The 144179-nt window shown below is 38.1% G+C and overlaps 1 protein-coding gene and 1 long non-coding RNA gene across 4 annotated transcripts; one reads left to right on the top strand and one right to left on the bottom strand.

Moving 5' to 3' along the window:
• Nucleotides 1–18027: 18027 nt before the first annotated feature.
• PARP1 (poly(ADP-ribose) polymerase 1) lies at nt 18028–64766 on the bottom strand. Of its 3 annotated transcripts, none has more exons than XM_074222823.1 (23): nt 64552–64766; nt 56820–56988; nt 54941–55059; nt 49994–50208; nt 47400–47496; nt 45474–45590; nt 42439–42615; nt 38584–38728; nt 37065–37205; nt 35067–35306; nt 34137–34205; nt 33503–33635; nt 31653–31848; nt 31059–31187; nt 28708–28791; nt 26256–26378; nt 25189–25317; nt 23581–23679; nt 22696–22848; nt 21926–22053; nt 21191–21252; nt 20001–20115; nt 18028–18640 (listed from the first exon to the last, which is right to left on the bottom strand). In XM_074222823.1, the coding sequence occupies exons 1-23, from the start codon at nt 64669–64671 to the stop codon at nt 18559–18561; spliced, it is 3042 nt and encodes a 1013-aa protein (XP_074078924.1). In that variant the 5' UTR covers nt 64672–64766; the 3' UTR covers nt 18028–18558. The 3 variants fall into 3 exon arrangements, with proteins under 3 accessions (XP_074078924.1, XP_074078927.1, XP_074078925.1); XM_074222826.1 differs by lacking the exon at nt 64552–64766 and adding an exon at nt 64150–64362; XM_074222824.1 differs by lacking the exon at nt 64552–64766 and adding an exon at nt 63856–64070.
• A 221-nt stretch (nt 64767–64987) lies between these two features.
• Nucleotides 64988–77280, top strand: LOC141511186 (uncharacterized). Its single transcript, XR_012475283.1, has 3 exons — nt 64988–65408; nt 68658–68721; nt 76476–77280. It is a non-coding gene; the product is annotated as an uncharacterized LOC141511186 (long non-coding RNA).
• Nucleotides 77281–144179: the final 66899 nt, after the last annotated feature.

Below are 144179 nucleotides of genomic sequence, written 5' to 3' on the forward strand. Positions count from 1 at the left end.
AGCCCATGATTCCCCAGAAGACCTCCTTTCCACCTGTGCTCATGATGGTAATGCCTCCACCTCTATGGACTCTTCCTTATTGGTGCATTCTTCCCTTTTCTACATTGGAGAAACCACCTATATTAACACTCCAGATCTCTTTCCTTGCCCTCACATATCTCTTCCATGAACCCTTGCCTTTTTTCATTTCCTCCCCCCTGTTAGCTCCTTTCTATGTGATTTCTTTTCTCACTAGAATGTAAGCTTCTTGAGGACAGAGCCTATTTGGTGGTATTTGTAGAGTCTGCCTGACACATATCAAGTGTTTAATACACAATCTTTCTAACTAGAACTAAAAATTATCCATATTGTATAATTTTATCAGCTTGATTTGAATTCCTTTATTTGATCAGGAAGTTCTGAGCTTCACTCCTTACACATTTACGTACTATAGTATTGTTTCTCTCCCCCACTTTGTCCTGCCTTTGGTCATAACTGAATCTCTGGGTATCTAATTTGTATTCAGCTCTTTGCCACAACAAAGAACTATTAGGAATATTTTGGTTTCTATTGACCCTTTGCTTCTATCTTTGATCACCTGGGGTCTAATATTCCTGGGGGGTTTTTTTAGTTTTTTTTTTTCTTGGGAGGCAATGGGGTTAAGTGGCTTGCCTAAGGCCACACAGCTAGGTAATTATTAAGTGTCTGAGGCTGGATTTGAACCTAGGTACTCCTGACTCCAGGGCCAGTGCTCTATCCATTGTGCCACCTAGCCTCCCCCCTTTGTTTTTGTTTTAAAGAGTCAGGAAGACCTTACCATCTCCCCTGGAGTGGCAACAAAAGTTATGAATCTCAAATTTGACATCCTTTATGGTACCATTTCTTTTATTATCCGAAACCATAAAGGATGTCAAATTTCAACAAATAGGCTAAATCTGTCAGTCAACTGACCTTTAGTATTTGCTATTTATTCCATTCATTTTTTTTTAGTTTTTGCAGGGCAGTGGGGTTAAGTGAGTTGCCCAAGGTCACACAGATAGGTAATTATTGTGTATCTGAAATCAGATTTGAACTCAGGACCCCCTGACTCCAGGGCAGGTGCTCTATCCACTGTGCCACCTAACTGCCCCTATTCTATTCATTTTTATATTTAACCAGTGATTGAAATGCATTTCTACTGCTTGCTAGTATGTCTCATCATGGCCCCCACAAAGTTGCAAGTTCTTGGAATGTAGGGATAGGGTCTCAAACTTAGGACTTTAATTGTTGATGTTTGTCCTTCATTTTTGAAGAGGACTGATGACTTCAGAAGACGATGACTTGACTCCTGTGTGAAGTGAAATCAAGTGAGGAAGAATTGCACAACTTTGTAAGCTTCAATCTCTCTTCCAGAGTTATCAGAGTCCAATGGCAAGACAAAAGTCAGGAGAACTGGCAATAGCCTGGGATGTAGTGGGTAACCTTGATGTCTTCACCATCTGACCAAGATCTAAGCATTCTCTACAGTGCCTGCTTCAGCCACCTTGATAGTCAATGGAACAAATTATACTCTTCCCATTCCACTGGGGAAGTCTTCACATGCTTGGGGTAGAGATCCTTCTAACTCACCTAGGGTCTGGGCCTGTCAGTTACCCTTTACTTTTGCCCTTAGCTTGTCTATTGAGATGGTTCACTGTGGTATGGCACAACTTCTTGAAGCCATGGTAAGAATTGAGTGCTAGAATCTTAATAAATTAAGCAAATTTGTCACTGACTTGGTGTTATAAGCCTGGGTCTGAGGGTTGTTACTTGAAATTACCCACTCATTAAACAGCAGACTTACTTGTGATGACTAAGAGGTTTAATGCTACAAGTACATCTAATAACCAGTCCCTTAGGGAGAAGTAATAGTCCTTAGCCTTTATCATATAGCCAGAGAGCTGCCTGTTTCTTTAGGAATCTGGGCAGCTAGGAATTGTGATTACCCTCTTAGTCTGTTCTTTCAAGCCCATGTGAAAGTTTCTTACTTATGGGGCCACCTGGTTAAAATTAGCCTGGCCATCTGCTGAGACCAGAGCTGGATTATTCTTAGCCCCCGCTTGGATTCTTATAGATGAGAGGCAGCACCAAGACTAATTAGATTTGTCATTTTAAGTATTTGAGGGGGAGGGGGATAGTATGCTCAAGAAGTGTGAGTGAACCCTACCTAAAGCCAGCTATCCCACCAAATGTCAACCAACTTTTATCTAGAGGGTAGCCAAACAAGTTTAGAAGACAGCATGAGCTAGGTAAGTCAAACCATCACCACCACTATGACCACCATCTTCCCTAGGACTTCATAAAGTCAGCCTAAGACTCTGAACCCAAGAATCTTAGGAGTGTGATATTAAAGTATGGCATTAAAGAGGTATTATCAGCTAATTTGCTGCTGTACCTTAAGGACTATAGGACTTTTCCATCCAACTTGCAACTGAAATTTTCATATGGGTTGTCTTTCCCCATTGATGATGTTCCCTTGAGGGCAGGGACTATCTTACCTTTTCATTTGTATTCCTGGAATTTAGCCTATAGTAAGTACTTAATAAATGCCTTATTCCTTCATTCAATAATGAATATTTGACTTGTTGATTCCAAACTTCCTGCTACTACTAGGTAAAACTCTTCCTTAAAGACTGATTTTTTTTTATAATTCAAGACTCCCTGGTTTCTTCTTTACCAAGAAGTCATAACATGATTTTAGTAAGATTCTTGGAAAAGTTGGTTAGTTTATTTATTTATTTAATTTATTAAGTGTCTTCTGAATATCAGTCACTGTGCTAGGTCTTAGGAATACAAATATAAAAAAAAGAGAGATAGTCCCTACCCAGAAGGAGCTTACAATTAGAGAAGACAAGACACAAGTGGATGCTGAAAATGTGGAGTGGGAGGAGGAATTGAGAAATGAAATATCTGAGTTCCATCTAAATAGAGGTTTTGGAGTTCATGACCCCACCTTCCAGTCAGAGAGGAAGAGAGCGGTGATGAAGTAGAGTATCAAAGTTGATTCTGTCTTTGAAGGATGATGAGATTTTTCTCATCCTATGATGAGGATAATGAATGTCTTGGGGCATTATGGAGAAGTCAGTCAGGGAAATAACTTGCCTAGGGTCACACAATTGGTATGTAAGAGGTGGCATTTGAACCTAAGTCTTCCTGGCTTCAAGGCCTATCTATTACATTTGAATGACTATGCATCCATAAAATTGGAATTTTATCTAGAGTACTCATCTCATAGAACTGTCCTAAAGTTTAAGTGGGATCCTATAAACTACAAATTTGCTTTTACTGATATGACACTGTCTCCTATCTGTGCCTTTGGACTGACTTAGAAGGCTCTTTTCTCTATTTATATGTGTGTTTATGTGTGTTTGTGGCTCTTTCCTATGTATCACTTCTGTGTGTGTGTGTGTGTGTGTGTGTGTGTGTGTGTGTGTGCACACTGGTCATCTGTGTTCATGTTTCTTTATAATAGAATAAGCCCTTTAAAGTAAGAACTGGTTAAAGGTTTGGTTTTGCATCCTAGCAAAATGCCTGGGCATAGTGGGCACTTGAATAAACATCTATTAAATAATAACTTATATTATTATATTTTAAAATGCATATCAATATCTGCTGTCATCATTACCTGAGAGGTGACTTGGTATAGTGAGTCCAGAAATGGTTGTAGTGTTAGGAAACCCAAGTTCAGGTCCCCCTTTTAACACATTATGTTTGAATGACATTGGAAATCTGGATTGTGGTGTTGATCTGTATTGGTGGAGAGACTTTTCTCACTGGAAATTCTATCAATGAAATCATAGGTCAGACTCCCAAAACCAAATACAATTACAAAAGCCCCCAAGACAAGAATTATTTGTTAAAGACTCTGTTCAGGTATTGTGCTAAGCCTAGGAATATAGGATAATACAAAACAATAAAACAAAATATGATTTATTAAGCCCTTAATATATACTAGAGACTCTGCTAAGCTGGAGTTACAGGATACCATGCAATATAAACCATCATGTAAAATATTATATTATATATATGCACAATACAAAACAATTCATTATAAGCAATAGGGAGGGATAATCAATGGGTTATCAATATGTTTTTCAGCAACACCAACATGTTAAAATACTTGTAAAAACCCCTCCCCAGCAGATGAGAATCTTCCACAGAGGTTTTGTGGTGAGGCACGGATAAGAGTACACAGCATAAGTATGGTTGAGTTTGAACCTGCACCATTAAATGTTCAACTAACCAGTTGATGATTATTTTTCAGTATGTGTGTATCTTTATATCTTTTTTTAAGAAGCATAAGTTTAGTGTATACCCCAAATGTTCACAAAGACTATTTGTGCCCTACCTGTGATAGAGCATCCCAAACTCAAATTGGGTCTGATCAGCTTCAGTTGGACACACTGTAATTTATAGTGATATCATTTTGGTCCTCTTTGAGATCAATGGATAAGAACCAACCAACCAATCAATCTATATCTTTTGATTTCTTTCAAAGATATTTCATTTTAATGAGGTCGATGATACAAAATACATTTATATGGGAAGCCAATAAAGCATTTATTGGCTTCTGTGTTTCAGATATTATATGAAGTAAGCAGTTAGGGGGTGCAGTTGATAGAAGGGGCCTGGAGTTAGGAAGATCTGAGTTCAAATCCCAGTCTTAGACTGTGTGACCCAGGGCAAGTCATTTAACCAGTTTGTATCAGTTTTCTCATCTGAAAAATAACTTGGAAAATGAAATGGCAAAAATCACTCCAGTATCTTTTGACCCAAAACAGGGACATGAATAGGGACATGACTAAACAATAATAAATCTGGCGTTTATGGTTCAGTCCTCTTCCTTGCCTCAGTCCTAGTCTCCAGGCCATTAAATTGTATGATCTGGTCCATATGATATACTTGATCATTCATTGCTCAAGCTCTGACTGGAGACTCCCACTCTTCACACCCTCCATCCATCCCATGGACACCATAGGATCAGAGATTCAGAACCAGAAGTGAAGTGAAAGATCATCCTGTCCAACCCCCTTATTCTCTCATTTTAGGCTAACTGCAGTGATCTGAGACCACACAAGCAGAAAGTGGCAAAACAAATACTTGAACCCAGGTCTTCTTACTCTGTGTGAGTTTGGTAACTACCACTTATTGCTAAACTCATAACTAAAAAAGAGGCAGGGAGAAATCTAAATTTTGCTATTTTTTAACTAAAAATTTTCAATTATAAATTTTTTCTCTTCCCTCATGGGAAAAAAATGAAAGAAAAACAAAACCCCTGTATTTTGGTCATCTTGAGGTTGGTTTTATCTCGCATTTTTAGGTTTTTTTTCTAAAAGAATTTATTGTATCTTCTTGGTCATTTCAATAATGTAACAACCTGAAGGGAAAAGACATAGAATTCCTCAATTTATTTTTATTGTTTTATTGTTATTTTTGTTTTTTTGTATTTCTCAGAGCATCCTCTCTTTATTCGCTCCCAGAGAACTAACCTTTGTGACACAGAATAAAAAAGGGAGGGGGAAAAAAGACTCAGCAAAATTAACATTTGGGAAAAGTCTGATATCTGCAGTCTCTCACCTCTGCAAAGAAAACAATGTCTTCTCACATCTCTTCTTTAGGGCCAAATTTAGTCATTATAATTTTTCAGTTGTATTCTAATTATTTTGTTGTTCTTTCCATTCACACTGTAGTCACTAGGTATATTGCTTTCCTGATTCCATTTACTTCGCTTTGAGTCATATCATAATCTTTTGCTTCTCTGTACAGCTGTGATATTCATGTTAATTAGTTTCATTCAATTAGTTGAGCAATTCCCCAATCAATGGGGGATTTCTAATTCTTTGTTACTACAAAAAATATTGTTATAATTATTTTGGAGTAGGAAGAAACTTCCAGAAGCTAAGAAATGGAAATATTAGACTTCTCATATTTTCCCTGAATAATGTTTCAGAGTTTTCTTCCAATTTTCCACACACATACTTTTTAGACTGAGAATTCCACTTGGGCATGTTTCTGTTGGCAGAAAGTTTTCCTTAGATTTCACAGTATTGTTTTTTTTTTGTACTTATATTTCATCTGGTCCTTTTAACCCTGTGAGAGAGGCCAGGCCAGTTCTTCAGCCCCCATTTTGCAGTATGGTTACTTGAAGACTTTGATTATGCCGAAGACTTTGACTTACCAAAGATCATATCATTGGGTGGCTAGGTGGCGTAGTGGATAAAGCACTGGCCTTGGAGTCAGGAGTACCTGGGTTCAAATCTGGTCTCAGACCCTTAATAATTACCTAGATGTGTGGCCTTGGGCAAGCCACTTCACCCCATTTGCCTTGCAAAAACCTAAAAAAAAAAAGATCATATTATTAATACATTCAGAGCTAGGATTCAAACTCATTTTCTAGTTCCAAACCCAGTGCTCTCCCTTCTGCATGTCTGCCATAATTTCAACCATGAGGGTATTTATTTTCTTTATATCTTCTCTGGCACCTGATCACAGGATGACATATTTTGTGTTAACTCATTTAAATTTATGCTCTCTCCACAGCCTAGAACTCTGAACTAAGTGCTCACCTGGATTCGAAATCTTCCAAATCGTATATACATGTCCTTCCTCAGCTCCCATGATTGAGTCCATTTCAATGAACTATTGGTAATCCTCATTCTCTAGCTCTGACTTAGTAGAGTCCCTTTTATTCCCCAGGTCATGCTTACAGTATCTCTTCTAACTGCCTTTATAGTGAAGATCTTAAACATAAGCTTCTTTCATCTCAAATAATCCTTTCCCCTACCAGGTTTTTTAAACTGCTCACATTTCCTGGCCTCTAACTCTCTTGATACAAGGCATGGCTTCCCCTACTGCCTGATCCAGTGACTCAAAACCTAGTTTCCAAGCCCACATGGACCTCATTATGCATCATATAACTTTCTGTTTAAAAGAAAACAGCATACATACCTGGGGAACAAGAACACTATATTGATACAAATATGGCCTACCCAAAAGAGCTTGGAATGCAACCAAGCATCAACTTCCCAGCAAAACTGAACATCCTCTTCCAGGGGAAAAGATGGACTTTCAATGAACCAGGGGAATTTCAAATGTTCCTGTTGAAATGACCAGAGCTGAACAGAAGGTTTGACATTCAAATACAGGGCTCAGGTGAAGCATGGAGAGTGGAGAAGGGGAAAATATGAGGGACTTAATGATGATGAACTGCATGTATTCCTGCATAGAAAAATTATACTGATAATACTTGTAAGAACCTTCACATTTAATAGGGCAGGTAGAAGGAGCTTTTATAGATGAAGCATAGGAGAGAGCTGAATTTGAAGATGTAATATATTGTAAAAGTGGAGTCAATGGCTAAAAGGGAAATGTATGGGGAGTAAGAGAAAGGAGAGGTGGAACAAGCTAAGCTATTTCATATAAAAGTTTTTGATTTTTTTTTGCCATGAGCTTTTGCAATGATATGGAAACGGGGGAAGGTGAGAGGGAATGAGGGAACCTTCACTCTCATCAGAAATGGTTCAGAGCGGAAATAGCATACATGCTCAATAGGGTATAGACATCTAGAGTAAAAAGGAGAGGAGGGGGACAGGGGGAGGGGGGATGTGGATGATAGAGGAGAGGGTAGATCATAGAAAAGTCAGATATAACACATTTTCTTTTTTACTTTTTGCAAGGTGCTGGGATTGGGTGGTCTGTCCAGGACACGGGGCCAGGTGGTTGCTAAGTCTCTGGGGTGGTATTGGGCCAGTGCTCTGTCCTCTGTGCCATTCAGCTACCCTACAGCACATTATATTAGAGGGACAGAGTGAAAGGAGAGAGAAAATATAATATATGGTAGTGGGGAGGAATGGATGGAGTGAATTACAATCAGCAATGGCAACTGTGGAAAAATATGTGATGGACTTATGATAAAGAATGTGATCCACCCAAGACAAAGCTGATGGTATCAGAACACAGAGTGAAACACATTTTTTTTCTCTTTCTTTTACTTTATTTATCATGAGGTTCTATATTTTTGTGGGAGAGGGGTATTATGTTTACTCTTAAACAAGAATATTTTAGTAATGTATAAATAAAGTTATATTAATCAAAAAGAACCCCAAATATGGCCTACCTCACTTGAATCAGTTCTTTGAAATGTTTCTTTTTTAAAGTATACGCTGAAAAAATAATTAACTGGTTCATCTGAATATTTTCTCTAATGAAACTCATTCATACTTTCTCATCCTGTGTACTTATTTATATCTTACCACAAAATCTCTATGGGAGGATTCTAATGGTGCTGGAGGAGAAGGGTTTCTACAAGTCTTTTGACATTATATAAGTATTGATGGAACATATAGATAGCTCATTGATTATTCCTCTGTTTGGTTATATGACTAGCCCACACCCTTTTCTGGCCATATAGCTACATGCTCTGCTGTATAATTGTTTTGTTGGAACATTGGCATAGAAACATCAACAGGTATTTTGTATCCACTTGGAAATCAGTACCATGTCAAGAAATTCTTCTTTTGACCCCTGGTGTATATGACGGTGGTAAATGGCTCTATGGATCTAAGGATCTGAGTTTTCTCTGGCTTCAAAGAATCTTATTTGAACTTGAGTCCTGCACCAGGGGGAAAAAACCCAACACTTTAAGGCAGCATTTTCTGTATCAAACCAAATGTCAATAACATATTCAGTGAATAATTTTACATACTTCTCTTTGCAAAAAAACTTGTGTTTCCTTCATATAGCTTCAAAGATAGTCATGCTGTTACTGTTGATTCTTATATGTTATAGATATTTTATTAAAATACTTCCTCTTTTTCTGGTTCTTCATCCACGTTGTGCCCACTAACCACATTTGGTGTCCCTGAGGGTTCTGTGGTGGGCTCTTTTCTCTTTCTCTGCTATCTCATTTGGTGATATCATTAGCTCACATGGGTTTATCATAGCTATGCAAATTATTTCTAAAAGTAGTTTCTCTCCTAACTGCCTCAGACATTTTAAATACAACACATCCAAAAGGGAATTCATTTTCTTTGTCTTTTGGTCCTGGTAGTCCAATGATTTCTTTATTAAATTAATTATTAATATTATAAAATTAAATACTATATTATTAATATTCTTTCCCAATCATCAGTCCCAGGTTCTAGTCAGTTTTGACATCAATTAACTATGTGGCCTTGATCAAGTCACTTTATGCTTTGAGACTCAAATTCCTTTTGTCAAATGGAAATCTCATGTCCTCCTTAAGTCACAGAGTTGTTACAAGAATGATTAAAAAGTTCAAGAGCACTATATGAAGGCATCTTTATTTTAGAGCTACCCACATTTATAAAGAGGATGTGCTCATTGTAATGTAAGGATGGATCATATTGGTCCAAATAAATACAAGTATATGATTTATACAAAGCCTGAATATGGGCCTTAAAAGTCACATAGGCATTTATTTAACACCTACCATGCTAGGCACTGGAGATAAAAAGGAAAAATTGAAATAGTTTTTCTTTAAAAGACAATGTGAAAAACTTATGATAAAAGTGAATTTATGTGCATTGAATGAATGTTTAAAACAAGATTTTAAAACAATAGTTCAAGATTCAATGAGGTACTTTTTGACAGTAGGAAACCAGAATGAAAGAGGACACAGAGGAGAGCAGAAAAAAAACTATCTAATCAATATGTATTTAAGTGCCTATACATATCAAGCACTGTCCTCAAAGAGCCCTCAGTACAACATGCAAATAACTATATCTATATTGGGGCTGTTAGGTGATGTTGTGGATAGAACACTGGCCTTGGAGGCAAGAGGACCTAAATTCAAATCCAATCTCAGACATTTGACTCTACTGTGTGACTTTGGGTAAGTCCTTTAGCCCTGATTGGCTCACATCCAGGTCCATCTCTAGTCGTCCTGATTCATATCTGACCACTGGACCCAGATAGCTCTGGAGGAGAAAATGAGGCTGGTGACTTAGCATAGTATTCCCTCACTCAAATCCAATTCATGTGCTTGTCATGGTATCACTTCATGATGTCATGGTCTTCCTTGAAAATGAAGGACAAATATCATCATCAACTAAGTATAATCTCAGATAGAGGATACTGGAAAGAAGCCTTGAATTTAGTACTGCCTGGGTAATCTTGGCCAAGTCAGTTCACTAATCTGGGGCCCCAGTGTCCTTAACCTGTAAAATAAGGGACTTGGCTTATTAATGGTCCCTAAAGGAGCTTCCTGTCATAAGTCTAAAATGCTGTTAGAATATTTGAGATAGAGGGGCAGCTAGATGGCCCAGTGGATAGAGCACTGGGCCTGGAGTCAGGAGGAACTGAATTTAAAGCTGACCTCAGATACTTAATAATTACTTAGCTGTGTGACCTTGGGCAAGTCACTCAATCCCATTGCCTTACAAAAACTATGACAAACAAACAAAAACATTTGAGATGAAGATACATTTTTTTTCCAATTACATGTTATGAAAGTTTTTCAACATTTATCCAGTTGCATATTTATAAGCTACACATTTTTCTACCACATTCCCTTCCCACCCTCTCCCCCTCAATGGGGAACAGCTTAGTAAAAGCTATACATATACATAAGATAAACTCTTGTAAACTATTCATAAAAGGGTCAAGGCTGATAATGATATAAACAATGAAGAATGATAACTTACTAGATAGACATGACAAATTGCATAGTCATTTGATCTCCTCTTTCTAATAAAAGTCCAAGTAAATACCAAATTATGATTAAAAACAGCCTAATCCCTTTTAAAAAAGGCCTTACTCAAATCTGGCCAGCTTCTATCCACTCTCTTGCCCTTCTTGGCAAATGTCTTGGGAAGGTCCTCTAAGCTTCATGTCTCCATTTTCTTTCTTCTTACTCAATCTAAACCTTTTGGAACCTGGCTTTCCACCTCATCATGCAACTGAGTGCTCTCTCCAGATCTCTTAGTTACTAAGGATCTCTTAATTGCCAAATCCAATCACATTTTCTCAATCCTCACACTTCATTTCTTTGTGATTTTCCAGTTTCATCTTTGGTCTTCATTGTCTATTCTTTCTCCTCCTTAGATATTGATGACACTGCACTCTCTTGGATCTTCTCCTACCTCTCTGACAACTGCTTTTTCATCTTTTTTGATGGTTCTTCATCCATTGTAATGTCTACCAACCATTAGTGTCCCTCTGGAGTCTGTCTGGGACCCTTTTCATTCTCATTTGGTAATATCATTAGCTCATGTGGATTTATCAACCCCTTGAAAATTATTTCTAGTTGTAGTCTCTGACTTTTAGACATCTCAAACTCACTGTTTAAAATGGATAAACTCAGATGTCAAAAAAGGAATTATGGGATTTTTTTGCTCCTGGCTTTCAGGTAGTCCAAAGAATCTTAAATTATCTCTCCCAACCAATCTGTTTTCTAGTCAAGGTGTGAAAATTCGTATTTTCCTATTTGTTTTCAGTCTTTTAGTTTTGTTTTAATGTTACTTGATGTCTCATCTCTCAGCTTCTATTTGGCCAATTCTAATTTTTTAGGGAATTTTTTTTCTATGAACAGGTTTTTTTAAATTTCTCAATTGTTTTCAATTTTTATTTTTCTTTAATTTTCATATTACAAAAATATTCTTGTTTAAGAGTAAACATAGGGGGCGGCTAGGTGGTGGCTAGGTGGTGGTTAGGTGGCATAGTGGATAAAGCACTGGCCTTGGAGTCAGGAGTGTACCTGGGTTCAAATCCGACCTCAGACACTTAATCATTACCTAGCTGTGTAGCCTTGGGCAAGCCACCTAACCCCACTGCCTTGCAAAAAAAATAAAAACAACCAAAACTAAGAGTAAACATAATACCCACTCCCCTACAAAATACAAAACCTCATGAGAAATAAAGTGAAAGAGGAAAAAAATGTGTTTCAGTCTGTTTTCTGATACCATCAGCTCTCTCCGGTGGAACCCATTCTTTATCATAAGTCCATCATAGAAGTTACTTCCATATTTTTTCCCCAGTTGCTGTTGCTGATTGTAATTCCCTCCATCCATTCCTCCCCACTACCATATATTATATTTTCTCTCTCCTTTCACTCTGTCCCTCTTCAAAAATGTGCTGTGGGGCAGCCGAGTGATGCAGCAGACGGAGTACCAGCCCTGGGGCCAGGAGGCCCCAAACCTCCATCCCACCCCAGAGACCAGCAACCACCTGGCCCACCATGGCCCCGGACAGGCCACCCAATCCCAGCACCTTGCAAAAAGTAAAAAAGAAAATGTGTCATATCTGACTATCCTCTCCTATGATCTACCCTCTCCTCCATCACCCAAACCCCCTCCCCCGCTTTCTTTTTTTTCTAGATGTCTAAACCCTATCGAATATGTATGCTGAGCCATTTCTGATGAAGATGAAGATTCCCTCATTCCCCCTTGCCTTCCCCCCCTTCCATACCATTGCAAAAGCTACATGAAATATCTTACTTAGCCTATTAGCCTATTCTACCTCTTTTCTCTTTCTCCCAGTACATTTCCCTTTCACTCACTGACTCCATTTTTACACTCCTGTGCCTCATCTATAAAAAAAACCCCCTATAAAAATAAAATAAAAAATAAAGCATTCTTCTCAACTTTTTTTAAGACAATGGAGTTAAGTGACTTGCCCAAGATCACACAGCTAAGTAATTATTAAGTGTCTTAAGGTCCTCCAGACTCCAGGGTCAGTGCTCTATCCACTGTGCCACCTAGCTGCCCCCTCAATAACTTTTTGAACTGTTTTAGCCACTTGACCTAAGCTGGTTTTTAACTTATTTTGTTCAGTATTTTTTCGGATCTCCTTGACTAAGCTTCTGACTTTGTTTTCATGTTTTTCCTGCATCTCTCTCATTTCTTTTCCCAATTTTTCTTCTACTTCCTGTATTTGATTTTCAAAATCTTTTCTGAGCTCTGTCATAGCCTGAACCCAATTTCTATATTTCTTGGAATCTTTAGATACAGAAGCTTGGATTTTCTAATCTTCTGATTGTGTGGTTTGGTCCTCCATGGAACCAAAGTAATTGTCTATGGTCAGGTTCCTTTATTTATTTTTTTTTTCTGTTTACTCATTTCCCCAGTCTGTGCCCTGGTTTTGGGGTGCTTCCTGAGCTTTTGAGTATTATTGGGACACACCCCCTCCTGCAAGAAGCTCAGCGTGTGAGGCTCTGACTGCTCTCCTGGTCTGTGAATGATCACAAGCTCACCTCTCTGCCACAGGGCTGTGAAGGGGGTCTCTGCTCTATGGGAACTGAAACCAGGTCTGAATGTGGTCAGAGCCCCAGAGTCCTGTTCCAGGGACGTGGGCCAGACCTCAGCAGTCTCCGTCCACTCCCTTACCTTTGGGAGGCTGAGCACTCAGGGCACAGCTGCCTTGGAGGCTCCTGCTGGGTGGCTCCACGGGCCTGTTTCCTAGGATCTGGGCTGCTGCGGCTGTGCTGGGTGCCGTGGCCTGCTGAAGGGGGCCTGGGCTTTGTGTTCACTCTGGTGGAGGTCTCCCTGCTGAGCTTCCAAGCTGTACTTGGTGCTCCCTGGGGTGCAGGGCAGGAAACTGCTTCTGCTGCCAGGAACCCAGGTGCCCTGGGGCTGTTCCCAGGAGGATTAAGTTACAAATTATTTTCTTGAGTAAGGATTTCTTGGTACCTCTTGCTCCAAATAACTGATTCTCTTTTGTAATTTTCTTCTATAACTCACTGGTTTTTAAAAAAAAATTACAGGACAGCTTTTAAAAAAATTATTTAAGACAATGGGGTAAAGTAACTTTCCCAAGATCACACAGCTAGGGAATTAGTGTCTGAGGCTGAATTTGAACTCAGGTGCTCCTGACTCCAGGGTCAGTTTTCTATCCACCACCATCTAGCTGCCCCTTTCTCTCATTGGCTTTATTTTTATTTTTTTGCAAGGCAAACAGGGTTCAGTGGCTTGCCCAAGGCCACACAGGTAGGTAATTATTAAATGTCTGAGATCGGATTTGAACCCAGGTACTCCTGACTCCACTGCGCCACCTAGCCGCCCCCATCTCATTGGCTTTTAAAAATAATTTAGCCCTTTAACTCATTTTAATCCTTCTAGGAACTGGATTTATGTTCAAATTATTTTGCTTTTGAGAGTTTATGTTTTAAAATAATTTTATTTTTCTAGGTCATTATAGTCCTGTATAGTGTTATTTTTATTTTTTGGTTTGCTTACTTTTCAAATCGACTTCAATTACGCTTAAAGTTATTGTAGTTAACTTATTCTGAACTGCAGGCACCCTTAGTCAAAGACTCCTAACCTGGTTATTCCACCAGTCTTCCATTCTGGGCTATAGATTGTAAGCTCTGCTTCTGCCAACAGAGCCACAATTCCTTTACATCTGAACCCGAGCCTGCTCAGTATTTAAGCTAGGGTCTTTGCTGAGACCCATGAAAAACCTTAGCTTAAAAATGCCAAAGTACCTCATTGTATGCAGGACCATCTCCAGGCAGTCTAAGCTATATATTTGGTCACATGGTTCCAAAGAAAATGAGTCTGGTGATTTGGCACAGACCTCCCTCACTTAAATTAACTTGCATGGTGTCATCTCTGTAATGTCATGGTCCCATTTGAGCATGAAGGACAAGCAACAAGGGTCCTTGCTAGCCATCACTGCTTTGGGACTATTCTCTGGCCTGAATTTGTGACCCATGAACTGCTAGGTGACAGTGTTACTTAGGGGACCCCCTTTTAGCCTGATGCCCAATCTTGGCCTCATTTCCTGGACACTTAAATGATCTGTGCAGCAATGTCCCTAGTATCTGCTCACTTCTGTCTCTGAACTTCCCAGGCCTGGAAAAATGAGTTACTATTTTCTTAGATTCCCTGATCAGAATTCAGTCTAGCAAATTTTCTAGATCTTTATTGAACAAGTTTTGGTGAGTTAGGCTATACTTTTTATTCTACTGTAACTCATCATTTTTCTCCCCAAACCATCTCTTCTCCTAAACTTTTTTTTTTTAGGTTTTTGTCAGGCAAATGGGGTTAAGTGGCTTGCCTAAGGCCACAAAGCTAGGTAATTATTAAGTGTCTGAGACTGGACCATTGCTTTATCCACTGTGCCACCTAGCCACCCCTCTCTCCTAAACTTCTTGCATAGTTTCTCCCATTATAAAAGCGAGCTTGTTGAGGGCTTATTTTGTGTCCCTAAATGCCTAAGATTTTTTTCTTTTTGGTGAGACAGACAGGGTTAAATGACATGCTTTGGGTCACAAAGCTACTAGGTGTGAAGGGTCTGAGACTGGATTTGAATTCAGGTCCTCCTGACTCTAGGGTGTGTTCCATTCACTGTGCCACCTATTTACCCCGGTTGCTTAAGCTTATTGAGACTAGAATCTAATTCATTGTCTACTCACTGTTATATAGGTACATGCCAAAAATCTGGATAGAATGTGGTCTTGAAAGCCCACCCCCCAAAATACTTCAACTTAAGCTATGCTAATACAATAGATGTAATTCAAGATGCTTTTGCTCAGTTACAACAAACTAGAAAGCTAGAAAGCAAACAGATCTTACTGAAGAAATTCAAAAAAAGATTCGGACTGATGCCGTTTCTTCAGTTGATCCTCTTCTGTGACTTTAGCAATATATGAGCTCAGTCATCCACACTTTAAAAACCAAAGTAGATGAAAATAGATTTTACCCAAAGCAACATGTAGTTAGGTGGACAATCCACTGAGCCAGTTCAGTAAGTATGTGGATCTTATGATACTTCAGATGCTACAAAGAGAAGAGACCAGTGGGACAATTGCAGGCTAAATGATATTTTGGAAACTTTCAATGACTCCAAATTGCTTGTTGATACAAAGTCCTTATACTTCCCCAGTTGCTGGTACATGTGAATGGTACAAATTATGTGTTGGTAAAATTTTGTAAAGAATTAAAATGAAAAAGTAAAAGAAAAGACTAATGGGGGATGTGGTACAGTAGGCTAGCAAAGTGGTACAAACTGAATTAGAAGAGTATCCTTTAGGGGTGGCTAGGTGGTTCAGTGAATAGAGCACGGGCCTTGGAGTCAGGAGTACCTGGGTTCAGATATGACCTCAGACACTTAATAATTACCTACCTGTGTGGCCTTGGGCAAGCCACTTAACCCCATTGCCTTGAAAAATCTAAAGAGTATCCTTAAGTAAAGGAGGTGGGCAGATCTAGAAACAAGGTAAAACATGGTTTTTTTTTTTTAGTTTTTGCAAGGCAATGGGGTTAAGTGACTTGCCCAAGGCCACACAGCTAGGTAATTAAGTGTCTAAGGCTGGATTTGAACTCAGGTCCTCTTGACTCCAGGACCCATGCTCCATCCACTGTGCTACCTAGCTACCCCAAGTGCTATGTTTGATATTAAAAGAGTAACTTTGTCAGCATGTTGTTTCAATCTTTTGTGGAAGGACAAGAATTAGATGGGTTAAGGTATATGAGAGAGGACTATGAACAGAATTGATAAAGGAAACAGTGACACTAATGAAATCCCAAGTCCTTACTAACCAAGATAATTTTCAATCAAGGAACATTTCTTGGTTGGTAACAGCTGATGCTAAGAAATAAACCTTTATTCTTCTCATCCTGAATCACCTTAAAAAAAATTAATTTGAGGGGGTAGAGCCAAGATGGTGACACGAAGGCAGCATTTCCTAGGAACTCCTTCCCCCCAAAACCCCAAAGGTCAACAAATTATGACTAGCCAAATTTAGAAGGGCCGAAACCACAGAAAGACTGAGTGATACATTTTCCCAGTCCAAGATAACTTCCATGGGAAAGATGTGTTTCACCAGGACCCAGAGTTGGAAAAGCAGTTGCAGCGCAGCCCTGGAACAGCTTGAAGGGGCTGTGAGAGAATTCTGCTACACCAGAATGAGTGTGCAGTGAGGGAGCACCGGCTGAAGCAGCCTGCACCCCCAGAGATGGTGAAGGGGTCAGGGAAGACTGCAGAGATTTCTCTGCTCTCCCTCGGTCTAAGACTCTGCTGTTTGCCTAACACTCAGATCCAGGTAGCAGTTTGGGCTTCCATACTAAGTAGCCAAGCAGGACCCCCTCCTTGCAGCTCCAGGGCAGAGGGAAGTGAGGTAGTCATCTACATATCAAAGCACAGGCTAAAGAGCATAAGACTTTGAAGGAATAAAGGTCCCAGTGGGGTGTCTCCCCCCTGCCTGCAAAAAAACAAAAAAGCCCAAAGCCTTGGAAGTGCTGTGGATTACTTTAGTCCCATGGAAGGTCAAAACACATACTCAGATGATGACAAAAATCAAAGCTTCTATATCCAAAACCTCCAAGAGAAGCAGAAAATGGGCTCAGACTATGGATGAGCTCAAAAAAGACTTTGAAAAGCAATTAAGGGAGGTAGAGGGAAAAAAATATATAATTTTGGAAAATCTATTTTCAATATGAATTCTGAGACCTTAATGGTCATCAAGTCTGCTTCATTTTACAGATGAAAAACTGAGGCACAGAGAGGTTGTGCCTCAGGGCAGGAATTGAACTTAGATTTTTCCATTATACCTTATACCATATATCCCTTATGCCCTATTCATTATGCCACAATGCTTCTCTGAAGTTATCATGACACCTGGATAGAAATTAAAATGGAGAGGCTCTCCACTAATCAGTGTTCTGCTTGTTTCTCATAACATAACATGCCCCTGTAGTACTCTTTGTAGTACTCACTTATTAAACATTACTCTTCAACAACTACATATGCTACATCATTAATAGCAATAGATGTCCAGATCTAGTATAGAACAGGCACAATTGACATAAAATGGCATGTCTGCTTTAATGGACAAAGATCTTTAGCCCTCAGATGCATTTTTAAATTCTAGACACAGACTATTAAGGCAAGAATTGTGAACACTGTTTTACATTCACACAGAATATATTTTCAGAACTAAATATTGAAGAATATGTAATTAAGACCCCTACCTCTAATAAATGAAGCTACTTAATAGCATTCTCACAAAAGCATTAAGAAAATTTAACTCAAAAGGGGGAAAATAAAAGAACACAAAAGAAAAAAGAAAAATTAGTATGAAATTAGCTTTTATTTTTACCTTAAAATAAATGTGCTTAACACGTTTTTTTCCAAAATCAAAACCGAGGAACATTTAGAAAGAGTCGGAAGCACTTTATTTTTCTTTGAAATCTAATAATGTAAACATCACATTGTAATTTCCCTCTCTCTAAAAATCCCCCCCCCATTGCTTATTTTGTGTAAAACCACTTTTCTTCCAACTTTACCACACTTGTCAGTTACAGAAGATCTGCTATGCCCCAGGGGTGCATGGAACTTGGGTGGATGGGGAATCAAATCCCCAGGGACAAATAAAATCCAGAGACTCAGGCTTGGGGAAAAAAAAAATCTTTTCAACATATGGCCATTTGTTTATATAAAATCCCTATGGAGAATATTTAGTAAAGTTAATATTGTCTACAACTCAGCTCTTTTGATATTTCTGAAAGGGTTGCTGATATTTAAGTCTACCAGGCAGCTCAAAATGCTAGAGCAGAACTAGAGAGGTCCAGTCACTTCTGAGCACTGGCTGGTGTTATCTGTTCACCAAAGGGAGGATTTAAAGTTGAACTTCAATTTCAGTAGATACTTCAGATTGACCTGAGCAATGTCATAGACAATGTATCTGGAGTAAGAGAGTTAAGGAAATTAAGGTTTTTCAATAGCTGATGGCAAATAATCCCATCACTCATTAACTATAACTCCCAGGAAGACTGTCTCATGTCCTCTGGATGGTGCATGGGGTTTTCCATAGCTGCTGATCTTTTCAAAGCTCAAGAGGAGCCCAAGAAAGAGCTCAAAGAGCAGGAAGGCAGGCAGGCCCAAGAGTCCCAGGAAGTCCCCCTTCAAGCCCTGCTCCAGAGAGAGGGTCAGTCAATTCCACCCATTACCCACAAGGAACAGTCAGAATCCCCAAAGGAGATGGAATATACCAAGCCAGTTCCACAGCTACCATTTCAAGACAGCCCGGGCAGGAAGCCTGAGAGGAGCAGCAAGCCCCGGGACCTCCAACTCAGCTTCTGGCTCAGACCCTGCAACCACAGCTACTCAAGACCTAGAAATAAAGTTCTTGCCAAATGGCTTAACACCATCAATTTATATGGTTTCTAACAGAAGCAGCATTAAAGATGCTTTAGTCTGCTTTATCTTTGTTCCCTAAGGACCAGGATCTTTCATTTGATTTGCAGTTGAATCCTCTTATTTGGATCATTTCCTTCATATGAATGTGAGATTCTTGTGAATAGAGGTTGATCCTCTTTTCAGTTTTAATAATCACTTTAATTATTGCATCTGATTCTTATATAAACCTGGGAGCAGGAATTATTATTTCCACTTTTTAGGGAAGAAAAATGAGGCAAAACAGAAGTCACACAGCAATTAAGTGTTTGAGGCTGGATTCAAATTCAGGTTTTCTTGACTCCAAGACCAGTGCTTTATCCACTGAACCACTTAACTGCTTGCGTATCATCAGTCTTTAAACCAATTACTTTACATATAAATGTTTAATAAATGACTTTTTTTTCCCTTTTATTCAATATACTGTCTCCTAGTTGCTTGGTGTGATTAACATCTTGAAAGCAAAACTCTTAACCACCTATCCCAACACAAATCTGATGGGCATCCAATGTGTGAGAGATAGTCAGGCTTGAAGCAAGTACACATTGAAATCTTTGGACTTAAAATTAAGAGTGAATGTGGTGGGAAGACATGTCTATGAACCAATTTAGAATAAAATTTAACAGAACCCAGAAAACCCATCTCAATGAGAGAAAGAATAATGATTTTCCCCCACAACTGAACACAACGTAATTGTAATAACTAGCTTGGCACTGGAGAAGAGATGAGCTGTAGACACCTGAACTACTAGACTCTGAAAACAGTACCTAAAGTGACAGAAAATCACATAACACATATTTGGGAGAATGCAGACAAGACCCAGCCATTTTGAAAAGGTGGGGTTGAACACAATGGCCAAGAAAGGATACTCATTATATAGTAGACAGGTGTCATTAACACCAGAAGGAATACCAGTTCCCAAGGGTATTTCCACACCGTCAAGAGTAACACTGGCTGTTGGATCAGGAGCAGTTTTGCCCAAGCCTGAAAAAGGAGAAATAAAAGCTTTAGACTGGTATAAATATGGAGATCCAGAAAAAAAATCTCCATTTTTCTCAAACACAAGCATATGATAGGGAAAACTTTCCCAAAAACATGAATTGTTTGTTATTAAGAGGTTGGTTTACTTGTTTCCCAAATAAACATTATTTTATCACCTGTTAATTCTATCACTTCTTTTCCCCCTTTCCCTAGAAATAAAGTTAGCACAGTTAAGTAAAAAGTCAGTAACTTTTATATCTGCTTTAGAAATATTCTGGATTGTTCTACTTTCTTCTGAATTCCTAAATAATGTCCTTCATTTTTAGATTCATTCTCACCAAACTGAGAAAAAGCTTGCACCACAAGCTCCTGGTCACTGACTCAGACCCTGCAGCCACAGCAGTTCAGGACACAGTCTTACTAAGTTAAATTTGACATTTTTCTACTAAATCAAAACTCAAATACAAAAAACCAGCTTCCACAAGTTGGCATGGAAAAGAGCTCACTTTCTCCAGCACCATGGAGGTAACCATACCTAACACTTCTATAATATTTAAAGATTTAGACATACTCTTCCTATCACCCTATGAGGCAAAGCAATTATTATCTTTAACTGGGGTCTGTGATTTCATTATAGTGGAGAAATCCTCACATGGAAACTCCCTCGCACTAATGTGAGATATGGTCCTGAAACTTTGGGCATATTCAGTGATTAAGTGACTTGCCCAGGGTCTTTCCCTTAACCAATATGGGCCAGATTTTTTGAACCCAGGACTTCCTGAATTTAAGGAGCCAGCCCCTCTCTCCCATACATCATGTAATTTTTACAGCTGAAACTGACTCGGAGATGGGGCAAGGATTTGAATTCAGGTCTTCTGGCCACAAATCTAGAATTCTTCCACTAGAACATGTAAAGGTGACTGACTGTTCTTCACCCAGGCACAGAGATTTCAATAACTCTGAGAGCTACTTGTCCTTGAGCAATGGAACACCCAGCAAGAAGATTTGGCCTCCCTGGTAAGAAAAAAGCCCTTGTGGGTGGCACCTCAGTGCAAGGCACCAGCCCATGAAATATTACCTTTGACACTGTGTTTGCCCTTGGGTAACTTGCTGATGTGGGATGCATGCTTCAGTTCATACCTATGCAAGAGAACATACAGAAAAAGTACCTATCAACCTCACTCTTCGGAATCATGGTGCACCAAAGATAAGGACTTCAGTGGTTCCCAAAGTCTTAGAGCAGCTTTCAGACTTTGAAGAGCTTAAAGCTGCTCAAGACTCTCGGGACAGCCTATCTCAAGAACCTTTAACCGAGTAAGAGAACAATGTGGTCAGTTTGTTCAAAATGGGGAAACTACTTTGGAACTCTAGACAGAAAACACTTTATTTCCTGCCCCCCTTGCCTATTTTAATAAATAAGCATTGATTAAGCATCCCAGGCACTGTGCTAGGAGCAGGGGAAGCAAAAACATGAAAAAAGACCCCTTACCCTCAAGAAGTTTCTACTCAACCTGGCCAGGAGCCAAGCCTCCCCAAATTTCTGCCATCTCTTCACCCCTAGTTTTCCAGCTCTCCTCCATGTTCTCTTTACCATCAGATCGAAAACGTTTTGAGGGCAGGGACTGTCTTTTGGCTTATATGGGACATCCCTACTTAAGTAATTTATGCAGCTATTTGTTATGAAAGATTCTGCAGTTTGGAATAAAGGATAGGAAATCTCCATGGTCTCTACCTAGGATAGCAATCTAAAAGGGCTTTTCTTCCAACTATAAGCCTATTAAGTCTCAATGGCCCCCAAATCAAAGTTACTTACATGTTTCCAAGGGCAACTTCTCCCAGGAGGATCAATCCTATTGGGTCTCCCTGAGATGTGTGGCAGTAATTGGCACTCTTGGAAACCATGTCAGCAAAATAGATTCCTTTACCAAACATGTAGCCAGTCTACAGGGTTGGAAACAAAACAAAGATCTGAGAGACTACTATGGGAATAATAAGGTACTATATGGAACACAAATGATGCAACAAAAGCAAATCATAGATAAGTTGAAAGCTTCTAAATACAGAATTGATTGCAGGCCAATGATATAACATTTTTTTATTTATTTGTATTATTCACCTCACAGGATAGTGAGGAAAATGCTTTGTAAATCATAAAAGTGTTAAATAAATTTAAAGGATTTTTGGATAGAAAAAGGATTGAATTAATTTTATATCATTCCAGAGGCAGCATTAGGAACCAGTGGAAGACTGATTTTGGTTCAATGTTAAGTAGGAAAAATTATTAAAACTTGTTATAAATTGAATAAGATGCCCTGTTAACAGATGATCTTTTCACTGGAAGTGTCCCAGCAAAGGCTAAATAAACACCTATTAGTTTCAAGGGTAGATGGGAGTGCAAAGAGGTAGGAAGAGGTATGCCTCATTCACATCTATTCCCTCCCACTCTGAGTCAACTACTTGAGTTTTCTTTCCAACAGATTCCTTTCGTCTCTCTCTCACTAGAGAGAAACACCTCAATTGTTCATTTGAAGCTGCCTATGGAGAAAAATGCAGCAGCATGCAACTTCCCATATCCCATCATACCACAGGGGCTTCAGGTGGGGCAATTCGAAGACCCTGAGACAGTATCCCAGCAAAGTTGGTGGCTCTGGATCCGTGCCATAGCAGCCGCCGGTTATGAAGTTGCTTGAAGGGTTTGTAGCGCTGGCTTTCTCCTTCACGCACAATCTTGAAGATCTAAAAGCAATAATCAATGAAAGACAGAAGAATAACATCTCCAGGCTGGTCACTTACTGCTTAAGGAATGAAATACCCTTTTAGGAGACGGATACTTCCAAGCAAAGAAAGTTCTCTTTGCTTGCCTTTTTCTCAAATTCAAAGCAAAACACAAATTTTGGAGAATCACGGAAAGATCTATTTCCTGGGCACGAAGCTGTTGAATTTCTCCTCTGGAAGTCTTTTTTAAAAGGCATGAGGTCTAAATTGTCTAAAATGGTTTTCAGTATTCTACTATTTGTACTGTTACTTTCTAAACTTTCAGTTTTCTTTGAATAGACTTGTTAATCCAGTTACTTATTGAATTGCCAGAGCTGGTTGTTCATCTGTGATGTTATTCATTAAATTAACATTGCAAAAATTTATCATTTTATTTCCAGAAATAACTCTCCCCACTCACTTCTTTATTCAGAGAACTATCCCCCATAATCAAGGATAGAAAAATAAAGAGAAAAAGTAGTGTTAAAGAAATATTGCTCTAGCTTTTTGACTTTCTTGGTTGTAAGAATAGGGTGCCTAAATTTTTAATTTGAGCAAAAGGAAAATTAAAGAAAGAAGAGTGCTTTCAAACAAATCTAATTTCCGTTCAGCTGAAAGATGGGTCAATTCTTAAAAACTGTTTTTAGATATAATATACTATTCTGTCCCACCCTAGGTCTGGGTAAGGGAGAAGGAAGCAGGATGGTCTCTTACATCAATAATCTCCAAGTCGTAGGCATTATGAGTCGTAGCATGTGTATTCTTCACATATTGTCTGATAATGTCAGCTTCTTCTGAATTCTGATCAACCACCTGGAAGAGAGTCAAAGAATAAAGGGAAGGAACCCACAATCAAAAGATGCTCAGAACAGTACTTCCTAGGCGATAGGCCAGTTTATAGGGTGGTGTGCCAGGGCACAGACACTGACTAGGGAGTTCAGCCTGCTAGGTTCTAGTCCCATCTGTGACAGGATGTAATACCATCACCCTATCATTCCTTTTAGAAGACTCCCGTGAAATGGGTAGGACTCTATTTCAATACAGGGACAAGAAGGATAATGCACAAGTGATGGTACTTGGGGCAAGTACCCCAAGTTTGGATTGGAAGAAAGGTCAGAAATGAGCTCAAAATGATCCCAAAGGAAGAACTGGAAGGGAACTTGGAACCCATCTAATCCAATTCCCTTATTTTCAGATGTAGATACTGAAGAACTTTAGTGATGTGCCCAATATCACCAAAGATCATAAGTATGAAAGATATGGATTGACTCCGGGGCCAATGGTCTTTCTAGCTTAGTAGCTGTCCCAGCTAGGGCTGAATCACACATCACTTTTAAGATCCACTATATCTGCCATTTTATTTTTCAAAGAAATAATCTTATCACCTGGCAGATTTGCTATAACTGCTATCTGAAGTGATGCAAGAATCACAAGATTTCTAAGGATAACATTTTTGACAGAGCTCTTGAAATCAGAAACAGGTATGTCTTTTAAAAGTTAATCCACAATCTGTGATGGAGAATACCATCTGTATCCAAAGAAAGAATTGTGGAGTTTGAACAAAGACCAAAGACTGCTACCTTTAATTTAAAAAAAAAAGTTATCTTATTATGTAATTTTGCTATCTCTTATACTTTTTCCACCTTTAAGAATATGATTTCTCTCTAATCACATTCAACTTAGATCAATGTATACCATGGAAAGAAAGTAAAAACTAACAGACCAAGTTCTGTGGGGGATGGGAAATGAGATTGGGGAAAAACTGTAAAACTCAAAATAAATAAATTTAAAATGGAAAAAAAGTTATAGAGTTCTGAGCTGAAATAGATTAAATCAGTTGCATGTCCACAAAAAAAATTCAGTCCAAAGAATAGAGGCTGGAGATTGTCTAAAGAGGGGGTGAGTCAACCCAGGTTAGAAGGAGGCAACTAACTCCTAATAATCAGTAATATCTCCCCTAAGTATCTACTTCAGTTACAGCCTGGGTGAATTAGGGAGACCAGATTGCAAAAAAAAGGACAAGACTTATTCTGGACCAAATAAAATAAAACGTTTCCTTGAATTTAAAATTTGCCTTAAAAATTCCTCTAAATCAGGATCCCTTCTCAAAATAATGTTTTTATTAAATAAAAAAATTAAAAGAAATGCTAAGCTCCATGAAATCTATTCTTGGATCTGGACTCCAGGTTACTCTAAAGGTTAAGCCCAAGGCTTGGGAGTTGAATTTGTAAAGAGAACCTATTTTTCAACTGCTGAGATAGTCTAGGCTATAATATAATCAAATGTTCAGTCCTTTTAGCAAAATAAAGGTTTAGCTGTTACCTTAATATCAGTTTTAAGCTTTTCATAGTTGACATCAATAGGATCCTTGCTGCCATCTTCAGATCCACCACGGAGTAAACTATAGGCTACCTCAATGTCCAGTAGGTTGTCCAGCATCTCAACTTTGGCCTGTTGAATCAAAAAATGGATCAGATGCTGAGTTTCCACCCAAATCTTGATCAGTAGAGAGGCTAACTTAAAGGGTCTAACCTTGACCTGTGGGGAAAACTCATTATGCCATGAGCAGAGAGATGGTATTTGATGGGGAAGAGCAAAAACTTAAAAAATGAAAAAAGGGGGTCTTTTTGTTATATGGGACTAATTCTGGTTTATCAAGTCTGTCAACAAGTATTAACTATGTGCCCACTCTGGTGCTAACTGCTGAGGATACAAAGAAGGCAAAGTCAGTTCTTACTCTCCATGGGCTTACAGTCTAAAGGGGAGAGAGACAGCAGGTACTGTATATACAGGTATATAAACAATTCATATAGAACATACAGAAGGGAAAGCCCTGGCACCTGAATCTGATGAAGGTAGAGTTAACAAGGAACCCCTGAATGGTGAAGGGACTGAATTACAAGGTTATTGAAACAAGTTCCTCGTAATTCCTAGCACACAGAGACTCTCAAGGCTTTGCTCAGAGGCTGGACACAGAAGCTTAATAAATGCTTGTGGATTGGCTAGCAGTCAACTTGGAGACAATGCTTTCCACATTATTACTGGACTAAGGAGATGGAGGAAACATTCCGACTTCTGGTTTCCAGGGGGTCTGATTTACTCTATACCTAAGATATTCTGCTGTTTGGAAAAACAGCCTTGGAAAGCAAGAGAGCAAGACAAGTTTAACTCTCCCTTCAGCCAATTCTTTCTTTTATGAGTGAGTGGAGTCTGATGTAGCAATAAGTATCTCCATCCTAAATCAGAAAACATTTATCTAAGGATTAAGATGTAACTGCACCAATACTTGAGAAGAGATGATGAGTGTAGGAGGTAGAGGAGGAGGGTCTCAAAGGTCTAGGCACAGGCAGTGTTCTCCAGCTTGTCTGCCTAGGAATTCTCTTCCTTACTTGTACACAATCAATGTTGTTGAGGAGTGGAGGCTTCTTCATTCCAAAGTCATGGGGGATCAGGGTGTAGAAGCGATTGGAAAGGTCCAGAATCTGAGAGTCATTGCCACCCTGGGATACCACCTGCAGAAGAAGACACATGGTTAAGAATGAGAAAGGGGAAGGGAGCTGATTTTTAAGCACCCTCCACCCCTCATTTCTCTACCTCCTTGTTTGGAAGGATATCCCAGACAGGTCTACATGGAGGGGATGATAATTATGGGAACTACCATGGAGAAACTATTTTCCACATTTTATGTTACTGTGTTATGTGTACTTTTCTTTTTAAATAGTACTCAAGAAATGAGTTTCCTATAATTTTAGTGAATATGGAGAACTGGACAATTTCTTATAAAAGTTGATTGATACCCAAATTCACTTCTTACATACTCAGAAGGTACATTTTAAATAATTTTTATTCAATCCCCGCTCATATTTTCTGCCAGGAAAACTGGTTATCTATAGCAAGTTATCTTATATTTCACTTGCAACTCAATGATGCTTGGTGGAATGTGTACTAAGGTGTTCAATGAGTCTTGTTAAATAAATAAAAGCTGGATTACAAGGGAGAGATCCCCTGGCAGTCAAAGGAAGGTCAAGGTTCAATGAACCTGCAAGGGAGTGGGCAGTGACTCTAGGCAAAGCCAAGTCTCCAGGACCTAGTCCTCCATTCCCAATTTCCTGCCCTGGCAAGGAAGCAGCTCTCTCTCCAGTCTGAACACTCCACTTGCTGGGAATCATTTCCCCGGGGGTGACCAAGTCTAACCTTCCTGCACTTTCCTAGGGCTGCATATACCAAAAGAAGCATGATCATTTTCCCTCTGCAGTTAAAAGCTGGATGTGGGCTTCACAGCAAGCCCCCGAGTAGAAGAGTTTGTAACTGAACAGTAAGCTGTATTTGCCACCTTTAGTTCAGCTCAATTTAGCAGCCACCTATTATAAAATACTAACAAGGCACTGCGGTGACAAAACACCCAAAAACCAAAAACAAACCGACAGTCCATCCCTGTCCTCAATGAGCTTCTACTCTTCTGGAACAAATAAAAATGCACACACATATCTAAACACAAGGTAATTTTTAAAGAAGAGAGCACTATGGACTCGGGAGATTTGAAATTGATCTTTGAAGGAAAGCAAGGATTCAGAGAGATAAGGAGTGGAGGATGGGGGGGTGGGGGGTGGGATGGGAGAGTCTGGAGACAGCTTGTGTGAATACAGAGGTGGGAGGGGGAATGTCAAAATCATAAAGAAGCTAGTTTGGCTGAATGCAGAGAGCATGAAAGCAGGGTAATATTTAGTTAAGTGGAAAAGTAGGTGAAAGTCAAGACTGAAGGGGCTTAAATGCTAACTAAGCTCAGAAGATTCTATTTATTTTAACAGCAAAGGGGAATGACAATGTTTATGGAGCAGGGAGACCTATGTTTTAAGGATATATTATTTAGGCTGTATTGAAGATGGATAGGGGAGGGGAGAGAGACTAGCATTATTAGGAGAGCAGGGGTGATGATGGCCTGAGTTGGGAAGGGTAGATGAGATGTGAGGAATGAATCAAGGAGACTATGGTTACAAACTAGAATGTGGTTTTGCCTTAACAGAAACAGGGAAGTCTGAAAGAGGGATATGTCTAAGAGGCAAGATCATCAGTTGGTCTTGACAAGAAAGGACATCTTTTCCTCAGAGGCTCCACAAAGGAGAAAAGAATGAGTGAATATGAGGAAATTATTTGGAAAATTTAAGAAGTAGAACAGGAGGAATACATAATGGATGGTAGCCATTTTCTCAGTAAAGGAGAAGGTAAAAACCTAAGCTAAGGGAGGCTAAAGTGGAGTGAGGAGAGAAAAGCTCTTGAACTATTTAGGAATCAATAGAGAACAAAAAAGGGTTTCTGAGTAGCTGTGAGAGCTCAGCTAAGAGTAGCTAACATAAATTTGTAATTGATCCAGTTGGCATGGTTACATGATGCCCTCCAATGGTATTCAATAGCACAGGACACTCAATAGAAAAGGTGGATGTTAAGTGATCCAAGGCTGAAGATGAGCAGGGTGTCAACAGTAGCAAGACATGGGAAAAAGGAATCCCAAGAGTGAAGACAAAGGCACAGTGGAACTGGCTAACTCTAAGGTCAAGACTATGATGGAAGGTCCTTTATGGTGGCTTTTAAAAGGACATTCTATGCAAAAAACTAATATATTTATGGTCTGGGAAAATGAAAATCTTCAGAAAGTTTTTGACTTAAATAAAAGTCTATATTCTTTACTTCTCCTGTCTTGCCCCAAATTGAAGCCTAAGGATTTGACTCAAAAGAAGCCTTACATGACTAATAAAACACTTCCTATGTTTTGGAGAAGTGGAGGTGAATGAAAAGGGTAGAGAGAGAGTATGGTGGTATGTGATGGGGTTGCTTCATGCTTACCTGCTGGACCTCGCTGAGGATTGAATATGCAGTCTGGATCTGCCTCTTGCTCAGCTTTCCCAATGGCATCTTTTGAAGGTCAATCTGTTAAAAAGATATATTGCTTTAGAAGAGGGTTTTCCTAAGATGCTATTGAATTATACTAATAACTCTTAAGTGACACATCTTGTTGAGTTGAATTTCCATTTGGAGTAAAAAGACAGATACTAAGACTCATATGTTTGATATGTTTAATACCAGAAACAAAGAATATGACCACAAATGAAATGTGTCAACTCATCAGAACTAGTCCTAAGTCTTTTATAAAAAGGGACATTGCTGTTCAACATTTGCTTTGGAATCTAAGTAAAAGTCTCCAGGTTGTCTACAAGAAGTTATCATGAACAGAAAAGGCCAGAGAATCATTTTCATCAAATCATAAATCTATAGCCAACCAAATTGTGGCTCCTCAATGCCTCTGGAAGAAACCTGGTATTAAGGTTTTATTTTTTTAAAATTAATCCCCCTCTGAACTTAACAAGCAATTATTTAACCATGCTCTTATCTCTACCTCCTCTCCAAAGGAAAGGAAAACAAAATCACTGTTTTTTCTTGCTCTATCAAGAAAAGCAAATTCCCATACTGGTCAGGTCTAAAAACGTATGCTTCATTCTGTAACTTGAATCTGTGATTCTCTTGTCAGAAGTTTAGGTACATTCACTTTCATCTTTATCAGCATAAAGGGGAGATCTCAAATCATGGTCAAGGATAAAAGGATTAGCTCCTATATGGTACAGTTTCAAATCCATTTTAGAGTTCAAGATTATAACTACAAAGTAAGAGGTATAATCAGAGAATTTAAAGAGTCTGAAGGGACCTTAGATGCAGATGTAATGTAGATATTATTACATTCTAATTTGATAGGTGAGGAAACTAATTTTACAAGTGAGGACCAGAGATGATGTAAAGTTACACAACCTTGTGACATCTCTTAAAGATGAAAGCCAAACAGGCCGAATTTGCCACTGGCAGTGTTATTCTTTCAATGAGAAGCCCAGGATGCTTGGGTATCCCTCATAAGCAGAACAGAGATGTTGTTTAGTTTCTACCTTGAAGCAAGGGCAGACTTCTTCCTATTTCTATTAAGAAGAAAAAGTGGGATCCAGGAAGAAAACAATTCCTTCAACAAAGGGATACTTTCAAGTCCATCTTGTAAATTCCAGTATCAAAATGATGATATACAAATCAGATCACAATGTGCCAGGAAGATATATATATCATTAAAGAAAGTGACCTAAATTGTAAATTTTTTTTTGAAGCGGAAGGGAATAAATGTGACTGGTTATTCTCAAAGTTCATCTAACCTGTAATTTAAAACAGTGATTTTCTTTAATAGCAAATACACTAAACACTTCCTCCATACAAACTGGAGCCACAGAAAAGTATAATTTTTTATAGGTGAAAGAAAGAAAATAGGGAAAGGAAAAAAGGGTGGGAGGGGACAAGGAAAGAAAGTAGGTGGAAGAGAGAGGAGAAAATAAAAAAGGAAGAAAGAGACTGAGCAAGTTAGGTGTGTGTCCAAGAAGTTTAAAACATTTATCATTTTTCTCTCTCATCACACTCAATTTGGATCAATGTACAGCATGGAAACAATGAACAATGTAGAGACTGACAAATTGCTTTCTGTGGGGGGTGGGGGAAAATTGTAAAACTCAAAATAAATAGAATCTTTAATTTAAAAAAACCCATTTATCATGAATATAGTTTCATTTTAAAATTGCCCTCTGTGATTTGCCTCTACGGACAAAGGACTCATAGTTAACAGTCCTTAAATGAAGGCAAGCTAAGAAATAACTAGCAATCACTAATACAGATTGAGCCTGGCCTGTGATCTCAGTCTTTTTTTTTTTTTAGGTTTTTTTTGCAAGGCAAATGGGGTTAAGTGGCTTGCCCAAGGCCACACAGCTAGGTAATTATTAAGTGTCTGAGACCAGATTTGAACCCAGGTACTCCTGACTCCAGGACTGGTGCTTTATCCACTGCACCACCTAGCCGTCCCTGTGTGATTTAAGTCTTGAGGTAACTTTCAGATGAGTTCACCAACTTCACTGAAACCTCTCCTTATAGTGTTAGAATTACCTCATATACCAGGAAAGGAAGTGACTATTAAGGAGAAGAGGCAGGCCTTGAATCCAAAAACCTCTCCTTATAGTGTTAGAATTACCTCATATACCAGGAAAGGAAGTGACTATTAAGGAGAAGAGGCAGGCCTTGAATCCAAGTAAAGGTCTGTCTTCTATCCACTACCCTCTGCAACCCCTCTTGCCATTCTACACTGTCAACAATGATCAAAGTTAACTTTATGCAACAACCTCAAATTCCACCATGGCCTTTTTCATGCTCTCCACATCAAAGATCATCTTGATGAGATTCTGAACTGGTTTGGGGAGTTTGGACTTGGTGCCAGCACTAACAGTCAGCTTCTTTACGGCCTCTTCATCCTGGAGGAGGGGTGGAGGAAGCAGGAAATAAAATCAATGATCCGGGCACTCTCTGAAGGGGGAGACCTAAAACATCAATTTAAGATTTTTCTATTCTCTTTTTGGAAAATAAGAGAGAACAAAGCATTTTTAAGGTCTTGTGGACCAACGACCAACATTTAATTTAAATTTGACTCACAGTTACTTCAGGGAATCTGGCGGATGGATTCCTTAGTTCTCTATCTGGCCTAGAACAGGGAAGTTGCTTTCTTCTAATTTGTAAAGTGAGTGGGGTCTGAAACCATGCTTCACTACTCACTTTGTTTAGGGATGTCAGGCTCTCCAATGATTTATTAAAGCAGATTGGATTATATTCTTATCTCAGCTTTCTCAAGTCTCTTCCTATAAAATTTTAAAGCAAAGACCTTGCTTCCCTAGCTCTAGGGAGGACACACTACTTCTGATGGAAGGATATTAGATCATTACCTGCCCATAGTCAATTTCTAGGGGGTAGAATTTCTTGGGATATTTAGTGAAGTTGCTGGAATGCCAGGAATTTCCCGTTTTCTCCTCGTATAACTTCAAAAAATGATCAATAGCATCTTCCCTGGATGACATCTGTTCTAGTTTATTGCTGCCGATCACAGTGCCCACTCGGCCCCAAGATCTAAATATCCAGTATCTAGAAGGAGGATGGGGGGGGGGGGGGGGAGAATAAAAGCATAAGTCAAAAGTCTGAATTTAGTTGCATATAGTTCTACTGGGGGCAGGAACAATAAAAAAACCCAAGGACAATTAAAAGTTTAGGAAAATTCGCAAGTCCTTTACTCCTTGTAAAATGCTCTCTCCAAGGTCAGCAATGTTTAGCATTGGCTGTCTGCCTTTAGCAAGTACAAGGAAGTTTATATTTCCATTTATGTGAGGTATCTAAGAACTCGTAAAAAATGTCACTCTCTCCACAAAGCCCATCCCAAGAAGCTTGTGTAGTCCCTGTTACACCTCTCTCTCTCTCTCTCCACCCCCCCCCCACCCCAACACCTCCCACCTCTTTTTGTCTCCACTATCTGCCAAACCCTTTATTCCCTCCTTCCAAACAATCAAGCAAAAGCTAAACCTCCAACCTGAGACAAATTTACTCCTGTCCCCTTCCAGTTAGCCTTGAAACTAGTCAACTCTGTTTTTTGGTCCATGGAGTTTCTTAATCTCTTAAGAATGGGTTATTTTGATTATAGAAATCATTCATGGAGGTGGTGTGGAAGATTAGTTTTGGAGTCGGAAAATCTGGACTCAAGTCTGAACTAGGCAACATATCAGGCTGGGCAAGTCCATCATTTTAACATTAACATTTTTCTGGTGCTGGAAATTCAAAGACTAATCTCCAGTGACCCAGAATATAAAGAAAATAAAGTGGGTATAACAAGTTGTGGCATATCAGCCACAGATCATAGAAGAAATCACCTAAATAATGCAAGATTAGGAAAGGAAGTGGGTCAGTCTATAGTGAGAGGTACCACAGTGGACAAAGAACTGGGCCCAGAGTCAGGAATTCCTGGACTCAAATCTGGCCTTGAATTCTTACTAGCTGTGGTACCTTAGATACATCATTTAACTACTGTTTCCTCAGTTTTTACATTTGTAAAATAGGGATAATAAAAGCAAGCCTCTTTTCAGGGTTAATGCACGGATGAAATGAAGTTAATACTTATAAAGCAAAGGCTTTGCCAGCCTTCAGTGTACATAAATGCTGGCTATTTTTATGAAATGGATAGCCCTATGTAATTAATATTAAAATATGTAGAAGGTTTTCAGAAATGCTGTGCAAATCTTCTCTGGAGGACTCTTGAACAACAGCTCCACAGGATAAGAAGGTATGGACAAGCTGAAGGAAGGATAGATGTTTAGCCAGAAAAACTGAGGGGTGGGAGATGAGAGGGAAAGGGCAAGGAAGAGATACAGAGAGGAGAGAAAGAGAAACGAGGGAGGGGGTGGGGAGAGGAAGGGGTATGAGGGAGAGATAGGAAGGAAATAATAGATGTCTGCAAGTTTTTGAAGGAATGAAGAAAAGGAATACTATTTGTTCTCCTTGGGCACAAGGGTAAAACTAGGAACACAGAACAGATCTTTTTGAGAAGAACATTTAGGCTTGATAGAAGAAAATGTTTCCCAGTGTAAGAATTGCCCCACTCTGAGTAGATTTCCTTTCCCTGGAGGCTAGATGACCACCTCCTGGGGGACACTGTAGGAGGACTGTGGATTCTGGTAACACTTCCAACTTTTTCTGTAAACCACTCACAGAACCCAACAACTCCAAAAACTGCTCAGTCTTGTCAACTTACCTGATTTCTCGATCATCCTCCAGTAGCTGCAGCTTGTAATATGAGTTGGTACCTTTAACAATGTCCACAAGGCCAAGGGTGGCACTGAAGATTTTTCCATTTTTTTCAAGTACATGAGCTGAGTCCTCGAGCCCTGATCAGAGAGACAAAGCACTAATTCTGGAAGCTGTTTTTGAAATAATGATAGATTTGGAACTGACTGGAAACTCTGAGGGCATTTATTATCTGGTCCAGCCTTCGCCCACATTTATAGATAAGGACACAAAATGGAAACCCAAAGAGCAACTACTAAAAATGGAAGAACTATAATCAGAACCCAGATCCTTTGGGCTTAAGAACTTTTTTCAACTATACTAAACTTCTCCTTTACCATTCAGGATGAAGGATATACTCCAAGAAAGGGAAAAGGGTGAATTCTGGGATGCTAACTAAATCCAATTACACCAATTTACAATTCACTCTATCCTATGGGCTTAATCCTAAGGGATGGAAGGAGGAAAGCAAAGCCAATGTTAGATAACTACATATTCACAAGAGTACCTATATCTCAGACAATCTTATTCGTTCTTCCCTTCTTCAAATACTCGCATCAAAACTCTTTAAGAATCCTTCCAGGCCCTCTAAGTTTGCTCACCAGAATCAGGATCCACAGCTGCTCCACCTTTAAGTGTTAATTTCATTTTCTTTTCTGATTTGTTGGTCCCTGAAAAGGAGACAGAAAGGTATTGAGTAAGGGGCTCCTTTAGGAAAAGATTAGTGCCTGAACCTTCCTTGACCTTATTAAAAATTAGCTGCAATCTCAGTGACAAGAAAATAAATTCCTGAGAAGGATGTGGATAAGCTGAAGAGGAGGGCAGTTAAGTGTCCAGAGGGGGCAGTTAAGTTGGAGAAGAAGACTGGATCCTGTTGTTCAGATTGGTAGAAGGCAGTGGACAGGAAAAGGCTGGAGGAAAGATGGATTGGGGGGGGGGGGGGGGGGAGGAGAGACAACAAACTTCAGGCTTGCCCTATTTGCCCCGAAAGGACAGAATCAGGAGCAATGGCCAGAGAACGTATATGACATAGAGGCAGATTCAGACCTGATGTCCCCCCTTTTTGACAATGAGAGCTATCCCAAAGTGGTGGTGAATTCTTATTCCTTGGAGTTAAAGAGGCTGGTCAACCACCTGTTGGGTATATTGGAGTGGGAATACCTTTCTGATATGGGGGAATGTATAGCTGCTAAGGAACTTCCAACTCAAAATTATGTGATGGGCTGGGTGACACTAAGCCAAGACTAAGAAAATCCTACAATTAAGTGCATAAATGGAGAAGCTAATAGATCAGGACAGTCACCATGTCACTAGACAGTAGAAGAGTCGAGCAGAAGACAGCTAGGTAGCACGGTGGACAGAACACCAGCCCTGGAGTCAGGAGAACCTAAGTTCAAATCTGGTCTCAGAAATTTAATAATTGCCTAGCTGTGTGACCTTGGGCAAGTCACTCTTAACCCCATTGCTTTAAAAAAAGTCTAGTGAAGCCAGTGCTGGGGTAGGACCCTGAGGAAATCTTTCTCTGAACTCACCTTCCTCCTCCTTGACTTGACCCTTGCTCTTCTTGGAAGAGACACCTGACTTCCCTCCTGGCTTTACTTCAACAGGCTCTTGTTTCACTTCAGCACCCCAAGAGGACAAGGTGTGCAGGGAGAGCAGTTCCTGGAGGCTCTTGCCAGAAGTAGAGATATCTTGGAGGAAATCCTCTGATACAACGCGCACATTGGCTTCTTTAACTTCTTCCATCTTCTTATTCATCTTCTCAACCTCCTCTGTTCAAATGGAGGAGGAGCTAGTTCAGATCAAAATTCAAAACCATATCTGACAAAGGTACATTACTCCAAGGAAAGGGCACGGATATTGGAATCTGAGGACCAGGTTTCAAATCCTGCCACTGACGTTTGCTACCTGTGTGGCCTTAGACAAGTCCTAATCTCCCTAGGGCTCAGTTAGGAAATTGTACAATGATGGGGGTGGTTCTTGGATCTTTTTTTTCCCCTCAATCCCTTTCTCCTGCCTATGCTCCTTTCCTTTCTTTCAATACTATTGTAACTATAGTAACACTTAAAACTATCTTTCTACTTTAACAACTTCACTTTGCATCATAAAGTATTCACTGGAACACCCAACTCTGGGCAAGATATCATATGAGGCACTGTAAATGGAGAAAAAAAAATAAAACAGTCCCTCCTCCTAAGAGATGAGACACATACACTAAAAAATGAATAATAATGTAAGACCTTGGACAATCACTTGACATCTCAAGGCCTCAGTTTCATCATCTATAAAATGAGAATTTAATAGGACAGCCTGAGTTCACTTCCAGTTTTACATTTGATTCTATAATATGTCCTAAGCATTTAACAAATTTAAACAAAAATTCAACACATACTATTAAATTAGGGTCCATGAACTTATTTTAAAAAATAGTTTAACTATATTTTAATATAATTGATTTCCTTTGTAATCTTAAGGATTGTATTTGATGTACTTAAAAAGCAGTTTTATTTACATTAAAAAAAATCAAAAAGACCCTCAAAACAGGACTGAAAGGCTTCATGAGAACACCAAAGAGAGACCCCTACTACAGAGGTCCCCAGAGAGTGAGAACTGGGACAGACGGAAAAGCTGGCTCTCCTTCATTAATCCCCTGGAATATTAGGAATGACAGGTTAGTGAATAAATTATGCTACTTTATCCTCTTCCAGCTCTTATCTGTTCTCTGCCATCTCAAAACAAAAGAGGCAAAACAATCCCCTGAAGGAGAGGTTTGGAGATTTAGATTTGCAATTTTTCACCTATCCATTTTCTGAGTCTATATCCACATCTGAAAAGATCAAAATCCTGTGCTCTTGCTTACACCTGAAGTACATCCCTTCTTTCTCCCCTCCCATCACACTGTGACTTGACCCTTTATCTATTCATACAAAATTGGCATTTTAAAGTCATACTGTATTCTTTAAGTTCAAACTTGAGATAATGCAATTCTTTGGACAAGGTAGTAAGTAAAGTACACATAGCCTGACTTCCCATATGGCCTGCATCTGGGGAAAAGAAACAAACAACTCTTTATTAAATATTTAAGGTCAAGAAATAGCAAATTCACTCACAAGGATCCACCGCCAGGCCAGCTGTCAATAACAGCACACCCAGGGAATGACACGTATGAACACCAGCCATAAGTTTTCCTTTCTGCATCCTAACCTGTGGGTCTCCATTCACCTGGGCTCACTCATTACAGTTCTATTCTTTAGGTGAAACATTAAGAGGAACCATTTCAAGGGGATAAAGTGAGGAGGTAGCAGATTCTTCTAGTCAGGAAACTTCAATTCTGTGGGGTATTTGCTTCATGTATCCTAGTCTTCACTTGTTCTCTAAAAGCAGGGCTATGGATCACTTTTTTCTGCAGATTCCAGCCCTGAGTGGTCTAGAAAGGTATTCAATAACACACAATGCTGTGGTAAAAGCTGTCCCTTCTCAAGTCCAGGGTTCCATGGGCTCTAAAAACAAGTTCATTCACACAAACTCACTTTTGGTACTGATGCAGAAAGAAGCTTTGTTGGCTGTCCCTGTCAGTTTTCCCCCAAGTTCTTCTATTGTGGCTTTCACTTCATCCTTGTTTTTAGAGAGCTTTCCCAGAGTCAGAATCTTCATGCTGGACAATGGCTTGTCTATAATGGAAAGAAATAAGACTATTAAGCAGAGATGACAACCATGATGGGGGGATGGGAGAGAAATCAGACACCTTGGAAAGAGGGGAGAATCTCACAACAAACTTGGGTGGTTAGAGCCCCAGGACACCTTTAAAAAAAAAGAACCAACCCAGCTTTGTGCAGTCCATTAACAGAACCCTTCATCAGCTAAGAATCTGGGAAATAAAGATGCTATACTGCCCAAGAAGGAAAAGTTCAAGAGCTGAGACACAGTAAGAAAACAGAGCCTGCCTGTTTAAGGAATCTGAGCTCTGAGAAGTAAGCAGAAACATGGGAAAGGGCCAGAGAGGAGCCACGGGGCTTTCAGGTTCTGCTACCTGATGTAGGCAGGGGTGGTGGTGAGAAGGGATAGAAATTACACAGGACAGAGGTATAGCAGGAGGATGAAGGGAGATGTGGTACAGACTGGCAGAGTTGTGTCTTGTTAAAGAGAGATTAGGAACTTCTAGATTGGCAACACTGGTCTCCAGGGCGAGGAAGATGGTAAAAATAAGAGCAGTTGGCACTTGTAGAGTGAATACAATTTGAAAAGAACTTTAAAAAATAATCTTACTATGGAGACAGAACCAGACCACACAGATCTGGTAACTGGTTACTGGTAAACTCCAGTAACACTGTGCTCTAATCAACCAAAGACAAACCCTGAGCAGCCAGAAGACAAAGTGGCTATTAATCTAAGAAGAACTGCCTCCAAATGACCCACCCACATGTGTTTGTGTGTCTCTGAGACCTAGATTTGTCTTCTAATCATTGCCAATGAATAACTAACTTGGCCTTGACAGCTTTTCCTTCTCCCAAAAGATTTCCTGGGGACCAGAAGACTGTCCTTGAGGAAAAGACCAAGGTAAGACAGTCAGAGGCACCTTGGGAATCAAAACTATGAAAGTCAAAGGCCTCAGGAGGCACCACAGGTTCTATAGAATCTAACAACTATTCAACAGATTGATTATACACCTCATATGTACTAGTCCATGTGCAGGATGCCGAGAGAAGAACAATCAAAGTTCCTGCCCTCATGAAACTATCTGAATGACAATAGAAGACACTTGCATGGCTTCTGATACTTCTTGGAAAGGGGGTGGGTAGGCAGAGAAGCAGCAGCAGAAAGGCCTCTATAACAGAGAGGTCCTAGAAGAACAAAGTTTCTATTAACCAAGTCAAAGGTGATTAAGACCCCCTTTACTTTGGTCAATATAAATCTTTTAGACAGCTTCCCCCCCTCAACCCACTTTAGTTTAGGAAAAAGCAATAAAGGAATTTGTAGATTGTCAAACCCAGGTTGGGTTAAACAGGAGTCACAAGAAGACCCTACCCTCCCAGATACCTAGCCACTTACCTGATGGAGCTGAGCAGTTCACAGTGGGAGGGGTGGCCACTGATGAGGGGAGTGGTTTTGAAGGTGGGGCATTAGCTTCTGGGGGGAACACTCGATCCTGTTTTTTGCACTTAAATTTTTTGAGGTATGAGATTTCTCGAAATTCCTATGGGACAAAAGTTTAAGATCAGAAACCAGCACAGCACCCTGAAAACCTTAGCACACAGAGAAAACAGCTTTTGTTGATGTTTGAAAGTCTTTTTTCTGTGGACTTTCACTTTGGAGAGCAACAAAGAACAGCAAAATTTGATGAGCAAACTTATTTCACAAAATTATTACTGTAGTCTTTAAATTTAAAAAAGTAGTCTTTGTTTAGAAAAAAACCGTAATCAATTTTACAGAACAGTGATGGGGGCAGAATCGTGCAAAGGGTTATAGTGTCAGAGAAGCTGAATTCAAATCTTGCCTGACACCTTCTGGTGACCTTTGGTACCCTAGGTAGATACCACCTAGTTCTGGCTCTGGTCACGTGACATGTTTGGAGGTCTCCATCTAAGTGACTTTTCTTGGGTTTATATCTTAAAATGTGGTGCCCAGAAATCAATACAATGTGGTCTGACCAACTCAGAGTACAGGAGGAACTGTCACCTCCCTAAGCACTTATTTTTTGTTGTTGTTTGGCATTTCAGTTGCATCAAGACTCTTTGTGATGCCATTTGGGGTTTTCTTGGCATAGACACTGGAGCAGTTTAACATTTCCTCCTCTAATTCCTTTGACATGTGAGGAAACTAAGGCAAACAGAGTATAGTGACTTATCTAGGGTCACACAAGCAGGTGTTTGAGACAGGATTTGAACTCAGGAAGACAAATCTTCTGGACTCCAAGTCCAGCACTGGATCCACTGCACTGCCTAGCTCAAGAACTTACTAATATATTATGTATTGAATGGTACATAACATATTATATATCCTAAAGCTCCAAAATTTTATCTTTGTATGTGTCCTCTCATCAAAAGACATAAACTCTCTGCACCTTTAACTAGTCTTTGCAAGCCACAGTGGTCAACTGTTCAGCACTCTTCTGGTGAGGCATCTTCCCAGTGTTGCTACTCCAGTGAGACATGTGGTAGGTTCTATTAGGGAGCTCAAGATCATCCCTTCCAGTGAGTCATTGCACTTTACTACAGGGAAGGATTTTAAAGAATCTTATTTTTTATCGTTGTTACTGCTGCTCCAGATCCATGGATTTCCAGTGATGAAACACTATTAATGTAGAATGACAACTAACCTAAAATTTATATAAAGAGATCATCATAGGAAAGTCACTTTAACTAAACCAGAACAGGGATAATAACGTCTTCAGGACCTCTCTCAAGAAGCTGTACGGATTAAATGAAAAAGCATTGTCTGAATTTACTACATTAACACAAGTTTTCTTGGTGTGAATTGTTAAGTCACCTCTCCATTCCTGCACTTGTACTATCATTTTTAAACTCAAATTTAAGACTTTACATAGACCCCTAAGTTTCATAATTTTCTTTTTGAATTTTGATTTCATCATCCTGGACATTAACTCAATAAACATGTATTACAGAGTTGATGATATTCCAGACAGTGTGCTGAGCATTAGCTACTCCTTTCATTCATATGTCAATTGAAAGAGACAGTAGCCTTGTCTGCCATATTTCAAATTGTTAGTTTCTATGACAAATACTGGAGGAGTTATTAGAAAACAGGCACATTAATGCAGTGCTGGCAGAGCTGTAAATTGGTCCAGTCATTCCGCAAAACAGCTTGGAACCATGCCCCCAAAAGTCACTAAAATGAGTGGAACAGAAAGAGGAAAAGGATGCATATATGCCTAAATATTTAGAGCAGCTCTTTTTTGTAAAGGAAATACAACAGAAACAAAAGGGATGTCCATCAACTGAGAATAGCTGAATAAATTATGGTATGGAAATATAATAGAACACTACTGTGCCATAAGAAATAACTTTGTATGAAATGGCGCTGAGTGAACAAAACCTGAAGAATAAATTTTTATGCTATCATGTGAATGAATACAAACCAGAACTCTGATCAACAGTAACCAACCATGATTCTAGATGTAGAAGCATCTTTAAAACCTTCTTTTTTAGTAATATTATTATTATTACTGTAATTTAGTAATGTTATTAAGAAATAATATTTTTTCTAAAGCCCTTTCCAGTCTCTAAGGAAATGAATGCCCCAGGAAAAGGCTGGTGATTGGTAGTCAAGATTTGAAATTTTTTTCTTAGGGAAATTGTTAAAATAATATCCAACCTTCAACACAGAAGAGATTCTCTCTAATTGCTCTCTCACAGTCCAAGAGAAATGGGAGGGTGATTACTTAACAATTCTGCAATGACAATCAACTTAACCTGCATTTTTACATATTTTGATATTTTCCTGGTTCCTATAATTGTTACATAAAATTGTGCTGTGACAGAGTAATACTGGCTGTGGTGGGGGGAGTGGGCATGGAGGAAGAGTAGAGGAACTATGGCAATTGGGGTATATCTCTTTTTTTCCTGGTAGATATGAAACCATCAGGGCAGCTAGGTGCAGTGGGTAGAACATTGACCCTGGATTCAGAAGGACCTGAGTTCAAATTGAACTTCAGACACTTAATAGCTGTGTGAATTTAGGCAAGACACTTAACCCCATTGCCTTAAATAAATAAAAAATAAAAAAAAGATACGAAACAGGCAATGCAGAATATTAATTTTTTGTTATAGAGGAGTGATGACGAACACTACTAAACACAGATGAAGAACTCAAGATGCAGAATGAGATAGATATAGGGCCACAAGGCAATCTGTTTCGCTTGACTATTCATATTTTTAAGTAGGGTTTTGTTTTTTCTCTCCCTATTTTACTCCCCAATAAGGGTAGAAGATATGAGGAAAGAAAATAAATGCTTGCCAACTAAAAAACAAAAGGAAAAGAAAAAAATGGGTGGTTTCTAAACATTCAGGAGTTAAGTAAATTTTCTACTAGTTCTACTAAATTTAAAATTTTTTTTCTTTACTTTTTAATCACCGCAGTTTAGCCTACATTATAAGTAAGACTACACAATTTAAATGGGAGCAGCTAGACGGCACAGTGAATAGAGCACTGGGCTTGAAGACATGAAGATCAGAGTTCAAATCTGACCTCAGACCCTTACTAGCTGGATGACCCTGGACAAGTCACTCAATCCATGCCTGCATAAAAACTGGAGAAGGAAATGACAAACTACTCCAGAATCTTTGCCAAGAAAATCCTAGAGACAATTGGCTCACAGAATCATGAAGAGTTGAATGTGGCTGAATGACAACAAAAGGCACTTAAATATTCTTAAAGAAAGGTTTTGGAGGCAAACACAAAATGTTTCATACAGAGTCAAGGAGAATTTTAGGATTCTACAAAAATGAGTCTGGGATTCATTTAGCTGGAAAGCTTGTGGAAAATAGCTTTACCAGTTTTAAAAGATTGAAAAATTGTTACCTAAGCTTGGCTCCTGAATACAAAAAGACCAATTCTTCCCTTCTTTGAAGAGATAGGAGACTACTGAAGTTTAAAATGACATTAAGACATTGGGGAGCACACTCTGTAGTATCAGATGTGGTGGATATGAGGTTAGTTTTGCTGAATTGATTTTTTTCTCTATGACTTATTCTAGGAAAAGCCAGGGGAGGGATATACTGGAAATAAAGGTGATGTAAAAAATGACCCATTTTGTTTTTAAGAAGAGAGTCATGATTGCTCACACAGAAGACACTTTGAATCTGTGTGGTGGCCTCAATACCAACACCTGACAGTCCTCTCCAATAGACCAAATCCAACCTTCAAATGCTAAGTTTGCCCACTTACTTTGGGGATGACCCACTCCTTCCGGGTGGGAGTCTGGGTCTTGGCAACACACTTGGTCCAGGCAGTGATGTCTCCAGTGCAATAGTATGCATCACTCTTGAAGACAAACTGTCCCTTGCACTCCTCACAGGGAAGCAGAGCTCCAAAAGCCATTCCGTCAGCTACTCTGTCCAATATCTTCAGGAAAAAAAAAATGGAACCCAAACACATCAGAGAACTATGAAGGAGTTGAGAATTTAGGAAAAAAAAACCACTTGTCTAGTCTTGAGTTGGAAAAATCTGACAATAAGTATTTATTATGTACCTTTTAATAATAAGCATTAAGGATCTAAGACAAAAAAGGAAACAGTCTCTGCCTCAAGGAACTTCTATTTTATGGGGAGACACCACATAAACACAAACATACCAAATTAACACAATGTATACTTTTTACAAGGGCACCAAAGGCTGAGGGAACCAGAAGAGGCTTCATAGAGAAAGCGAAGCTTCAACTGAGTTTTAAAGTAACCATGGGATCCTAAGTGATACAGTTGAATGGGGAATGTATTCCAAACAGGAGCAGGTCAGGGAAAAAGAAAACAAGTGGGAAGAGTTTGCATGGACTAGTGTAGGAGGGAGAATAACATCGAATAAAGTAGGAAAGAAAGATTGGGACCGTATTCTGAAAGGCTTTAAAGTATGTCTGTCCAACCTTTTAGTTCTTCTGGGTCGCATCACCCAACAAAACCTTGTCAAGGATTGCAGAGAGAATTTAATATTTACTAATGACTATAATGTAACCCACATTGTCAATGAATATAATAATGCTTCATGCACAGGTCACGGGCTGGACACACTTGTTTTAAAGGCTGAACCCGAGTCCAGTCTCTCTTTGATTCTAGAGGCAACAGAGAGTCATTGGAATTTGTTGAGCAGAGGGAGTCACCTGCTCTTCCAGAAAAATCCCACTGATGGGGAAAGCCAATTAGGAGGCTCCCGCCCAACAGGTGATTAAGGACTTGAATAGAGTGATCATTGTGAGTAAAGTGCAGGGAAAGAGGAAAGAACAAACAGCCACAGATGTGGTCCTTCTATCCAAATATTGATATATATTATGGATTCTTATGTATACACATGCATCACCACATATTCATCTAGCATTGATATTTTCTGATTCTTCCATTAGTCAAGTTTTGGGGTACTTAGGTACAGTCCCTTAAATTGCTTTAGTAAGTAACAGAGAGGTCTGTTAGTGGGATCTTGCCAAAGTATCAAATCACTGAATACATTGCTGGTACTACCTTATTCCCACAGCAAATGAAAACATAGGGTCAGGTTCTATTTTGTGAAAGGGCAATGCTATATATATGCAATTCTGTCCTTAACTCCTACACAAGTGCATGAAGAACCCCGAGTAACATTTCTGAAGGTCAAAGTGGTTTGTTAAGATAAAAAATGGTACTACCTCACACCTCTCAGACAGACCAATATGATGAGAAAGGACAACAATCAACATTCGAAGTGATGTGGGAAATCTGAGACTCTAACACATTGTTGGTGGAGATGTGAACTCATCCAACCTTTCTGGAGAGAAATTTGGAATTATGCCCAAAGGGCAACAAAAATGTGACTACCCTTTGATTCAGTAATACCACTACTGGGTCTATACCCTGAAGAGATGATGAAAAAGGGCAAAAACATCACTTGTACAAAAGTAGTCATAGCAGCCCTGTTTGTGGTGGCAAAGAAATGGAAATTAAATGAATGTCCTTCAATTGGAGAATGGCTTGGCAAACTGTGGTATATGTATGTCATGGAACACTATTGTTCTATTAGAAACCAGGAGGGACAGGATCTCAGGGAAGCCCGGAGGGATTTGCATGAACTGATGCTGAGTGAGATGAGCAGAACCAGAAAAACACTGTACAACCTAACAGCAACATGGGAGTGATGATCAACCTTGATGGACTTGCCCATTCCATCAGTGCAACAATCAGGGACAATTCTGGGCTGTATCCAGAGAAAGAACTGTGGAGTTTAAACAAAGACCAAAGACTATTAGCCTTAATTTAGGGAAAAAAACCCCCACCATTCTCTTATTATGTAATTTTGCTATCTCTTATACTTTATTTTTCTGCATTAAGGATATGATTTCTCTCTCAACACATTCTCATCACATTCAACTTGGATCGATGTATACCATGGAAACAAACAGACTAACAGACTGCCTTCTGTGGGGAGTGGGGGGGGGGGGGGAGGAAAGGAAGCAAGATTAGGGGGGAAATTGTAAAACTCAAAATAAAAAAAAAAAAAGACAAGAACTAGACCCCGCTATATTTCTCTGAGATACCCTGAGTAAGAATAGCAGCTTCATTCTCAGTCCAACTTGGGAACTTTTAAGATATTCTATGGTATAGATCAGGGGTGTCACACCTAGTCAGCCAGCAAAACTCCCAAACTAGTTGAAAATGCAATTGGGAAACGTAACAAAATAAAGATACAATTAAATATAGATGATGTTCATTTATATTTTCTAAATCAATACACAAGTGATTCCTTTCTATTTCAGTCTGACATCACTAGTGCAGATAGCTGAGTCATAGTGCTTAAAAAAAAAATCAATGAAAAGAATCCAATACAAAGTTGGGTGATAACACGTAGATTTCAACAAAGGTAGACTCTAAACTCCTTACTCCAGGGAGTTTAATTTTATGTTCCAATCCCTAGTGGAATGTCTGGACTCAACAAATGCTTGTGTTGAAAAGTGAATAAAGGTATCAATTAGAAAGGAGCCTAAGGGCAGGGTACCAGCTTTACTGGGGAGGCTAAGGAGCTCTGAGCTGAAGCAGAACTGAGGTTTGATGGGGATCAGCAAGCACCCAGAGCCCACAGAAAGGGTAGGAGTAGAGAACCAATGCAGCCAAAGCTTTCATGATAATCAGTATTAGGCCTGAATTGGTGAAGAATGGCTGCACTTTGAGCTGGGGTAAGAGGAGACCTAATCTCAAAATCATGTAAAAATCACCCCCCACCCCATCCCCCTGCTGCCTACTTACTGCAGAGTCACCAGAAGGCACTTCCTGCTTGTTGGCTATTAGCAGCTCTTTTAGGTCATTGGTAGAACAGACTTTCTTCAGTTCATCTTTGATGCTCCAGATGAGCTCCGTTTGTATCTGTAGAAGAGAAGGCAGCTCAAAGACCTGGCTCTTGCTATCCCTGAGGGTCTAGTCCTGGATTCTATTCAGTGATCTCCCTTTTGGAGGTAGCCAAATTCTAGCCTTGGGGGCCAACTCCTGCTGAGGCTTCAACTGATTGATAACTGAGGGGTGAAGGGGAGTAAGGGAAAGACCAAGAACCCATGATTTTGTTAGCTGTGAATAAAAGTACTTTTTCTGAAAGCTGTTAGTCTTGTGAAGGGGACACACCCTTGGGTTTGCACTAGGTTTAAGAGGTATTAAGACTACAAAAGAGTTCTAATTCATCTTTCTTAGACAATTGTCCTCCCTTCCCCTAAAAAGACTCTAATTCAATCATCCTCCAAATAATCTCAGGAAGAAGATCCCACCCTTCTTATCAGTGATTATTTTGATGACCTCTCTTTCAAAATTCCATCTTTTGTGAAGCATGACCACCAGAATTATAGAAGGCATATTGTAAACCAGAGGTATTTTAGGGCTGAGAAAATTGAGGCAAAGAAATTAAGTGATTTGCCTAGGATCCCAGCTAGAAACTGTCTGAATCTGAATTTTTTAAAAAAAGTATAATTCTTTTTTAAAACATTTTTTATTTATTTAAGGCAATGGGCTAAGTGACTTGGCCAAGGTCACACAGCTAGACAATTATTAAGTGTCTTGAGGTAGGATTTGAAATCAGGTACTCCTGATTTCAGAGCCAGTGCTCTATGAACTACACCACCTAGCTGGCCCTGAATCTGAATTTGAACACAGGTCCAGTGCTCTACCACTGTGTCACCCAGGTGCTTCCTTATGTTAAAAAAAGTTAACATGTAGCCAGAGGGTATGGTTTAAGGATTACTGGAGACAACTTGTAAATAACCAGGAGTACAAGACCTATGGAGTTCATAGATGATCTCAGAGCATTTATCTGGGTGGAACAGGAAAGGCCTTCTGCATAATTCATAAGCAATTTCTCCCTCCAATACCCAGAAGAATCTCCAAAGTCATTAAGTTAAGAAAAAGCAAACTAGGGCACCTAGGTGGCACAGTAGATAGAGCACCGGCCCTGGAGTCAGGAGTACCTGAATTCAAATCTGGCCTCAGACACTTAATAATTATCCTAGCTGTGTTGCCTTGGGTAAGCCACTTAACCCCATTACCTTGCAAAAAAAAAAGAAAGAAAAAGCAAACTAATATAAAAAACTCAGCATAAAAGTCAGTCTGCACTGCTGGCCAACTGAAGGGTTCAACTTAGACAAAATTAAAAAAAAATTTTTTTAGAGGATGTGTACATTAAGTTTTTCATTATTATGGAACTGGCTAAAGTCAGAGAAAACATGACTTCAATTAGGACTTGAACACCAAAACCAGGAGATTAAATAAGTATTCATTTTCCTCTAGCAAAAGACCAGCAACCAAAATGACATTCTGGAATTTAGCATTGCTGTGTCCACATCACACATTTAATTCTTCTGATTTTCTTAAAATACTGTGGCAGACAGAGAATTTAAAAAATGGAACATGGTGGCCGGTTGAGGTCCAATAACAATGATTAGCTTTCTTTTGCAGTTCCCAATTTCTCTTCCTCCTCAAATGTCTCACCATGAAAGGCCCTTACGTGGTGAAGTTTATTTCCCCTGTGGGCAGGGGTGTTTGGTCCACTAACAGATCTAGACTAAGTCAAATGGACTTTTCTTCTCCCTGGAAGGTTTTCCCAAAAAAGAAAAGGAGGGTCAGATGGAAAACTGCCACTCACACTGCTTAGGGACAATAAAGGAGGGAGGCATGCACTAAAAATGTGCTAACCTTGAAGAGTTTCTCCTGTTTTGTTTCTTTGTCCTTGTCCTTCTTGGCTTTCTTCTTGGCTACGTCATCTCCATCTACCTCGTCTCCTTTCCTCTTCCTGAAAGAGACATGGGCACATAAGCAGAGAATTTTTGACAGCATTCCCTTTCCTTTTTGAAAGGGAAACAGATCCTTGGGAGACAAAATGCCAGCTCACATGACTGTAGTGGCCCACAACTCATTCCAGATAACATCTGGACCACCTCCTTCTGTTGGGATTGGGTGGGGGTAGAGTGAAGTGAAGTGGAGATGGTTAAGAATATATTAGACTTGGAGTTGGAAAAATCTGGGTTTAAGTCTCAGTCCAGACAATAGATGTGAGAAGATCACTTAAATCTCAGTTTCCTAATATAAAAGGGGAAACAATAACACTTGCAGCACTTCTCTAAAAATGCTGTTGTCAAATCATGACTAACAGTGCTGTTTAATCCCATCACCGTTCCTTGCCAAACCAAGTTTTAAATTAAAATAGAGACGCATTTTCTTTTAGTATTTTTAGCTGTCCAGAGAAGAAAGTCAGAATTTGCAATAGAGTAAATAACTCATAGTGCTGCATCAGTGATGTCATGATTGGCAAGTAAAATTGAGCTCAAAAAATTGTTGACCAAGAAAGAGGAGAGTGCCAGGCAATTACAGCTGGCAAGGCTGGGCCAAGCATTATCATGATGTCACTCACCCCACAGATGACAATGATCCAAAGACTGAGGGGAAAGGAGAGCAAGGAGGAAAAGAACCTGGTTAAGTTTGGTGAAAACACCATGTGGTTCTTGGCACAGAGGGAGTTAGGATTGACCCCCAGACCATCTACAGAGAAAAGGAAGGGCCAAGAGTCAGGGTCCTTTCACCCTATCCACATGACCACAGGGCCAAAGAGTCAGAAGCTGCAAATGCCACCCCAGAAGGAGCAAAGGATAGGTGCTACAGTGCTGTAAGTGTTCAAATCCTAGCTGTCATTTACTGCTATGTGACCAGAAGCCAATTATTCCTCATCTCTTAGGTTCAGGTTCCTCATCCACAAAATGGGTGGAAGTAAAGGATTATTAAGTTTCTTTCCAGATTTAGATCTATGACACTGTGCAAAACACACATGGAAGGTGAGGGATGGGAATAACACCAATCTGGCTTTCAACATTCTGAAGTGACACCAGCAGTATAATCTCTGAACACAACAGGAATCACAGAGGCCAAAAACATATATCAATTCTATATTTATGCTATTTTACAAAAGATGTTTAAAAAAACCCCTCTTTTCTAAGAAGTGATGATGCCCGGAGATAAAGATTTATGTGTCTGATTTTATGATACACAAATTTCATCAGTGTACAGTATACACTACATACAACTTAGGAAGTCAGTTTTGTCCTTTAAATTCAGTAGTAAATAGAAGCTTCCTTTTTTGATGACATTCATGGAAATGGGAGGAGGGAGAATGATAGTTGGCCAATAGTGAAACTGAGGCCAGAATCCAGGTATTATCTCCTAGATGGGGGTGTACTCTGTTGAATCAAGCAGGTAGAAACAAGGACAGAGATAATTTACAATACTCTATAATAATATTGTACTGGCACAATATTAAAGCACAGTTGGGTATCTTCCTTGTTCTGACAAGGAAACTGTTGACACTCTTATCAGTTTAGACTGAAAAATCAGCAAGTATGTTTACCACCCTGCCTTGTTTCAGTTCTCTGCACCTATGTCTTCTCTCCCTATTATGGATTAAGTTACTTGACAGCTGAGTCTATGATTGGCTATCTCTATCTGTATAAGAAGTGGCTGGCTGGCACAACTTGTCCATAAGAAGTGTTCAAAATAAAAATAAAAAATTAGTGAATGAAATGGCTCTGGTTTTGCAAAAATGTCACCTTCTTCTGAATCTCCTTATTTTTGTAAAGGGTACATACTATCATCCTTCCAGTTACCCAAGTTAACAGTCTCAGAGTCACCTTCAGATACTCACTCTTCCTCATCTTACCACATCTTGACACTACTCTTTCAAAGACAAGTCTCATGTGAACCCTTTTCTCCCTGCTTACATGATCTCCAGCCCAAATCCATGCCTTCATCACTTCTTGCTGGCTCCTGCCACAATGTCCTGACTGGTCCTCCTTCTCACCAATGCCACCCAAGTGATTTGTCACTATCATGCTTAATAAAACCCTGTGATTTCAACAACCTCTGGATCAAGCACCAACTCATTTGCATAGTATTTAATGTCCTTCCTAATCTAAGCCTGTCTCTTGAACCTCTTCAGGCCTAACACAGGGCCTGGCACATAAGAATCAATGAATTAAATGTTTATCAGTCAATTGGTTGATTGCTGAAAGTTCCTTAAGTAAAGAATACCTATTAAACAAGATGTGGAAAAAGGGAGAAGAAACACTTTCCAATATGCTTTGCACAGCTTCATTTTCCCTGGCTCTGCTTCTGACTTTCGGACTTCTGAGCCAGGTCTCAGCTACTATCACTGGTCTCTACAAACTCAGGCAACCTCCCCAACTACAAAAGCCCAGGCTGATGCAGTGTCCAGGGTTCCCCAAAGCCCTTCCCTCACCCACCCTTCGGTCTTGACTGCAGGGAGCTGTTTCTTGAGGGTCTCCTTGTCTTCTGGTTGCAGGATACCAAATCCTTTGAACTGGCTAGCACTGTACTGAGGCAGGAATCCCAGCTCTTCCCGGCATTTGACAAAGCAAGCTGGGTGGTACCAGCGGTCAATCATACCCAGTTGTGGCTTCTCTGGATCAATCATTTTCTTGGACAACCGAACTTGACCCTGTGAATGAAGACCAGAAGTGGGAGACAGACATAACTTGGAAAAACAACCTTACAGGGGACCCAAATGATGCCCCCCCCTCCCGAGACTGCCAGGAGACAGTAAGGAAAAACAACTTCTAAATTCAATGAATCTCATTTCTTCCCTAATAACTCTCAGGGTAAATGGACTCAAGATTCAGGTTCAGGGCTGGAAAAGGACCTTGACTATCATTTAAACCAGAAAGGCCAAACTTGACTGTAGTTACAATACTCTCCAGGCTGCCCAAACTTAATTAGAAAATATTTAACAAAATAAGTAAAAATCTCACAGATAGCACACACCATGAAAAACTATAGCACTGTACTTTTAAAACTGTTTGACTCCTTGCCTTAGGAGAAATTTGTCATCTTATAAAGAAGGTTGTGATTTGTTAATAACAGTGGATTGGAAATCTTAGAGAAAGTCATATACAGCATGCTTTATTTGCAAGAAAAAAGCACATATAAAGTATTAATTAGGCTATTTTTTAAGCATGAAAATAAGTGTGTGTGTGTGTGTATGTGTGTGTGTGTGCATATACACACACACACACACACGTACATATAGAGAGAAAGAGAACCCTGTTGGCAAGGATGTTTCTATTTGAGTTTGATACCACTGCTCTAAATCAGATTAAGAAAAATGAGGTGGGGCGGCTAGGTGGTGCAGTGGATAGAGCACAGGCCCTGGAGTCAAGGGGTACCTGAGTTCAAATCCGACCTCAGACACTTAATTACCTAGCTGTGTGGGCCCTAGGCAAGACACTTAACCCCATTTGCCTTGCAAAAACTAAAAACTAAAAAAAGAAAAATGAGGTCTTATTACTCAAGTATATGGAAGAGCCAGTCCCATCTCCAAATTCAGAGTTCTTTCTACTTCATTGAGTTGTATCCCTCACAGTATTATTCAACAGAATACAAATGGTCTTGCAATATTTATGGTTATGGAATTTATTCCATGGACTTAGTACTTAGTTTAAGAAAAAGATATTAATGAGAAACAAGTTTCCAAAATATTGGCATCAAGCTCATCTAAGTCCAGAAAACACCTTAAGGTCATCTAAGCAGCACACACCTAGAAGTTACTTGAAGGTTTCTGTTCTAAGAGGTCACCTATGAGTCCTCTGGCTTTATGGACACACTAAAAATGAATCAGGGTTTGTAAAAGGTGATCATGACATAGGGTGAAATGTAAAGATAACCCCCCCCAGGGTACTTTCATAATTTTCTGGACTAGTTTCATGATTTTAACTGTATTAAGGAACCTTTGGAGAATAAAATCTGCCCAGTGAAGCAGACAGGCACCTGTTCTGATATATTTAAATGTAGAGAGTTCTTAGGTCAACCAGTAAGTGTCTCTCAGAGGTAGCACTTGAACCCAGGTGATCCAATGTGGAGGTCAACTTCTCTGTTTCCCTAGGGTTTAATGCTAATAGCTAACATTTATCTAGATCTCAAAGATGATGAAGTGCTTAACCAATTTGAGTATCACAACTACCCAGCTGGGTGTGACAGGTATTATTGTCATCTTAGAGGTGACAAGGCTGAAGGTCTGAAAGGTCAACATGTACCTGGTCTTAAGTACCAGGACTGACACACACAGAGTTCACTGCAGTGAGCCCTGGGAACACAGACTATCTTAATATTCTTGGAGGGCACTTAATTTCAGAAAAATAATGAATACAATATTTATATACATTTTAGAATTAATCAAAGTGCTTTAGATGTTCTGTAAAGAGATTTGTGATTTTCATATTAATCAATATATGTGCAAAGATTATACCAATAATTTCTCAGAATTACCACTTTCCCAGCAGATTCTGACTTCAAAGTGAAGAGATTCAGTGCAAATTAAAGTTATCAATCATCCTGACAATCCCAATACTCTCTGGCACCTTAAGTGAAGGGAATGGAAGACTGTAAAACTTGTTCTCATCACAGAACTCTGGTTCTATACCCCAAAAAGTTAACAATCCCCCAGATTTGAAACAATCAAATCTGGACTTGAGATACACTAGTGGGCATACTGTGAGAAACTGCTCAAGCCTTGGAAACAACTATGTTGTAAAATCTATCTTCCCCCACTCATGAACACCCACCCCTGTCTTTCTCGCACCATAAAGAACTTCCCTTTTCAGAACTACAGATATGCAAACTACATTCCTCCAAGATGCTCCAAGATGTAAGAGCACTCCCCAAGCACCACCTACCATAGAGGGGTATATAACAGGAATCACTGCCCCTTTGAGCTCTCTTGCTTCTTCCAACCTCCTATCCAGAAGGATGGGGCTTATTATGACTCGTTCTTAATCCATGTGGAGCACCATGGGCCCCACCATGTGGCCTGGTTAAATCAAGCCCACAGCTGCCTGCCCTCTCCTCTCTCTTTTGACTTCCAGGCAGCTGGCCTGGCAAGATTAATTAGCAATCCACGTAGCTATTCTTTAATCTCTTTTAATTTTTTCTATTACTTTCTTTTGTGTTGTAACTTCATTTAATAAATATTTTCTTTTTTACACCTATTTTCCCAGTTCAAATTAGTGATTCATCACAAGGGGAATACCAAACACATAGCAACAGATTAATGATGAGGTTGGTGAAGAATGCTACCCCGCTCCTGCCAGAGATGGACTCAAGATGCAGAATGAGACATACAAGTCTGGAAATGAATAAAGGGGAAATTTGTTTGCCTGACTATGGTGTTGTTTGTCTTTTTTAAATGGGATGGAGTAGAAGGAACTTTTGTAATGGGGAGGAGGAAGATAAAACCATCTCAAGAAGTTTCAATCATCTCCTTCTGCCTGAAGAGAAAAGCCCAACATTTCCATAAACCAAAGAAAGGTTCTGCCTGCCTTGGCTTTCTCAATCTATAAGAGACAATTATTTATTGGGAGCCAAGAAGATGGAGTGGTAGACATTTGGAACTGAGAACAGAAAAGTTTAATACCCAATTCTAATCTTGATCATGTGCTTTAATATGCAAAATGTCTTCAGTTCTGAGAAGTCTCTAAAAGGGAGTTGGGAATTGTTTTCTGCCAAGGGTCATTTGGATATTTATAACATCATTTGCGAGGTACATTTGGTCAAACGTTTAATTAATTCATTCCAGCTAGATTTATTGAATTTAAACTACCACCTGCAGTTGCCTTGGCAGTGCCACACCAATACGTACCAGAGGCTCCCCATCGCTGCCCTAGGTTAACTAAACTTCACATTTCTATAGCATCCTACATTTACAATGAATGCACTTCCCTCATAAAAGACCTAGTAGGTTTAAATAATACAAACCACATTTTAAAAATAAGGAGATGGGGTGGCTAGGTGGCACAGTGGATGGAGCGCAGGCCCTGGAGTCAGGAGTACCTGAGTTCATATCTGGCCTCAGACATTTAATAATTACCTAGCTGTGTGGCCTTGGGCAAGCCACTTAACCCCCATTGTCTTGCAACCCCCCCCCCCACAACCTAAAAATAAGGAAACTCGGGCTTGCAAATTTAACAGTGATAGTTCACATATATATTGAGCACTTTGAAGATTTACAGAGCACTTTTTCTACAATTAATTTGATCCTCTGGTTAACTAAGTTTTCTACTATTATATGGCCAGGGAATAGGAAAACTATAACCCGAAGTTAATCAATTCTAAGTTCAGGTCTCTTTTAGATTCACTTAGACAAAATCTCAGGATGGAAAACAATATCATCATCATCGATATTTATGTGGTACTGTAAATGTTTTCAAAGCACATTATAAATATTACCTCATTTGATCTTCACAACCACCCTCAGAGGGAAATACTCTTATTATTCCCACTTAACAAGGAAATCGAAGCAGATAAAAGTGAAGTGGTGGGATTTGAATTCAGGTCCTTTGACTCTACCCCTGAGCCTCCCACTGCCCTTGTATTCCACTCCCCCATTCATAATCAAGACATTACATGTTTCACTCAGTGAGCTCCTTCTTGATGGTTTCAAGGAAAAAAAAAACCCTTAATCATTTCTTATTCTTCATGAATAAGCTAAATAAAACAGCCAAGGAAGCTGAGGGTCAAAGACATAAGTGACTTGCCACAAAGCACATTAGTACTAAGCAACAAAAATTAAGATTTGAACTCAGGTTGCTGGGATCAGAGGATCCTGGCCTGAAATGCCATGGATCCCTCTTTTGACAGACAGATTCTCCTCCCACCCACCCAACTATCCCCTAAATTCTCCTGCATCCTTACTGACCGTCCATAGGATGACGTTCAGCTGAAGACATTCTAGCTGCCCCATCATGAGGGAGGCCTGCTCCTCCCTCTGCTCAGCATCCAGCTGGATCTTCTAAAGCCCAATGTACCATCATTGGATCAGTTTGGGATGCAGGGCATCCTGAAACCAAGTCTGGAATCTACCCATCCAATTTCAATCACTGAGCACTCTCCCTCCACAGGCCTAGATGTCCAAGTCCTGGGAAGGGCATTAAACTTGTGAGTCAGTCAGAATATCTGACACTGACTAGCTGTCAATATTTTGGAGCCTCAGCGTCCTTACCTTAAAATGGGGACAAGAACAGCTGCCCTTATAGAGAGCTTAGAGTTTGACAAAGGCCTCTACATAAATCTTGTCTCTTTTGTCCCTCCCAACAACTGCACAAGGGAGGTTCTGTTGGGCTAATGGGGTCCATTCTGGCCAAATTACACCTCCCTCGCCACCTGGCTGCCACCACTCTTACCTTTTCTATTTTCTGCTGACAGCCCTTGCAAGCACTCCTATTGGATTTGGCATACTCGACTGCAAAGTTGATGAGGGTTTTTTCTCCCTTGCCACCTCCATCTTGACTCCCACCTTTGCCTAGGCAAAAAACACAGAACAATGCCCATCTTAACAGCTTCACAGAGAGAATGCTGGACTTCAACTTAGGAAGCCCTGAGTTCCAATTCTGCCTTAGAGACTTATAGTTGTGTTTAAGGTTCAAGAAGCTTCTAGAATAAGCGGACTTAGAAAAGTGGGTAGGGCTGTGAATCAGATGCATGGACAACTTCAAGAAGTCCTTCTTGACCAAAAAGTTGTGGGACCCTGCATTCTAGTGCTATTACTCCCGGACTGGATCCAGGAGAAAAAGGATACTTATGTACAAAAATATTTATGGTAGTTCTTTTTATTGTGACAAGAAACTAGAACTTGGAGGGAGGAAAAAAAAATACCTAGTAATGGAGAAGAGAGTAAAGTGTCCAAAAACATGGGAATAGCTAAACAAATTATAGGGTAACTTGACTTTGGAGTCAGAAAGATAGAGGAGGGGGCAGCTAGGTGGCGCAGTGGATAAAGCACCTTCCCTGGAGTCCCTGGGTTCAAATCCGATCTCAGACACTTAATAATTACCTAGCTGTGTGGCCTTGGGCAAGCCACTTAACCCCATCTGCCTTGCAAAAACCTAAAAGAGGAGTTTGAATCCTGCCATGGATACTTACTAGTTGTGAGACCCCTAAGCAAATCCTCTAACCCTTCTATGCCTCAGTTTCCTCACCTATAAAATGGGCATAATAATAGCCCCATCTCCCAGGATTGTTGTGAAAATAAAATGAGGTAGTTATTAATAAACTGTTATTAATTTTTACTATGGGAATGTAAAGGTGTGTTGCAAGAAATGATGAAAGAGAAACCTACAAAGATATGTATGAACTGATAAAAGTGAAATGAGCAGAAACAGAACTTATACTATAACACTGCAAAATGAACACTTTTGGAAGACATAATAACTCTGATCAAGGTACTAATCAACCAACTCCAGAGGACCAACAATGAAGAATCCTAACAGAGGGCTAATGGACTAACATGAATAACGAGACATATTCTTTTGGACACTGCCAATGCAAAAGTCCTATCTGACAGCAAAGGAGGAAAAAGAAGAAAATCTGTAAAAGTCACACCCAAGAAGGCAGAAAGTGATTTGAAACTAATTCATTGAGATGTCAAGTGTCCAATGCCTATCATTAAGCTCTGGGGATGCTGCTGGTCAAAACATAGTACACACATACCATTACAAACATTTACCTTAAGGCGAGGACCTTAAGTCATCAAGAAAAGGCCAAATTAAATACAATATCTTCAGTTGAAAAAAGGCAAGAAAACGGATAAATCATTTTAGAAAAGACTTCCTTGAGAAGCAATTAAAATGTAAAAAATTTTGGCACTTACAAAGATATAAGCTTCAATGGGAGGTAGGGGAGGAATTCACTCATGAGGGACAGTCCATTCCTCTTCTATGAAGGTGTTTCTGTTAACACCACTACTACCACTCTGGAGAGTAGTGACAAAGTAGAGTCCCAAGTGGTACCTCCAAGTCTCCTCAAATGACCCTTGTATCTAATTATCTATATACAGGATGCACCCCAGCAAGTTGTGCAAATTCCTTGAGGCAGACAGACATCATTTTACTTTTGCAGCACGTTATACCTATTAAGTGCCCACCCAGAGTCTCCTAAATTTTGATCCTCATGTTTTCCTGGTTCTAGCTACTCCACTTTCTCTTCAACAAAGAATCTAAGGCCAGAGTGGAAGCACCCAAGGAACCCTAGAGTGACAATAACAGCATTATCATTTCCACAGACCTCCTGTCAGTCCTCCGGCCTCAATGGTCTTCTTAATTTTCTGTTGGTCATCCCATCGCAGCTCCAAGAATCCATCTACTTCAAGCTCAGCCTGAGAAATGACGAGCCCACGTTTCCAGAAGCAGGCGTAGTGATGCCAGTTTGGGACCTTCCCGTCAAACATGGGTGACTAAGAAGAAAGCAGAATTACAAGAAGACAGATGCATGATTAACACAAGAATATGGATTTCATATAATGTCGAGATCAAGAGTTCTTAATGCCGTTTTGTGTCATGGACTCCATTGGCAGTATAAAAAAACTTAAGGATCCCTTAGAATGGTTTTAAAATGTGTAAAGTAAAATATAATCAGTTCTTCTAGGATACTTGTTTTTAAAGTGCAGCTATGTTCCAAATATATTCAGATGATAGATTAGAGAGTATTTTAAGTATAATACAGATTTTGCACTTGCCTGTGTGAAATTTCATAGGTGAAAACACAGAAAACTGTTCCACTTCCCAGTAAGTCAAAAGATACAACCTCGACATCTACTTCCACAAACTTCAGGTTTTTCCTCAGTCTCCTGCATGGTACCCCATGCAGGAGTTTCAGTAGCCTTCACTTTGTCTGTCTATACTCTAGAGAAACAGGAGTGTATGCCTAGCTACAAACCAAGACTGGAGACATTACTATTCTAGTATTTACGGATCTCTTAACTATTTGACTTGTGTAAAACTGTGATACCATTTTTTATTAGATTATCTTTTTTTTAAGGTATCACTGATATTTTTGAGTATTTACCCCCCCCATGAACTCCATGGTTTTTATTATGATTTTTAAGAATGCATCCATCATATTATAGCTCAACTGAGTACATATAAGATTATAAGGAAAATCAAATATATAGAGATAAATATAATCTCTCCTCACCATACAAGTTCACTAACTCTGAAATCTATTCAAAGATACCTTGCAATCTGGATTTCAGTTCTGCACTGAGTAGGGAGCATCTAAACACCTTAAGAAACTAAACAACATATTAAATATTCTGTACTTGCATTATTAAAATGGGAAAAAATTTTATATTCATTTTTTTCTCATAGAAGTAAGAAAGTTCCTTGAACCCCTAGTAAGAATTTTACTTCCTGAAGCTAATTTGAGAGCTGACCACTTCTCTCAGATTATTCAATCTGAACAACAATTCCTTTTTAATGCTGGTAACTAGAGAAGAGAAAAAGGTACTCATTTTAGAGACTTGTCATACTAACTCATATTAACATTGATCCTCGTAGCTATATGTGGAGACACTGATCAAAGATGTAAGGTTGGAAGCGAACTAAGAAGTTGTTTCAACCAACTCCACTATTTTAAAGGTAAGGAACCTAAGGTTACCCAGACACACTTAGGATTTGAATCCCAGATCTCTGGACCAGCACACTTTTCCATTACACTACGCTGATCTGATCCAGTGTATGCCATTCATATGTAACAGAACTCATTTGTAGTAGACTGGAAAATAAGCATTGGTTCACCCAGGGATTAAAAATGATAGCAAGCTCAGCCAGGTACCTACAAATGCTTTTGTAGTTAAGAATTCATAATGGAAGTTAAAGATGGCAAGCAAGGCAGGAAAACATGCTGGTCAGAAACAGCCATGTTAATTTTCTCAATATTTAGTAAATTTCTATCAAAGCTCAGGAAAAGAATGGGACACTAAAAAATGAGAGTTGTACACAAAGAGCAAGGAGTATTTAAAAATTAAGAGGAGGGGTGGCTAGGTGGCGCAGCAGATAGAGCACCAGCCTTGGAGTCAGGAGTACCTGAGTTCAAATCTGGCCTCAGATACTTAATAATTACCTAGCTGTATGGCCTTGGGCAAGCCACTTAACCCCATTGCCTTGTGAAAACCATAAATAAACAAACAAACAAATAAGTAAGTAAATTTAAGAGCAGGAATAAAACTAGCTCTAATTGATCATCATATTCAAATTCTAAATATAGTCTACAAAAAGAGCTTAGTCTCTGCCTATCCCTCATTCTACCCCTTTCAAATGTCTTCCTCTTTCACTCATATGGCCCCCACAGCATGGGTTTATATAACATTGAAAAACATGCTAGTACTGAATATAAACATGACCGAAGCAGCATTTAGTATTTGTAGAAGTACCCAGACTGAAGAGATTTTGGAAGATATTTAAAAATACACAAAACAGTTTATATAGTCTTAAGTTCATATCTAAAAATCTGGGGTTTGGACTAATTCTCTCACTAAGATGTGTGTAAAGAGAAAATCCATTCCTCTCTTCCAAACCCAAGTTTCTTCATCTCTAAAATGGAAATGTGGATGAACTAAATATTAAGAGCTGGAAGGGCCCTTAGAGGTCATGTAGGGTTAGAAGAGAAGTGGCATTTGAGATGAAAAATCTGTGATCTCAGAAGGTTAAGTGGTTTGCCTAAAGTCATGGTGGCAAACTAAGAAAGTCTGTGATTTTTCCAGAACTCAGTCAATGTCTCTAGTTTTCTCAATTTGAAAATGTTCAAACAAATTTTTTAAAATTTCATTTCCCATTAATTAAAACAAACTATTTTGTCTTGGAAAGACAAAAATGCTTCTAGTTTGATGTATTTACCATTACAAATTTAAAAGAGAAAAAGGAACCTTGAAGAAAAAGCAAGGAATCCCAAATTCACTTAAGATTTATAGGACAATGAACTTTTAAAGTTCTTCCACTGGCATCTCAACAGATATTTCAAGCTGAGGTATTTACAAGGGAATAGGGGGGAGAAAAGGAAAAAAGGAATGTATTGCTCTCAGTACAGGGTATTCCAAAAGTCTTTAGTGTAGTTCCTAAACTAGACTTTTGCACAAATGGATTTCTGAGCACATACATAGACAAGATGCAATTTCTAAAAATGGACTGATGCATTTACATGCAAATTTGTCACCTGATTTTGAGAAGACAATGGTCACAAAGATGCCTGCCCAATCTAAACTTCTGAGCTTAAGAACTCAAACATGAGCTTATTTTTCTGCTCTACTGCAATCACACAACCCTGTTTCTTTCAAAAGAAAGTCCCTAAAGAAGCTCCCACTATGAGTTTCTCGCACAAGTTCCTTCCTTGATCCCCAAACACCATTCTGAAAACTAATCTCATGCAAAACACTATGTATATGGTTCAGTGGCAAAGCAACCAAATGGAAACTTGGGGATGGTGAGTCTTAATTTAGGTCCTGGGGATGTCATCATGCAAATCATTTAAACTCTAACTGCCTCAGTTACCTCATGCACAATGGTAGATCACAATGCTGGTCCTGAACTCACTAAATATTTATTGACTGACTAAGTGGAACAGATCACTTAGTGGAAAGCCTGCCTTGTCACAATTACAGGAAGATTCAATAGACTGCAGCCATCTGGGGAACCAGAACCACTCAGCTTTTGTTTTCTAAATGGAGTACAGACCAGCAGAAGCAACTTCCTTGGTGAAATGAAAATTGCCCTCAATTAAAGCAAAGATTTAAGCAGGAAAATCAGACTTTAAATACAGTATATAAAGGGAAAACAAAAAAGAATGAAATTCAAAGAAGGCAATAAATGGATTCATTTTATCTTTTCCCACCCCAGACCTTGGATGAGAGAGATCTTAAATTGGTGATCCCTTCCCTACAGCCTTTAGGTAAAGATTGCAACCTCAGAATCAGGTGGCAGAAGGCCAGTTTCAGAACAAAGCTCCATACAAATGTAAAACAAGCCATCAGAGGCCGAGAGCTGAATGTGAAATGTTCTTTTCTTTAGACTTTAGACTCACAGACAGACCCAAATACCCAGGTCCAAAAAACTGAATTTTAAGTCTCCACAAAAGCATAGAGTAACACCCCCCCCCCCAAGTGTCTTTCCTACTCAGAGCAGACATTCCAATTAAAAAATACTTATCCCAAAGGCTTTCTGTGACCATTTTTAGAATGATTTCTTTTGCCAGTATTTCTTAAGCATTCATAATTTTCTAAATTTTGCACATGGAAAAGGGGGCAGCTTGACATTACAGTGGATAGAATATAGGGCCTGGAGTCAGGAAGACTCATCTTTCAGAGTTCAACTCTAATTACAAATACTCAGACCCAGGGCAAGTCACTTAATCCTATGTGTGGTCCACATTTTAAAATTAAGCTGGAGAAGGAAAGAGACCCCAAATAGGGCAACAAAATCAGCAATCCATATAGGCAATTCTAAATCTTAGGAAGAGTCACTGGTACAAAAGATTACAGACATTTAATAAATATGAGGTCCCTTACATAAGATAAATAACTTTGATTACTTGAAACTAAAGAGCTTTTGCACCAACTTTAATGAATTTAGGATAAGGGATGTCTTCAAATGGGAAGAAATCTTATTATCAAATTCTTGTGATTAGAATTTGGTATCCCAAGGTATATAGACTATTAATAAATATATTGACAGTCATTCTCTAATACATAAGAGGTCAAAGGATATGAACAAACAATTCTCAAAAGAAGAATTGCAAAATAATCCCAATCCAGATAAAAGAATATTTTATATAATAAAAGAAATACAAAGTAAAATAACCTCACATCCAAGAATTTGAAAAGATGACAAAAACAACATTAGTCAATGTCGGAGAGGTAGTGGATAGACAGGCACACTAACATTGTTGGTGGGGCAGTGAAACAGTAGGGTCATTTTGAAAAGCAATCTGGAATCATCCAAGTGGGTAAAATTAAAATGCTTTGTACTACTTAAATCAGAGACTCTGATACTGAGATTATACCACAAGGAAGCAATAAGAAAAAAAAAGTCCCCATATATACACCAAAATATTTGTAGTAGCGCTTTATGTGATAGCAAAGAATTGGAAACAGTGAATACCCATCAACTGGAGGAATATGGTAAACGAATATAATAAACTGTGGTACATGAATGTAATGGAATATAACCCTGCAGTTAAATGATAAATATGACTAACAAAAGAAGCACAGAAAAATACATGTGAATTGTTGCAGAGTGAAGAAAGTAGAGCCAAGAAAACAATATAAACCATAACTATGACTAGTAATAACTACACTCTAAAAACAATCAAAAGTGAAAATAACAAAGTGATAGTGATTAAAAGCATGTCTTGAAGAGATATGGAGGTGGAGATCTACAGCTGTTACACATCGCAAAAATTTTCTGACTGGCACCCGGGGAAGGATCGTCATTATCAGATCTAGGGTCAGAGGAATGCCTATGATCTTGGGCAAAGTTTTTAAGTTTTCTTATTTTAATTTCCTCAGCTGTAAAATGAGAGGGCTGGATAAGATGACCATTAAGATAGTCCTACAATGCATCAGATGGTACATGTAACTGAGTGAGCTTTACAGCATCCTGTAGTGGTTGGAGTACAAAGGAACTGAGAAGGCCAGGAAGTCAAATTCCTGACTCAAGAAATTTATTGGTTGTATGAATGTGAGCAAGTCACAACTTCTGTTGATCTCAGCTTTGTTATTTGTAAAATTAAAATGTTGAATTCCATAACCTCTATCAGCTCTTTGATTTTCCTATCTTTATACCTTCTAAAACTCTTCATCCCATTAACATTAATTTTCTGCCTGTTTCCTGGTTATTTTTTGTCCAGTATTCTTCAGAAAGATTTCCCACTTGTACATATTTCTTTTTTTAATATTAGTAGTACTAGGATTTCCTAGGATCATGGAAACTTAGCTCTAGAAAGGTCCTTAGAAACCATCTATTTAAAATTCACCATCTTTTTTTCCCAAGAGAACAAAACTGAGATCTAGAATTGGCTAAGGCCACAAAGGTAGTGACAGAATATAACCTGGAACAAGAATCTATTTGGCACTAATATTTCCTCTGAGGTTCTCTCCAGGTTTCATCAATGATTTCAAGGATTCTAGAAGTAGAATACGAAGGGACCCCAGAGACCTACCAGTTCAAGCCTTTCTTTTTTTCACACTTAAGTAGCTTGCTTTTGAGCCACACAGAGATGAGTTTGAATCCTGGTCTCCTAAATGAAACCAGAACTTTGCCTACAATACCATTAAAAGATTCCACCAAACAGTTTAATTAAGAGGCAAAGCTAAGACACATGAACCAATTAGCATACAGTGTTGTCTATTTTAGGTTCTAAGTGATGATGCATCATTTTCTAGAGTAAATGAATCAGGATTGGTGTTAGAAGATGGCTCCAAGGAAAAAGTAGAAAGGTTGGATTCAAATGGCTGGGCAAGAGATCAGAGAGAGAGAGAGAGAGAGAGAGAGAGAAAGCTCATGAGCACTAGGGTTAGGAGATGTACATTAATAGTTTGTTTAATTAGCATTCCAATCTCTCTCAGCACACTTTTGCAGTTGTGCTTCTTAGTCATCTTTTCAGTCTCGTCCTTGGAGACCCCCATTTTGGATTTTCTTGGCAAAGATACTTTAGTGATTTGCCATTTCCTTCTCCACTTGTTTCAGAGATAAGATAATAAAGGCAAACTGTGTTGAACAAGTGACTTGCCAGTGATACAGAGCTAGGGTTTTTTTTTTGCTGTTATTAAATATTTTATTTACTTTGAGTTTTACAAATTTTCCCTTGATCTTACTTCCCTCCCCAACTCCTCCCACAGAAAGCAATTTGTCATTTACTTTGCTTCCCCGTTGTACATTGGTCCAAACTGAGTGTGATGAGAGAGAAATCCTATCCTTAAAGAAGAGACAAGAAGTCTAAGAGATAACAAGATCAGACAATAAGATATCTGTTTTTTTCCCCCTAAATTAAAGGGAATCATCCTTGGACTTTGTTCAAACTCCACGGTTCTTTATCTGGATACGGATGATATTCTGCATCGCAGAAAGCCTCCAACTGTCCCTGATTATTGCACTGATGGAGGAGCAAGTCCATCAAGGTGGATCATGACCCCCATGTTGCTGCTAGGGTGCACAGTGTTTTTCTGGTTCTGCTCACCTCACTCAGCATCAGTTCATACAAATCCCTCCGGGCTTCCCTGAATTGCCCTCCCTCCTGGTTTCTGACACAACACTAGTGTTCCATGACATACATGTACCACGGCTCGCTAGGCCGTTCCCCAACTGAAGGACATTCACTTGATCTCCAGTTCTTCGCCACCACAAACAGGGCTGCCGCGAACATGTCAGAGCCTCAGCAACACGAACGTTCCCGGCAGCAGACCCCTCTGTCCGCTTCAACACTGCCCAGAGTTGGACGGGCAAAGCGAGCGTCCGGGGGCCCTGCGCGCGGGGAGATGCGGGCTGCAAGTAGGAGGCGCTGGCCCGGCCGCTTGCGAGCGCAGCAGCCACCGAGGCTCTCCTCCGGTCCGCCTCCTCCTTTTTACCTATTTTCACCGTTTCCCTAACGTGCGCGGGGCCTCATCCCTCAGCCCGCTGGCCACCCCAGGGCCCCGCTGCTTCCTTCTGGTCTCCGGGGCGCGGGGACCCGAGGGGCGCTTCACAAACCGCAGGATCCAGGCCACGCGGGGGCGGCCCCGGCGTAACGGCCCCGGCGGGCGGGGAGGCGGGTCCGGCCTGGCCTCGGGCCTGGCCCTGGAGTCGCTGCGGTTTGTCTTTTACAGGGTCTCGTTCAAGTTTAGGCGCCCCCCGCGGGCAGGGGGGCCCCAGCCTCGTTCCCGGCCCACCCAAGGGCACAAAGCCGCCCCTCCCCCCGGCCGCGGGGCAGCGCGCGAAACCCGGGGTGGGGGTGGGGGTGGGGCGGGGCGGCCGGCGGGGCCCGGCCCTACCTGCACCATGATGGCCAGGCGCAGCGAGTCCTTGGCGATGTTCTCGCCGCACTTCTTGCAGGAGGCGCGCCCGCTCTTGGCGTACTCGGCCCGGTAGGGCTTGTCCGCCGCCTCCGCCATCCCGCCGCCTCCGGTCTGCTCTCGGGCCGCGGGCAGCGCCGAGCCGCTAGTGCCCCCACGCCGCGTGCCGCCGCGCCTCCGCTCCCGCGCGCCCCGCGTCGCTCCCGCCCACCGAGGGGGCCCAGGCCGCGGCTCCGGGGACGAGCGCCGAGAGCGCCGCGCCGCGCCCGCCGCTGCGCTGCGCTCCGCGCCTCGGGGATAGACTGCTCACGTCTGCGCCGGCGCGGGAGGCGGCCCCTGCGGGGAGGGGGAGGCGGCCCCTGGGCGGGAGAGCCCCGGCCGGCCCGGCCCGGCCCGGGGCCAGGTGGAGAGCGGGCCGGGGAGCCGGGGTGCCCCACTCTTCTGCACCCGCCTTGGGGGCTGCTGGGCAGAGAAGGTGAAGTGGCTCTGCCCGATCACTGTCTCCCCATCGCCAGCCGCAGCCTGGTTCCTACGGCCTCTCAGACAGGACCAGAGTAAGGCGACAGGGGCATGGGCTGGGGATGCCCTCCTGCAGTCCGTGGGCGCATCTCCTGGGCCCTGCCCGGTTCATAAGCGTGCGCCATCCTGCCACGCCACGCCGGGCAGTCACAGGCATGTACAGCAACGAGGTCACCCCACGGCTCTGGAGACCTTGGGTTTGGTAGTCAGCCTCTTCCCTCCCTCTTTTTCTTTTGGAGCCTCTCGAAGGCTGAACCCTGGCAATCTGTGTGTGACCCTCATTATCTGTGTACCTCCCTGGAAAGTACACCACCAAGGTAAATGAGCTTATTCGCAGAATTCACAGCTTTTCCATTTGCTGTGACTGAGGGTGTAACAGAATGGGTTACCTGCTGCACAAACTTTTAATTTGGTCAGCTCGAATCTGTCCCACAATGGTATGCTCTCTCTCTCTTAAGTCTTTGAATGAGAAATTTTTTTTTTTGCAAGGCAAATGGAATTAAGTGGCCCGAGGCCACGCAGCTACTTAATTATTAAGTATCTGAGACCTGAGTTTGAACTCAGGTACTCCCGACTCCAGGGCTGGTGCTTTATCCACTGTGCCACCTAGCCACCCCTGAATGAGAATTTAATGATGAATATACTTATAATTCATGCTTGTATGAAGGAAAAACATCAGCAAAGATAAAGGAAAAGAAAGATAAGAGATAAAGAATAGAAAAGAATTACCCAACCTAGGAGGCTCCTACAAACCTGGAAATCTGATCCCTTCAGGGTCTCAATTGGGAAAGTCTCTTTAGCAGAGCATCCTCTCCAAAGGGATGGATTTCCAAAGCCCACTTTCCCAAGTAAAATCTTTATAGTGCTCACACAAAAGTTGCACAGGTCCAAGGGTTTACACCAGGGAGTTTCAATCAAAACACCCTCACATCCTGAGTACAATCACTTTCTCCAGATGTCTTGAGGTAAACATCCAGGGATGGGCCAAGGCCCAAAGGTGTGGACCCCAAAACATGTTTACTAGGAATGTTCTCCAGCACTCCCTGCCCCAGAACGTGCTAGTCACTTTGAACCATGATGGCTGATAGGGAAAATCTCAACTTAACCCTTCATGCTTCAGATGGTGTGGTGCTGGGTTGATGGAACACCAAGTGTTTTCCTTAGTGTTAATTGTTAGACCAAAATAAGCACAAGCAACAGAGAATCAATTCATAGATTGATGCATCTCAGCTTCAGAGGCTACATGGGAATGCAGTCTTCTTCAAACAGAAAAATATGCACCATTATTCCCTCCACTTTGGTCTTGACTTGTAACCTTTTCAAATTGAAGAATTTACCATCAATGCAGTAGCTGACCTTGATACCGTCTTCAGTGAAGGCATTTGATAATATGGCTGAAAACATCTTGCTAAAAAAACAAACATGGGAGCAAGGATACAGCCTTATTTCACTCCTTTGGTGACTGGGAAAGTTTGAGAGCACACCCACTATCTAGAACCCGGGCAAGCATGCTGACATGAACCTGACATACAGTACTGATGAACTTCTCCTGGCAACCAAATTTTGAGATAATTTTCCATAAACCTTTGTGACTAATAATATCAAAGGTCTTGGTCAGATCCACAGAATTGTACAGACTTCTGTTCTTCTGATATTTCTCCTGGAATTGTAGGGCAGCAAACACCACATTGACCATTCCTTGGGTTTTTTTTGAAGCTATGCTGCTTCTCAGGTAGATGACCTTCCAGGTGGAGGATTAGGCTATTAGGTTGCTGGCAAGAATCTTGCCAGCAGGGACTAAGAGAGAGCTCTGTGAATCCCTTTACCTTTATAGAGATGGACAAAGGAAGCATTCTTGAACTCCTAGGGATGACCTCTACTTGCCATATAACCGAGAAAATTTCAGTCAGCTTTTGTTTGAGCAATGGATCTCCCACTTCGTAAATCTCAGGGGAATAGAATTAGCACCAGGTGGTTGCCACATGAAAGGAACCCAATGAAATTCAAAACCTCTTCTTCAGTTGGAACTTGATTGACTTAAATATGAGGTAAATGGTACTGGTAGCAGTGGAGCAAAAAAGGAGTGGACAGCCTTCAGATATTTGTTATTGTTCAGCATTGCATGTGCTCATCTGCATCAGAACACTTGCAAATATTAAGGCTGTTTTGCTGAAAGTGATGGGGAAATAAAGAAGCTGCTAAATGAAAAATGAGAACTCCATAGGGTTAACCAGTAGGATAGTTCATCCTTTTCTAAGAAGGCAGCATTTAATTCTATCAAAAACAAAGTACAAGTGATGCTTAGAAACAGAATTCTTGGCTCAGTAAGAAGGCAGATGAAATTCAATTTTATGGTGATATGATGCTCTACTGATGGAGCCAGATTGATTAGTGATAAGAACATGATCCTGAAGAGATGGACTGAACACTTTCATACTGTTTTTTTAAGGTTTTTTTTTTTTTTTGTAAGGCAAATGAGGTTAAGAGGCTTGCCCAAGGCCACACGGCTAGGTAATTATCAAGTGTCTGAGGCAGGATTTGAACCCAGGTACTCCTGACTCCAGGGCTGGTGCTTTATCCACTGCGCCACCTAGCCGCCCCTTTCATACTGTTTTCAGCAGATTATCAATTAGTTCTGAAACCACTGACCCTTTAAATCCTATTCACCCAAGAGGGAAGACATCACCCTGTGATATCATTGGTCCTTTTCGAAAGGACATTCAGTTATTTAGATCAATCAGTAAACTTTTGTTGTTATATGTTGAGGTCTTATCCTTTCTGGACTGAAAGTTTCAAGAGGGCAAAACCCAAGTATTTATGTTTACTTTGTATGTTCCTGTCCCTGGCCGTGGGAATTGGTCTTATCTTGGTTACATAGACACATCATTCGAACTTCATAGCAACCTGCTCTCTACTAGAAGCCTTTCCAGATATCCTTTAATTAATTTAATCCCCAAATTGATTTAGCCCCATGTGGTTATCTCCAATTTCTCTGTATATATCTTGTTTGTATATAGCATATGCATTATTGTCTCCCCCATTAGACTGCTTTTTGCCATTGTTTTGTATCACACAGTAGGAATGTAATCATGGGGGAGAAGGAAGGAGAAAAAAAGGAAAAAATGTTTACATGGTCATTTTATATTTAAAAGGACTAGATTTACAGTTTCATGTGCAATCATCTTTTAAAAAATTCTATTTTATGGAAATTCTTGTTTCATTTCATAAATTAAAAATAAATGAAATTTTAAAAGAATAAAATAAATGAATTTTGACAAATAGTGAAATTATCTGAAAGTTGTGACTTGCCCACCCAGAATCACATATCTCGTGTCAAGGTGAGATTTGAATATAGGTTTTATTGATTCCAAATCTGTTATTTGATTCACTACATCGGGCTGTTAAAACCTTGATTGATTTTCGTAGAATCAGGATGCATTATCCCCCTGTTAATTTTTCTGTTGACAGTTTTTAACCAATTCTTTTCAATTCCTTTTGTGTAGTATGTAAGAATACTGAATGTGGAAGAAATAGAAAAATTGCATTCATTTTGTTTATTTTGGTAGTTCTGTATCTCTGAGATTAAAGATGAAGTGGAAGTATCAAGAAATTGACAATCTTTTTGGGAAGGTAAGATTTTTATAATGTGGGGGAAAATGTGGAAAGTGTCAAAAGAGAGAAACAAACTGCTCTGAGAAATTTGAAACAAGAGAGATCTTGTCCAGCTGGGATGAATTAGAAAAGCTTCATGGAAAAAGGTTCACCTAAGATGAGTCTTGAAGCAAGAGTCAGATGAGAATGGGGATGGGCATCAACCATGGCATCAGGAGGACTCAGACACTTACTATGTGATTCTGGACAAGTAACTTAACCTTGACGGACCCCAAATAAAAGAAAAGAAAAAAAAAGAGTGTGGGAGGGAGGCATATTGGTAACATGAATAAAGGTACAGAGATGCAAGAGGATAGGAGACAGTCAATAGTACCATATGACTAAACTGTAGAATATGCAAAGAAAGTAAAGTGAGATCATCTTTAAAATGTAGGTTACAGCTGTAGTGTAAGAGGGTGGGGGTGGAGCTTAACAAATTAAGATTATTTTCACTTTATTTTTCAGGCAGTGGGGAGCCACTAAGGATTTTTGATCTGATCATTAGCAAGATTTCATTTGCAATCATATAAAGTATGGATTAGAGGGGGGGAAGCAAGAAGCTATCTATTATTAACTCCAAGTAAGGGGAGGGTAAGGACCTAAACAAGGGAAGTTAGGATGCAGTGGAAAGGAGAGGGATGGCTTTCAAATGCATTGTGAATCAACAGTTTGCATAAGGGGAGAGCCCTTACTGACCCAGAGAATAGGGTTTTGCATTCCATCTCTGATACTTATTACTGGGAACTTTCCTGAACTCTGTTTCCCTCATCTGCTAAAAGGGGGAATTGAACTAGAAGATCCTGAGATTCTTTCTAGCTCTAAACCTGGGATCAAACCCCATTGTTTTATAGATGAGAAAATTGAGGATTTGCCTAGCTCCAGCATAATTGTGAAAGATAAAGGGGAGACAAGAGGCAAAGATGACAGATTCTTAGTTTCAGTGACTGAGTCCAAGGAGAGAAAGTTGATGGATTCAGTCTTGGACATCCTGAGTTTCTGATATGTCCAGGTGAAAATATGCTATAGACAGCTGTCCATATATGACATCTTAATAAATATTGTGATGAATGAAAGATGAAATGATTGAGAAAACAAAGGTTTAAGCTACTCAGCACAATTAATTTATTAAGTAGTGCATGCCAATTGCCTAATAAATTGAGTTCAGGCCCCTTTTGCAACTCAGGGATGGACCCTGAATACAAGGAGAATTTTTTTACATTAAAATTTTTATACATTAAAAACAATTAGTCAAATAAGACCAATTAATTAAAAGGAAACAATTAACTGGATATATTAGGTAATCTGATTTTTTTTTTTTTTAGTTTTTACAAGGCAATGGGATTAAATGATTTTCACACAGCTAGGTAATAATTATTAAATGTCTGAGGTTGGATCTGAACTCAGGTCCTCTTGACTCCAGGGCCAGTGCTCTAGCAACTGAGCCACCTTAGCTGCCTGGGTAATCAAATTTCTAATTGGAGGAAATATTCCGGATTTCCAAGTTGGGAAGAGAAAAGAACAGGTACCATTCCCTGAAATCAGAAAACGTGTTAGTATTTGATCAAAGGAATGTGGTTACAAGAACTGATTAATCAGTAGGAGACTAGTTTCAGTTTAGACACTTAGGCTGCTTGTGATGTAGAACTGTGAGAAAACTACTTGTATCAATCTTCAAATCTGATTGGATTTCTGGTCAGCATATCTGAGGTCCATGGTTAAGTGTCTCTAAGTAGCAGATAGAAGTATTCCAAATTCTCAAGCCATGCAAGGCTAGATTCAAACAATGCAATAAACTTTTTTTTCTCACAATTCCCAGAACAGAATAAAATTTTCTCACAAGACAGAAATTGAACTAGAATCATAATTGAACAGAAAGAGAACTAAGTTAGTTCCTGAATTGAATCACAAGATGGAGCCAGTGTGATTTCCTCAAATGCCACCACCATTTGCTCCAATCCCCTTAATTTCTTCAATATCAACATATGTAAATAGCTTTAAATGGAAAAAGAAGTGAAAAAGAGGAAACACTTTCAGAAGAGAGGAATTCAAGAAAGGATTCAGCAAAAACTCCTGGTCTCTGAAGTCAATATGCAAATGTTGTAATTGTTCAATTGTTTCAGTCATAAATGACTGTTTCTGAGCCCATTTTAGGTTATCTTGCCAAAGACGCTGGAGTGGTTTGCCATTTCTTTCTCCAGCTCGTTTTTACAGCAGAGGAAACAGGGGCAAAAAGGGTTGTGACTTGCCCAGGGTCACACAGCTATGAAGTGTCTGAGGCCAAATTTAAATTCAGGAGGATGAATGTTCCAGGCTCCACCTTGGGCATTTTATTCACTGTGCCACAAATGTTGTCCATACAAATATAGCAACACAGAATCAGAAAGGACTTAAAAGGTCATCTAGTCTAACCATTCCTGTGTTCTCAGTTTAGTACAAGCAGAGTAGCTAATATATTCTAATTGATTGCTGTCCATGCTTGAAACAAAATGTTGTGGTCAAGGTACAGTGTGGCTGACTAGCTGATCAGAGCAGTATGAGCTGGGAAAGCTGTACCATGCATCAGGAACAAATAATCCATGTAAACATTTGGAGTGGAGATATCTCTAAATTCGCACATCATAGGTTTCTAAAATGGCAAAATGATAAGGGTGATGTCTTTTGACTTGTGCATAAATTGGATTTAAGTTAGGCAGTTGTGGAAAGTCATCAACTTCACTCTCTCCCAGAGTCTTCAGAGTCCAATGGCAAGATGATTGGCAATGGTCCAGGAAGCAATGGATCTTGGCATCATCTATGTCTAACCAAGCTCTAAGTGCTTCCCAGTACCTGCTTCAGCTACCTTCATGGCCATTGGAACAAGTTGTTCTCATCTGCCCATTCCTTTGGGGAAAGTTTTCATGTGCTTGATGAATTTGAGGTCCCTCAGTTATCCTCAACCTGGCTTATCCCCTCTCCTGAAATGGCCACTTCTTAGAGTCACAGACCAGACAAGATGGGTGGCAGGTGGATACCAAAAGAGGAAAGCAGTTCTGAAAAGGGCTAATTTTCCCAGAACACCTAAATACCCCATATTCAACTACTCTTCTGATAAGTTATATATATATATATATATATATATATATATACACACACATAAAAGATAAAGAGCCATTCCTCAGTTTATAAATGGCTAAAAGATAGGAATAGTTACCCAAAGAATAACTGAAAACTATTAATAATAATAATAGAAAAGATTATTTTAAATACTGTCAGGTGTAACAGACATTGAAAAGGCTCTGAAGTTTCACCCCAAATCCAACAGACTGGGAAAAAAGGCAAAACATTTTAGAAGAAAGCAAAATACAGTGGAAAGAGCCTTGGTCCCAAATGTGTTTTTCAAAATTTTTATCAATAATTTGGAGTAAGGTATGGATAGTTTGCTTATCAATTTTTAATATTTTATTCATGGATTTGTTTTTACATAGATCTTTCCAGAGAGTCATCTCCTTCCCTCCCAGTGAGACTTCCATAGTAGAAAAATAGGTAGATCATACTATTTGATATTGTATCTTATTCAACAGTATATACATATATGTATTCTATTCCCAGAGTCTTTCTTACCCAAACCTCCCTAACAAAATGAGGGCATCTTTCCCCATCTCTTCTCCAGGGTCAAAATTGCTTATTATAATTATTCAATGTCAGAGAGATGGAATTTACTGTAATTATTTACATTTCTGAAGCAGATTTATCAAGATTCCTTTTAACTCTAAATATATGATGTATGAACCTCTATCTTAATTGTCCTTTATTCTGCCTCAGTTCGTGCATCTTCTAATGTTTTTCTGAATTCCCCAAATTTGGCATACAATATAGTATGATATAATATAGTATAATATGATGTAGAATAATATAATAATATTCCATTACCTGTACCACAGTTTAGCCATTCCCCATATGATAGGCACCCACTTTATTTCCAGTTTTTTGCTACCACAAAAAGTGTTTGTATTTTGGTATATATGGAACCTTTTATTCTGTCTTTGACCAACTTGGAATATATACCCAGTAGTTAGATCTCAAGGCCAAAGGGTTTGAGCTCTTTAGTGACTTTTCTCTCATAATTTTAAATAATTTTTCAAAAATGGTTATATCATTTTACAGCCCATCAGCAGTACATTTGGGTGTCTCTCTTTCCCCAACTCCTCCAACACTATTTCTAGCTCCCAGATTTCTGGATATGAGATGAAATCTAAGTATTGTTTTATTTTATATTTCTGTTCATTATTATTGAGTTGGAGACATTTTTATATGATTATATTGGTTAATAATTCCTCTTTTGAAAATTTTTTGTTGATAGACTTGGACCACTTATCTAACTAGAAAATTTATTCAAGTTGCAGATGAGGCAAAAGTAGGAGAGTTAGCCAACATATAGATTGACAAAATAGGGTAGGATGGTCATAATTGCCTGTTCATCTTGTGGGTCAACAGTCTTGTTTATCTTGAAATGGTTTGTGTTTCTCATATATATTGTAATGTGACTGCTTTTCTGGAATGAGCTGAGATGGTGAATGAATGTATTAAAACAAGAATTTTGCAAAATGGTTGACCAATAGGCTCTCTTGATGAACTCTTTCTCAAGGGGAAAGTTACTTTGGGTTGGGTCATGCATGCATGTAGGCCTATATATGTTAGTATTTCATCAACCTCTCTCATTTATGATGAACGTATTTTCTGGCCTACCATTTTTAAATATTCTGTTTTCTTTATAAATTGGAGGGGAATAGTTTTCATTTAATCATATGTCTTGATTTTGGTCCTGTGCTCATCTGAAAAGTAGGGTGGCATAACAGAAGATACCAGATTTAAAAAGTGATACTGTAGATGTGATATGGTAATGGTAGAATCCAGTGGTGTTATCTCCTTCTTTATTTTGCTTATCAGTTTTTTTAAGTTTTATTGACGGTTCTTGTTTTTACATATGTCTTTGGCAGTTACACTTCTTCTAATGTCACCCTATACAATAAAGTTCATCAGTTTTCTTGCCCAGACTTTATAGTTAAAAAATCCATTCCAAATTCCTTCTTGGGGTGTCATTTCTCTCTGTGGGATTCACCAGAAGTGTCTACCTACAAGTTGGCAGGTTTGAAACACCTCAGCAGGCCCTATACCACCTCTTCCATACACAGCCCAGAAAGACTGGCAAATCCACTGCTCTCAACAGACTCTCACTATCTGCCAAGAAGCATCTCTTCTTTCTGGCCTAGAGCCTGATTTCTTTAAACTGACCAACCTGTGGATGCTAAAAGTAGACCTTATTGATATAGTCCTTATTAAAGGTTTACTCCCATATGCCATGCTCTGAAATAAAATAAATTAGAAAAAATAGAAAATGAAAAGCCAAGTCCAAAATTAATCTAGCCCAAGAGGGGCTTGGTGAATGGGTTGTTGAGATAGGGCTTTCCATATTAAGGAGACAAGGTATTTACCAAATCATCAATTTTATCTTCCAGGGAGATAAGAATCTAAAATACAGCTAAACTGAGATAAGCTGTAGCCTAATTTATTGAAAAATAATCAGAGTAATAACAAAACTAGATACTTATGGAATCTAGAAAACACTAACATTTGTTAACACTCAAGGGGAAGTGCTATGGCTGACTCTTTGGAGTTAATAGAACAGAGTGTGCCAGATTCAGAGTCAGAGAGTATAAATGATACCTTTGCTATGTTTTACCTATATGAGCTTTCAGTAAGTCATGTAACTCTTTGAGACTCAGTTCCCTAGCTGTAATATGAGTGGGTAGGATGGATTAGGTGACCACTGAGGACCATTTACACTTTAAGTCTTTGATTCTGTCTCCCCATGGAAGAGATGACAGCATCCAACTATTTTAATATGACATAGATAGACTTTATGTGATGTATCTATCCTATTCCATTGATCAATTTGTTAGTTATTTGGGGGGGGGGGGGAAGAAGTAGAGATAAGTGATTTATCTAGAGTGTCTTAGGGCAAATTTGAACCTAAATCCTCCTGACTCTAGGGTTAATGTTCTTTCCACTGTGCCACCCAGCTGCCCCCTATATTTTTTTAACTAGTACAATATTGATCTGAGAATTTCTGCTTTGTTTGAAATCTGCTAATCCCATTTTCTGCCTACTTTTTTTTTTCATTTTCCTTAAGTCTATGTCAAATGGGGGTTAGTTACAGGAATTTGGACTCTAGAGAAGAAGAGGGAGAAAGGAGAGATAGAGGGGAAATGGTAGCTGTCTTCAGATATTTGAAGGATTTCACATGAACTATCACTATTTGTCTCCAAAGGGTAGAACTAGGAGCCATTGGTAGAAGTTGCTATTTTTGGGAAGGAACACAACTATGATACTATGGAAGGAGCATTGGATTTGGGCTCAAAACCCTAGGAGTTCACTATTTTCTGTGTAACCTTAAAAGTTGTTTGTCTTAATAATTGTTATTAACAATTACTGTTTTGGGCGGCTAGGTGGCGTAGTGGATAAAGCACTGGCCTTGGGGTCAGGAGTACCTGGGTTCAAATCCGATCTCAGACACTTAATAATTACCTAGCTGTGTGGCCTTGGGCAAGCCACTTAACCCCATTTGCCTTACAAAAAAAAAACACCTAAAAAAAATTACTGTTTTATATGTGTTATATAAATATATTAGGGATATTATATCATTGTATAATAATAACTTAGAACTTTTCTCATGGTTTTGTACATTTTACTTTGCAACAGTTAATCCAAATCTACTGAGGCTTTTCTGAATCTTTCCTTTCATTATTATGTGTTCCATCATATTTCTCTGCTATAACTTATTTAATTTTTCCTTCAGGAAAACATTTTCTGATAATCAGAGCTGTCTCAAAGCAGAATAGAATATGGTGGACCTCCTTCCTTCAAGTTGAGGCAGAGGACCACTTGTTGGATATGTTACAGTGAGGGTTCCTTTGGTGTTTGGATGTACTCTTCCAATTCTTAAATTCTGATTCTGTGACTAGATGATTACTGAAATTTCTTCTGGCTCTCAACCTATGATCCATAGAGCAGTTCCTTCTGAACAAATTATCCATACAGTAAATAAACACAATGTTATTTTAAAATTCAAGGCCAACTTAAAGACACCCACAACTGTCTCAGAAAATTATGTTCCTTTCTAAGCCCACACATTTGCATTGGATACTGATTTATCTGTCAAGATAAAAGGTTTTGTTGCAATGAAATGGAACCATTTGGAAATAAAGACTGTTAGATCATAATGTGACATTCAGGGATAGTATTGCTTTGAGAAACCAAGTGGAATCAAAATGAGCCTCGTTTCTTGTTCCCTACTTTTAGTTTTTATATTTTCTACCTTGTCAAGTTATTGAAGCATTGAATTGTTATTTCTGGTCAGGACCTGGGAGATCATTCATCCATTCCCCTTGTTGTTGCCGTAACTGAGTGTATCCTTTTTAATGTCTTTGTTCCTTTTTAAATACATATAAAGAGGAGAGGGAAGAAAATGAAGTCACAGATAGTTCACCATGTCCAGAGGGAAATAGACTCACACAACCTCAGCTCTATTATTGCCCTGCTGAGAATCTCTTTGTTTATGAAACTGTCACTTTGGCAATAGTTATATAATGCTAATCAGCATGGAAATTGCATAACCACGCTCACACAGAAGCATTTTTCAATTGTTTTGATTTATTTCTTCAATAGCTTTCCCTCTTTTTTTACTCCTTTACTAGAATTCTATTGTTCTCCACTGGATAGAGTCAAAGGAGAGTGGCCAGAATGGTGAAAAGCCTTGAGTTCATGTCATTTGAATGTTGGTTTAAGGAACTGGATATATTGGAGAAAACAAACTGGAGGTGAGTGTGAGTGACAGTATGGGGAAGGAGTAAAGAAATGACAACTGTTTCAAGTATTTGAAGGGTTGTCATTTTGTTTGACTCCAGGGAGCACAAATTGAGCCATGGGTAGATGTTGAAAAGAGGTTAATTTAGATTTGGGGAGGAATATAATCATATAGCAATTTGGAAAAAGTACTTGATTTGGAGCCAGCAGACCTAATTCTACTATGTACTACTCTCTATGTGACTTTGGTAAAATCCCTTCTTTCAGCGCCTCAGTTTCCTTATTTATAAAATGAGAATTAGACTAGAACTTTGAGCTCTAACATGAATGCTACCTTGTGTGAATTGGTTTAAATACTGATTTGTCTTAGACTGACCAGATTTTTTTTGGTTGACATATTATAATGCAGGTTTGTATAAAGTTTACAAAGTACTCCTTATTGTCTCTGCTGATTTTTGCAACAGCCTTGTGAGACTGGTTGTATAAGTCTTATCAATCGAATTTTAGAGATAAGGAGATTGAAACTTGGAGAGGTTATTTGATTTGGTATCAAAGGCAGATATATAGGAGTTCCAGCTGAAGACTGATTCACCATTCTGTTTACTCTCCTCTGGACTCTTTCTGTCAATTGGACTGGAACTGATCAAACAGACTCACCTTTGGATCCCAAAAGATTTCATTATGGGCTTAAAAAATATGCACAGAAATATAAATACATATATTACAGGTGACACATCTTGATGCTCATGTGGCATTGTAAAGCTATTGATTAATGCATCAAAAATGAGCTATGTAGTAATACAGGAATACCATTCATGTCATTACAAAACCTATAACATGACATTGCAAAATTCACATGTTGAAAAGATCCCATATATGTGACATTATAAGGTCAATGTTCTTGCATACAAGCCTACTGGGTTACTTTCAACAACAGAAGCCCAAGTAGCAGTTAATGAACCAAGAAACTGGTCATTGATGCCAACTCTTAATATTTGAGTTAAAGAATAATAATATTTATAGATTTAGCACAGGCTGCTCCCTTTTTTGTGCTTCTGTCCCCATCACTATGGAAGCAAAAGGGTATTTCAAAGAACTCTTGTCCATTTAATAGGCCCTCAGAATTAATCATTTGGTGTTTGACATTCTGGAGGTGAGCTTTCTGTGTCAACAAAACAGGCATAAAATATATCCCTGATCAATATTTAAAGCCTTTTCAACTTGGTAGAACTTGCTGGGAGCTTGTAGTCTATTTACATAGCTAGGAGAAACTAGGAACATCACCTGGCCATAAAGAGACACAAGATTAGGACTTTATTGGAGGACTACAAAAATGAATATACATAATATAATTAGAAAATAAATCAATCTGGAGAGTAATTTGGAACTATGCCCAAAAGGCAATAAAACTGTATACCCTTTGATCCAACAACACCACTACTAGGTTTGTATACCCAAGTGATCATAAAAAAAGGGAAAATCCCACATGTACAAAAATATTTATGGCAGGTCTTTCTGTAGTGACAAAGAATTGAAAATTGAAGGAATGCCCATCATTTGGGATTGTTAAACAAATTATGGTCCATGAATGTAATGGAGTATTATTATTCTGCAAGAAACTATTATCGACCAGAAAAACTTGCATGAACATATGCTGAGTGAAGTGAGCAGAACATTGTACACATTAACTCAACATTGTGAGATAGATCAACAATGATGGATGCAGCTCCTCTCAACAGTTCAGTAATCAAAGACAACCCTTAGAAACCTGTTAAGGAAAACAATATCCATATCCAGAAAAACAAAATAAAATTATGGAATTTGAATTCAGAGGAAAGCATACTATGTTCAATTTTTAAATTTTCTTTTATGTTTTTTTCTTTCTTGTGTTTTTTTTCCTCCTTAGTTCTAATTCCTTTTTCATAATATGGCTAACATGGAAATAGGTTAAAAATGATTGTACATGTACATCTTTGACCAGAATGTTCACTACCATGAGGAGGGGAGGGGATAGAAAAGAGAAGGTGATAGAAAAATGTGAAACTCATAAACTTGCAAATGGATGAATGTTGAAAACTACCTTTGTATGTAATTGGGAAAAAAATTGAATTAAAAAGGAAAAGAAAGGAAATCAGTGTAAATAGTATGGAACTAGAGTAGCAAGATCTAAAACACTTTACCAAGCATTCCATAAAACCAAGATTACAAAATTGTGGGGTAAGGACTCTGGACAATTCAACAAACACTATGAGGATAACTCGAAATTAGTTTGGAATAAATCGGGTTTGGATCAATACTTTATGCCAAAAGTTCTGAAAGTGTGATCTGGGTACCCTTACAGATTTCTGAGACCAAATTCAGGAGGTCTACAAAATCATAATTATTTTCATAATAATATGGATATTTCAGTTTTTCATTTGGTAAATACAAATTAATATGATTCACATGAATAGAAGCTTTTGGGGAAGTCCTGAATAATTTTTAAGAATATGGAGGGGAGGGGCAGCTAGGTGGCCCAGTGGATAAAGCACTGGCCCTGGAGTCAGGAGTACCTAGGTTCAAATCCAGTCTCAGACACTTAATAATTACATAGCTGTGTGGCCTTGGGCAAGCCACTTAACCCCATTTGACTTGCAAAAAAAAAAAAAGAGAATATAGAGGGGACCTGAGTTTGAGAAAAATTTGAGAATCTCACCCTATTATTATATATCACATATCAAATCTATGTTAAATACCATTTGTAATAATAAGTTCCAAATGGGTCCATGACCTAAATATAAAAGAAAACCATAATAAAATAGAGAACAATGAAGAAAATGAATTGTCCTACTATACCTGAGGGAAGAATTATTAGTTGAATCTTTATTAGTGATCACAGAGGATAAAACACAATTTGAATTATATAAGATGCAAAATTTTTGCATGAACAAAATCAATGCAACTAGAAAAATCTTTGTAACAAATGATAACTATCTGATATGCAGTAAATATAAATATAGTGGAACAATTGTCTAACAATAAGGTCCAGGTCCTTAGATCAAGCTCCAATTTGACCTACTAGGTGAATTACATGGTATATGTACACATAGTTCCTTCCTAGTTTCAATCTAACACATGGAAATTTGGATGCCCATGGAAAATTAAGGGTTAGTATTATGTCATGATAAAAAGCTTTCTAGTTGACTTCTGATATGGGAAGACAGATGACTCAGGGGAAATTGAGCTACAATTGTGTCTGCAGAAAAAAAAATAGATCTTTCTCTTCCCTTTAGATGCTAGTGAAAATGAAAATCTACTTCAAATCACTAATAATAAGAGAAATGCAAATTTAACAACTCTGAGACTTTTTGTCACAACATCAGATTGAAATGTTGATGAGCTGTGAGAAGATTTATATACTAATACACCATTGATGGAATTATGAATTAAATCAGTCTTTCTGAAAAAGCATTTGGAATTTTATTTAAAAAATCATCAAACCTAACATATCCATGGATTCTGTGATGCCACTACTAGGAAGTACCTAGGGACTTAAAGGCAAAGAAAAAGCCTTCATACATATAAATATATTCACATTGGCACTTTTTTGTAATAGCAAAGAAATGGGAGGAAAGTACATAGTTGTTCATAGACTGGAGAATGGCTGAGCAAATTGGGTTTGAGTTTAATGGTCTATTATTGTATCATAAGAAATAATTAAAAATTAAGAAGAAAAATTTGGGGAAATTTGTATGAATTGGTATAAGGTATGTAGAACCAACAAAATAATTTACACGATGACCATAATGGAAGTGAAAGATTTCAGAATTTTGATCAATGTAAAGACTTCCCTTGATTTCAGTGAACTATTGGCAAAGCCTGTCCATCTCTCTACAGAGATGATGGACTTTATAATTAAAGGATGAAGCATACATTGTCAGACCTGACCAATGTATTGCTTTGTTTTACCTAGCAATGTTTCTGTTATATACTAGGTAGTGGTAGTGGAGAATCACTTGGAAGTGACAGTGTTATAAAAAAGGAAAGGAGTATCAATAAAATGTTTTTTAAAAAGTTCTTTGAATTTCAGTTTTCCTCCCTTGTAAAATGGAGATAATAAGAACTGTTTAGCTTTTCTTACAGGGTTGTCAATTGGGTTGTCATTCTCAAAGAGGCTTCTATGAAGAATAAGCAGCCCTACTGGGGAGGGATTGATTGTTTAAAGAGTAGAGATGAGGTAATCAGGGATACTAGAGAAATGACATAATTAGGGATATGTAGATGGAAGAGGGTGAATCTCAAGGAGCAAAGATGTGTAATTAAGACACAGAGAAGCCCTCTTTGGGATCTCTGCTTAAAGACTTAATCCTTTCAGGCTAGGGCAGAGATTTATTTTGTGATAGAGGCTTGTTTTGTGCTTGGGAGCAAGGATTAACTTAATCCTGGCTAGGGGCAAGGTACTTCTCTGAAGTTTATTGACTTCATAGTTTAGAAATCATACCATAATGGCATGATAAGAGAATTTTTCCTGTATTGGTTTTATAACTTCTATTTCATTATTATTATTATTATTATTATTATTATTATTATTATTATTATTATTAATTATGTTGGTTTCCTTGTTTCCTTCTCTCTTGTTGTTTGTCCAAAAGGACCAATGACATCACAGTGATTTCTTGACTTATTCGTGAATTGGATTTAAGTGTGGCAGAGTTGTGTAAAGTTTAGTCATTCCTTCCTTTATACTTTGCCAAGCCCCAGCTCAGGATTATTCCTGCCATCTGGCTCCTCTGCTCCTATGCATGTGCCACTGAACAGTGCCAGATGAAGTTAAGAAATTTTTCTGACTTCTAGTAACATCACCCACTTATTCCAAGAACCTCTAAAGGGCCTTCTGATTAGAAACAATAAGAAGAAATGTCTCTTGTGGAAGGGACCTTAGTCCAATTCCAGAATCATGACCTCTTCCCTGACAACCCCTCCCCAAGAATCTTCAAATGAACCAATCATTCAACATTTAATAATATATGTAAGAAACTGTCCTGAGCATTGGAGATATTTAAAAAAATAAGGCTGTTTCCATTTTCTTTCCTGAAGGAGTTTATGATATAGGAAATAATTAAGGGAGGGAAGGCTTCCTATGGAAGGTTTGGACTTAAAGTAAGCCAGGGATCTCAGTAGTTGCAGGGGAGAAGGGGAAACCTTTATTTGAAGAGCATGAGGGCAGCCATTTTAGTTTGGGATTACTCCTGCAATTAGGAAAATTTGTTTATCTGGCCTAAATCCGCCTTGCCTCAAAGTATACAAATGGATTTTAATTCTTCCTTCTGGGACAAAATAGAAACAATCCATGGGCTCCACACAGCCCAGACACTTGCAAATACTGTAACTATTTAACCCTCGTCTAGCTTCAACTTTAGGGCTTCTTTTCTTGGGATATGTTATTATACAGTCATGTCTTCTTCATGATGGTGGATCCTTCTGTCCATTGGGTTTTCTTGGCAAAGATACGGAGTGGTTTGCTATTTTCTTCTCTGGTAGATTAAGGTAAAAACAGTTTAAGTGATTTGCCCAAGCTCACACAGGTAGAACAAATTTGGGGTCAAATGTGAACTCAGGTCTTCCTGAGTCCAGACCCAGTAGTCCTACACCTAAGCCACCTAACTACCTCCTTCAAATATGGGAGTATATAAAGTACTGGATTTGGGAGTCTAGAAGTCTATTCAAATCCTGATATAGTTGCTTATAGCTTGTGTGACCTGGAGCAAGCTCCTTAACTTTTTTTATGGCCTCAGTCTCCATTTCTGTAAAAGGATAACTGTAGCTTACTTCATAGGGTTGCTGTGAAGATCATACGAGATACCATACAGTTATCCCCTCCACATCATGGAGGTGGGGGGGTCAGAGGAGGGGTTAGGGGTGAGGTACCCTGTGGTCCAGAAAATCCAAGTAAATTTTTTTTGGTTCTCCCTTCTGACTGAATTATGGCATTAAAAGGTAAAATATGTTGATATTATAATAATATACACATATTTTATGCATTTCTGAGTTTCTAAACTTTTTCTGTATCATCTGCTGGCCTTCTTCTGCAAAACTTCCCCCAAATTCCCATTTCTTTTGCCAATCCATCATATATTGAAATTAAGATGGAGAAAATTGAAATGTGGAAGGGATAACTATATATGAAAAATTCCTTGGAAGCCTCAAAGGGCTATAGAAAGATCAGTTATTATTCTTGCTATCCTCCAGAAGTTCTTCACTTTATCAGGGTCATTCTTGAAGTGTGGTGTTCAAAACTGAACACAATCCTCTAGTTGAATTCTGAATGGGGTAGAATAAAGCAAGGATTCCCCTTAGTCCCAGTAACCAACTCTTTCAGCATAGTCAATGATAATATCAACTCCTTTGGCAGCCATATTACATACATACTCCTTCAAAAAAATTATGTTTAATTTTAATTTATGGAATAAAAGTAGAATTTCCATAACAAAGTATAATAAAAAAGATGATTACATACAAAATTGCAAATCTATTATGTACAATTTTTAAAATATATAATAAAGTTATCATGTAAATTTCTTCTTTTCTCCTTTTTTCCCTCCCTCCCATCTGCTTAAGACTTATTGTTGTGAGGATAAAATGAGATATTTGGAAAGTACTTTTCAAACCCTAAAAAGTTCTGCATATATTAACTATACATATTAGCAGATGTTTTTCAGCTGAACTATTGGCTAGAAATATCTTCTATCTCCATCTTTTACTTTTTTTTTAGGTTTTTTTTTCAAGGCAAATGGGGTTAAGTGGCTTGTCCAAGGCCACACAGCTAAGAAATTATTAAGTGTCTGAGGCTGGATTTGAACCTGTCTCCAGGGCTGGTGCTCTATCCATTGCACCACCAAGCTGCCCCCAGGCGGCTATCTTTTAATTTTTAAGTTGATTCAATTCACATGACAGACTTTATCTTTGACAGAAAGAATCTTAATGATAAAAAATTGTGAATACCAAATGTAATATTATCCACCAATTCCTTTAAATGACCCTAGAATTTCAGCAATATCTTTGGATTCCTACTTTTAGGCCATTTACTCTTCATTAGGTTGGGGAAGTTTACCTGGTAAACAAAGCCAGCTTGAGCTTCTAATGTCCTAGCCCCCTTCCCTTGGGATTCATGCATGAAGGGCAAAACAGCCAGAATGAAGTTTTTCTTGTTTGTATTTCCCAGGCTGGCTGGCACTGAATGACCAGACCCTGTTACCTAATGTGACTCCTTTCCCATTTTCTCCAAAAATTATAAAAACCTTTTCCTGTGAGTCTGACGGTGGAACATTCTTTTGGGTAGTAGTCTTGATTAAAGACACTTTATTCCTCCACTCAAAGTTTGATTTATTTCAGAATTTGATACCTTTATAAACTAGTATATTTCATTTTATCATATTGGGTCCAAGGTTTATAAAATTTTTTTTCATACTTGCTAATTTTGCAGTTATCCAATGTGTTAATTGTGTCATTAGCACTTAGAAATATTGGCTGCCCTAGGTTCCAGGTATTTTATCAGTCAGAATTATGAGACCGAGGTTGAAAATCTGGGTGATTGGAAAAATGGTGATGTTCTCAACAGTCTTATTGGCTTCTGTCCTAAAGCCCACCTTCTGAAGATACCTCTCTATGGTAGGGATCCCTGACAGGCTTTGGGGAGGGGTGTGTGTGTGTTTCTGCTCAATTTAATGAAGAGTAAATGTTTTCAAAGTAGGGTTAGACACTATGCTAAGCTCTATGTGTGAGGGGAAGGAGTTTTGCCTGAAAAGCCTCTGGGTTGGGATTAGTTTATAACTGCTATGAGAAACTACGTTGGGATCCCCCTCAGCAAGTTGGGGGGAATCAGCCTGCTTATGCCCATTGCTTCCCTACAGTTGCAAACTGATCAGAGCTGTTGTCTGTCCCAGAAATAAAACTAAGACCTAAGTGAGAGAAGGATACTTTTTTTTCAGTTTTTTGCAAGGCACTGGGGTTAAGTGGCTTGCCCAAGGCCACACAGCTAAGTGTCTGAGGCTGGATTTGAACTCAGGTACTCCTAACTCCAGGGCTGGTGCTCTAACCACTGAGCAACCTAGCTGTCCCATGAAGGATACTTTCTTAAGGTCCAGGGGGACTCTGCACTCAATAAAGAATCTAGAACAAGCTTTATACTGTTAGTTCAACTCTTCTTTCTCCAGCAGAGTCAGGATTGGTCCAGACTCTTCATTAGACTCTCCCACTCTATACCCTCCTTGATATGTTCCCCTGCCCTGGTCATACATCACATGTTATGTTAATGATCCTCACAAGGGGTATGTCAGTTAAACAGTAATGAAGTTAATTAAGCATGCACAGAATTAAGAACAATGTGACTGGGGCATGACCTCTTGATCTTGAAGTAGGATATGTCTGTCTGCTTAGTGTAACATTCTTCAATCAAGTTCCCTTTTTTGGTGGTATTTGCAGACTTGTTTAACTGCAGTATGGCAGTATCTGTGAAGCAGAATTGCTCAATACTGTGATTTCTCCCACTTCCCTGAGGAGATACTGTAGAACATCCAGACTCAGTTGAGGTTCTAGATTGCAATTAAATACTACTTATGGAACATTTAACAAAATGAGATTTACTTGGGGAAAGGGAAGGATTTTATCATTTTAGCATAATTCCTTTGCATTTGAAGGGTCAGTCATTCACAGTTGAGCCCAGGTGGAGCTCCACCTAGCTTGGGTTACCAGAAACCAAGATTTAGTCCCCAAATCAATTAAATCTGAAGGACAGTTTTAATATCTGTTAAGAAGCAATTGGCTAAACCCACTTGAGGAACAGTATTGCTCCCACTAGAGTGGTCAATACTCAGAATAACTATGGAATGCCCGTTGTGGAAAGGATTTGAGGGGTGGTATTTAGCTAGCCTGACTGAAGGGAATGAAAACCACATTTGGTGGGGGGAGGGCAGGAATTCCTGCAATTTACCTTCCAACCCTTAGACTTGTTAATTATACACACCCCTTGGAATAGAGCCACAGCTGCCTTGGAATCAAGGCATTTTCTTGCCAGGGGAACATAGCCCCCCAGTTTGGAAATTACTATGCCACGGAAAATAGCTTAGCATTGATATAATTCTTGCTACATATCAGATACTATTCTGATCACATTACAAATATCTCGTTTGATCCTTAAAACAACCCTGGCGGTCACATTACAAATATCTCATTTGATCCTTAAAACAACCCTGGCAGGTAGGTGTTTTAATTCTGCCTATTTTACAGATGAGAAAACTGAGACTAACAGAGGTTAAGTGACTTGTCCCTACTAGTGTCTGAGAACAACATTTGAACTCAGATCTTCCTGACTCCAAACCCAGAGCTCTATCTATTGTACAACCTGGGAGCAAAAGAGTAAGTGTCAGACTGACAACTTTAGAGTTATGAACTCTACTAATTATGGTTCTTATTTCTATTGAATCTTAATTTATGGAAATTGAGGTTAAGTTTGCTTTTTATTGTTAGCATCTCTGGTTAACTAAATTACTCTTTCCACCATATTACTTGCTTCTCTCTTCCCTTCAGGCCCAAATGCCAAAGGATCTTTTTGGAATTAGACACCTGTTACTACAAAAGGAAGCTACATTTAAAAAATGTTATTTAGAACTACAGTTTAAGTTTTAGAACCATGGTTTTAGGGACTATTGCAAGTTGTTTTATTGTCCACTAGATGGTGGTCAAAACACAGAGATTGCAATATCCATAAACAGACTTCTTCAGGTCTTTTTTGGATTATAGAATAGAACTAAAAGCCATTTTAGAAATTACCTCTTCCAATTCCCCCCATATTTTATAGATGAGGAAACTGTGAGAAAACTGAGACTCAGGGAGATGTAAGGAGTTGCTCCAAGCTGGAAAAGCAAAGCTCTGGCTTTGGAATCTGCGGACCTTGGATCTGATGCTTAACTGTCTTTGTGACCAAGGGCAAGCCACTTAACCATCATGGACCTCAGTTTTCTCATCTACAAAATAATTGTATTGTATTGTATTAATAAATAATATTTGTATTAAGTAATAATTAATATATTTATAAGTAATTATAATTTAATGGCCTCTGAGGAATCCTTTAGCTCAAGATTTTTTATCTTAGCACATTATAGATAAAGCAGATAAAAAAAGAGGGAAGACCCTGGAGTCTTGGAAAATAAGGAAACTGGAAATCATTCCGGATTTAGGAATCTGGAATTAGGAGAAAAGAGGGAAATTTAGGCTTTATGTAAGGAAAAATCTTAGAAGATTAGTCCAAAAATGGACATGGGCTACTTCAGAGGGTAGTGGATTCACTGCAAGTAGATCCAGAAGACCATTTGTCAGGTTTATTTTAGGGAAGATTCAGATTAAGGTAACCATTGGATCAGATAGCCTCTGGAGTTCCTTCCAAATCAGAATTTATTTGTTTCTATACTTTGGGAGCTGGTACAACTAGTTCCTAAAGAATTGACTTCCTCTGGCAGCTAAAGAAATATGGTAAAGATTTAGTCCTTATTATGATCTTTAGAAGTCATTCAGTCCTCTTACTTTATAATTATGTAACTGAATCCCAAAGAAGTTGAGGACTTGCCCATGGTCACTCAGAAAGTAAGTCGCAGAATTGAAATTTGAACTCTAAATCCAATGTTCTACATACCAACACCTTCTGCCTTTCCATATGTGGAGGGCCATAGTCCATCCAGAATAAATCAATTCCACCTTATGAACTCATGTTAAAGAAGAGAGCTGAAGCCACAATTACTCATCTTGTGGTTAATTATAAGCTACCAACTTTAAAAAAATATTTAATTATTTCCAATTACATTTAAGAGTAATGTTTTTAAATTACATTTAAAATAATTTTTAACATTCATTTTTTAAAAATTTTAATTCCCAATTCTCTCTCTCTCTCTCCACCCCCTCCTCCCCTCATTGAGAAAGTAAGCAATTTTATGGTAGGTTATACCTAATACAATCATGCAAAAAAAAAATTTCCACATTAACCAAGTTGCAAAAGAAAACAAACCAAAAAAAAACCCACAAGAAAAATAAATAAAATGTTAGAAATTATGTTTTGATATGCATTCAGATTCCATCAGTTCTTTCACTGGAGGTGGATAATATTTTTCATCATAAGTCCTTTGGAATTGTCTTGGGTTTTTGTATTGCTGAGAATGCTAAATCATCCACAGCTGATCACTGTACAATATTGCTTGTTACTATGTACAATCTTCCCCTGCTTCTGCTGTTCACTTCTCTTTGTATCAGTTCATGTAAGTCTTTTCAGGTTTTTCTGAAAGCATCCTGTTCATTATTTTTTAGAGTACAATAGTTTTCCATCTCAATCATATGTGACTTGATGAGTCATTCTTCAATTGATACATATTCCCTCAATTTCCAATTCTTTATCATCACAAAAAGTGCTGTCACCATCTTTTTTTTTTTTTTTTTTTTTTTTGGCAAGGCAATGGGGTTAAGTGACTTGCCCAGCTAGGTGATTATTAAGTGTCCTAGATTTGAACTCAAATTTGAACTCAGATCCTCCTGACTCCAGGGCTGGTGCTCTATCCATACAACACCTAACTGCCCCTATAAGTTACCATCTTAACTGGACTTTGACCACAGTGGGCTATAAGGATTTAATATTTTTCTCCAAAAAAGAAAAAAAACCCAAATCCACAGTCATTGCCTTTATATTCTAATGTGAAGGTACTTTAGTTACACAAAACTAAATAAATAAGATCATAAACTAGATTATCTTTTTTTTTCTTTCCTACTGGGCAAACTTCTCCCCATATAATTCACAAGCACATGCACAGATATTGGTGCTCAATTTGGTGAATTAACCAACAAGGTGAGGTTGATAGTCATGATCCTGATTCCAGATTCAACTGGAATGATAGGGTATTCATTATCAAATGAGGTATTATTTGTAAACCCTAAGCATAGTTCCTGTTCTTTAGTAGGTGCTTTATAAACATTCATTTCTTCCTTCTTTCCCCACTGAGCATCTCATGCTTAGTCTGGTGTTATATACATCAGTCTTGCTTAAGTAGAAGTGCTGAGAGAAAAACTCTTTTTGGTTCTCAAAATAACAATAATAATAATAATAAACTCATATTTAATAGAGCTTTAAGGTTTCCAAAATGTTTTACATATAATAGCTTCTGAACAATTTTCTATCATAACTACAGTCCCAGGGCAGATGCTATGTAATAGGTGAACCACTGGTATAGGTGGACAACACAGTTCTAAAGGAAAGGTCACTCAAACTTTCTCTTTTAGTCAGAGGCAACTGGGTAGCTTGGTGGAAAGAGGGCTGGAAGTCTTGACTTCAGATTCAAATCCACATATTTCCTAGCTATATGACCCTGATAATTCTCTTCTATAAAAATGGGAATAATAGTCATACCACCTACTTCCTAGGGTTTTTTGAGGATCAAATGAGATGATTATTTAGTTGCAAAACTCTTAGCCCATCATCTGATACATATTAGGCACCACATTCTTACTGGTAGTGGTGGTGGTGTTATTTGTCCTTCAGTGTCAAAGAGGACCATGACATCAGGACTAACCTAAAAAATGTTTGATCCTCCTTCTTGAAGACTGTGAAAACTTTATTTGCATTACTCTTTGCCCTGTCAACTGTGAGCCAAACCAGATGTAAATCCAGAGATGATCTCCCATTGACTCACTGTAATTTTAGACAAGTCTCCTAATTTCTTTGGATTTGATTTTCCCCAAGAATCAGTACCCTTACCACTTTGAGAAGATGCATATGATATTGTTGTGCTATGTAAATGAACATACTCTCCCTCTTATGATTACCATAATTATTATTCTGTCTGCCGCTTCCTGGCTGAATTAAGAACTTCTTGATTAATATGCAGACTGGCTGCAAGTTGGTCTTTAGGGAAAAAACAGAAAAAACTCTGAATTTGGGGGGGAAGGGGGCTTCCAAGGTCTCTTTCCTGCTCCTCTTCCAAATCAATAGGGATAAAGTGGAATTTTCAAAGCTAGAATTTGATTACCCAGGACAAAAATGAGGACTTAACAGTCTTGTTTTTTTTCTTTTTTTTTTCCCTGAGAGTGGGAAAATAGATCCCATCATCCCTACCATTATCTTTTAATTGAAGAGACAAAACTCACTGTGCCTTCAATTATGACCAATCCTCAAATGACTCAAGCTCATTCTGATATATCATATAGACATATATAATATATATAAAATTATACATATAGGTATATATATATACACACATTATATCTCTAGCTAGCTAGCTATGAATTTAGAAATAGAAAGACCATTTAGTCCAACTTTTTCATTTTATAGATGAGCAAAGTAAACCTAGGTTAAGTGACTTGCCCCAGGTCTCACAGTAAGTAAATGATAAATCTGAGATTTGAACTCAAGTTCTCTGACTCAAAATTCAAATAGATTCATATCAGCAATTTCATTTAAATAGGGATTTCTTGATATGGAAAATTCCTTTACCAATGCAGATCATAATTTGAGTATTCCAAGATCACACTTTCTAGAGCTAATGGTTGAATCCAAGTTTTGCTTTGAGCATCAGGAAAAGCCAACCTTCTTAAGGGTCAATCAATCAAACAATATTTATTAAGCACCTACTATTTACTAAGTACTGTGCTAAGTCCTAGGGATTCAAAAAAGAGGCAAAAGACCATTCCTGCAAACCAGGTTAAGTGTCCAGAGTCACACAGCTAGTAAGTGTCTGAGTTGGATTTGAACTCAGGAAGATGAGTTTTCCTGACTCCAGACCTAGGCACTCTATCCTCTCTTGGCACCAACCTATAAGGGTAAAAACAAAGGTAAGGTAGCTGCATTTCCATGCTGATTATTGTTTCCAAGTAATAGCGAAGTAAATCTCCTTTTGATAATCTCCATTTGTTCTACCAGTTCTATGGGGTAATTAGGTGGTGTAGTGGATAGAGTACAATGCCTAGAGACAGGAAGACTTGTATTTCAATCTGCTTTCAGACAATTGACAGTCTTGGGACCCTGAGAAGTCACTAAATCTCTATTTGCCTCCATTTCCTCATGGGTATATTAGTAAAACCTATCTACAAGGGTAGTTGTTATTAGGAACAAATGGAATAATGATTATAAAGCAATTAATTCCAGTGTACATAAAAGGTATTATGTACATGTTATTATTATTATTTTGTTCCAGTCCCAAACCCAAATCACCAGACCAGCCTAAGTCAAACCTGTCCAATAGCAAGGAGGGACATCAAGATACATGGATACATACATCAAGATACATTGTTACATGGAGATTTGGAAGTTTTAGCAATAATAAAGATCAATTGTGTCATGTGATGAAAAACTAATATGAATATATGCTATATGAAGAGAAAATAATCTTAGTAATAACTGAGCTTCTGTAGAGCTTTAAAGTTTTTTCCCTCTTGTACTGATGCCTTTTATTTTTATGTCATATTAATTTATGAATATGGCCTTCTCCATCTCCCAACCAATAAGTCTTTCCTTGTAATGTAGATTAAAAGAGAAAAAGAAGGAAAAAAGCCCAGTTTAGCTCAATTTAGTAGAATGCCACACAACTATAATCCCCTGCCCCAGCAATGAAGTGAGGTGTATTTTCTCAGCTCTTCTCTGGGTCCAAGTTTAGTTGCTATAATTAATAATAATAGCAGCTATTTATGAACTTACTATGTGTCAGCTACTATGTGAATCATTTCATAAATATTGTCTCATTTGATTCTCTTAGCAACCCTGGTAGGTAGGTAGGTGCTTTTATTCCCATTTTTCAGTTAAAGAAATTGAGGCAAAAACAGACTTGCCCAAGGTTACACAGTGAATAGGTATCTGAGATTTGAACTTGCCTTCCTGGCATTTTATACACATTAAGCTGGGTTTATTGTTCTTCCATTTTCATTGATATAGTCATTATGGATTTTGTTTCCCTGGTTCTGCTTATTTCAATCTGCTTTAGTTAGTGTTTTAACATTTGCAAAAGTGCTTTCCCTACATTGTCTCATTCTTCTTTTTTTTTTTTTTTTTTAGATTTTTGCAAGGCAAATGGGGTTAAGTGGCTTGCCCAAGGCCACACAGCTAGGTAATTATTAAGTGTCTGAGACCAGATTTGAACCCAGGTATTCTTTCCAAGACTGGTGCTTTATCCACTAAACCACCTAGCCGCCCCCATTGTCTCATTCTTTATCTCATACTATATTGCTAAATTTGGGCTGAACTGGGTCCTTCTTTTATTTTTTTCTTTTAGTCTTTGTTACAAGGAAAGATTTGTTGGATAGGAGATAGAAAGAGAGAGAGATTTGTAAATGAATATGGATTTTAAAAATAAAAGAGATAAAAGAAAAACTTTAAAGTCCTACATAAGCATCTGTTATTGCTGTTCTTGTCAAGTGGTATACATTCACATTAACTCTTCCATCACAATGCACAATTCACTTGTAAATCATAGCATCCCCTTCTTGATAACTGGATCCTCTTTGAGAACAAAGGACAAACAACAACAACAACAACCTGGTCAGTGGCATTTGGACTGTTGTGTTCAGTTCTTGGGGCTGAATTTTGGAACCATAACAAAGTGGAACATATTCAGATCATTGACATCCAGGATGCCAAGAGGACTGAAAACTCTGTGATTGGTTTAGCCTAGAGAAGGGAAGACTCAAGGATGACACTATCAAACTACATTTGTGCCTTTGGAGGTCTATCATGTACAAGAGGTATTATTGCCATACAGGGAGGTACTAAGAGTGTACATAAAATTAAACAGAAGCAGATTTCACTTCTGAGTCCTAATGAGAAAAATGGGCTGCTTCAGTAGTCATTCCTGAGGTTCTTCAAGCGGAAAAAGAATTGGGGTATTGGAGGGAAGATTTGCATTAGACTAGATGGCTTCTGAGGTCCCTCCCTGAGATTTTGTAATTATATGCCCCTTGACTAAATTTTTCCAATTTTAATAGAAGTAGGTTTTTCTCTTCTTTTTATTCTCATACTGTGCTTTTTAAAAAAAGTTTCATAACATCTATAGACTTTTGCTATCTTTTTTCTCTTTACTTTTTACTCTGTTGTTTCATCTTCACCATTCATCTTGCAGCTATGCTAAGATTTTGATCTCACATCTCTATTCCTGATCTGTTCACAGGAACTGTAGGAGCTGTGTCTTTCTTGTTCTGGGAACCAGTTAAAGGGTAGGGTAGGTAGAATAGATCTGGTTTAGTGTGTTTTGAATAGATGTGAGTTTGGTTAGGTAAACTGGCCAGACTATTAGACAGTTTTCTTAATATATACATTTAAAAAAATTTATTTATTTAAGACAATGGGGTTGAGTTCCTTGGCCAAGGTCACATAGCTAGGCAGTTATTAAGTGTCTGAGGTTGGATTTGAACTCAGGTCCTCCTGACTTCAGGGTCAGTGTTCTATACACTGTGTCACCTAGCTCCCCCCCATTAGATAGTTTTGAGAGAATAATGGGCTACTGGCTTTCTTGTTTCCTTTATTACAACATATCTGCTAACAGACTTCCAGAAAATGCCCATTTGTCCTTTGAGTAGTCCAAATGTCTGGGAAGATATAGCAGTGGCCTGTTGCTTTTAGGAAATTCCCAAATTCTGCCAAACACTTCTGTTCCACAGAGGCAAGATACCAAGGAACAACTGTATTGGGTTCTTTAAAATTATTCCCTAATTATCAAATTTGTTCAAAGTTCCTGGTTTTGCTTGTATTTCAAAAGATGGGATCTGGATTGTGTATATATAATTTCTTGGTTTTGTTCCCAATCCTTCTTCTCCTTATTGCAAAAACCTGAATATGTTTGCTAGGTGATCACCAAGTACATGTGTATAATTATGATTATACATTATTACATATTACTCCACTCATTCTTTGGTCTAGTCAACTGGACTTCTTATTTTGAGGGGGGGTTCTTTTTTGTGGGGCAAAGGGGTTAAGTGACTTGCCCAAGGTCACACACCTAGCTAGTATAAAATGTCTGAGACTGGATTTGAACTCGGGTCCTCCAGGACTCTAGGACTGGTGCTTCATTCACTGCACTACTTAGTTTCCCTAAACTGGCCTTCCTGTCTCATGGCTCTCCATTCCCCAGGGCTGGGACTTTGAAAGGACATTCCCCCTTTCTTGGAACGTTTTCCTTCCCTACCAGAAGCTCCTATAGTCCTCAGCTTTCAGTTCAGTTCAGCTCAGCTCAGCTCAGCTCTTCTTAGTCTCCTTAGTTGTCCTTATCTTCCCCCATAATGATATCTTGTATGTATTTGGTAATATTAATATAATCATCTTTCTAGGCTGCCTTACAAGGGGGTCCAAGTTGCAAAAGCTCTTGGGAGTCATATTTCTTCCCTTTGCAAGGTAGCCTGCCCAGGACTTCCCAGGACAGTTACACCTATCCGTGAGCATTTTAGAGCAGAGACTAGTTCAGTTTTGCATTTGTATCTTCAGTGTATCTATATCCATACCAGTATCTATATCTATGATTTTATTAGTTTAAGATTAGAAGGCATTTTTAGCCAGGAACTTCCTTAACCAATATTCTTCAATATTTGCTCAAGAGCCACCTTCAATAAAAGTTAAACACACACACACACACACACACACACACACACACACACACACACCTTGTATAAACCTATTTATACCTATTTATGAACATGTCTTCTTCCCTATCAGAATGGAAGTTCCTTGAGGACAGGAATTGTATTTGTACTTCCTTTATATCCATGAACTTAGCACTTAGAATATCTGAAATCTAATAAGCTTAATAAATGCTTAATTGATTGAATGTAGTTTAGCATCTACTCTGTTACTTCTATATAATCTTTTTTTTAAAGATTTTGCAAGGCAAATGGGGTTAAATGGCTTGCCCAAGGCCACACAGCTAGGTAATTATGAAGTGTCTGAGGTCAGATTTGAACTCAGATAATCCTGACTCCAGGGCCGGTGCTATATCCACTGCGCCACCTAGGCACCCCCATTTCTATATAATCTTAAAGAGTTGACTGGGGATGATGCAAGAGTCACATGGCCAACATATTTCAGTGTGTATTTGTTTGTTCTCAAAGAGGACCCTGACATCAGGGAGGTGATGTCATGATATGTAAATGAATTGGTTAGAATATATGTATATTGATACACATATATGCATGTAGAAGACTAGGGAGAAGAAAGGCAGGCTGTTGTCTTTGCCCAGCCCTCCCTCACTTAAATCCAAAGTCACTTACATGTCATGACATCACCTCCCTGAATGCCTGAGCCCAGGTAGCAAACAGGATGATTAGATGCAGAAGGTGATCTTGACCCCAGCTGTATATTTATACATAGACACACACACACACACACACACACACACACACATGCATAAATAGATGTGTATATGCTTATGTATGTATACATGCATATACTGCAAGTTAAGCTAATACAAATTACTGAGAGCAGAGTTGGAACAATATCATTGGGCAAATAAAGTATTTAATCATTATTGGTTAAATGATCAATGATAAATGATCAAATCTGATCAAATGATCAAATAAATTATAAATGGTCAAATCTGAGATGTACTTGGACAGGAGGGGCTTAGAAAGTGGGAATTGAAAGAGAAGAAAACAAAAGAGAGGAAATATGTATGTGTGTAGTTGTGCAATGAGATGAGATTTGAAAAGACACGGAGGGAGGTCACTCTGTATTGGTATTAATTAGCATTCAGAGTGATTGACTTACAGTTAGGAAGACCTGGGTTCAAATGTTGTTTTAGATACCTGATAATTGTGTCACTGAGGGCAAGTCATTTAACCTCAATTCCTTAATTTACAAAAATGAGGATAATAATAGTACCTACCTCACAAAATTGTTATGAGGATCACATAACGTATATAAAATATTTTACAAATCTTAAATAAATGCCACCATCATCATTATCATTGTGGGAAATTTCTGCCTTTCTTTGGTAGTAACTTTTTGGGAAGGTCCAGAGAAAACATTGAATTTACTAGGGCAGAGGAAGTCAGGAGAATCAAAATTTCAGAGGAAATCAGGATATTGAACTCATAGATGGGGTTGAACTGATGGTAGGTCATAATGTTCTCATTCAAGGAGGAACAATGACCCATTTTACAGAATTAGTGCTGTCCTCTGCAAAGTGTGTTCTCTGACAGATTAATCTGGCTCATGATTATTTGTTATCCCTTGGGCAAAAATCTCAGTTTTTTCACTGGATGTGGGATGCCTATCTCTTAAAGATGATGACTTCCCCACTGTCTCATCCTGCAGAAAATATAGGACATATTGACATGGGGCAGCTGTGGGAGGGGGAAAACTCACTAATCATTCTTTTTCAGATCACCCTTTCAGTCCTGAGAAATAGCCTTTATAGTAGCTAAGATTTTTATAAAATTTTATTTATTTAAGGCAATGGGACTAAGTGATTTGCCCAAGGTCACACAGCTAGGCAATTATTAAATGTCTGAGGTCAAATTTGAACTCAGGTCCTCCTGACTCCAGGGCCCAAGTGCTCTATCCACTGTACCACCTAGCTGCCCTTTAGCTAAGATTTTGCATTAAAAGACAGTATTTAATGTTGGGGGGGTGGTCTGATGAGACATGTCTAGTCCCATTAATCTGGTATCGTTTCTGACAACTGAAGGGGGTCCAGTTGAATAGTCTCACCTCCACCCAGCATTTACAACTTTGCCAGAAAGTCAGAGGTCTAAAGCAGCTGAGAAAGGAAGAGGTAGTATTTGGGGAGCTTTTCCTGCTGACTTTTTTTTTTGTGGGAAGATTGCACAATATTCATTTTTTATGAACTTGATGACCTCAACAAACACAAGCATTTCAATATATAAAGAATTGTAAAAGGATTATATATGATACTATGAATCTCAATCATCAAAAGCTTTTATATAGATATACAAATATGCTTGTATATATATAAATATATATATATGTATTATATATATATATTTATATATATGGACACACACACACATACACACATGGACACACGTAAACCCAGAAGACTGCAGAGGAGAAAGTGAGGTCGGTGTCTTTGCCTTGTCCTCTAGCACTTAAATCCATTTCACTTGCATGTCATGACATCATCTCCCTGATGTCTGGGTTCAAGTGCTAAGATCTTGTTCAGAATGACTGGAGATGGCTCTGGATTCAGAGGGAGACTTTGACCCCTCCATATATACGTGTGTGTGTGTGTGTGTGTGTGTGTGTATACATCAACTTTCTATTCATCCTGCTATACATGGGATTAAAAATGTTTAGAATCATCTATAATACAAAAGAGTACTTTTATAAGGCATATAATAAATTCAATATATTGATCTTGTCTAGTTCTCCTGAACTTAGTCTGTTCTGTATATTACAGTAATTTTTCTTTATAGAGCTCACACAATGACATTCTTCAAAGAAGTTCTTAGGGTTTAATAATCTTCATAGGGACCACTTAATTTCATTTTATTTCACAACCACAGATTGTATGACTGACTCCAGTCCTTCAGTTAGATAGCACAGTGGATAGGAAGTATGATTTGTAGTCAGGAATCCAAATCCTACCTTATTAGTTATGTAACCCTGGGCAAGTCATTTAACTTCAATTTACTCATCAGTAATAGGAGGAGGTTGACTTGATGGTTTCCAAAGTTCTATGATCCTGTGTCGAAAATATATCCTCTTCACCCTACCTGGCAATATAGAAACAGAAGCTCAGTGTAAATTTGCCGTTCTTTACAGAAAAAAAAACAATGCTTAGTCCATGGGTCTTGATGAAGCTATCACCCTCTCTAAATATGGGAAAGGCAATACTTTCTCTACTTGGTCTCAGGGACTACTCAGATTTGGAGTTGAGGTATTATTTTTAATTCCAGAAGTTGGCAGCCTAAGGACCTCCTGGTCTCTTCTTTAGAAGTGCCTACAAGTATTCCTGAGCTTCTCCCCTGCTTGGAAAAATCAACTTTTCCCTCTCAAAAGCAGCAATCAATTTTCAATTAGCTAGAGACTCAGCAGGGAGTTTAGGGGCTTCCAACCTCTTACATACTAATGAAGCTTGGAGCTGCTTAGGAAAGAAAATGTATCTCAAACGAAATTATTTGTGATCTATGCTTATTGCTTTTGCTTAGAGGCTATTTATTGACTATTAATGAACCCAGAATGATTTATTTGAGATTGGGATGGCAAACAAACTTGCTATATACACTCTTATGAGTTCTATATCTCCAGGTGAGGACTTTGGTCTTCCTCATTGGCTCCCCAGGGGAGGGAAAGGATTCCTTTGTTCTTCTTTTCAGAAGTCAGAGAGGAGAAGCCTTTCAAAGGGCAAGATAAAGGTGCTGCTTCAGTCTACCTTTCCAGTTTTATTTCACATTACTTCCTTTTGTGCACATTGTATGTGCCAGATAATTCAGACTGTTAGCTTTTTCTTGGGCAACTAGGTCATGTAGTAGTTACAGCAATGGACCTGGAGTGAGGAAGACTCATCTTCCCAAGTTCAAATCTAGCCTCACTAGAGGCTTACTATCTGTGTGACCCTGGGCAAGTCATTTAACCCTCTTTACCTCAGTTTCCCCATCTGTAAAATGACCTGCAGAAGGAAACGGCAACACTTTCAGTTATCTTTGCCAAGCAAACCCTAAATGGGTTCACAAAGACTGAAACACTTGAACAACAGCTGTTTCATGGCTTTATCTTTGTCTTCTCCTTCCTTGCCCCGCTCCCCCCAATTTATTTAGGCTATTCTCCTTGCATGGGAAGCACTTTTTCATATCTCTATTTGTTGAAATCCTTCTCTTTTTTCAAATTTCTGGTGGGGTCTCCTGGCATATGTTGACAGGATGTGGAAGGACATATCAGGAATAGACTGAATACTTGCAGAACCAACTGTACACCACTGAAGCACAGTAAGCTGATTTGGATGACAGCTTCTTTGACAAGGGTTGAGTTCCAAATCAAGTGGCAAAGATTGTCAAATCCAGCCCTGATATAGTTCCTCTGAGTCATGGCAATGTAAGTGATTCCACAGTCTTCCATTAAGTGATTGAACAATGCCATGGGATATTGAAGATGGCTCCCAAACAATTATAAGGGAGTCTCCCTGCCATGTGGAAAGGATTAGGTTCATTCACTGTAATAACTACAGGATGTTAGGAAGGACCAAGGGATATATATATATATATAATCCTTGTTTTGTAGAGGGGAGAACAGGCAACAAAAAGTAAAGCAACTTTCTCCATTTGTGATTCTAAATTCCTCTTCAAGGAGACAAACTGTTCTGATTGGGAGCAACCTTGACTCATCACTTCAGAGAGGGTAGACCCTAGGAAGCTGAGTAGGTGGCATATTTTATTGATTTGCAGGTCTTGATAAATTGCAAAAGACTTTTCTAGAAACCCAAGGAAACATCTTTTGAAAAACATTAATTGAATAGGCAATAAAGTTGTCTCCCTGGGGAATTCTGTGTGGTTGGTTTTTCCTTCTTTTCCTTTGCTTTCTTGCTGAGTCTAGCATTCCAGGGGAGAAAGGAAAAGATATTTTTTGCTAATTGAAGGCTAATCCAGAAGGTCAGTTCCAGTGCCATATTATTGCAGAGAATTACGTGGAAATCAAAAATACCTGAAAAGTTTGGGGATAAAAGGAGGACTTAAGGGCATTTGGCTTTTTATAGGGGAGAGGTCATGGTGGTCAGGTTTGATGTTAGAAACCTTTAAGTCTCAACTTCAATCACATCTTTAACAGCAAGCCTTTCCCAACCCCTTTTTAATTATGTAATCATTTCATATATATGTTAAAAATGATATATATTATAAATGTGTCATGTAGATCTCTCTCTCTCTCTATATATATATATATATATATATATACATATATATATATATAAAATCTGCATGTATACTTGTATGTAGCTAGATTTGTATATATTAGTTTGCATGTTATTTCCCCCATTAGATGAGGCTGGGATTGTCTTTTGCCTCTTATTGCATCTCTAACACTTAGTATTTTTTTTTTAGGTTTTTGCAAGGCAAATGGGGTTAAGTGGCTTGCCCAAGGCCACATAGCTAGGTAATTATTAAGTGTCTGAGACTGGATTTGAGCCCAGGTACTCCTGACTCCAAGGCCGGTGCTTTATCCACTATGCGGTGCTTTATCCACTATGCCACCTAGCCGCCCCTCTAACACTTAGTATTGTGCTTCACATGTAGTAGATACTTAATAAATCTTCACTGATTGATTGATGTCTGAGTTGGACATCATCCCAGAGTTCTCTGGTCCTAATTATTGCAATTTGCACTGTGGCAGAGAGTATGATACAGTGGAAGGCACAATGAATTGGAAGTCTTAATCTTGACTTTGACACAATCTCTGTGACCCTGAACAAGACATTTGACCTGAGTTTCAGTTTCCTCATCTACAAGAAAAGGGGGATCTACCTCATGCAGTAGTTGTGAGGCTTGGTTAAGTACCAATCCTCCATGAGATCAGTCTTGATACCCTCAGTTACTGGCAGACCATAAAAAGTTGTAGAGGAAAGAGATGGAGTTCTGGGGATATCATGATGAAAGAGTTGGCCCTTTGGCTAGAACAAAAGGTGTGAGAAAGGGAATAATATGAAATAATATTGGAAAAATAGAAATAAATGGGAACCAAGGTTAAAACCTGATATGGGGGCAGCTAGGTGGCACAGTGGATAGAGCACCAGTCCTGGAGTTAGAGTACCTGAGTTCAAATGTGGCCTCAGACACTTAATAATTACCTAGTTGTGTGGCCTTGGGCAAGCCACTTAACCTCATTTGCCTTGCAAAACATAAAAAAATAAAAATAAATAAATAAAACCTGATATGGTTCTGTTCTTAAGAGAGTTCAAAGGGCAATGAAAAGCAAAAGAAGAAGCAGACTATTTTAAGAAAAGCAGATTATCCCTGCTGGATGCTGTTGTTCTCTTTCTCTTTTGATGCAAAGTCTGTCTCAAGTAGGATCACAGTTTAGGAAGTAGAAGCATCTTTTTTTGTTTTTCAATTCTTTTAATGAATAAAAAGTAAAGTGGCCTTTTAGTGAAGTAAATGGGTAAATGAATGAGTTGACCTTGACATTTCTCTTGAGAATTCCAAACATTCCTAACTATACCTTTGAATAGTTCTGGACCATCCCATAGAATGAATATGTCTTTATTGGTTCTTGGCAAACATATTGAAGCTTTGAAGAGGCTTGTTTCTGGCTAAGGGGTTTATTTTTTGAGACGCCCTAGAGTCCCCTTGTTGGCATTGGAGTCAGAGAAACTGATGACTCAGTAAATAAACAAAAGAAAATGTCCTGCCCTCTCATAGTTCTCTTATTTTCTGGCTGTGAATTGTTTTAGGACTGCTTCAAAATGTTTTTTGAGTTAGGGAGAGAAGGGTTGGTTGGCTCTATTCCCCACGCAATCTATCATGGAGAAAGAGGACATGGGAACTAAAACACATGATCATAATATGAGGACTGACTATTTTGCTAGCAGTTTGCTAGAGTTGTTTGGTCATCACAGAGCTGAAGTACAGCATAAAATGCATTAAAAAGTTACTTTATGTCTGTATGACATTTAGGTAACAGCTTCTTAGTGGATTGTAACTATAATTATAAATTGTTACTGAATCTGGCTTAATTTACTCTATTAATGCTCTTAGGTTTATCATTTCTTTTGCATGTAGGAATAAATTATCTATCACATTCTTGATTTTTATTGTACACTTAATACCTTCTGCTGGACCTATAAATGAACCAGAAAGTAAAACTCAATAACCTGTTGTTTATAAGAAATAGTTTTAAAATAGATAGCCTTAAACAGAAAACAGTACCTCAGTTGAATCCAATACAGCAGGAATGGAAATCTTGAAATTAAATAAAACAATAGTAAAAATAGATATAATTGAGAGAAATAAACAGAAACTCCTTTATGCTTAGAGGTAACATAAATAATAAACCAATTTTGTTGTTAACTATAGATATTTTGAATAGCATGGCATTTAAGTAATTAAAAGTAGCTATAGAAAAAGCTAATAGAAAAATAATAATATTTGGTGACTATAATGTATCCCTATCAGACCTAGACAAAAATAATTCAATGAAAATTCTGGAAAGATAGTGGAATAAAATAGGAAATCACCTGGCTCTCCTAAATTCTCCCATAAATAATATAAAATAATTTCTTAAAGTAAGTTTTAAGATTAAAATAATTAAAAGTTTGGGTAAAGCAGTTGTTCACCTAAGACAACTTGGGAAGATGGGTAATGGTTTGACTTGATTGTAGTAGAAATATCTCCAAATGGTAAAATGACAAACCATAAGCTCTCAGGGTAGCTATGTTGTTGGCAGCCTCAGCTTCAGAAACTTTCACTTCATGAACTGTATGGCAGTCAGACAGTTGATCAGAGGAAGATTGTAGGACCTTCTGTTGGTGTTGGACTTAGGCCCAGGTGTACTGACATGACTCAGAGTTGAAGATAATATCTTGTCAGGCTCCTGGAAAGAGCTCAAAAAAGAAAAGCACAAAAAAACCTGAGACCTGAGATCTCTCTGACACCTCACACTAGAGCCCAACTTTAACACAAGTTAAAAGACAAGAAATAGACTGTTAAAGGAAATGAGTAGACAGAAGAGAAAAAAACTAACCATAGATAGAGAAGATCTGGGTTCAAATTCAGAAGGAGAAAATGAAGTTAAAACAAGTACTTCTATCTTAAGAAAAAAGCAAAATGGTCACAAATGTAAAAAGAGTTTTTAGAAGAGCTTAAACCGGGGCGGCTAGGTGGCGTAGTGGATAAAGCACCGGCCCTGGAGTCAGGAGTACCTGGGTTCAAATCCGGTCTCAGACACTTAATAATTACCTAGCTGTGTGGCCTTGGGCAAGTCACTTAACCCCATTTGCTTTACAAAAACCTAAAAAAAAAGAGCTTAAACATCAAATAAGAGATGTTGAGGAAAAATAATTAGGAAAAAATAAGAGTAATACAAGAAAAATAAAAAATTCAAACAATTAGAAAAAGAGATCCAAAAAATTACAGAAAAAACAACTCCTTAAAAATTTTAATTGGGCAAGGGGAAGCTAATGACTTCATAAGTCATCAAGAAATAATAAAACAAAATCAAAATAATGATAAAATGGAAGAGAATGTAAAACATCTCATTCCAAAAAAACCCCAAACTGGAGAACAAATCAAGAAGAGACAAATAAGAATTGTTGGATTTTCTAAAAGTTATGATTTTTGAAAAAAAGGCTAGATACTAAACTTTAAGAGAGGATTAAGAAAAATTGCCCTTAAGTTTTATAATGAAACAGAAAACATCCACCCATTACCCCAACTTAAAGAGATACCAATACGAAAACTCAAAGAAATGTCATGGCTAAGTTAGAAGTTCTCAAATCAAGCAACTAGGGGGAAAAACACAATTTAAACACTGTGGAGCTATTTTCAGTATAAGATAAGATTTAAATGCTTATATATTAAAAGACAGAAGGATATGGAACAATATATATTCTGAAGACCAAAGAGCTTACCATCAAGAATAACTTATAGCAAAAACTGGGTGATATCCTTTATGGAAAAAAATGGATATTTAATGAAATAAAGGACTTTCAGGTATTTGTGGAGAAAAAAGCAAAAGTAGATGGAAAATTTGACCTACTAGATAGAAGAAACATAGAAGGTAAAATTTAGGATCAGTTATGAAGCACTCAATAAGGTTAAAATCTTTACTACCTATATGAGAAAATGTGATTTGTAACACTTAAAAATGATATCATTTGATCATATTCAGCAATACCTTTATTAGGTATATTAGAAGAAATCATAAAAAATGGAAAAAGTCCCACATGTTCCAAAACATTCATAGTAACCCTTTTTGTAGTAGAAAAGAATTGAAAATTGAGGGGATGCTCATCAATTATGGTATGGTTGAATAGGCTATGGTATATGAATGTTATAGCATACTATTGGTCTATAAGAAACCATGAATGGTCAAACTCTAGAGAAGCATGGAATAAACTACAGGAACTGATGCTGAACAAAGGGAGCAGATCCAAGAGAACATTGTACATAATAACAACATTATGAGCTCATCCTTGATGGATGCAGCTCCTCTAAGAAGTTCAGAGACCAAGGACAATCCTGGAAGACTTGTTATGGACAATGTTATTCAGATTTAGAGGAAGAAAAACAAAACAAAACAAAGAACCTACAGAATCTGAATGAACACTATGTTCACTTTAAAAACATTTTTTAAGTGTTTTTCTTTATTTCATGGCTTTCTTTTCCCTTAGTCCTAATCCTTCATATCCAAACTGACTAATGTGTAAACATGTTATATGCAAATATATGTGTTCAATATTCACCAGACTGTTCACCACTGGGGGGGAGGGGGCAACTAGGTGGTGGAGTGGATAGAGCCCTGGCTCTGGAGTCAGGGGGACCTAAGTTCAAATCCAGCCTCAGACACTTAATAATTGCCTAGCTGTGTGACCTTGGGCAAGTTACTTAACTGCATTGCCTTAAAGAAAATGGGGGGGCGTGTAAAGGAGGGTCAAAGGAAATTATGTAACATCAATATGCAAATGCCTGTGGATGGATGTTGAAAGAGTTTCATAACATGCAAAATTGGAAAAATAAAATAAAATATAAATTGTGGAAAAAATAAAAATAAAGGACCATAGGAAAAAAATATCATTTATGATCAATTATGATAGATTTGGCTCTACTCAGCAATACATTGATCAAAGACAATGCTAAAGTATTTGTGACAGAAAATGCCAACCACATCTAGTTAAAGAACTAAGCAGTCTGAATGCAGATTGAAGCATACTATTTTCATTAAAAATTTTTTTTAAATTTTTTTCTTTCTTTCTTTTTTCCTTTTGTTCTGATTCTTCTTTTACAACTTGCCTAACATGGAGATATGTCTGTTATAATTTTTTTTTTTTGTGTGTGTGTATATGTGTATATACATATATACATATATGTATGTATATATAGAAACCTATATTAGATTACTTGCTGTCTTGGAGAGGAAGGAAATAAGGTGGGGGGGAGAAAAAATTTTGGAACTTAAAATTTTACAAAAATTAATGTTGAGGGGCGGCTAGGTGGCGCAGTGGATAGAGCATCGGCCCTGGAGTCAGGAGTACCTGGGTTCAAATCCGGTCTCAGACACTTAATAATTGCCTAGCTGTGTGGTCTTGGGCAAGCCACTTAACCCCATTGCCTAGCAAAAACCTAAAAAAAAAATTAATGTTGAAAACCACCTTTATCTGTTATTGAAATAATATATGAAATATTATTAATATTAAAAATGAAATAATTACTTGCTTTAATTTTGTGACATTGTAGATAGGCTATTAATGGTAAGATTAGAAAGAGGACTCTTATTCTATAAGATTTTTATTTTATACTTATTTTTAAATTTTATGTATTCATTGAAAGTATTAAAATGCTTTATAGTTTTTAAAGAGATTATTGTTATTTCTTTAATAGTTTGCAAAACCATTCAAAGACAGAAGACATGGGACTGAGTTGAGTATGATGGGATGATCCTAAAAAATAAAATTGAGTAGGGAAAGGTAAAATGGAATAACTATTTCATATAAATGAGGCATGGATGGAATAACTATTATAGTGGAGGATGGAGGGCCAGAAGTGCTAAAATCTTATTCTCATCAAAACTGTATTAAAGAGGGAATAGTATATACACCTAAAACAATATAAGTCTTCTTAACTCATAGAAAAATAGGAGGGTGAAGGAACAGGATAAGGAAGACTTTTAAGAGTGTGTGCACATTCAATTTTGATCAATGCATAGCTTGGAAACAATGTAAAGATTATCAGATTGCCTGGGTGGGGGGAGAGAAGGGAGGGTGGGAGAAAATTGTAAAATTCAAAACCTTACAAAAACATAATAGGTAGAAACTATTATTGTATATAACTGGAAAATAAAATATTTATTAAAAAATAAAAAATAGGGGCAGCTAGCTGGCACAGTGGATAGAGCACTGGTCCGGGAATCAGGAGTCCCTGAGTTCAAATCCTGCCTTAGACACTTAATAATTACCTAGCTGTGTGGCCTTGGGCAAGCTACTTAACCCCATTTGCCTTGCAAAAACCTAAAAAATAAACAAACAAAGAAATAAATAGAAATAAAAATAAAAAATAAAAGGGCATGCAGATCAAGAAATAAAATAAAATTCTCTTCTTTTATAGTAGAGAAGAAAGGAGGGATTCTTAAAAAGGGGGAAGAGAATAAAGGAGAGATGGAAATGGATACTAGAATGAATTAAAAGCCAGAATGTTCTTCATAAAAAAGCACATTTAGAGGGCAGCTAGGTGGCACAGTGAATAAAGCATTGACTCTGGAGTCAGGAGTACCTGAGTTCAAATCCGGCCTCAGACACTTAATAATTACCTAGCTGTGTGACCCTCAGCGAGTCACTTAACCCCCATTACCTTGAAAAAAAAAACTGAAAAAAAGAAAAGCATGGAAATAACAGTAAAGTGAGCAGAATTAAGAGAACATTGTATACAGTAACAACAATATTTTTTGAAGAGTAATTGTGAATTACTTGACCAGGCTCCATAAACTGAACACATCTGTAGGAACTTTCTCTGGTCCTTGTTCTATATAATATTTTCTGATATCTTCTTGGAATTTCCAGTGTTGGGTTTTCCAGAGATTTCATAATGTTGAAGCCTTTTGTATGCCTCAGGGAGAGGCAGTCCTATTAAATTTGGACAGAGTTTACAATCTGTTTTATTCAAGGAATTTTTCTGAAATCCAGTTTTAGGGTGAGTAAATATTGTAATCAATAATAAACCTATAAATATTGGTATGCATGAAATCCCTATATATATACTGAAGAAGGAAATGTTCCATCAGACAGTGTGACTGTCTTGAGTCTTCTTGCTGCGTCTGTGTCAAACAGCTTAGAGACCCTGGCTCCCAACAAATAGAGAAATGCAAATTAAAACAACAATGAGGTATCATCTCACACCTATTAGATTAACCAAGATGAGAAAAAGGGAAGCTGATCAATGTTGGAGAGGTTGTGGGAGGATTGGTCCATTGAAGCATTGCTGGTGGTGCTGTGAACAGATGGAGCTATGCCCAAAGAGCAATAAAAATGTTTATTCCCTTTGACCCAGCAATTCCAATTCTAGGTCTATATCTAGAAGTCATAAAAAAATGGGAAAAGTCTCATATGTTCTGAAATATTCATTCTTTTAGTAATGGCAAAGAAGTGGAAATTGAGGGAATGCCTATCAATTGGGTAATGGCTAAACATGAATACTATGGAATACTGTTGTTCTATAAGAAACCATAAATGGTTGGACTCTAGGGAAGCATGGAATGACCTATGGGAACTGATGTTGATGAAGGGAGTAGAACCAAGAGAAAAATGTACACATCAACAACAACATTATGAGATGAACAGCCTTGAAGGAAACAGCTCCTCTTGGCAGTCCAGAGAGCTAGGACAACTGTATTTGACTGGTAATGGACTATATTGTCCCCAACCAGAAGAAGAAAAAAAAACACAGGAAAAAAAAAGCACCCTTCTGAATCTGATGAACACTTTATAAAAATTATCTCTTATGTGTCTCTTTCCATTATTCCTAATTCCTCATACCAAAAATTACTCATTTGTAAATCATGTTTAACAAAATATGTATGTAAAATGCTAACCTGACTGTTCCCTGCTGGGGGGGAGAGGGGGGAGGGAAATTTTGTAACTTGGTAATATGCATGTGCATATAGAAGAAAATAAATAAATTTTAAAAAATAAACTCAATAAAAAAAGAAACTTAAAAAAAGAGTAATTGTGAACAACCAATCTGCATACTATACATGCTCAAATTAGCTATACAGGACCTATGAAGAAGGATGTATCTTCCTTCAGAGAAAGAATTGATAATAAAGTTTTACATATATTTATAAATCTGTTTCAAGTGATGAAACTAGTGCAGGGTGAGGAGGGGATGAGAAAGGGAAATGGATCAGAACTTAAAATGTAACAAAAATAAGTAATAAAAATATCAGTCAACAAGCATTTATTGAGCATCTACTATTTGCCAGCCATTATGCTAAACTCTGGGCAGCTGGGGAGCAAAGTAGTTAGAGAGCTGGGTCTAGAGTTAGGAAGACTAATCAAAATGAGTTCAAATCTGACCTTAGACACCTTACTAGCTATGTGACCTTGGACAAGTATCTGGACACTAGTATCTCTACCAAGACAACCCCAAATGGGGCCAAGAAAAGTTAGACACAACTGAACAAAATTCTAAACTCTGGCAAACAAAGGCAAAGGATAGTCATTGCTCTCAAGGAACTCACAGTAATGTGGAGGAGACAAAAAAGAAATAAATATATACAACAATATATGCAAGATAAACTGGAGATAAGCACAGAAGGAAGAGACTTAGGTGGCCTGGGAAAAGCTTCTTGTAGAAGGTAGAATTTTAACTGGAGCTTGAAGGATGCCAAGAGACAGATAATTCCCAGGGAACAGCCAGTGAAAATACTTGAAACTGGAAATTGAATGTCTATGTGAAGAAAAGTAAAGAGAACAATGTTACTAGATTTAAGAGCAAATAGGGGAGTATAAAGTGTAAGAAAATTGGAAAGGTAGGAGGAGAAAAATGGAATCAATATTTAAAAAAATCTAATCCTAGGTTGGGTACTTCTGATTGTAAGCTACCTGGCTAGATGTGGTTAAGTCATAGTCCTAGGCTGCCACACCCAAGAGATCACCATCCTCTTGTAAAGATGTTACAAGTCACTGAACTGAAGAAAATCATATCAGAAGAAAATCATTATCTTTCCCTTACAAATTATCTTTCATTCAGTTGTCAAATTGATCTTCCTAAATCACACATATGATCATGAAACTCCCTACTTAGTATACTCCAGTGATTTCCTATTACCTATAGGATCAAATATAATATATTCTGTTTGACATTCAAAGCAGGTCAGCTAGGTGGTGCAGTGGATAGAACACTAGTCCTGGAATCAGGGGGACCTGAGTACAAATCTGGCCTCAGACACTTAATAATTACCTAGTTGTGTGACCTTGGGCAAATCACTTAACCCCATTGCCTTACAAAAACCAAAAGCAAAACACATCAAAAACCCTTCATAACTCAACCCTCTCTTACCTGCTTTCCTTGCTATTCCTCACACAGATATTCTGTCTCCAGAGGGATGACACTGAATTAGGGACAGTACAAAATGGCATAACATCTTGAAAAGATCTGGAGGTATCAGTTGCTCTAGCCAAGAATGTGTCCTTATGTATGTTCTTCATGTGTAAGCTCTGTCTCTATGACCCTCTCATATGTGTTTTTAAAATGTGTACCCCAGGGGTGGAGCCAAGATAGCAGCATGAAGGCAAGAATTCCAGGAAACTTGTTCCCCAAAGAACACCAAAAGCCATCAAATTATGACTCTAGCCAAAATTTAGAGGGGCAGAACCCACAGAAAGACTGAGTGATACAATTTCCCAGTCCAAGACAGCTTAGAAGTTCTGCAGGAAAGGTCTGTTTCACTCGGACTGGTGATTGAAAAAAGCCTCTATGAGCACAGATATAGAGCAGCTGGATGAGGTGCCTAGATCCCTAGGGGCACCTGGGTCCATGGCAGAGGGTTGGTTTCTAGACCTCCTGGCCCAGAGATCACCAGGAACATCTTGAAGGGGTGGTGAGAGAACTCTGCAGAACCAGAGTGACTGCAGAGTGAATGCTGCCCTCAGAGCAGCCCTGTGGTGAGAACTTGCAGTGGGAATTGGGGAAGCCAGCCTGCACCCATGAGAGTGCAGCCCACAGACAGTAAGGGAATGGGGCAGGGGGACTGCAGAGGTCTCTCTGCTTTCCCCGGGGCAGGACTCAGCTGTTTGCCCACATTCATATCCAGGTTACAGTCTGGGCACCCATACCACCATAGCCAGGCAGGAACCATCCTCATCTCCAGGGCAGAGGGGAAGGCTTGTAGTCATCTGCATACCAAAGCACAGGCAAGAGAGCATCCAGAGCCTTTCATAAAACCTTGGAGGAATTAAGGTCCCTGTGGGTTGTCACAAAACCCCCTCAAAGCCTTGGAAGTGCAGTAAATCAGTCATAAGCTGAGGAAATGAGCAAACAAAAGAAAAAGAAGAATCTGATCATAGAAAATTACTTTGGTCCCATGGAAGATGCAGAACATGACAAAATCAAAGTTTCTGTATCCAAAACCTTCAAGAGAAATAGAAAATGGGCTCAGGCTATGGATGAGCTCAAAAAATACTTTGAGGGGCAGCTAGGTGATGCAGTGGATAGACCACCAGCCTTGGAGTCAGGAGTACCTGGGTTCAAATCTGACCTCAGACACTTAATAATTACCTAGCTGTGTGGCCTTGGGCAAGCCACTTAACCCCACTGCCTTGAAAAATCTAAAAAAAAAAGACTTTGTAAAGGAATTAAAAGAGGTGGAGGAAAAATTGGGAGAAGAAATGAGAGTGATGAAGATAAATCATGAAAACCAAATCAGCAACTTGGTGAAAGAAATACAAAAAAAAAATGTTAAAAGAAATGGTATGTTAAAAATCAGTTTAAGCCAAATTGGATAAAAAGCAACACAAAAAGCAAGTGAGGAGAAAAATGCCTTAAAAAGCAGAATAGGCTAGCTGGAAGAGGAGATAAAAAAGCTCTCTGAACCAAACAACTCCTTCAAATACAGAATGGAACTAAAGGAAGCCGATGACTTTGTGAGAAATCAGGAAGAAATAAAATTATTCCAAAAAAACTCCCCAAATTATAAGAAAATGAAATATCTCATTGGAAAAACAACCAAAATCGAAAACAAACCCAGAAGAGATAATGTAAAAATTATTGGACTACCTGAAAGTCACAACCAGGAAAAGACTTCATTTTTCAAGTAATAATACAGCAAAATTGCCCTGAGATCCTAGAAGCAAAGGGTAAAATAGAAATTGAGGGAATTTACTGATCACCTTCTGAAAAAGACCCCAAAAGAAAAACTTTCAGGAGCATTATAACCAAATTCCAAAACTCCCAAATCAAAGAGATAATACTAAAATCTGCCAGAAACAAAAAAATCAAATCTGTGACTCTATAGTCAGGATTACACAGGATCTGGTAGCATCTACTTAGGGCTTGTAGGGCTTGGCATATGATATTCTGGTTTTTTTTTTCAGCTTTTTGTAAGGCAAACGGGGTTAAGTGGCTTGCCCAAGGCCACACAGCTAGGTAATTATTAAGTGTCTGAGACTGGATTTGAACCCAGGTACTCCTGACTCCAGGGCCAGTGCTTTATCCACTACACCACCTAGCTGCCCCGGAATATGATATTCGGGAATGCAAAAGATCTTGGTTTACTACCGAGAATCAACTACCCAGCAAAACTGAACATCCTCTTTCAGGGGAAAAGATGGACTTTCAATGAAACAGGAGACTTTTTAAACTTTCCTATTGAAACAACCAGAGCTGAACAGAAAGTTCGATCTCAACATTCAGGTCTCAGGTGAACATAGAGAAGGTGGACGAGAGGGACCATTATGAGGAACTTAATAATGTTGAACTGGTTGCATTCCTGCATGGGAAGAAGATACTGATAACTCATATGAACTTTCTCCTTCATAAGAGCAGTTAGGAGGAGTATATATATATATATATATATATATATATATATGTATATATATATACACATATAGACAAAGCATAGGAAGGAGCAGAATATAGTGGTATAATATAGTAAAAAGATAGAGTCAATGGGTAATAAAGGAAAGTACTGGGAGGAAGAGAAAGGAAAGGAAGATGGGGCTAAGGTATTTCACATAAGAGTCAAGTAAAAGTTTTTTCAATGGAGTGTAATGGGGGAAGGTGAGGGGGAATGAATGGGCCTTCATTCTCATCAGAAATGGCTTAGAGAGGAAATAACATACACACTTAATAGGGCATAGAAATCTATCTTACCCTAGAGAAAAATGAGAAGAAAGGGATGAAATAAGGGGGAATTGGGGGAGGGAAGGGTGAGTAGGTGATAGAAGAGAGGGAAGATCATGGGAGAGGGTACTCAGATAAAAAACCACTTTTGAACAGGGACAGGGTGAAAGGAGAGAGAGAATAGAATAAATGAGAGTGGGAAGGAAGGGAAGGGAAGGGAAGGAGTGAAGGGAAATAACAGCTAGTATTAGTAACTGTGGGAAAAATATTGAAGCAACTTCTTTGGTGGACTTATGATAAAGAAACAGAGTCATTGGAATTTGAACACAGAATGAAGTACATGTTTTTCCTCTTTCACTATTCTTGAGGTTTCTTATCTTTTTTTGGGGGGGGAGGCGGGGTTTATGTTTACTCTCCCAACAAGATTATTGTAATAATATAAAATAAATAACCCCCCAAAAACCAACTTGAACAGCAACAATAAAAACATAATGAACTCTGAAAAAAGAAATGTGTCCCTCTTTGTAAAGGAGGAATCTTTTCTTGCTACTTAATTTTTTACACTGTTTGATTAAATATGTTTTGCTTTGAACTAACTTAGCTTTTCTGATTGGTTCATATAAATGTAAAATTGATGGGGGCTGGTATACCATGGTTTTGAGCTGACTGTCAAAGTACTTTCAACCCAGGGTAGCTTTGTAGGGGTTCATGAGCTCCATATAGAGAGAAATAAAATGGTACAGAAGATATTTAATTGGCTAGAGGGTGTGTTACAATAACCAACATTAATAAATAAAATTTGTTGATGTGTTTCTAGCCCTCTTCAAGGGAGAGAAACCCATCACCTACTGCTGGTATAAGCCTTGCTAGAGGAGGGTGACTCATCATGTTATCCTAGTTTGGTAAAAATATACTTTAAGATCAACTCCCATGGATATCATTTCATATTCACCAATTATCCTGAGGTTAATTCACTTTCCCAGAACATTTTCCTACCAGATAAATGTTTTTCTGACTGGCTGGCATGAGTCTTCTAGTATTCTTGCCAATTCCATAGCTTATTTTTCACTGTAAGGAAATAAATTGGCATTCTAGCTCATATAACAACTTTGTGGGAGCATCGCTGGTGTGAGTCAATTGACCCTGTTTCATTATTTTTAGGTAAACTACAACAGCAGGAGGATCAACAATAGCAAACATTTATTAAGGGTCCACTGTGCAAGAAACTGATTTAGGTGCTGAGAGAAAAACACAAAGTTTATATATAAAACATAGTCCTTGACCTCAAGGACCTCATAATCTATAAATAAATCAAATTTTTATATCTACCAACTTGAATTTCCACTGTGGAAGGATCATCATCCTAACCACTATCTTTAGATACTTAAGATAACTACATTGTCTCCTCTAAGTCTCTTAGGATCCTAGGATCATAGATTTAAGTCAAGAAAGCTTTAAAGACTATCATGTCCATACTTCTCATTTTAGAAATGAGGCTATGGAACCTCACAGAGGTAAAATGATGACCTCCTCTCTTAAATTGTTTTGAATGAACCAGTCCCTCATCATATTCAGGTAATTGTCATCCGTTAAGATCTGGCAAATTCCTACTATAGACAAGTCTCCTCTCTTCTGCATTCAAGACAGTTAAGTGGTAGAGTAGATCTCTAGAAGAAGAAGAAGAAGACCTGAGTTCAAATTTGACTTTGGACCCTTACTAACTGTGGGACCCTGGCCAAGTCACTTTATCTCTGTCTGCTGTAAAATGGGGGCTAGCACATACCTCCCAGGATTATTGTGAGGATCAATTGAGATATTTGTAAAGGGCTTGGCACAGTGCCTAATACATAGAATGCCTATTTCCTTCCTTCCTTCCTTCCTTCCTTCCTTCCTTCCTTCCTTCCTTCCTTCCTTCCTTCCTTCCTTCCTTCCTTCTTTCCTAGCTCTGAATTCTGATATTCCTGAGGAAAAGACAGAGAGTTTGCTATCATACAAATGTCCTTTTTGTGGTGTGTAGGATGGTAGTCAGATCTGGATATCTCTGAGATATCATGCATGGCTGTTTATCTCAATATTTCCTACAGTTATCAATCTTTACTACTTTCACTCTCCTTGTCATGACAAGCAGCAATAACACTCCTTTAAACCTCATGGTTGGGGCGGCTAGGTGGTGCAGTGGATAGAGCACTGGCTTTGGAGTCAGGAGTACCTGAGTTCAAATCCGGCCTCAGACACTTAATAATTACCTAGCTGTATGGCCTTGGGCAAGCCACTTAACCCCATTGCCTTGAAAAATCTAAAAAACAAAAAAAACCCAACCTCATGGTCAGGTCTGCCATGTTAGAGTCTTCTCATGTCATGACATTTCCTCCATGGTTTTGACTCCAGGTCTTTCTTCCTGGCTTCCTAGTTTCACCCTTGTGGTAGACAGATCCAGGAGAAAGGAGAGATAGGCAAAGGAAGGTTTCACCCTCATAAGCTAGGGTGCATCAAGAGACACTCTGTAGAGAAGCAGACACAAAGGTGTCTGCTATTGTAACTTAGGTAAAAAGACCCACAAGAGTTATTACTTGGAGAACACTTAGATTTATCCTAGTAGATTGTGTCAAATCATGGGTGCTGAGCCAGAATGGCTAGTGACTTCAGGAATATATAAAAAAAGACAAGAGGGGGTGGCTAGGTGGTGCAGTGGATAAAGCACTGGCCCTGGAGTCAGAAGTACCTGGGTTCAAATCCGGTCTCAGACACTTAATAATTACCTAGCTGTGTGGCCTTGGGCAAGCCACTTAACCCCATTTGCCTTACCAAAAAAAATCTAAAAAAAAAAGACAAGAGATTGTGTTCTTCAAATCCTTCTTTGTGACTTCAAAGTGAGAGATCTGCTTAGTGCTAAATCTTGAGGTATTGCCCTGTTTCCCACATGGTTGCTTCTATCTCTGTAGTCTTCCTCACCCTCCCCTCACCATGCACCTGTGATGAATTTTACGGAATACATAGGGTCACCCTATGAATTCAGAAAGATCTAAATGTCTGAGATGTCTGGGAGCTGACAACTGTAGTATTCTTGGAATGGTAATGGTCGACAACAGGAGAATCATCTCCATCATAAAGAGAAAGATAACTGGCTCCATTTGGTGGTTTTGTCTGAAAGCTTTCACCAGTAGAGTGTTTGAACAATACAATTTTGAGATGAAATTTAGTAGGTCTGATTAGGACTATTGCAAAACTGCTTTACATACTGATGAATTTTATGTTTTAGCCTCCAAACTTATTGTAAACATAATTATAATTTGTTTCCAAATTCTGTTCTAAGCATTCTGTTATGTGTTGTTACTTTTTTATGTTTAGAATTCCTTTTTCTGTGTAAGAAAAAACTACCTCACTAAACATTGTACTGAGCTCTGGGGATACAAGTAGAAAAGTGACAGTCCCTATTCCCTAGGAGTTTACATTGTAAAGGAGGAGACAATACATATGAGAAATTTAATTTGCAAGTCAAATAGTTAAGTCTTTTGGTACTTTGAGAGCAGCCAATGCAGATAGTAATGCTTCTTCTTTAATGCAATTTCTATTATAGGGACAGTTGACAGATGTCTCTACAGAGGTCACTACCTAGGATGATGACTCGGGGAACTGAGTTGGAAGCATTACTTTCAGGGTCTTGGGCTGTCTCCTTCAGAATCTGACTATGGTCAAAATGGTGATGGTGGTGGCTTGACTCAGGGTGCTCCACTGCTTCAGCTATGTTGACTTTTATGAACTGTTGTGTGGCAATTGGTGAGGATGGCTGGCCCCTCTCCATGGGAATCACTTCCACAGATGGTCTCTATGAGGCTGGCTTGGAAGCAGGACTCCTTCTCTGGATGGGTGGGTAGAGATTGTTATTCACAATATATTTGGTTTCAGGTTTCTGGAAATGTATCTCTAACAGGGTATGAGAGAGATGGTGGTTAAGGTAATAGTTGTAGGTTGTTTTGCTATTTATTACCTCCTGTCTAATTTTTTTTTTTTTTAGGTTTTTGCAAGGCAAATGGGGTTAAGTGGCTTGCCCAAGGCCACACAGCTAGGTAATTATTAAGTGTCTGAGACCGGATTTGAACCCAGGTACTTCTGACTCCAGGGCCAGTGCTTTATCTACTACGCCTCCTAGCCACCCCACTCCTGTCTAATTTTTAAGGGACTTCAGTAAGGCTGCCTTACCTGTATGGTTTGTGACTGATTTATAATGTGCAATGGATACTCTTTTACTTTCATCTTTAGTGAAATCCATATAAACCATAACTCAAACTATAATTAGCATTGTTTGGGATACAAGAGTGGGTCTTTGTTAATGAGTTGATAATTATGAGAAATTTCCCTATTTAGAGGAAGGCTCCCCAAGTAATGAAAACATCTAGAAACTCAATGACTGGTATAGAACTCAAGTAAAAACAGGGGATCCTATGGACCACATATTAATTTAGAAAATTACATATTAATATTATCTAAACTATTATATTTTAATTTATTCTGGCATTAGGGGCAGTTATATGCTATAGTAAGTAAGAGTGCTAGGCTTGGAGTCAGGAAGACCTGAATTCAAATCCAGATTCAGATATTTACTAGTTCTGTGATTGATTCCAAGCAAGTCACTTAACCACTGTTTGATTGGTTTCCTTATCGATAAAATGGGATGATAATAATAGTGAAGCAGGGGAACCTTAGGCAGAGAGAGAGAGATATTGGAATCCTTTTTGTTATGTATTAAGAGATAAAAATTATAATTCAGACAAATGTTATAATCCTTTTCTTTTTCTGTATTGTTATAATACTTTCCTTATAAGCAGACCCCTATAAACAAGGGATGTACCTAGCATATAATCACTCTGCTAAAATAGTTCTTTGAAAAAGTCCCTGTACCCCTCTCCAAATGGCTGAATCCAACTGATCCAAGTGATCAATCCAGCTGATAACTTGAAGCTGCATTTCTCTTTTTCATGTCCCCCCTTATACCACCTCCCTTCTGCTACTCGTGGCTGCTGCTAATGTTCCTTCTGTCCTTTAGCTTCATTATCTCCATTGAAACTCACATTCTTTACCTTGCTATCTCCTTAAAGAACTCTGTGAATTAACTTGTAATTTTGTTTTGCAGTAGTTCATGAATTAAAATTGATGAATTTTTCTTATACTTCTGAGTTAGAGAGCCTTGTGATTTCTTCATTGATAAATGAACCCTATCACCACAAGCCCCCTCCCATGGGCAATTTTCCCACCTGCAATAGTACTTACCTCTCAGGGTTGTTGTGAGGAACAGATAAGATTATAATTATAAAGCACTTACTATAGAGCCTGGAACACAGTAGTTACTATATTAATGTTGGCTATTATTATTATTTGGACAGGTAGATGGTACAATGGAAAGAGCACTAGATTTGAAGTTAGGAAGACTCATCTTTATGAGTTCAAATCTGACTTTAGACACTTACTAGCTGTGAGACCCTGGAAAAGTTACTTCATCCAGTTTGCCTCAGTTTTCACATCTGTAACATGAGTTGGAGAAGGAATTGGAAAACATCTCCAGTATCCTTGCCAAGAAACCCAAATGGGGTCATGAAGGGTTGGACATGACTGAAAAATGACTTGTGAACAGTGAATTGTGTGTGTGTGTGTGTGTGTGTGTGTGTGTGTGTGTGTGTATACATACATACACATATATAATATAAATTTTCCTGAAAATAAACCCTAGTATAACTTTTCAGGATGCTCTTACTATAAGCCCCAGTTAACAATCATCAGTCAGACAGACACAATCAGTATATTCATTGGAACACATAATAGACATATTGATCTATAAAATAATATTAATATATAATTAAATATGAATAAATAATATTATTGACATTAATACTTAAAAATGGATTTCTGCACATGAATAAATGTAGATTATTATACATAAAATAATATAAGACCCAGTCTTAGTTTCAGGGAAATGTGATATATATATATATATATATGTAAGTGTGTGTGTGTGTGTGTGTGTGTGTGTGTGTGTGTGTGTGTTTTAAACCAACATTTCTATAGTAAGTGACTGGAAAATTTATCTATTTTAGAAACCCTCCTGATGATCAGATAGAGAACAGAGGACTGGGCAAGGTCTAGCTTCCAACCAAGACATCAAAGCAGGCCTCAAGTTAATTTAGTGATTGAAAAACATGCTTAGTAATACAAATCAAAATTTACCTTCTAATCCCATATATAGGTCCTCCAGGTATATAAATTATGCTTTTGCTGGAATTCCTTTCCTACCTACCTACCCCCTAAGCCCCCCCACTTCCCCATACCCCATCCCCTTCCTGGGTTCCCTCCAACTCTTCCGAACTTTGCCCCTTCCCCATCCTATGTTGAAATTCTGTACCATTCTTTGATTGGCCAAAACAGAGGTGATGTTTCAGATTACACTTCCCAACGGACAAAGCTATTTAAGGATGAAAGTACCCCGCCCCCATTTGGAGGCAAATCTAATGACTTTTCTTCCATGTACAATAGGGGAATTTTTGACTTAGAGAAATATTAATAAAATATAGATAAAATAAATAATCAATAAATTTGGTCTTAAAACCAAAAGCTCTGATAATATTTGTTCTGGATTAGGACACAAACTGGAGGTTAGCACATATTATTCCAAGAAGTCAAAACTGCTGGTAAGAACCCTTTTACATTTGGGGGAGCATTTTTAGACTGAACAACAAATTATTATTGTTATTATCTTTATTATTATCATCATTGATGCTGTTGTTGCTGTTGCTGCTGCTAATTGTTATTGTTAAATATTTCCCAATTATATTTTAATCTGATTTCCCTGCAACACCTCTTGTATAGAATACAGAATTGTAGAGGACTCTACATGTTATGTTATGACTCTATGTTAGACTCATCATCAGAGAGTATACATAGGTAGCCTGTTTGCACGTTGTATAATATGCAGTTAATTAATCAAAAAGCATTTATTAAGTTTGTGGAAGAAAATTCTGTACCTTGCATTTTAGTCACTAATCCTCTGTAAGTAATTTCTATTTAATTTAGTGTGTTCTAAATCTAAGCAATTCTGCTAAGGGAGAGAAACAAAGATGAAGAGAATTACCCTAAATGACTTTTTTTTTTTTTTTTTTAGGTTTTTGCAAGGCAAATGTGGTTAAGTGGCTTGCCCAAGGCCACACAGCTAGGTAATCATTAAGTGTTTGAGACCTGATTTGAACCCAGGTACTCCTGACTCCAGGGCTGGTGCTTTATCCACTGCACCACCTAGCCACCTCACCCTCAAGGGCTTTGAAAATATCTCACCATTCTCAGACATTTGGAGTTACAATTATAGTAATATTCTGGGTAAAGTTGTTAGCATTTTAGCTCATCAAATAGAACAATAGTCTATTAACTTTCAATATACCCTTGAAGAATAATCTTCCAAAATCACTTAATCCCTTTATGACCACTCTCTTTAAGTAGTTTTCTTTCTAGTTGGTCAAAGGTGAATTCAAGAGATATTTCCATTAATTGAAATCATCAAAGAGATTTCTTCCTTTTGATGATTACTCTAATCCTTTCAGGATAGTTCATTCAAGGGCTGTTTTCCCTTATCTAGTCATCACTCTGATTACTTTGGAGAGGAATCCTTTCTGGGTCAATTAGAGAGAACTGAGCAGTGCCTTGCATTGGAATCAATAGTCACAAAAAGTCTGATATGAATTTCTCTTTAGATTAGTTAAAGGCTTTACACCAGGATATTTTTATATGCCCTTCTTAATATTTCTAAAAGAGGGAATAATGAGGGTTTTTATCTGCTTTCACAATATTATGAGTCATAGAGCACAGTGTAATGTTTAGACTTTGGGGTTTGGAATCAAGAGACCATGAGTTCAAACCCTGTCTCAATTTAACCTCTATGAGCTTTAAGTAAATCCACTGGATTCATTTACTATGCTGTAGGCAAGTTGTGATCTGTATGGGTAGAGGGACTTTCCCACGTTGTCAAAATCACAGATCCTTCATAGTGAGAAGATTAAAATTGATCCTGTATCATTTTCTTATTGATCCTACTTATACATAATTGATTTTGTCCAGTAACTGCTCAAGTCATGGTTCTTTGTCTCTGAAATTAGTTCAGAGTTCAGGTGGTCTGTAATGGAGTAAATTTAAAAATCTGGCTATTCTTGCCTCAAGGAATTTTGCAAACCTTGGGAAATGTGTGTGAACAGAAAGGAAGCTTGGGGGTTTGATATCTTTATGACACCAAACTATCCTTCAAGGATATCTGATTTGCCTCTCCTGAACTCAAACAAGGAGTATTTCTTAGACCCATGAGAGAAAAATGGATGTGGAGGGAGATCATTGCTAGCCCCTCTTTACCAAATTTTCAACCAATCATGTTGTTCCCAGAGCCTCAGCTCTGTAACCAATCATGCTACTCTTAATTTCATGATTTCACCAACCCTGTTCTGTTCTTTGTTCTATACTTCTCAAAACTTAAAAAAAAGATGATCTTTCTTTTTGTGTGGGGTATTTGGCATTAAAGGAGGCAATCTGTTGACCCTATTAATGGTAGCATTCCCCAATTAATAAATGTTATCTTACTTTGAGATCTGCCTTAGTTTGCCCTTTTGTTAAAATCCCAAATGTGACAATAGATTTGTCTATTTGTGTGAGCAGATGTGGAGAGTGAGACTGAGATGTAAACTAGTAATCTACTGTCATCCAGAAATTCCTAATGCAAAAACAATGGCTCTAATTGGGTGATGGTCTGGTTAATTAGAGCCATGTTTTTCCCCAAGTATGAAAGAGGGAACCGTAAAATAATACTTTTCTTTGAAATTTGGGCTCACATCTAAATGAGAATGAGTGGTTTTTGAAGTACTCTGTCCCAATTGGACACCTACACTTCTTATTTTAAATAAAAAAGAAACAGCAAAAAGGGAAGCCTCAAAAATTAACTGTAAATTCTACAAAGAATTAAGGGAATACAGGACTTGACCTGGTCTGGCCTGAGCTTTCCACCCTTATTATATAACACAGACTGTATCCACTCTCACTTTTTACACAGTATAATGTCTAAATCTGATACTCATTAATTCTATATTTCTGATCAAAATTGGTTTCTCAGCCTCCAACTAATTATAAATCTGAATATTGTCTCTCTGTATAAAAATGCCAATCTGCTATGTTAAGACTGGTCTCCTACATCTAAATGTTGACTTGGCCTGCGTCAATACTATCTAGTTAGCTCAGTGAAAGCATCAATAAATTCCTTTACCTGGGTCAAAAAAACCACAAGATAAGAGATATCTTAGATGAGGATAGAGCAATCCTATGACTATTTGTAAATATTCCCTCTCCAGACTACATGGAATTCTTATCAATATGAATTTGAAGCAAATATTATAAATGATGAGAATATCATAATGTAGCACTATGCCATCTATGTGAAATCTCATTGGTTTCCTGACTCAGTTTTATGATTCTTTGTCCTTTCTGTATAAAATGCCCCCCAAATTTAGATCAGGGTTGGTCTCTGAGATCAATCCACCCATAGGTTCTCCGTAAGATGCTAGAGAATATAACTTCATTCATAGAACTAATTTTTATTATTTCATTTTTAGCCTAAGAAAATTGTGGTTATCAATCAGTAATACAAATTTTATGGAAGTTCTCCTTGGATTGTGTAGAGACTAAGGTAAATCTCCTCTCCCTGACTTCTACTTGCCACCAAGTAGAAGATTGTGTTTAGAGCTGTCATCTTTTTTTTGACTACTTTGTACTTTCTTTTCAAAACACTGAGCCAGGACTATGCTAATTTTACAGTAGGAAACCAAAGAAAGTTGATAGAGCCCCCATTTTATTGCTAAATTCATGGAGTTACAGAGAAGCAGAAGCATTGACTTGACCAAATTCACTGAAGACATTGTAGGTGAGTAGGGAAGGATTGAGGGAAACTGGGATTCTGGATTATCAGTTCACCAATATGGGTAGTTTTGAATAGCAATGAGTCATGGAGACTCATTTCAAATCTTAACCTTCACTCCAGCAAATTAGTACTGAGTTCCTTCCTGTTTGTAGTGGGTGGTTTTTTGTGGTTTTTAGAGTCATTTCCAAAAAGGAATATGATAATCCTGCTTTTAGAGTTATTCTCTGGCTCTTTCAAAACAAGAGTTCCCTGGTGTGGGTGAGTTGCTGTATGGGCGTCATTGCCGAACATGGCCATTCAACTCATTCCCATTAACTCTTATATTATTATAAACTAGCTGGGTATTATTGAGCTGGGCTAGGAGTTTCTGTGCATTGTACTTCTATGGTAGGCTTGTTCTTGCTAATAAAAGCTATTAAAATCTTGAGAAAGGTGTGAGAGCACTTTAAAAGTGAACTATTTTTATTCCTCTCTTGTTAGCTTTTATGCCTGCAGAGAAGTTTACAATAATAATAGTAATAATAATAACACCAACAGCTTGCCTTCACTCTCAAAGCACTTTGGCATCTCTGACCTCATTTTCAATTAACCTGCAGCACTGTTCCCTAAGCTCGATCTAGGCTAACACCACCTGTTCCAGTTTACAGTAGAATAAGGCGGTGGAGTTTATGACCAAAGAAGAAATAGAGAACATTATAAAAAACAAACTAGATAATTTGATTACATTAAATTAAAAAGTTTTTGCACAAACAAAACCACTGCAACCAAGATTAAAAGGAATGTAGTAAGTTGGGAAAACAATTTTTACAATTAGTATTGCTGACAAAAGAGTAATTATTATTGAGTTAAATTTATAAAAAAAAGTCATTCCTCAATTCATAAATAGTCAAAGGATATGGAAAGGCAATTCTCAGATGAATTCAAAGTATCTATAGTCATGTGAAAAATTACTATAAATTATTGATTATAGAAATGCAAATTTTTATAATATAATCTCTAATACAAAAGTGAATTCATTTAAAAGTTGCCAGATTAATTTCAGTTGTAACAAAAGGTATGGGGAAGGTATATAAATACACTGAATAACCAATTCCAAAATGGTTCATATTAAGTAAATTATTTATAATAGAACATTTTCAACTTCTAACCATGTTTAACTAAAAAAACCCTAGCAGAAGTGGACCTCTATTTAAGACATTTTCAAGAAAGAACACAGATCATTCTTCTGAGAGAACTCATTTTGCTGATATTCCTTTACTTAAAACAGAAGAGACAGTTATAATAATTGCTAAATAACAGAATCATATCCTGGTTTTACAAATCTCTTTATCATTCACCTAATTATGCCCATAGCATTTTGAGAAATTAAAGAATCTTAACTAATGAGGAAATAAATAGCTAGTAACAGATGCCAAAGTTAAACAGTTGATGATCTAATTGTTTAGAATAAAGAAAAGTTTAGGCCAAATGACTCAAATCTTATATCTGCATCTTACTATAACAATTAGATGTGCTTTATAATATTAGCTTATATAAGAGAAGGATTTAATATTGTGTTTATACTAATAGAATTTGCCATAAAGAACAGAGACAGATGGGAAGGTATTCCCTTATTTTGATATTAATTTCAGGCCAAAGTTATGTAAATAGCTCATTGCATTGAGCCAAGTTTAAAGTCAGTCAATTGGGGATTGTCAGTCAATATTAGGGAAATTGAGTTGGGACATTTCTGACTTAGATCATGCTGCTTGTCATTCTCCAAGTCTTTCCCATGAGAATCCACCTTTATGTAAAATTCCTATCTGGTTGCTGACATCATAGGTCATTGGCCCAGCAGCATTTCTTGATCATTATACCTGGAGTCAGATTCAGAATAATATCAATTAATATAGGTCTTTCAATAGCAAGTTCCAATAATCTGAGCTTCAAGTGAACTTAATTATTAACCATGTTCAAATAGACATAAACATAGACTACCACTTTCTGAATCCCTTTATACAATAAGAACATTTTTAGGAGACTTCAGCGTTTTGTATATATTTCTACAAATGTTCTAATTCCAGATTAAACAATCAGATATAAGAAAAAAATCAGATTTCTATTTGAGATGATTAAGATAAGTCATAAATTATTACTCTTCTCTTTCATAACATTTCTCTATTGAAATCTTATTTCTTAGAACTAAAACAACAAAATGGTTCCTAACTTTAACCTCAAAACTTAATGATTTACATTTTTGGTTTCATAAACTGGTTTTATCTAATTATGTTCATATCATTCTGAAAGAAAGAGATTCTTCAGGAACTGAATCTTATCTTAGGGCCTGAAGTGATAGTAGATTTACATCAAAATAGCAATATTACTACTAGTTAAGCTCAAAGAACTGGGATTTTCTTCTTCTACCTTTGAGACATTAGATAAAGAGCTGATCCAATCACTCCAGGCTACCACTATTCCACTACCAATTTCCATCTTCCTGGGGATTTTAAGTGATAGATATTAGGAAATGCATACAAAATTTTACTAATAGTCTGAAAAATTTAAGATTTTATATCATAATTGAAGGTTTCCTACTGCTTTATTCCTGAAAGTTTGGGTGAGTGTAATTAACTAGATGATCTAACTTTTACTCCTAGATTAAAGCTGATTATAGACTGATTCCAATTGATTCTCCTATTTCAACTAAATCAGATTTTCAAATTAAAGTCATAGTTCTTACATCAAATTAGTTTCTGATAGATTTTCTATGTACTTAATTGAGTTTTTCTAACTTAAAAATAAATTTAGGGGCAGCGAGGTGGTGCAGTGGGGTATTTGGGCCCTGGAGTCAGGAGGACCTGAGTTCAAATTCCAGCTCAGACACTTAATAATTGCCTAGCTGTGTGACCTTGGGCAGGTCACTTTAACCCCATTGTCTTAAGTAAAATAAAATAAATAAAAATAAATTTATACTCACCTTTCCTGCTTCCCATGATGAGATGGGTTGAGCTCAGTTCAAATAGCTCCTTAGGAAGAAGCAGGACCACTTTCATTATGATGATTTACCTCAAGGGGAAAGGAGAAGAGTAGTGGAATGTAGATGTGGGATGGATGAGGGGAGGGGTAGTAGCAGTGATAGAGGGGAATGGGGAGCTGAGATGAGTTTATGAGAGAAAAGAAAAAAGAACTAGAACTTCTACAAACCATAGATTATAAATTAGACAGCTATAGTTTTAATTCCTTTTTTTGAAGATCAGTCCAATTTAGACCAGTCAATAGAAATCCAGTAGGGTTCATAATTTAGAGCTATCTTTTAATTGTACTCATGAAAGTAATATTTTTTAATTGATATTTTATTTTTCAAATACAAGTTATAAAAGTTTTTCAACATTCATCCATATGCCTAGGTATACTTTTAAGTTACAAAATTTCCTTCCACCCTCCCTTCCTACTCCCCTCCCCTCAGCAGCAGTCAGGTAAATATTGTACATACACATTTGTATTAAACATGTTTACAGATTAGCCATTTTCAGGATGAAGAATTAGGATTCAGAGAAAGAAATAAATAAGAGATATTCATCAGATTCTGAAGGATTTTTTTGTTTTATTTCATTTAGTTTTTCTTCCTCTGGATGGGGATAGCATTGTCCATAGCTGGTCTAATACGGTTGTCCTAGCTCTCTGAACTGCTTGAGAGGAACTGCTTCCATCAGGGTTGATCATCTCACAGTGTTGTTGTTGATGTGTATGTTGTTCTCTTGGTTTTACTCTCTTCACTCAGCAACAGATCCTGTAAGTAATTTCATACTTCTCTAGAGTCTGACCATTTATGATTTCTTATAGAACAATAATATTCCATAGTATTCGCATAGCATAACTTGTTTAGCCATTCCCCAATTGATGGGCATCCCTTCAATTTCCAATTCTTTGCCACCACAAATACAACAGGGCTGCTATGAATATTTTTGTACAAGTGATGTTTTTATCCTTTTTCATTATCTCTTCAGGGTATAGGCCCAGTAGTGGTATTGCTGAATCAAAGGGTGTGCACATTTTTGTTGCCCTTTGGGCATAGTTCCAGATGCTCTCCAGAAAGGTTGGATAAGTTCACAGCTCCACCAGCAATGCATTAGTGTCCCAGATTTCCCGCAACGCTTACAACATGTAGATGCCTCCTTTTCAAAACTGTGATTCCAGGTATGCCCCTGGGGGCCTCCTCACAGTCTGTCAAAGAGGGAGTCAGGTTCCACAATTTCTCTGATCTAATCTGAGTCATGGCACAAATAATGAGGATCTCTGTGAGTTTGATCTTAAAAATAATAATTCAATTAAGTATGTGTTAACTTCAGAGTTTGTCCTAATAAAGGAAAAATGTTAACTTCCAGAGTTTGGCCTTAAGAAAGAGCGAAACAAAATAGGTTCATTTATTAATGTTTATTTAATTTCCCCCAAGTTCACTGATTATTCAGGCATATGGGGCTAGCTAGAGAACTAAGTCCCCCAACATGGAGTCTTGGAACTGGATTCTCAAAAATTTTGAATATCAAAAGGTGGGATATGAAAAATCATCTCCAACCCTTATCATCAAAGAAAGTAGGACCTTTAACTACAGGCAAGTCATTTAACCCAGTCTGTCTCAGGTTCCTATTTGTGAAATGAGCTAAAGAAGGAAAAGACAATCCCTCCCCCCATCCAAGGCAGTCTGATAATCTTTACATTGTGTCCAAGTTCATGTAAGTCTTTCAAATGAAAGGTTCCTGCTCATCATTTTTTTAAAACATAGAAGTATTCCAGAATTGAGAATGGATTCTTAAAATTTCTGTTTGAGTGTTTACAAACTGCAGCAAATTAAAATCAGGGCTTGATTTATTGTTTTTTGATTGTATAGTCTTAAAAAAATGATAATGCAGATTAGGCTTCAAAGTTTGTCATGTACATACATATTTGCTTAAAAATATACCAGCACACCATGATGTACAATCCCAGATGAATTAGTATTTCAAACTTTGTTATTTTTTTTCAGGTGTATTCAACTCTTTGTGATCCCATTTTGGGGTTTTCTTGGCAAAGATACTGGAATGATTTGTTTTTTCCTTTTCTAACTCATTTTACAGATAAGGAAACTGAGGCAAGCAGGATTAGGTGACTTGACCAGGGTCACATAGGTAGTAAATGCCTGAGGCTGGATTTGAATTCAGGAAGATGAGGCTCTGTTCCAATGTACTAACTGCCCTAGTGGCCTATTGGAGTCTAAGTTATTGCTTAAAAAAATTTTTTTATTGATACTCCTTTTCTTTTTTACATCACTGTAACTTTACACTTATTTCCTAAACTACATAGAATCTTCTTTGTAGCTAATAAATATAATTAAGCAAAACAAATCAACACACTGGTCATGTCTGAAAATGTTTGTCTCATTCCCAATAGTCCACCATCTTTTGGATGAAAGATGAGAAATATGTCTCAGTCTTTTGAAGTTCTAATCTGGTTCTGAAGTCATTGAGAATTGTTTTCTTTTACTTTTGTAAACATGGGTAAGTTATTTAATTCTGCTGGACCCCAATTTCATCATTTATAAAATTAAGTCAGACTAAATGACCTTCTAGTTTTTTTTCCCTAGCTCTAGTCTATGACTCTATGATTCCTAAAGTAGCTTCCACCTCTAAAGGTAATTATTTCATAATGATTTTAGAACCCTAGGTGAAAAGAGGTACCATTTCTACCACGACTATAAAAATTCATGGGAGTGAGAAAAGGTACTGCTGAAAAAGTAGAGATGACTCAATGCCCTTCAGTAAACCCTTGGAGACAAACAACAGAAAACTCAGAGGAACAGGTTCAATTAGAGAGAGCAGGGAAAATCAATGTATAAAATAAAAAATTCTTTAAGTGCATTTTAGAACAGATAACTGTAGGCAGCCAGGGAGTCAAGTGAGTGGGAAGACAGTGACAGGTTTAAATGAGGCTAATCTGAGTAATAGCTCAAATTCTTTCTTGGGGTTCACTAAAGAGTCTGCCAGACATGTGGTGGGGACACATGCATTCATTTCCTGATAAGCGAGGACAGGAGTGAGAGGGAAGAAACAGAAAGCACCTATTTACAATTGGAAAAGGAACATGTAAATGTCACACAAATGATGTGCAAATAAGCCAGAGTCCTTTTTTTTATTAGACACATATTTAGCCCTAGGGAAAATCCTAGACAAAATTTATAGGTCAATGCAAACACAGGATAGCATGGAAGGTTGAGAATTTGTATGTGCAGGCAGTGGGTTATTGGGGAAAATGTGGATAAAGTATCAGATCTCTAACCTGTCTGCATCTTGAAAGAAGTAAAGGTTTCTGTCAAGACAGAGAGGAAGAGGGAGTTCACTGTAGCCATGGAGAGGAGAGATGGAGTGAGAAACAGAAAGGAAGTCAGCTGAGCCATGGAGTTTAGGAATGAAAGAGAAGGTTCTGAAAGGCTTTAAAAGGTCTTTTCAAGCTTCCTTCTCCTAGAGCCAAATATATATATATATATATATATATATATATATATATGTATGTATATATACTTTCTACATAGCAGATACTTAAACAGGATTTAAAAGGTCTTTTCATACTCTACCCCTCCAGAGCCTAACACATATACTATGCACATAGTAGGGTACTTACTGTATACATAGACTTTAAAAAGTTTTTTCATACTCCCCTTCCCAGAACCTAATATGTATACTATGTACATAGTAGGCACTTACTGTGTACATAGACTTTAAAAGGGCTTTTCATACTCCCCTCTCCTAAAATCAGGGCTTGATTTATTGTTTTTTGATTGTCTAGTCTTAAAAAAATGATAATGCAAATTAGGCTTAAAAGTTTGTTATGTATATGCATATTTGTTTTAAAATGTACCAGCACACCATGGTGTACAATCCTGAATGAATTAGTATTTCAAACTTTGTTATTTTTTTTTTCAGATATGTTCAACTCTTTATGATCCCACAGTAGGTTTACTGACTATAGAATGAGTATAAATGATAAATTGTAAAGGGGAGAGCCTAGAGGCAGAGATAGCAATTGGAAGTTTATTATGGTCATCCAGGGATGAGGAGATGAGTTGTCAGTAATATGGTAACAGTGAGAATAGAAATAAAGAATTTGAGAGATAGTTAGGAGGTAGGATTGACAAGACAAGGCAACTTATTGGATTTGGGCATTGAGGGAGAAGCAAAAGGCAATTACCAAATTGACTCTGAAATTTCCAGTCTATGATAGCAGTGCCACAGTACCATATGGCAGTATAAAACAATTTCTGAAAGATCCCCTACCTATGCTTCTTAGTTTGCACAGCACTATATTGATTTTCACAGATTTTATTTTATCTTTTTGCTTTGCCTTGTAACAAGGTCCTTCAATTGAAATGCTGGTGGTATTCCTTCTCTCTCTTTTCTTCAGCTAGGTTGTAAACTCCTTCAGGGTAGATACCATGCCTTTCATTTCCTCTGTATTCTCCAACTGAGACTACTTAATTGGATGCTGTGCAGGTAGGGCAAGCACAAATAAGCATGCCCTTAACAGCAATCTGTTTTGCAAAGATCTCAGGTTCATCCACAGAGGTCAAAGTGAGGATTACTTGGCATCCTGAGCATTTTTTCCCCATTCCTTCCCACTCTCCAAACTCAGAATTGGCCTGAGACCAAGCCTAAAATGGTTTGATAATTGTGGGCTTCCCAGGTCTCTCCTCTCTGGACCTGAGCCCTATTAGATTGCCCTGGGGTGGGGGTGGGGGCAGAATACAATCCAGGTCATAAGAATCCTTGTGCCTAGGAATGTGGAACCCCACTGGGGATTGATAGAGCCCTTCATGATCTGGCTCCTTCCTGCGTTTCCAACTTCTTATACTTCATTCCTCTCTGTATCCTCCTTGCTGTTCCTCACACAGGTGACCTGCTATGTCTTTTCACTGTATGTCCCCCACGACTGGAATGCTCTGTCTCTCTCTTCTCTGCCTTGCGGCTTTCTTTAAGACATAGTTCAAATCTCACCTCCTGAAGGAAACCTTTCTTGGGCTCCTGCTATAGCCTTCCCTCTGGGACAACTTTTCAGATAACTGTTATATGTTATTTCCTTGTTATCTCTCCCATCAGAATTAGAATTCCTTGAGGTCAAAGGCAGATTTTTTTGCTTTTGGCTTTGTTTAGTTGTTTTTATTTCTTTCTTTGTACCCCTAGCACTTAGCACATAATCTTCATAGTAAGTTCTTCAGAAACACTTGTTGGGGATAGCTAGGTGGTACAATGGATAGAACACTGGCCCTGGAATCGGGAAGACCTGAGTTCAAATCTAGCCTCAGACACTTAATAATTGTCTAGTGGTGTGACCTTGAGCAAGTCACTTAACCCCATCCCTTGCAAAGAACCAAAAATCAAACAAAATCAAACAAACCAACAAAAAAAAACACTTATGGACTGACTGAAAGGCCAAATTGGCTAGCTTTGGCATGACTCATGGTGAATTTTCAGGGTCAGATGAGACCCCTTCACTGCTTTGTATGGGATTGAAGTTAGAAATGAACAAAGGAAGAGGGATCCCTTTCTGAATCCTTGGGGATCTAATCCTCAGAGCATGAAGGATTCTGCCAACCCAAATTAGGTAAACATGCTTCAGGAAGTTAATGAGTTTGTGTAATGGAGGAGCTCTGACCTCTTCCCAAAGGGAGCCTTGTCCACTTACTGCTTAGTGATGATAAGCCAAGAAAGGAAAAGTCAGTTTTTGAGCCAGAACTGAGAGTGTACACAAAAGTCATGAATAGAGAAACTCCCTTTTTCTTTTTCTTGGTGGCAATTGGGGCAAGAACTCCTATAAGTCTCCAGGTAGACTTCAAGGTCAACACGTACCCTTGAACACAAGGTACTTCTTTTCCTATGAAAAGTAGAATGGAACAAATTGAAGCTAATGATTCCATGAGATAATAAGAAATATTAAAAACAAAGTCAATTGACAGAAAAAAATAGAAAAAATATAAGGCATTTAATAAAAAAAAAAAAAACAACTGCCCTGGAAAAACAGATAGAGGAGATCATTTAAGAATCATTGATATCTGAAAACCATAGCAAAAATAAAAGAACTTAGACATATTTCATGGGATCATAACATAAAACTGCCCAGTTCTCTTAGAACAGAGAGCAAAGTAAAAAAGAACAAATTCATCAATCATCTTCTTAAAGAAACTACAAGATAATAACCCATAAGAATATATGTTTCACTCGACTATACATATTTGCACAGGGACTTTTTGGACCCTACCAAGTTGAGAGTTATTCTGATTGGTGAGTACAAATTCAGCTAACCCATTATTGCTAGCTATTCCCAGACCATGTTTCACGTTCCAACATTCAACCATCTGCTCTTCTGCAATTTGGGTATCAGTCTACCTTCCCAACTTTTTTTCTGGGAATAATAATCAATCCAAAGCTGCCATTGCTTCTGAAAATTGCATAACAATTAACAACTCTTTTTCCTCCATTCATCATTTCTATGACTTTCCAGACCAAAATTCCCTCCTCTACTCCCTGAGAGCTGTCTCCCCTATAGATAATCAGTGATTTGGTGGACAATCAGGAGTCAGAAAGATCTCAGTTCAAATCCTTTCTCAGACATTTACTAATTGTGAGACCCTGGACAAATAATTTAACCTCTGTCTGCTTCAGTTTCTTCAACTGTAAAATGAGGGTAATAATAAAAGCATCTACCTTGCAAGGTTGTGAGGTTCAAATAAAATAAATATTTGCAAAGTACTTATCCTGTGGTAGGCACTTATGCTTCTTTCCTTCCTACTTAATTCCCTTCTTCCTCCCTTCCTTTCTTCATTCCTTCTGTCTCTCCTCTCTCTCCCTCCTTCTTTCCTTCACTCCTTACTTTCTTTTGTCTTACCTCTCTCCCTTCTTATACTGTCTTTCTTATTAGAATTAACCCTTTAAGAGCAGGAAATGTTATCTTTGAATGGTCCACAGAGTCTGGCATCTACTAGGTGCTTAATAAACTCTCATTCAGTTGTTCCAAATATCAGATTTTTTCCTTATATCGAGTTGAAATCTTGCCCTCTGAAAAGTCCACCTTTGTTTCTTGTTTTGCTTTCTAGAGTTAAGAAAAACAAGTCAAATCCCTCTTCAAAGCAAAACTTTTCAAATTCTTCAAGACTGATACTATACCTGCCTCACTTTTGTCTTGTATTTTCAGAGCAGAGAATCTACATTTCCTTTGGTCAGTCCTTATCTTGTGTCATGGTCATTTTCTGGCGCTGGTCACTTTCTGGATATGCTCCACTTTGTTAACATCCTTCCTAGATCAAGAACCCAGAATGGGACATTCTACTCCAGCTACGGTGTGATTGGCAGACAGGGTAGTAGTGTTGTAGCCTGTAGCCTATAGACATTGTGTCTGGGTTAATTCAGTCGCAAGTCTCAGCATTATGTTCATCTATGGGGGTCCTTCCCTGGGCTTGCTGATCCCCTTGAATCTAGAATTTGCCACCCATTTTCAGAGACTTAGCAACTGACAAGTTGAGTCCCCTTTCTAGTTGAGACCTTCCTAGATGAGTGGCTGTGGCCACTTGTGGTAGGTCCCATTCCAACTGCCTTTATCAGCCTTGTGCTCTCTGGCATCAGATCTGAGTCTCAGGACTATCTGTGGCACATCCTGAGAGAGTGGGAGGTGGGTTTATCAATTCCTGTTACTCTCTGTCTGCTGGTTTTGAAGAAAGATCCAAAAGACACACACACTTCTTAGGAGGTAAGAGAAAGCCAGTTACTTAATGTCATCATGAGTTAATTTGAGCTTCACCAGAAAGCAAGATGTCTAAAGGAGGGTGAGCTTGTATGGTAAGGGGGTCTTAGAGGATCTGCTGAAGGAACTAGAGATGGCCATCCTGAATAAGTGAAGACTTGGTGGAAGATTGGAATCTGTTATCTGTCTTCAGAGATTTAAAGGGCAGTCATATGGAAGTAGTATTGTACTAATTCTCCTTGATATAGAATAAGAACTTAGATGTAAAAGTACAAGGAAGGAGATTTTAGTCTGAAATATGAGAGAGCTTTCTAACAATTTCAGTTGTCCCAAATGCAGTGAACTTTAGGTGAAGGTGATGAATTCCCTCTCAGTGGACATTTCTTTGCATTTTCTTTCTCTTTCCTTCCTCTTCCCTTATTGTGTTTGTCTTTCTCTTCCTATTTTCTCTTCTCCTATCTTCTTTCTTTTTCTCTTCCCCTTTCTTGATATTCCCCCCCATACTCTATCCCTTCCCCTATCCTTTTCTCCTTCCCATTCTCGTTTCCTTTCCCCTTATCTTCTTTCTCTTCTCTTCCTTTCCTTTCCTTTCCCTTCCCCTCCCCCTAACCTTTTCCTGTTCTTCTTCCCCTTTTCCTTTGCCTATCCTCTTTCTCTTCCTTTTCTCCTTCCTTTATATTCTTTCCCTGGTTCTATCTCTTCTTTCCTTTCCCCATTCTCTTCCCCTTTTACTAACCTTTTCCATTTCCCACTTTTCTTCCCCTTCCTTTATCCTCTTCTCAGTAGAGACCAGATGACCACTTTTCCTCTCAGCCCCTCTTCTAAACTATAATAGCAGCCTCCTAAATTGTCCCACTGTCTGCAGTTTCTGTCTTTTCCAAATTGTGCTCCATCTACTTGTCTTCCCTTAGCATAGATTTGACCATGTCACCTCTCTGCTCAAGAAGCTCCAGCAGCTTAAAAATTACCTCTAAGACAAAACACAGACTTCTTCTGCTTTGGAAAGTCCTTGCCAATTTGGCTTCAGTCTATATTTCTAGGCTTTAGAATGTAAGCTCCTTGAGGGCATGTTTCATTTTTTGTATCCTCTGTAACCTAGCACAGCCTCCCCATAGTAACTGCTTAATGTTTGTTAATTTTTTTCCCCTTTTTTATTAAGATGAGTCAAATCTTTTTTTTTCTTTTTCTTTTTCTGTTTTTTTGCAAGGCAATGGGGTTAAGTAACTTGCCCAGAGTCACACAGCTAGGTAATTAAGTGTCTGAGACTGGATTTGAACTCAGGTCCTCCTGACTCTAGGGCCAATACTCTAACCATTGTATCACCCGGCTGCCCCTATATCTATTAACTGTTAGTTTATTGTGCATTTGTCTCCTTCCAGTTAAAATGACCATCCATGTTCAAAACATCTAGTCTCCAGTCTCTAGTCCTTTATTCAGGCTGTGCCTTTTATATCTGCAAGGCACCACCTCCTCACTTCTACCTTATAGAGAATCTCAAGCTTTCTTCAAATTTCAGCTCAAAAGCCCCTCTCCAGCAGGAGGTCTTTGCTGATGCCTCAAGTTGTTAATGCCCTCTCACACTTGTGAAAGTGACTTTGTATTTATTTTGTATAAATTGTGTTCTTGCTTGTCTGTGTTTATGCTATTCCCCCCCCACTCTCATCTCCCCCCCCCCCAAATGTAAGTTCCTTGAGAGCAGGGGCTGATTTGGTTTTCTTTTCATATCTTCATTTTACTATGGAAACATAGTAATAGCCTAATAAATCCTTGTTGAATGAATGAATAAATGAACGAATGAGTGATCTTGAGCTAGTCATAATCTCTCTGTGCCTCAGTTTTCTCATCTTTAAAATTAGAATACTATCTATAGTGTATTCTTCACAGGGCAATTGCAAGAGTCAATTTATATATATGTGTGCATATATATAATCCATATGTAAAATATATACACAAATATAAAGCCAAATATTATATATGCATAATCTTTAAAACACTATATGAAAGTCAGTTATTATTATTATTATTATTATTATTATTATCATTTATAGTAAGCATAACAAATATCTTGTAGAACTAAATGACTCAAGGAATTATTGATGATCCTCTGGAGACCAGAGAGAGGGAGCAGTGAAATCTAGAGTCAAGTAAGGTCAATGGTATCATAAATGCAGGAAAATTAAAGGAACAGAGGGAACAATCAAAATTGGAAAAATTAGTGCTGCTGCTGCTGGTGGTAGAGTATTTAGGAGATCCAGAAAAGGCACCTGTAAAAGTCTACTTATCAAAGAGCAATAAGAAAAATACATGGCTCTTCTGGTTTGTTAATGGAGGAAAAAGAATTGTACCAGGAACTAGGAGACAGGTCTACCTTGGCTCTGTCATTAATTGGCAATGTGATCTTGAGCAAATAATATAAGTTCTAACTTGGCTTCATTTAGCAAATGGACCTGCTTTGTTTATTTCACATGCTTTCTATGATGCAAGCAGCATGACATAATGGATGGAGTGTCAGCTTTGGAGTTAGTGGTCCTGGGTTCAAATCCCAGCATTTTGCTACTTTTTTTTTCCTATGTAGTCTTGGAAGATTTTCTTAAGTCCCCTAGGCACAGTTTACTCAACTTCAAAATGAAAGGTCTGGACTATATGGCTTCTGAAGTCCTTTGAAGCTCTAAATATGTAACTTTAAATTTGATGAAATAATATACATGAAGGTATTTATAAAAGTATAACATTATAAAAAAGAAGGTATTATTAGGTATTATAAAAAGATATTCTGTATTAAGAAAATCCAGTGTGTGAAAATTCCAAGTTAAAAAACTGATGTATTAGTTGCAGACTATTTACATTATAAAGGAATTTTTCACTTTACAAAAGATTTAATCAAAGGTCTCATTTGAATAATAAGTTCCTCTAGTGCATGTAAAATATTTTATAAAAATTCAGTTTAGTCATAAGTTTTCAATAGTACGCCAGCTGACATGGTGGGTACTCAGGTTTGGGCCATTATTACTATTGATATAATTTTAAAATTTATAGGACTTATTTCCACCCTACAGTTATCCCTTTCACAATGTTACTTTCCTCATTGGGTTTCAGTATGTCGCTAATCAGCGATATTTTGGGAGGAATTTTGGCGGAGTTTTGTGGAGCCTCAGATGACATGGGAAGGCCAACAGATGACACAGAGCCTATGACTAAATACTTAGCCCAAATTTTACAATATGGTGCCATAAAAACCCATAAAAGAAAAAAAAAGAAAAAAATTCAAACTTCTCTGATACAAAGAGAGGGCCTAAAAATTTTATTAGGATTTTCCAGATCTTAGGAACACCATTTCTCTACCTGACCATGATGTGGAAGAAATAATTGTATGCATCACCTTAGCAGGATTTCACTCATTGTAGAGAAAGTAGAGGCTGGAATCAGATGATGGAAGCAATGGTTGTGCAAAGGTCATATGACTAGCCAATCAAGCTTAGAGCAGTTTAGCAAAGTAGATCAAAAGAACCTTTAAGGAATAAGTGTGAGACATATAGGACCAATGAGGCCAAGGATTTGGCTATTTCAACTAGCAACTACAAGGATGTGTCACAATGTGAGGAATGATCTTATTTTTCTCTTGTTCATTCTCATTTATAAATTCTACTCAAGCAGGCCATTAAATATCCTTGAGCAGTGGGTACTTGGGGACCAGAACATAAAGAAGGAAGGCAAATATATCCTGGGCTGGCCTGATGCCTAGTCAGAGCAGGTGTTGCTACTACTAGTGTGATTTGAGAAATGGCAGAAATGCTCATTTACTAAAGAGATAAAAAATATGTCCACCACCTGATTGCCCCTGGGTATGAAATGTTACTTGTAATCCGTCTGTCACTTGGTCTCAGGCCCAATTGTTGGGCTCTATTGAAGCCATGAGTTTGAGTCAGTGCCTGAGAAAAGGCTTATCAGTGGGATAAATACCCAGGACAAAGAATCTATATACCTAGTTGCTAGGGAATTCACACAGTGTCTAGATATCCTCACTTTGTCCCAGGGGTGGTAGAGAAGGAGAGGGGCATACCCAGGTCCTTTTGGTACATGTCTGTGTATACAAAATTAGAAATTCATTCCTTTTTAACAGCTGATATTCTTGAGAGGGATGAGGCAGGATCCATTGATTTGTATCTGGAAAGAACCCTTGATTTCACTAAGGACGAAACTTTCTTTTTTATAGATGAGGAACTGAGATCTAGAGAGGTGAAAAACTTGCCCCAAATTACATAGCAATCAAAGTTCTCTGACTCTAAATCAAATGTCCTTTCCACTGGATGGATCTGTAATCTCAATGATGTACTTTTATTGAAAGTTAGGCTGACTCAGTGGCCCATTATTCCCAGACCTATTTATCAATTAGTGTAGGAGGGAGGTATCAGCCAGCAGCTTCGAATTACCAGATGATCTTCAAGTAGTGAGTAAAGCACAGGCCCTGAAGACCAGAGGACCTGAGTTCAAATTTGACTTCAGACACTTACTAGCTGTGTGACCTTGGGCAAATCACTTCACCCTGATTGTCTCACATCCAGTGCCATCTCCAGTTATCCTGATTCATAACCGGCCATTGAACCCAGATGACTCTGGAGGAGAAAGTAAGGTCATTTTACATGTATGTGATAGCATCACTTCCCCAATGTCATGGTCTTCTTCAATAACAAAGGACCAAAAAAAAAAAAAGACAAAGGACCAGCATCAATAATTATCAATCATCAATTACCAGATGTTCTTCAGGAGTTTGTCATCTTCCTTTTTTGTACCTGGAAATTGTTATGAACTTCTATCTTGGGGAAGAGCTGAGATTTGACCTGTCTGGATTGTCTTAATCACATTATGAAAGTTATCAATAAAAGCTGGCCCTAACTTGAAGTCATGGATGATTCCTGGTGATCAGCTGCTACCTTGATATATTTTAATAAACACTTTTAATTCTCTCTGTCCTATATTTGCCTCCTTCACTGGAGTGAAAGCCCAAAAAAAGACTTTTTCTTTCAGCATGTGTAGGACATTGGAAAGAGCACAGATGTTGGAACTAGAGGAGCTGGATTTACAGAGCCAAAAACAATTGTAAAGTTTATAGTCATTGGAGAGGCAGGGATACAATGAGATTACAGTCACTAGAAAAAATATGATATATCTAGGAGTTAATTGTCAGGGGGAATGATGTTGAATATCAAGTAGGTGGAACTTCAAAGGTAAAGTTACAATTACAAGACAATTATAATTACAATTTTAACTGCAAGACAAAAGCTTTGTGGGTGTTGGGTAAAGTTTACAATTGGAAGGAACTTAGGAAAGGTAATATTAAATCTAATTTATTAAGTCCTAGGAAATAGATTTAAAAATAAAATTTTAATTCTACAGTATATAACTTGTTTGTACTATAAACCTTTAAAATATAGGGTTAAAATAAAATGACAGAAAACATAGGTTAGACATGAAGATTTTTCTCTAGGATTTACCAGGCAACCTATAGAGGGAGGGCATAATGATCCCCCCACCTTAGGAGCAGCTAGGCAGTACAGTGAATAGAGCACTGGAACTTGGAGTCAGGAGTACCTGAGTTCAAATCCAGCCTGACACATAATAATTACTGTTTGACCTTGGGCAAGTCTCTTAACCCCATTGCCTTGCAACCCCCCCCCCCCCCAAAGAAAGAAAATGATTATTCCTATTAGAGAGAGAAGGGAGTATTTTCTACAAAGGAAAAGGGAAAATCATTAATCTCCTTGGAGACCTGTCTATTAGATTGCACAATATTAGGTTGTCCAATTCCCTATACAATATTATCTGGTCCAAATGAGAGAATAATGAGAGCAGTGGACAAGTTTTCTGACTTCCTAATCATTTATCTTCCTGATATGGGGGCGTTACCTTCCAATTCTTACAACAGAAAGAAATCATTTTTTTTAAACCAAGAATATAGGTTTGAAATACTTTTAAATTTTCTCACTACATATTTGTCAAGTTTGTGAGCTCCTTAAGGGCAGTGATTATCTTTTGCTTTTTTTTGTTGTTGGGGGTGTGTGTGGGGGTGTCAGGATATGAGGTGTTGGGAATGTAGCTAGCTAAAGGTTCAAGGGGAACATAAAAGAATTCTCGAAAATGACTTGCTGGACTCTGATCCATTAGAAATGTCAGGGACAAAAGGGTTTATTGAAGTATTGCTGTGGTTAATAGAAGCTAAGGGAAAGGAAGAGTAAGGGCAGTTGGAAGCCACTGATCCCTAAACAACCTAAGCAATCTAAACTGCTATGAGAAAATGAGCAATAAGGAAAAGTATAGAAACAAAGAGGTTCTGTAGGGAAATCACACTTCTCCAGAGCAGGCTACTCTCCCAAAATAAGATGAGCAATTAGGGGATACGTAGTAAAGAAGGGTTTAGGGCATGAGAGGTTATTTGAGAGAATCCTGCTCCCCAAGAACAGGACGGTTAACCTCCCAAATGGAGACAAGTAACTCAGCTGAGGAGTGAATAAGCTTTTAATGGGCAAGAAGATGAAGTAATTTAGGTATATATTGATGGAGGCAGTTACTTAGCAGAGATGAGGTAATTAGGGATATGTAGATGAGGGGTGGTAGTTCAAAAACTTAATCTTTTCAGGCTAAGGCAGGGATCCATTGTTTTGTTGATAGAAGCTTGTTTTTTTCTATTAATATTTTATTTTATTTTTCAATTGCATGTTATGAAAGTTTTTCAACATTCATCCATATGCCTATGTATATTTTTAAGTTACATATTTTCTTTCCCCTCCCTTCCCTCCCCCTCCCTACAGTGGCAAACAGATTAATATTATACATACACATTTGTGTTTAACAAATTTACAGATTAGCCATTTTTAGGATGAGGAATTAGAATTAAAGGAAAGAAAGAAAATCATGAGGTAGGAAAGTACATACGTGAAATTTTTGAAAAGTGAATGTATTATTCATTCAGATTCTGAAGGATTTTTTGTTTGTTTGTTTTGTGTTGTTATGTTTCTTTTCCTCTGGATGGGAATAGTTTTGTTCATAGCTGATCTACTAGCTCTCTGAACTGCTGAGAGGAGCTATATCCATCAAGGTTGATCAATTCATAATGGGGTTTTTTTTTTTATGTTTTTGCAAGGAAAATGGGGTTAAGTGTCTTGCCTAAGGCCATACAGCTAGGTAATTAAGTGTTTGAGACCTGATTTGAACCCAGGTACTCCTGACTCCAGGGCGGGTGCTCAATGTTGTTGTTAATGTGTACAGTGTTCTCTTGCTTCTGTTCCCTATGCTCAGCATCAGATCCTGCAAGTCATTCCATGCTTCTCTAGAGTCTGACCATTTATGGTTTCTTATAGAACAGTAATATTCCATAGTATTCACATACTATACATAATTGGTTTAACCATTACTCATTTGATGGGCATCCCCTCAATTTCCAATTCTTTGCTGCTACAGAAGAGCTGCTATGAATATTTTGGAACATGTGGGATTTTTCCCATTTTTTTTTATGATTTCTTCTGGATATAGAGCTAGTATTGGTATTGCTGAGTCAAAGGCTATGATCAGTTTTATTGCTCTTTGGCCATAGTTCCATATTGCTCTCCAGAATAGTTAGATCAGTTCACAACTCAATCAACAATGCATTAATGTTCCAATCTTCCCATGTCCTCTTCTGCCGATTTATAGTATAGTTTTAGATCTGGTAGTGCTAGGCCACCTTCCTTTACATTTTTTTTATCAGTTCACTTGTTAAACTTGACCTTTTGTTGCTCCATATGAATTTTGTTACTTTTTTTTCTAGCTCATTAAAATAATTATTTGGAAGTTTGATTGGTATTGCACTGAAGAAATAATTTAATTTGGGTAGAATTGTCATTTTTATTATATTAGCTCTGCCTATCCTTGATCAATTGACATTCTTTCAATTGTTTAGATCTGACTTTATTTGTTTGAGAAGTTCTTTGTAACTGTGTTCATACAGTTTCTGGGTTTGCCTTGGGAGGTAGATTCCTAAGTAATTAATGTTGTTTACAGTTATTTTAAATGGAATTTCTCTATCTCTTGCTCTTGAGCTTTGCTGTTCATATATATATATATATATATATATATATATATATATATATATATATATATACACTGATGATTTGCTGATTTATGTGGGTTTATTTTGCTGAATTTGTTAATTATTTCAAGTAGCTTTTAGATGATTTCTTGGGTTCTGTAAGTATATCATCATGTCATCTGCAAAGAGTGAAAGCTTTGCTTTCTCTTTGCCAATTCTGATTCCTTCAATCTTTTTTTCTTCTCTTATTGCTAATGTTAACATTTTTAATACTTTATTGAATAGTAAAAGTGAAAATGGGCATGCTTGTTTCACCTCTGATCATATTGGAAATGTTCCTAGTTTATCCCCATTATAGTACATAAAATATTTGTTGATGATTTTAGCTATATAATTTTATACCAATTTGCTTAGTTTTAAGGAAAACTCCATTTATTTCTATACTTTCTAGTGTTTTAATTGGAATGGACATTATATTTTATTAAAGGTTTTTCCATCATTTATTGAGATAATCATATGATTTCTGTTGGTTTTGCAATTGAAAAGTTTAATTATGTCAAGTGTTCTCCTAATATTGGACCATCTAGAGGCTTGTTTTGTATCTGGGAGTAAGGATTTAAGAAGTCTTTGCCAGGCTGGGGTAAGGTACTTTATTAAAAGTTAATTGACCTAATCTTATAGTTTGGGATGGGTAGGGGAGAAATTCAGTGTTAATGTAAGGTATATGGTCAGTGCAGAGGAAATAGATTAATTATAAGATACATTTTTCTGTTCAACATTTCTTCTACTTTATACCCCACTCCAACAATTTAGGACCAAATTTATTTGGGACTTGGGGGAAAAGGTCCTTTTTCCTTCTGAAACTATTTCCAGCTGAAAAGGGGATGTAGACTTGTCTTTGCTTAGCAGGTTCCATTTGAGAGAGAGTTGGGGAACATCCAAGAATAGGCTAAGGCAGAAGCCAAGGGTGATGGCTCCCAGATTCAGACTCAGGATGATATTTAGCTTGGATCACTAGTTGGAGATGCACTGATTAACCTGAAGAAAACAAATCTTACAAGAAAATTAACCTAACAGGAGGCAAAGAAATGATTAGGAATGTGATAAGTTTAGGATCACTAAGGAAAAAAAAAAGCCAGAAACCCCACCTAAGGGAAGGACCTGGAGAAGAATAGCAATGCAGGGAAATAGAGGGAATAAAAATCATTGTCCAAGATCCCAATAAAGACTAGACCAGTTGGTAATTGAATTAGTATATCTAGCATCTTATAACAATTTCCCAATCCAGGTCTTTTCTCTTTGTAGAGCAACACTAGAAAGGCATGATGTGTTTGTACCTTGTTTTCTGTCATTTTCTTTGTGGGGATTTACCATAAAAGACAAAAGCTGGAACATGGTTATAACATCAAAATAGTCTTTGTTGAGTTAATGAATATACAGTGGAATAAAACATCCAAATATTTGTTTGGTTTCAGGTAAGAATGACAGCTGACAACCAACCATCCAGTAAAAATACAAAAAATACCACCTCATAGTCAGCTCAGAAAATAAGTATCTGAGAAACATTCTCTCTTCAAGGCACACAATAGGGAGATTAAGCCACAGGGATCTTGCTTTGGGCTGAGGTCAAAGATCATCCCTTTAGCTTTTTCCCCCTGACTTCCACCTAAAATAATTCTCTGAGCAGTTCATGGCATTTCTATCAAGTGGTGGATTATTGATTTAATGATCCACCAGAAAACTTTATCTGAATCCAAACAAAATCAATTATAAAAGTATAGACTTTTACCACAAATGGAAAATCTCATTAACAGTTTAGGACTAGAGACAGTTAATTTTTCTTCTCATGAAATTGCAATAAGCAAACAAAGTATACCAGTTCAAACTTTTTTTCTAATAATTTTTTTCTCGTCTTTCTTTTCAAGTTTAAATTTGTTCTGATGTAAAGATCAAATCATTAGGCAATTTCCAATTTTAGAGTTTAACATTACAAAAATAACTTTAAATAAATTACACTTTCATCACTAAAGAAATTTGATCACATGGTAACTTCCATTTTGATTCCTTAAAATGCTTAAGATTCCTTGTCTCCTCATGGGGACTTATCAGATAATAAGCTGACTCCATGACTCTAACTCTCCTCATTTTAAACTGCAAATACTCAGAAATGCATAAAGCTTTACAAACTCTTAAAATTTTAAAATTTCAAATAAGACCTTTTAAAGACATTGTTTTACTAAATCCCCTATTTTTCCAAACCTAAGAGGATTTTTCCCTCACAGGGCTTCAGATTTCTGTAACTGCAAAAACTTCTATAAGTACAGACAGTAGCCTATAATACTGTAGAACCACCCTGAGAACCCTATAACAAAATTATAAAATGACTGACTGCCTAATCAATGTAGTTTTTCTAAATTAAATAAATTTAATTCAATTCAAATTAAAGTTTAATTTAATAAATTTAAATTTAATAATTAAAATTTAAATATACTCACATCCCTTTGGCATATCCAACTACAGAGTGGGGGCAGGGCAAGGAGAAAGGGAGGATCAGAAAACCAAGGCCAAACTTTCAGAAGCAGAGCTAAACTGGGGAATGGGATGGGTTGAACCATTCTTGATCCAGTGAAATGGGACCAGAGGGGGATTTTGAGTTGTAACTCTTAGCGAATTTACAATCTCATCCATTTGAGGACCCTGGAATACACTGCAATGTTTCCCTAGTTCCACAGTGGGAAAAGGGACAGTACACAACACAGGTCAAAACACAGAGGGGCAGCCAAACTGGCTATCTTGACAACAGACTTGCAACAGACAGTTGAACTGGTTAATCAAAACAGAGACAAAAATGAGCAGCTTGAACCAAGAAACTGTGGAAGAGAAGAGGGAACTACCTAGGTACCTTTTTTTGCAGCAACTTGGGGAACAGCTTCCCAAATATGACATCGGTAAGATGGAGCTAGCAATTAGCACCAAGTTCCTTCAAAGTAAGCCCTTAAAAAGCCAGCTGGTGATCCCTCCTTAAGTTTCTGATAGTTTAAGTGATCACCTGTAGCTTTTCAAAGCCACAGATTTCATCCCTGGTGTCTCAGAGAGAGTTGTGGTTAGATACTCTCTTTGTAGTGTATCTGCCAAGAGTCCTATCCAGGCCCCAGGAGAACGAGACTTCTGGTTTTTGCCTGCAAACTCCATGTTCTTAAGAGAATAGTCTCTGGGAAGTGGGCAACAAAAATCACTTGAGGGAGGGGAGAAAAACCAAGCTTACAATTGATAATTCATCAGGGGAGTCTCTAGACTGAGGTTGATATTACAAAAAATGGCTTACAAAAATGACTTACTTGTGAGTCATAGTCAATGTGGTCCTTGGTGGTCACCAAAAATGTTGCCAGAAAATGTGTCCATCTAAAGGTTTCAGGGGTTCTTGCAAATGTAAAAAAATTCACTTAAAAGATTGACTCTGACCCAAAAGAAATGATAGGGACAAAAGGGTTTATTTATACATTACTGTGGATATTAAAGTAATGAAGAAATTGACCTGTAATATGGGCTATGTTTTATAGGGAAGTCATTTGAGTTCCCTAAGAAAGTCCAAAACTAAGAGAAAGATTAAGGACAGTTGTGAGGGTATTGCCACCAGCAGGGTAACTGGGTTGAATCAGCAGTCAGAAAAGAGGTAGAGAAGGCCATAGGGGCATAAGAGATTATTTGGGGGATCACACTCCCCTAGAGTGTGCTGGCTTTCCAAAGACAGACAACTCAACTGAGGAGTAGGTGAGCTTTTAAAAGGGCAGAAAGATGATGGGGCAATAACTCAGAGAGAAGGGATGACACAATTAGGGATATATAGATAAGAGGTGGTAGTTCAGTTTTGTA

This window comes from Macrotis lagotis, chromosome 2, assembly GCF_037893015.1.
Source record: "Macrotis lagotis isolate mMagLag1 chromosome 2, bilby.v1.9.chrom.fasta, whole genome shotgun sequence".
Classification (NCBI taxonomy): domain Eukaryota; kingdom Metazoa; phylum Chordata; class Mammalia; order Peramelemorphia; family Peramelidae; genus Macrotis; species Macrotis lagotis.

Coding starts and splice junctions, on each gene's coding strand:
- PARP1 (XM_074222823.1), bottom strand. CDS start 64,671: ATGGCGGAGGCGGCGGACAAGCCCTACCGGGCCGAGTACGCCAAGAGC. Junction 31,849..33,502: donor GAGGATGATCGAGAAATCAG/GTAAGTTGACAA, acceptor TCCTCCTTCTAG/ATACTGGATATTTAGATCTT. Junction 28,792..31,058: donor AGGCCATGGTGGAATTTGAG/GTTGTTGCATAA, acceptor TCTTTTTAACAG/ATTGACCTTCAAAAGATGCC.